The sequence below is a fragment of the Vicia villosa genome, unplaced genomic scaffold (assembly GCF_029867415.1).
Source record: "Vicia villosa cultivar HV-30 ecotype Madison, WI unplaced genomic scaffold, Vvil1.0 ctg.002998F_1_1, whole genome shotgun sequence".
Taxonomy (NCBI): Eukaryota; Viridiplantae; Streptophyta; class Magnoliopsida; order Fabales; family Fabaceae; genus Vicia; species Vicia villosa.
The window spans coordinates 784-144,962 of record NW_026706087.1 but is presented as its reverse complement, the minus strand read 5'-3'; the positions used below and the strand labels follow the sequence as shown (position 1 = coordinate 144,962).

Here is a 144,179-nt window from a genome sequence, read left to right as displayed (position 1 = left end):
TACAGAAAGTTTTGGAACAAGCTTTCGTAGAACCTGGTGTTACTGTAGGACAATTCAACAACATCGTTGCCAACATCTCCGCAGGAACTAATCTAAGTTTCTGTGACGAAGATCTTCCTGAAGAAGGAGTGGGTCATAATCTGCCACTCAACATCTCAGTTAGCTGCATGGGTGATGTTCTCACCGGGGTCTTAATAGACAATGGATCCTCTCTCAACGTCATGCCTAAATCAACATTGTCAAGATTATCCTTCAAGGATTTCCCGTTAAGGGACAGTCACGTTATTGTCAAGGCGTTCGATGGTTCAAGGAAGTCAGTTTTTGGAGAAGTAGATCTTCCCATAACTATTGGACCTCATACTTTCAAAATCACTTTCCAAGTTATGGATATCCATGCAGCATACAATTGTTTGCTAGGTCGCCCATGGATTCATGAAGCTGGGGCAATTACTTCAACACTTCATCAGAAACTGAAGTTCATTCGAAATGACAAATTGGAAACCGTATGTGGAGAACGAGATCTGATCGTCAGCAGCCTGTCGTCATTCTCCGACATATAACCAAAAGAAGTTGCTGGAACTAAATTCCAAGCACTTTCCTTGGACAAGGAAAAGGGAAAGGAGAAAGCAGCGTCAATCTCTTCCTACAAAGATGCGATCCAAGTTATAAAGGATGGCACTACCAGTGGTTGGGGGCACATTGAGATTCTTACCAACAACCAGAATAGAAGAGGAGTTGGATTCTTTCCAACATCATGAAAGGCTACTCAAGGAATTGAGGTAGTCCTCCCAATTCCAGAAACTTTCCGCAGCGGAGGTTTTCTTCAACCTGTTCAACAAAAAGTCAACACCATCGGTACGGAAAACACCAATGAGAATTTTGAAGAGGAATGTCTATCCTACCTTCACAGATCAGGATACATCTCCCTAACAGAGTCTGATCCATCTTTCTGCTATCCGACTAAAGGATCTGGAAGTAAGACTCAACCAAACGATGACGAAGTTACTAACAGCCTCGCCACCAGAAGTTATGGTTCATCAGAGGAAGTTCCTCCTATCCCCGAAGAAACCTGGGATACATTAGGAGAACCAAGCGGAAAATTCGACTACATGGTGAAATACTCCGCTCCTGAAAGTTCAAAAATCTCTCTTGAAGACATTTTTCCAACTGGATGGGACATTGATCATGAGTACTTTTCTCAACCAAAAGAGATATACAAACCTTGCCATTCATCACCAACGTCTGGTGAAGTCATCATTGAGGATTATATCCCCAAGTCACCTTCCGAGGCTACAGATCTAGAGTATACTTACTTAGTCAACCCCATCTTGGGAGAAGAGAAAGACCAAAATACAGAAGAGGATGATCTTGAAAGTGTCTCCGACAACGAGTCTCTCCATTCAGAAGATTGGAAGTTTCATCAAAAGAAAATCCGACATACTCCACTTAGAAATGGGTATGCTCACTCCACTCAGTTTACTGAAGCAGAAGAAGATCGTCTAAGTGTTACAAAGACAGTGGTTGGTAAATCAAGACCTACCACAGGCCAACTCAAGCCTAAGGTGCCAGATTACATAGTGCACAATGGGGTTCGCCACTATTGGACGGCTATTGAAGTTTCGACTGTTATTCGCACTCCTAAGTAGGAACTTTCACCGATATTTTGTCCTCTCACCATAGCCCATGGTGAAGAGATATTTCATAGGGCTTTGCATTTGACTATTTCTTAGGAAAATGTCCCTCTTTGCTTTTCCCAAAGCAATAGAGCTTTGTTTTATAGGGTCTTTGTTTCAAGAAATGACTGTCGATAAATAAAAATGTCATTTTGTTCCTACGTTAGTTTTTCCCTTTTCTTTTTTCGAAAATTGGTAATCCTAAAAAATACCCTTAAAAAACATCAAAACATTCCATTAACGACATACACCGAGTCTTCCCTCGTTATCTAAATAAAACTCATCACACATATGCAGATTAATCAAAAAATACCCCGTTGAAACGTGCGATCACATGACTTCTCCAAGATTTGGGTTTCCTGTATTCGAGGCAGAGGAAGAAGAAGATGAAGAAATATCAAAGGAAATTTCTCAGTTGCTTCAACAAAGGGTAGAAGCCATTCAGCCATACAATGAGCCTTTAGAAATCATTAACCTTGGTTCCGATGGAAAAATAAAAGAGGTTAAGATTGGAGCTTCGCTCGGTTCAGAGATCAGAGAGAGTTTGATACAACTGCTCAAAGAATTCTCAGATGTATTCTCTTGGTCCTATTAGGATATGCTAGGGTTGGATACAAGTATAGTGGAGCATCACTTGCCATTGAAGCCAGAATGCCCTCCGGTCAAGCAAAAATTGAGAAGAACTCATCCGGAGATGGCCATTAAAATCAAAAAGGAAGTTCAAAAATAGATCAACGCTGGTTTCCTCGTCACTTCAGAATACCCTCAATGGTTAGCTAACATTGTTCCCGTTCCTAAGAAAGACGGAAAAGTCTGTGTATGCGTCGACTACAGAGATTTGAACAAAGCTAGCCCTAAGGATGACTTTTCTCTACCACATATTGACATGTTGGTTGACAGTACAACAAAATCCAACGTTTTCTCATTCATGGACGGATTTTCAGGATACAACCAAATCAAAATGGAACCTGAAGACATGGAGAAAACAGCTTTCATCACCCCCTGGGGAACATTCTGCTACCGCGTTATGCCTTTTGGACTAAAGAACGCAGGGGTAACTTATCAAAGAGCCATGACTACACTTTTAAATGACATGATGCATAAGGAAGTGGAAGTCTATGTGGACAACATGATTTCTAGATCAGAAAATGAGGATGAAAATTTTGGTATGACAGACTCGGATGTCAATCCTGATGTCAAGACATTTGATCTGTTATTAATGTAGCATCAGCAGAATACAAGGATCCCTCATTATTTAATTACTCTTAGGAAAAAGTCAATGGGACCTGGAATCACACATGTTCAGCATACATAATCAGATTATAATTTTACATGGTTCTGTACAGGATCAGCTAACACCTCTGAGCCTGATGTTATAGACAAAGTCATAACATTCATAACTGAACAAACAATGCAGAAGATAAATAAACAGTTAATTGTTAACCTAGTTTGGTTCTAACTAACCTACTCTGGGGGCTACCAAGCCAGGAAGAAGATTCCACTATCAGTAGTACTATTTTATATAAACAACCTCCGGTTTACAAATAAACAACCTCTGGCTTACCTAGTCACTACCCAATGCAATTTCTATCTCAGAACTCCATCCAAGATAAGAAAACCTCTGCTCACTCCCTGGTTATACTTAACTGTTAGAACCCTGCAAAAGTTATTTACATGATTAACAATGAACACATGCTTGATCAGCTTCACAGCTTCAATCAAGCTTAAAATACTCAACTCTTAGCTACAGGTTTCGAGTGAGGACAATCATTTCTCTAACCTACTAGTTTCGAGGAGGACAAATCCGTGACCTTCCCACAAACCGGGAGGTTCACCTACACGGCTAACCCTAATGGTTACATCGTTCTAAATGCTGGCTAGCTCACTAAATTAGGTTACAAAGATTTCTATTTATAACCTGATCCCAATTGGACTTGGGCTTACAAATCACGGCACTCTGGCTGTTACAAATATGCAGAAAATATTCTGCTACAAATAAGGCCTTTTTAATCTTAATGTAGCAACCTGCCCTAAAAATTAAGATTTAGAGTCGCCACCTATTCTGAAGGGCGAATAGGAAACCCTACGCAGTTAAGAGATCGGGGTAAGATTATTATAATCAGGTCGAGGGAAGGTGTTAGGCACCCTCAACCCTTTCCTATTGGCTTTGAATCTAAGGGTCAATTTTATGGCTAAAAGTTAAGGAAATGAATAGGGGAAAAATTGAGATTTTAGGGAGGGGGCTCGCCTTGGTTATCCAAGTGCCTACGTATCTCCTTAGGGAGAATCAGAGTCAACGTAGTTCGGGGAAGGGTTGTACGCCCTTAGAGTTGAAATTTGATTTGAAATGGTTTTAGAGGCTTTTTGAAAGGGCCTATCGTAGTTTTGAATAAGGATGAAAATCCGTAGTATCGTGGTTTAGTGTGTTTTGAATGTTTTAAATTTGGGAAGTGTTTTAGGCTTTGGGCGTACAACCCTGATTTTAATTCGTACTATTAACCGCAATAATCGATTGATTCAATTACCATAGTTAACAGATTAATAGTTGTATCATTACCAATTCTAATTGATTGATTCAATTATCACTAATAATGAATAATGGTATTTTTAACAATTTTATGAATTAATTTGCATCATTATCCCTCGTAATCGATTGATTCGATTAAAAACGATAATGAATTAAAATAAGGGAAATAGGCTAATCATCGCAACCAATAAAAATGGCTGAAACCTTTTAGCAAAATCAACCTTTATTTGGATAGATTATTTTATCTAAATAAATAGAATTACATTAACTTATTTTTTGTATTATTTTTTGGATAAGCTAAAAAACTAGTGTAGAAATATAACTAATCAAAACAAAATCTATTTAAACAAAATGATTTAATAAAATTAGGCTAATATTAATCTTAGAAAAAAAACTATATAGTAATCCCCTACCTTTTAGTAACATGATTAATGATTAAAATTGATTATTAAACAAAGAAAGTGAGATAGTGAAAACATATATTGCAGCTAGCATGAGAAAGAGGGAAACATTGTTTCCTATGTCACTTGGTCTAACACCTTATGGAAGGCCGCCACGTGGCGGAGAGATAATTGAAACGAAAAAGTAAAATAGAAATTAGCACAAAACAATGCATAAGCAACTTTCTCCTTCTCTCTCAGTGACGTTATTCTCTCTTTCTCTTTCAAACACAACAAAACATTAACCACAACAACATCTTAAAACCCAGCTCTTTCATCCCTCATCCAAACCCCAATCGACACCTAAACTCAGGCTTTCTAGTTTCGAAAATCCCCAAATTAAACCCAGGAAACAAGAGTGGAGAGGTGCTGAGGTGTGCGACGTCGGAGTGAGAACGTCGGTGTTCGGTTTAAAGACCTGCGGCGGTGGCTCGGTTGTAGATCCGGGGCTTCGTTCTCCAAGGCTTTTGTTGATTTTTTCTGTCTTGATCTCTCCGTCCCCTCCTTCTTTTTTCTATTTCAATCCCCCCCCTTTTTTTAGGTTTTGGATTTCTTTTATAGCATTAGGTTTCGACTCAATTAGGAAATTAGAGATTTGAGTTTGTTTGTTAATTCAAGATTTGATTCAGATCTGTTAAAAATTTGATTTGTATAATATTTGATTTTATGTTATATTCTTTGATGTGCGTTACAAGTTTGATTCGATTTCGTTTTATTTGTTAAGAGTAGATTTCAGTTAGTTTCTGGATTTGGGCTTTGGAGGTTATCTTTTAGGGTTTGTGTGGTGGCCGCGGATGCTATTGAGGATGATGGAAGAAGATAAACAGTGTTTTCTTTTACCGCTAACTCGATTTAGCCAAATAAAATTATTTTAATTTTACAGTTAATTGAGTAATTACATAATCTTCCTATGCCTTTAATATATTGATGAAATAAAGCTAAAGAGATAATCTATATATAACACTAAAGTTAGTTTAAAGTTTGTATTAATAGTAAATTAGTTTTTTTTTTTACTAAAACAATCTAAAAGGTTAACGATTTTCTAACGATCTTAACCAGTACTAGTAATGTCACTAACTAATATAATATATATACTTTAATCAATATATTTAAATAAATTATTAGAAAGTAATTTATTAAATTAATTAATTAAAATATATATGTATATATTATATATATATATATATATATATATATATATATATATATATATATATATATATATATATATATATATATATATATATATATATATAGAGAGAGAGAGAGAGAGAGAGAGAGAGAGAGGCAAGCTTTTAAAAAAAGAAGATAAAAACATAAGTTTTAATTGGACCCAAAGGGTCTTCTACAACCAATCCACCCCTCATCCTTTAAATTACACAACTTAGAAGATGATGATGATTTTTTAGAAATGGGCTTAATAATTAAAGTATTAAGCTCAATAACATCCTCATTTTAAAATACACCCTCATAAGAGATTAGGTTTAACAATAGAAGTGTTAAATCTTATGGCCCTTATTTTCAATAGCCCTGGTGAATTGAATATACGTAAATTGTATCGGGTAAATTTTGGGGTATGACAGCTGCCCCTGTTCAATCTTAAACCTGAAGAGTTAGATAGACACGTCTGCCTATCGTGATCTAAAGGTAGAAGATGATAGAACACTGAAGTGCCCTGAAATTTGCGTTTGCTGGTGCAGGAAGCAGTGTTGGAGATGGGCTTTAAAGATGCCATCCAGTTGTTTGACAGGATGCCTGTGTAAAACATATGCTTTTCATACCTTGATCATTTGATTGTATCTGAGGAGAGAGGAAGTAATGTCTTACATAAGACTACCTGAAGAGGTTCCTGAATAGGGTATATCGAAGGTTGATGTGAAGAAGCTTAGGCTTTGAACGATGTTTAGGAAGAATGTCTTGGAGAAGACTAACTGAGGAGTTCTTTATAAGAACTAAGTGTGTCATATAAAAGATTGGATAAGCATTTTAAGAAGGCTACCTAGAAAGGCATGATATGTCTTAAATAAGACTCACCTAGAAAGGCTCCTAAAAAGATATGAAACATCTTAAACAAGATTCACCTGGAGAGGTTTTTAGAAAGGATATGAAATGTCTCAACAAGACTACCTAGACAGGTTCCTATAAAGGATATGAAACGTCTTAACAAGACTATCTAGAGAGATTAGGATACGTCTTACACAAGACTAACCTAGGAGAGTTTTTTTTGGAAAGGATGTGATACGTCTTACACAAGATTCACCTGGAAAGGCTCTTAGACGGGATATGATACGTTTTAAACAAAACTACCTAGAAAGATTCCTATAAAGGGCATGATACGTTTTAAACAAAACTACCTATAAAGGTTCCTATAAAGGATATGGCATGTTTTAAACAAAACTACCTATAAATGTTCCTATAAAGGACACGATATGTTTTAAACAAAACTACCTAGAAAGATTCCTATAAAGGACATAAAACATTTTAAACAAAACTACCTAGAAAGGTTCCTACAAAGGACATGTAACGTTTTAAACAAAACTACCTAGAAAGGTTCCTACAAAGGCCATGTAACGTTTTAAACAAAACTAACTAGAAAGGTTCCTACAAAGGACATGTAACGTTTTAAACAAAACTACCTAGAAAGGTTCCTATAAAGGGCATGACACGTTTTAAACAAAACTACCTATAAAGGTTCCTATAAAGGATATGGCATGTTTTAAACAAAACTACCTATAAAGGTTCCTATAAAGGACACAATATGTTTTAAACAAAACTACCTAGAAAGATTCCTATAAAGGACATAAAACATTTTAAACAAAACTACCTAGAAAGGTTCCTACAAAGGACATGTAACGTTTTAAACAAAACTACCTAGAAAGGTTCCTACAAAGGACATGTAACGTTTTAAACAAAACTAACTAGAAAATGTTCCTATAAAGGACACGAAGGGTCTTAGAGAAGACTGCTTGGAAAGGTTGATATGATTGTCTTGGACAAGACTACCTGGAGAGGTAAGAAATTCTTTGATTGCTTCTGGATTGTCTTTGAAGAAAGACTTGGAATGAGGTATTAGAGTTGTATATGTTGAGATTGAATCGTTGATACGATCGTATTTGCGCTTGTAATGTGATGATAACATCCTCTTGATTATGAAGTGACCTGAAAAGGCAGCGTTAGTTTTATGCAATGTCATGATGCATGTGTCATGTAATGAGATTCTCAAAATAAATGAGAATTATGCATGTATGCCGATCCCACACTGCGGGATGTAAATAGCACAGGCGTGGGAAGATCAATTACGCAACAATGCTCTTTGTGTGATACTAGTGTGACTTCCCGAATATCAGAAATTTGGAGACGTGCCCTTTAACCTGAAGGAAGGACCTTTAGAGAGAACCCGAGTTTCAGCATGTCTTGCCTGATATGTATTGCCCCAGTGTTTGAATTCTTGAAAGATATGCCCCTAGTCAATAGGGTCCTTTATTGTATGCCCCTGTTTTAGGAAAACCCTATGAACATGGTTTCCCCATTCCAGGGTCTTTGTCAGGAATGATCGTCTTTGATTAGACCAATTTCGTGGTCTCCTTGATGCTAAGTGTTGATTTGAATGCGAAGCAGATGCTTTTCAGAATGAGTTGCGTGTGACGGACAGTGATTTGCTGAGTACTCAGGATGAGATGATGTCTTTTATAAGATTACCTGAAGAGGTCCTTGGAAAGAATGGGGAATTGTCTTAAACAAGATTGTGCTTTAAATAAAGCTCAAAGGGACATGTTCGTGCAGATGGTCAAAAATATTCCTATAGAGGATAAAGACTGTTTTAAGGAATGTGGGGTTTTAAATAAAACTTAGGAAAAATAACATCTTGAAGAAGATCACCCTAGAAAGGATGGTGAAATGTCTTAGAGAAGACTCTGTTCTTTAAACAAAGTTTGACAAGGTTCTTGGGAGCATAAGAGAAGTTTGAATATGTCTTAAAAGACTAACTGAAAAAGTTAAGAGATGTCTTACAGAAGACTACCTAGAAAAGGTTCTTAGAAAGGAATATGTCTTAGAGAAGACTGTCTGAAAGGGTTTGAAAATGAAGAGAGATACCTGAAAAGGCTCGTAGAAAGGGTGAGGAGATGTGTCTTTAAAAGACTATCTGAAAAAGGCTCCTAGAAAGGATAAGAGATTTTTGGACCTATCTTGAATAAGACTACCTAAAGAGGTTAAGAGACGTATTTAGCGAAAAACTACCTAAAAAGGCTGAGAGTGAAATTGACACCATCTGATACCGAGTGACCTTTGCAACATGCCCCCAGGTAATGGGCTTGCCCTATGGGCTATTCAGCGTCTTTGAGAGATTCTATGGATCTTGATTAGATTGCCCCATGTAAATGGGATGATGACGAGTTATGCCATGTGTACACATTAGCCATCCCAGTCATGCGTAAGAGATGTTTCTTTTTCTTTTTTTTGACAAGCTTTTAAAAGCTACTTTGTCAGTCAGTAGGATTTTTTTTTAGCCATTAGCCATGCCCCATGCAACTTCTCCCTGATGTTTAAACATTTGAATCTACATAGGCAAGTGTACTTTATAATGAAATTCATAAGATGCGAATGCATATATCTGTCTTGAAAGTTTAACAACATTTTTTTGAGTAAAACGAAGTTTTTTTTTTTTTGTAAGAAAGTGATATCAACTCAAGAGTTATAGTAGACCTTAAGGAATCGGGATACCTTTGGTAACAGTATGCTTTCGAACTAACCATGCTTCAGTTAGGACTTTTAAGGGTTGTAACGTGGCCTGGTTCACGGTTTAAAGAAACAAAAGATAGAGGCTCAAAGTTTATTTGTACCCATCCCAATCTTCGTGATGTTCTCCAGTCCTATGCTCAGTTAGCTATGCATTTAGTCTCCAAAAGCATTAGGGAATTATGACATTGACATGATGGTTCAAAAACCAAAGGTTTATCTGCAAAGGCAGTCATTCTCCTTTTTTGTAATATATTCCTTTTGTCAAGGGTATGTGGTGACCTCTTTTCGACTTTGTTATCCCTAACTTTTGCCTGAAATGTTCATTTTAAAACTACAGTCAGCGGGATGCCCCAATTTTGCCTAAGTCTCCTTAATAGGTTTTGACTTAGCAGGCCCTTGCATTGCTTTCTCTTTTTTCATTGCAGATATTGACTGCCGGACTTAATGATGACGGGGAACCATCGATGATTATGTTCAAAGGAACAACTTGGAATAATTAAGTTAACTGAGTAACTACCCTACCCCAGGTTATGTATGAAGGGTTTTATTTTATATGAAGGAAAACTCCTACTTCTTTAGGCTCAATGAGGTTGACGAGGGATTAACATCCTTATATCTCCGTTATTTAGGAATTGAAACAATGCCTGTACATCGTCAACACGGTCTGTTTGAAAGCGTAGTGTATGAAATTGTGGTATCGTTTTCGTCATTCTCCCTCTAAAGGCGTACGACTTTTAACGAGAGTTGAATATCACAAATGAGAAAACCGAGTAAAAACACAGTTTTAAATATAGTGAGAACACTAGGAATGAATCAAGACAAACGTAAGCAATGCATTAATGATTATTGTAAAGTACACAACATATGTCGTAAGACTAATGTTTAAACAAACAGAAAGAAATTGCGAATGAAAACAAAGCTAATGATCTAAGAAATCCTTCTTCTAGCCACCTATGGCGTTAGACTTTTGAGGATCTTCAAACTCAACGAGCCCTTCTTCAATCAAATCTTGGATCTTGTGCTTTAACGGCCCACAATCCTTTGTATTGTGACCAGGATATCTGAATGATAAGCGCACCTAGCATGATGCTTGTACCCAGGAGCGGAGTTAGCCGGAGCTGAGTATGGAGGTATCAGAGTTACCAAGTTCTGACTGAGCAGACGTTGCAAAGCTTGAGACAGTGGCATGTACAACAGGGTGAATGATCGTTTTGGCTTGGACCTCCAGGTGCGTTGGCCACCCTGTTGCTTTTGCTGATCCCTTGATCTCTTCTGCAGAAATCTTGTTGGATAATATGGTCGGGATGTTAGGTTATCCTTCCCAATGGTCCCTTGTTCTGGAGATAGAAGAGGAATCTTCTCTTAATGTCATGAAAATGATGTGTATGCCATGCATGATATGTATGATATCCTTTTTTCTTTCTTTTTTTTTTTTGAATAAAATAAGATGCAAGAATGCCCCTGATGTATGATGAATGGAAAAAGAAATAATAAAAAAAAAAAAAAATATCAACACATATATATACATATAGCACATAATCACATAAGTTCATAGGTTCGACGTAGCGGCTCTCGGGAGCCAACCTTTTTATAGGGGATTCTAGAAGGTCTCATGGGGTCGTTCGTAGTCTCCGAGACTTTTTGTCTCTTCGGATTTTAGAACAACTCATTTTATCCATGAGGTTCGAATTTTTAGGGTAGGTTCTCGGAGAGATCAGCCAAGCATCCAGTCCTGCCCTCAACAAAGTCAAGCCTCGTTTTGGACATTTCCGAATACTCATCCCACTCCGAGTGGAGTTATCAATGAGACTCGTAGGCGATTCATGTCCCCTATTAATCTCAAAGTTAACTCCCACACTTAGGGTTTTAACACGACATAATATCCAGCAGTGCATATAAAAATGTAACAGGCAATGAAATATAAATATATTCACATAAGCGATTAGATATAAACATATCCTAAATAATTAAATATTTTTAGATAAAAATAAATAAATAAACAAAATTAAAAAAAAAAATATAAAAAAAATTACAAACCCTGAAAAAGGCACGTTAGCCAAGCCCTAAAAAAAAGTTGCCAAACCTAAACCCTGCCAAAACCTAAAACCTATGGGAGCATAGTATTCACATTAAGTGTTATCCCCAGCAGAGTCGCCAACTGTAGCAACCTGCCCTAAAAATTAAGATTTAGAGTCGCCACCTATTCTGAAGGGCGAATAGGAAATCCTACGCAGTTAAGAGATCGGGGTAAGATTATTATAATCAGGTCGAGGGAAGGTGTTAGGCACCCTCAACCCTTTCCTATTGGCTTTGAATCTAAGGGTCAATTTTATGGCTAAAAGTTAAGGAAATGAATAGGGGAAAAATTGAGATTTTAGGGAGGGGGACTCGCCATGGTTATCCAAGTGTCTACGTATCTCCTTAGGGAGAATCAGAGTCAACGTAGTTCGGGGAAGGGTTGTACGCCCTTAGAGTTGAAATTTGATTTGAAATGGTTTTAGAGGCTTTTTGAAAGGGCCTATCGTAGTTTTGAATAAGGATGAAAATCCGTAGTATCGTGGTTTAGTGTGTTTTGAATGTTTTAAATTTGGGAAGTGTTTTAGGCTTTGGGCGTACAACCCTGATTTTAATTCGTACTATTAACCGCAATAATCGATTGATTCAATTACCATAGTTAACAGATTAATAGTTGTATCATTACCAATTCTAATTGATTGATTCAATTATCACTAATAATGAATAATGGTATTTTTAACAATTTTATGAATTAATTTGCATCATTATCCCTCGTAATCGATTGATTCGATTAAAAATGATAATGAATTAAAATAAGGGAAATAGGCTAATCATCGCAACCAATAAAAATGGCTGAAACCTTTTAGCAAAATAAACCTTTATTTGGATAGATTATTTTATCTAAATAAATAGAATTATATTAACTTATTTTTTGTATTATTTTTTGGATAAGCTAAAAAACTAGTGTAGAAATATAACTAATCAAAACAAAATTTATTTAAACAAAATGATTTAATAAAATTAGGCTAATATTAATATTAGAAAAAAAACTATATAGTAATCCCCTACCTTTTAGTAACATGATTAATGATTAAAATTGATTATTAAACAAAGAAAGTGAGATAGTGAAAACATATATTGCAGCTAGCATGAGAAAGAGGGAAACGTTGTTTCCTATGTCACTTGGTCCAACACCCAATGGAAGGCTGCCACGTGGCGGAGAGATAATTGAAAAGAAAAAGTAAAATAGAAATTAGCACAAAACAATGCATAAGAAACTTTCTCCTTCTCTCTCAGTGACATTATTCTCTCTTTCTCTTTCAAACACAACAAAACATTAACCACAACAACAACTTAAAACCCAGCTCTTTCATCCCTCATCCAAACCCCAATCGACACCTAAACTCAGGCTTTCTAGTTTCGAAAATCCCCAAATTAAACCCAGGAAACAACATGCATCAACAAAGATTGAAGCTAATGTAGAAGTTACCTTTCTCTCGCCGTCAGTTTTGAGGTCCCGATCTCTAATCTCTTTTGTGCTTCTAGTTTCAGGTAAATGGCGGAGTGGAGAGGTGCTGAGGTGTGCGACGTCGGAGTGAGAACGTCAGTGTTCGGTTTACAGACCTGCGGCGGTGGCTCGGTTGTAGATCCGGGGCTTCGTTCTCCAAGGCTTTTGTTGATTTTTTCTGTCTTGATCTCTCCGTCCCCTCCTTCTTTTTTCTATTTCAATCTCCCCCCTTTTTTTTAGGTTTTGGATTTCTTTTATTGCATTAGGTTTCGACTCAATTAGGAAATTAGAGATTTGAGTTTGTTTGTTAATTCAAGATTTGATTCAGATCTGTTAAAAATTTGATTTGTATAATATTTGATTTTATGTTATATTCTTTGATGTGCGTTACAAGTTTGATTCGATTTCGTTTTATTTGTTAAGAGTAGATTTCAGTTAGTTTCTGGATTTGGGCTTTGGAGGTTATCTTTTAGGGTTTGTGTGGTGGCCGCGGCTGCTATTGAGGATGATGGAAGAAGATAAACAGTGTTTTCTTTTACCGCTAACTCGATTTAGCCAAATAAAATTATTTTAATTTTACAGTTAATTGAGTAATTACATAATCTTCCTATGCCTTTAATATATTGATGAAATAAAGCTAAAGAGATAATCTATATATAACACTAAAGTTAGTTTAAAGTTTGTATTAATAGTAAATTAGTTTTTTTTTTACTAAAATAATCTAAAAGGTTAACGATTTTCTAACGATCTTAACCAGTACTAGTAATGTCACTAACTAATATAATATATATACTTTAATCAATATATTTAAATAAATTATTAGAAAGTAATTTATTAAATTAATTAATTAAAATATATATGTATATATTATATATAGAGAGAGAGAGAGGCAAGCTTTTAAAAAAAGAAGATAAAAACATAAGTTTTAATTGGACCCAAAGGGTCTTCTACAACCAATCCACCCCTCATCCTTTAAATTACACAACTTAGAAGATGATGATGATTTTTTAGAAATGGGCTTAATAATTAAAGTATCAAGCTCAATAACATCCTCATTTTAAAATACACCCTCATAAGAGATTAGGTTTAACAATAGAAGTGTTAAATCTAATGGCCCTTATTTTCAATAGCCCTGGTGAATTGAATATACGTAAATTGTATCGGGTAAATTTTTGGGTATGACACTTAAGTTTCCGAAATTAGAAACTGTTGAATCCAATCTTCTGATCTGATTCTTTCTGAGTCTTCAATCTTCTGATCTGATTCTCCAATTATTCTTTTGACCTTTTGTAGCAACCTGCCCTAAAAATGAAGGTTTAGAGTCGCCACCTATTCTGAAGGGCGAATAGGAAACCCTATGCAGTTTTAAAGATTCAGGCTAAGTTATTATAATCAGGTTGAGGGAAGGTATTAGGCACCCTCAACCCTTTCCTAAAGGCTAACATTGCAAAGATAAGGGTTTATGGCAAGGTTTATAAAGAAAGGTAACAGAAAGTAATAGAAAGTAATAATAGGGCTAATTATATTGACATGATTAGAATTTAGAGGAAGGGGACTTGCCTTGTTTCCAAGTGCCTACGTACCTCCTTATGGAGGATCAGAGTCTACGTAGTTCGGGGAAGGGTTGTACGCCCTTAGAATTGAAATTTGATTTGAGATGGTTTTAGAGGCTTTTTGAGTGGCCTATCGTAGTTATGATATTCCGTAGTTTGATATTGTGGTTTTGAAAGGGTTTGAGAAGTATTTTAGGTTTTGGGCGTACAACCCGGATTTAATTTTGTACTATTAACCGCAATGATCAATAGATTCGATCACCATAGTTAAAAGATTTGAAATTGTATCGTTACCAATTTTAATTGATTGATTCAATTATTACTAATAATGAATTATAGTATTTTTTAATAATTGTTATGAATTAATTGGTATCGTTACCCCTCATAATCGATTGATTCGATCAAAAAGAGCAACGAATTGGAATGAGAGAAATAAAAGGGTTAATCATCGCAACTAATAGAATAGTTGAAACCATTTAACCAAATAGCAATTAATTATATTTTAATTAAATAATATTTTAATTAAAATTATTATTGACCATAGCGATTAATTGATTTAATCGGCACGAACAATAAATTATGATTTTAATATTAATATCATATATTAATTTATTTAAAAAAATAATTATTACTATATTAATAAATATTAAAAGTATTTTAATTAAAACAAATAAATAAATTAAAATTATTAAAGTTATTAGGGTTATGTTTCCATGTGATTGCTATTAGGGTCTATGGTATAGTCACAAGTTCTGGATACGTTGGATCTAAGCTGAGTGGAGATTCTAAGGCTCAGATTTGAGGGCACATGATGTTCTACTTGAATGGCAGTGTTCTACTAGAAAAATAATAGAAAGGGCCATGGATCGAACCCTGGACCCTTGAGACAACCACGCCCGCGCTCCCCATCTCAACCAACACACAACTCTGTTAAACAAACGCACGCTATATAATATACATAAAACGGAACGACACGAACTAAAACGCGCCCCCAAATTTGAACCAACCAGTGCCATAGAGACACATCATCGTCTTCCCCAAGCTTACCTGAATTCCCTGAAAACGTTTGCTACGATTTTGCTACAAAATCATTCGTAGCGATTAAACCTGCAAAATAGCGATTAGCTCCTCCCCACATATAAATATTTCGCACCACTCCATATCTACTCGTCTCAACCACACGAACACGCCTATGCCCTCAATTTGTTCTAATTTTACTTCTAACGAGAAACCCCTAATTAAACCATAAAAAGCTCAACTCGGACATTAATGGCAAAATACGATTAAGGCACGCAAACTCCACACAAACAGTCCAGAAACAATCAGAGCATTGAAACAAACAAGAATGTGCAATTAGATTTCAATGAAGATGCATATATTGTCCAGATCGAAGAGATTTTTAGAGCGACTTACCTTGACAAATATGAGATAGTTCTGGGGGTTTTAAAGCAGAGAAACGATCCAGTCACCTTCAGAGACCTTCAAGGAAGCGCTTGCACCTTTTAATTCTTGTTGAAACCTCTTAATTCTCCGAAACCGAGTTTGAGTTTCTTGGTGAATTTTTGGTTCTTGATGCCTTGCCTCTAGTCTCAATCTCCAACCCTTATTCGTATGCACCCTGTTCTATTCTTAAAGGAGGGGTAATTAGGTTACAGATTGAAGCCCAAGACCCTTTGAATCCATTCTTGCAAAATTTGGAAGATTTGATTTTGTTCTTGAATAACAAGCTACTATATTGGGCCAATATTGTGTCAATTTCCTCCAATCCACTTATGCACGAAAATCAGATTATATTTAGCCATTAATGTTGATTGGAATCAATCCATATACACCTCTTTAACAAAATATTTGATTTTCTACTTAATTAAATCATTAAAAATGAAATAAAAATCATATTAAATCAAATAATAAGTTAAATTTCGTGGCATATGGTTTTGGGCATGCTAATGACTTGTGGACCAAGATTTAATCATAATACCATAGGCCTATTTGCAAAAATTTCCAATTTGAACCTTCTTATTTCACATTTTGCCTCCCAAAATTGCCCAACTTTGATCAAGCATATCTCACTCAATTTTTAAGCTATGAGGGAGTTCTAGGACTTTTTGGAAACCTCAAGATGTACTCTATAAGCCACTTTGGAACATATGTTTCATTTGGAGCTCTTATCTTGATCATATCTTCTTTGACAAAAAACTGCTTTTGAAGGATGCCTGAAAATGACCTATAATCTTTTGCATCATACCTCTCAAATGAAGCATTTCTGGCCTTGGCTTGTGAGAGACGAAGTTGTAGAGAATCCAATTTCCTTCAAAATAGGCTTTGAGTGGGGAATTTTTGATGTTCCATGTGAAATTTATGCCCAGTCAAAGTTGGGTTGACTTTCTCCTAAAGAACCCTAATTTAAGCCTTTTTGCACTTGTTCATTTCTGAGTTTCTATTAATAGAATCATGATCATTCTTTGATCAAATGATGGATATACTTTAATTCACTTGATGTTTGACTAATGATCAAAGGTTTGGACCATGCTTTGATTGTGGTTGACATTTTAGGTCAAACTAGTTGACTGTGGATCATCCGGGGGCTTCATTGGGACCTCACTTATCCCATTACCTTAGGGGGATACCCAACCCTAGTTTCAGAAGAACCTTGTGTAATTCCTCGATGAAACCCTTTGAGCATTGAATCCATGTGAGTGAAATATGGAAGGCAAATTTTGGGGTGTGACAGCTGCCCCTATTTAATTACCTTGGATCGAATGGCGTGAGAATACGCAGGTCTCACGTTGTTCGGATCGAAGAGTTATTAAATAATGGAAGACCCCTAAATTTACCCTGCGCTTGAGTGTGAGAGAAAGAATCGTCCTACTAAAGCCTGAGTCTTACATAGCGAGGACTTGTAGTTAGTTGTATGATCAGCTTGCTACCATTGATAGCAAACTTTCGTAATTTGTGGACTCCACTTACTATAGTTCTAGTAAGTTTCCGTAGTTTGTGAACCCTCACTTACTATAGTTCTAGTAAGTTTACCTGCACCAATAGGATTACTTGTCATAGCTCTGACAAGCTCGCCTGCACCATTCGGATCATCTGTCATGGTTCGGACAAATTTCACCTACACCGTTAGGATCCTTTATCCTTGTTCGGACAAATTCACCTGCACCAAGGGATCATTTGCTATGCTTATAGCAAACTTACCTGCACCAATAGGATCATTTGCGAGGGTTATCGCAAACTCACCTGCACCATTAGGATCATTCGCGAGGGTTATCGCGAACTTACCTGCACCATTAGATTGCTTACCCTAGTTCGGGCAAATTGACCTGCGTAGAAGTTTGTTTTGTAAATGCGTATGCATCATGCTTATGCATTATGCGTATGCCCCTGTTGTTTGTATAATGTATATGTATGAATGTCTACACACGTAAATGTTACATGTATGCAAATGAATAAGTATGATAACCCTAACACCCTATCTCCTCATCACCCATTGCTTTTGTTTAACTCCTTTTGAAGGTACGTGAATCCTAGTTTGGATTGCATTTGAATGATCCATTGATATTATCCTTTATGAGAGAATTATGGTAGATCAGAATGATTGCGACGTAGGGCGTATGTAGCCTTCCGGAGATTTCGTAGTTTTATCCTATTGCTTCTGTTTTGAAAGTTTGTAAGTTTCCCAGATTAAATCCAAGTTAAAGCTTATGAAAATAATTTATCCTTGGCAAATGGTATTGAAATGAGAAAGAAAGCGTAGTATGCAAGAAAAGGAAACTTTTATTGATATTGCCTTGGATTGGCGAGTGTACAAAAATGCGGGAAAAGAAAATGACAAATAGAAATGATATTAATACTGCCGTTGCTCCTTTGTTATCGAGGGTCCCAGTAATCCTTCGACCTTAGAAGTAGATGATTACACGAATCCTTATCCTTCGTAGTTCGCTTTTGGCTATTATCCGGTAATCCTGCCTTCGCTAGGCATAATACTTCTTGACCGCATCAGAGTTGATTGGGTGCGGTAGCTCATCCCCATCCATTGTAGTGAGAACTAATGCTCCTCCTGAGAACACCGTTTTTACAATATATGGACCTTCGTAGTTAGGTGTCCATTTTCCACGGGCGTCAAGTCGAGGTAATAGTATTTTCTTGAGAAGAATATCACCTTCTTTGTAAGTTCGAGGACGGTCCTTTTTATCAAATGCTTTTTTCATCCTTTTCTGATAGAGTTGCCCATGACACAAAGCCGTCAGTCGCTTTTCTTCAACGAGATTAAGCTGATCAAAACGAGTTTTTATCCATTCTGATTCTTCTAACTTTGTGTCAGCTATGACTCTCAATGAAGGAATCTCCACTTCGATGGGGAGGACTGCTTCCATACCATAAACCAGGGAGAATGGGTTGCCCCTGTGGATGTGCGCACCGAGGTTCTGTAGCCGTGTAGGGCGAAGGGAAGCATTTTGTGCCAATCCTTGTATGTTTTCACCATCTTTTGTATTATCTTTTTGATATTCCTATTTGCAGCTTCGACAGCGCCGTTCATTTTAGGCCTGTATGGTGAAGAATTGTGGTGTTCAATCTTGAACTCCTCACACATCTCCCTCATCATGTTGTTGTTTAGATTCGACCCATTGTCGGTGATAATCCTGTTTGGAACCCCATACCGACATATGATGTTATGCTTGATGAACCGAGTGACTACTTGTCTCGTCACGTTGGTGTAAGAAGCAGCTTCAACCCATTTGGTGAAATAATCTATTGCAACCAATATGAATCGGTGTCCGTTGGAAGCTTTCGGTTCGATCATCCCTATCATGTCAATCCCCCACATTGCAAACGACCACGGTGAACTCAGAACGTTCAACGGATTTGGCGGTACATGTACTTTGTCAGCGTAAATCTGGCACTTGTGACATGTTCTTGCATATTGGAAACAGCCAGCTTCCATTGTTAACCAGTAATACCCTGCTCGTAGTATTTTCCTAGCCATTGAGTGTCCATTTGCATGAGTTCCGAAGGTTCCTTCGTGTACTTCTCTGATAATCTCCTTGGCCTCATTTTTATCCACACACCTTAGTAACACCGAGTCATAATTTCGTTTGTATAGGATATTTCCGCTCAGGAAGAACTTAGCCGCCAATCTCCTTAGTGTCTTTTTATCAATCGTAGAGGCGTTCTCCGGGTATTCTTGTTTCTCCAAGTACCTTTTGATATCGTGGTACCATGGATTGTTGTCAGACTGCTCCTCGATTGTGAGACAATAAGCCGGCTCGTCAAAGTGTCTAACCGTTATCCGTGGTTCGTGGTTTGGCCAGGTCACTTTGAACACAGAGGAAAGTGTCGCTAATGCGTCAGCCATTTGATTTTCTTCCCTTGGGATATGAGTAAAAGTGATTGTCTCAAACTCAGCCATTAACTCCAGTATAAGGTCTCGATATGGGATTAGCTTTGAATCTCGAGTATCCCATTCTTTATTGACCTGGTGGATTACTAGTGCTGAATCCCCGTACACCTCAAGTAGTTTAATCCTCAGGTCTATTGCGGATTCTAACCCCAATATGCATGCTTCGTATTCTGCAATGTTGTTGGTGCAGTCAAAGCACAGTCTTGCAGTAAAAGGTAAGTGACGATTGTCAGGAGATGTCAAGACTGCCCCTATACCGTGTCCATATGCATTTGAGGCTCCGTCGAACATAAGTGTCCATACCAAGCCCGGTTTGGGTCCTTCGTCGGGTCCTGGTATTTCGTAGTCTCTTACTAGCATAATGTCCTCATCGGGGAAGTCGAACTTCATAGACTGATACTCTTCGATGGGTTGGTGAGCTAGATGTTCTGCCAGTACACTCCCTTTTATTGCCTTTTGAGTGACGTATTGTATGTAGTATTCTGACAGTAACATTTTCCATTTTTCGATTCTCCCCGTGAGGGCTTGTTTTTCGAACACGTATTTCAAAGGATCCATCCTCGATATCAGCCATGTGGAATGGTTCAGCATATATTGCCTTAGACGTTTGGAGGCCCATGCTAGGGCACAACATGTCTTTTCCAATGGTGAATACCGAGATTCGCAATCCGTGAATTTCTTACTAAGGTAATAAATAGCGTGTTCTTTTCTGCCTGTTTCATCTTGTTGCCCCAGTACACACCCCATAGATCTTTCGAGAACTGTGAGGTACATGATCAGCGGTCTTCCTGGCACGGGAGGTAAGAGTATCGGTGGTTCTTGTAAGTAGTTCTTTATAGTTTCGAAGGCTACTTGACAATCGTCATTCCATTTGATAGGTTGATCTTTCCTGAGCAGCTTGAATATAGGCTCACATGTAGCCGTCAGATGTGAAATAAACCTTGAGATGTAATTCAATCGACCCAAGAACCCCCGCACCTCTTTCTCTGTCTTTGGAACAGACATTGCTTGTATAGCCTTTAATTTGTCGGGATCAACCTCTATGCCTCGTTGGCTTACAATGAATCCCAATAGCTTTCCTGACCTTACACCAAATGTACACTTGTTCGGGTTTAGCCTCAGCTTGAACTTCTTTAAGCGCTCGAACAACTTATGTAGGTGTGTGATATGCTCTTCTTCTGTGCAAGACTTGGCAATCATATCGTCTACATATACTTCGACCTCCTTGTGAATCATATCATGGAATAGTGTGACCATGGCTCTTTGGTATGTTGCCCCTGCGTTTCACAACCCAAAAGGCATTACTTTGTAGCAGAAGGTGCCCCAGGATGTCATGAAGGTTGTCTTTTCCATATCCTCGGGAGCCATCTTGATCTGGTTATATCCGGAGAACCCATCCATGAAGGAAAACACCGAAGCTTGCGCTGTATTATCCACCAAGACATCTATGTGTGGTAGTGGAAAATCGTCTTTTGGACTTGCTTTGTTTAGATCCCTGTAATCCACGCACATGCGCACCTTCCCGTCTTTCTTAGGAACTGGTACTATGTTGGCAATCCATGGTGGATAGTCAACAACAGCAAGAAACCCGGCGTCAAACTGTTTGAGCACTTCTTCCCTGATTTTACTATCCATATCCGGTCGAACTCTTCTGCGCTTTTGCTGACAGGTGCACATCCCTCTTTGAGAGGTAACCTGTGTACCACGATATCCGTATCCAACCCCGGCATGTCACGGTATGACCAAGCAAATATCTCTGCATACTCGTGGAGTAGCTTAATTAGCGTCGCTTTTACATCCTCTTTCAGTGTTGCCCCAATCTTGATGTTCTTGGGTTCTTTGTCTGTACCCAAGTATATGGTTTCAATGGCTTCCTGGGGAGGGAGCATGCTTTTGGATTCCTTGTCCACTAACCTTGACAACTCTTCCGGAAGTTCATCGTCTTCCTCATCCCCTTCTTCGGACAGATTAGCGAGAGCCTCGAGTTTATATAGAGTTTCGGCAGTATTATTACCGGTAGTGTTAGAAGGTGATCTGCACATGTTTTTATGTTTTATTTTCAGTATGCAGATATGATTGTGTTTTTGTGTGCGAAATTTATTTGTCATTTTTGAAAAGAAAAGAAATAAATGCGAGAAAAGACGATGTTTTCGATACCAAATGCAAAGACAAATTTTATTGATAAACTTTAAACTCTGAAAGTAAATGGGGCCCTTACAAACAAACTCTATGCTTCGGGCGAGGCATGAGCGTTACTGTTTTTTTTAATACGAAAGGAAATAAAACACAAAAAGCAAATTACTTCGAAATGAAAACTATCTCCGGTATCCCCAGACTTGTCCAATTCTGCAGCTGTTTTCCTGGCCTGATCTCTCGGATGAAGTTGGACGTTCCTTCCTGAAAATCCTTGTTGGACACCATAGCCACATGTTCATACCCGCCGGTCACAAAAGTCTGCATAATTGGGGGGAATCGTTGTTCCTCCTTCTTAGTGCTTGTGATCCTTGATGGTTGGTATCCTAACCCTAGGCGATCTTTCTTCTCCAGGACCTCTGGTAGCTTGCCCCAACCCTCCATATCCGCGTCTTGTATATCTTTCTAAGATGTAACCGCCCTTCGCATCTTCTCCACAGGTAGCGTAACAGCAGTTGCAATCTCCAGTGCTTGGAATGCAGTACCCAATGCTCCTTCTCCAGCCTCGATATATCTGTATGAATTCAGGTTGCTGACAAATATATCCTCTTCTCCATTAATGATCACTATGGAGTTCCCATCCACAAATTTTAATTTCTGATGGAGGGTGGAGGTGACTGCCCCAGCTGCGTGAATCCAAGGACGCCCTAGTAGGCAGGTATAAGCTGGTTCAATCTCCATCACTTGGAAATTGATGCAGAAGGGGTGAGGACCAACTATAACAGGGAGGTCCACTTCTCCAAACACCGGACTCTGTGATCCATCAAAAGCCTTAACCACCAGATGACTTGGCCTAACCACAAGTCCCTCCAAGGCTATTTTATCAAGTGTAGCTTTTGGCATCACATTTAACGATGAACCTGTGTCAATCAAAACTCTATCCAGATGAGCCTTTCCCTGTGGAGATATGCAAGGCTTTGTTGTGTGTCTTTCCCTGTGGAGGTAATTCATTATCACTGAAACCCAGGCATGCTCCAGCAGTTAGATTAGCCACCATCCCATCGAATTGATTGACTGTGATGTCCTTAGTTACATGGGTGGCATTCAAAATCTTCATCAAGGCATCTCGATGCCTCTCGGAGTGTATCAGTAGTGATAAGAGTGATATTTTAGATGGTGTCTGTTGCAACTGATCTACCACCCTATAGTCACTCTTCTTGATTAAAGCAAGAAACTCCTCAGCATCCTTGTTAGTAGCTTCTTTATCCTTGGGCTCAGCCTCGTTATTCGCTCTCATAACAGCTTGGTCACCAGATTGTATCAAATTTTCATTAGACGTTGGTTGTGCTTGTGCAGTTTTGAATATGCGCCCACTACGGGTCATGCCCCCAGGTCCAACAATGCTCGTCACAGCAGTATTGGTATCAGCCTCGTACTCCCATGGTACTGCTTTCATCTTGTCCAAAGGATATGGTTCTTTGATTGGGATGATCCCAGTGCGCTCTTGCGTAGGTATCATCAATGGCAGTCTAGAGCATGGGATGATTAATGGCTTTCTTGCCCCTTGAGTGGGTATCATTAAAGGCTCATTTCTTTCCACCATAGCTACATACTCTTCCTCAGGATGTTCCTTCAGCTGAATTAACCCTTGTTCCATGAGCCTCTGCAAAGTGTCTTTAAAAGCCTCGTTATGTTCTAGGATAAACCCCTTTATAAGAAGATACCTCTTAAGTGCATCTATGGGGGAGTTCCTTTGTTGAACCAACTCTTGCTCATTGACGACTTCTATTGTATTGACTGCACCATCATGGTGTGGCATAGGATTCATTTTCACATTGGGTTTGTCAAAGGCGATTGCCCCTGACTCTATCAGATCTTGAACTATGTGCTTGAAAGCCCAACATTTCTCCAATGTATGCCCGGGAGAATTGGCATGATATTCACACCTCTCGTTGGGTTTGTAATTGGGTGTGATTTTTCCTGGAGGAGGAGGCGCCAATGGTTTGATTTCTACTAAGGACTCGCTTATCAAATATCTCAGTATCTCCTTTTTGGAAGTAGGTAGAGGATCGAATCTCCTTCGAGGTCCTTGAAACCGGTTCTGTTGCGGTGGGAATGACATGGGAGGTCTAGCTTCCTGATGCACCACTGCATTAGTCTCTCCTTCCTTCTTCTTTGGGAAGGTGGGAGAAGGCCTCTTTGACTGATAAGATCCAGACGATGCCCCTTGTATCTTCCCATTCTTAATTCCGTTCTCGATCCTTTCACCGATAACCACTAAGTCTGAAAACCCTGAAGATACGCTTCCGACCATCTTATCGTAGTATGGTCCTTGCAACGTAGCCATAAACATGTCTACCAGCTCCTTCTCCAAGAAGGGAGGTTGGACTCGGGAAGCCATTTCCCTCCACCTCTGGGCGTACTCCTTGAACGATTCCTCTTTCTTTTGCGACAAATTTTGGAGTTGCATTCGGTTAGGCGCCATGTCTAAATTGTACTTGTATTGCTTCAGGAATGTATTAGCAAGGTCATTCCAGCTTCGGATGTAGGACTTCTCCAATTGCATGTACCAGTCAACAGATGCTCCGCTTAAACTGTCCTGGAAGAAGTGTATCATTAACTTCTGATCATGAGCATAAGCGGCCATTTTTCGCACATGCATGCGCAAGTGATTCCTTGGACATGTGAGCCCCTTGTATTTTTCAAAGTTAGGAACTTTGAACTTGTGTGGAATAGTCAGATCTGGGACTAAACTCATTTCAAAGGTATCCACATCGAAGGCATCATATCCCTCCACAGCCTTTAACCTTTCTTCCAGCGCCTTGATTTGTCCGCTATCTTTAGAATCATCCCCAGAGTTAGGGGGAGTCAGCTTGGGTTGAGGGACTTGATTTGTGTCATCATTGTCCCCATATTGTAAATCCAAGTAGTCTTCATCCCTAAGAGGATTGTTGACAGGAATGCGAACTGTGCGAGACGCCCCTTCCTTCGGAGCAGCAGGAATAAATCCTTCTTGAGAGGCTTCTCCCTCCTCATGAGTAGTGGTAGCCTTCTTAAAGGAGCGGGCGTTTGTCTTATGAGGGTCACATCCTCTAACGTATCCTAACAATGGGTTGCCATCTTTAGGTATCTCCTCATACTGCTCCTGAACCTCCTTAGCCTTATCTTGCTTATCCTTGAGATCTTTCATGAAGCTCAGCATTTGGGTCCTTCCTCCTTTGAGGTCCTCAACAGTACCTTTCAATTGGGTCATTTCCTCGCGAAGGGCGGCTTGATTCTGCTCCAATTGTTCCATTGCCTTCTTATTTTGGGATCTTGTCTGGATTAGCGGTCGAGTTGCAATGGCGTGACTGGAGATGAAGATAGTTTTTCTTTATACTTTGAAAAATAAATATGATATGCATGCCATGAATGTTATGATTATGCTATGTTCGCGTCTTATCCACATTATTATAATATATATATATATATATATATATATATATATTTATATACTATTATTATTCTCCTTTTCTCTTCCTTTTTTTTATATGTATTTTTTTTATATATACATATGTAACAGCCTTTTATATATATATATATATATATATATATATATATATTTTAGAGAAATAATCCTTTGGTGAATATTATAGAAACAATGAGTAACGGAAAAGAAACACACTTTATTAAAAAGAAATACTACTCCATTGTTGGTTCACAAATAGAAATTGAAATTGGAAATTAAAATACTTAATAATAAAAAAAATGCAACAAGGAAAATAGAATAAAACTAAGAACGCCTTTGGATGTCTTCTTTGAACTTGTCCACCATGTCTCTACAAAGCTCCATGAACTCCTTGACTTCTTTAGGAAGGATAATAGGAGATGATTCCGCCTTTGCCAAACTCTTTGGAATGTCTTGTATTAAATCATTACACAAGAAGACTAGCTTATCATAATTATCACGACATTTTTCGTAGTCTTCAAGCATCTTAGGAACCATGCTTACATGTTCGTTTGCCGTAGAAACAATTGTGTAAAGTCGTCTCCAATAATCTCTTTCGTCCATGGCTGCCTCATATATCTCTCTTTGCCTTATGAACACTTGCCTAAGTGATGCCATCGCTTGAAGTGCTCTATCGTACTCACCGGTGCGCTGTAAAAGTGCTTCCTCCGTAGTTAATCTTCTTGTGCGCTCTTGTTGTCCAAAATTGCGAGCTTCCTGAAGATCAAACTTTAGATTCCTTATTTCCACCTCTTGATCTTTAGTTCTATCAGTTAATTCAAAGACTACGGTTTCTAGATTTTTCTCGGATTCCACTTTATCATGAGAAGCTTTCTCATAGCGCCTTCTCCACCTTGCAATTTCTATATCTGCTTGTTCCAACCTCTCATTATGTGCTTCTAGATTGAAATTAGCACTTAGAACTCCTTCGGTTGCACGTTTCCGTTTACTCCTTTGTCTATCATTCTCTTCCTTCATTGCTTGAAGTTCTTGGTTCTTTTCTTTAAGGTCAAAGCGTAGTTGGCTCCTTTCGTTGGTAAGTTGATGCAAATCAAGCTCTAACTTTTCTTTTCCTTTCGGGACGCCTCTAGGGCAGCCCTGATCCCTTCTATCTCTTCGATGGATAGAGGAACGGGATTAGGAGAATCAGGCTTGTATGCGGGATCTACAACAAAAGGGAGCAAAATCTTTCCAACTCTTTCTTGAACCCATTTAATGTACGGTTCTCTAGCAATAACATTCTTTGGCCCAAAGTCTTTTCTTTGAACATGCTTCCAAGCTTGAATTACTTTCTTCAATGTTCTTGGTTCACCTTTCCCATTGTCATGCAAAATTAATTTTTCTACTTGTTGTTCGGAAGGCTCACCATCCATAGAATGGCCCAATTGACGCAATGCTAGAACGGGGTTATAATTAATACAACCAAGAGTTCCCATTAATGGCACATTGTTGAACTCCCCACACTTGTAAATAACCTTGTCAGAATTTAATTTCTTCGCATACCATAGAATAGAATCCGCTTTAAGAGCCCTCAATTTTTTAGACCAATCATATCCAGTTAAGTCTTTAATAAAACTACTAGCTTTGTAGAGATGAGAAGTCAAACAATAATATAGCAAATGGACACAACAAAATAGCATTCCTTTCTTCTTTTCATACTTTATATGGATAGCATAATAAATATTAGCGAGTGTCGCGGGCGAAAAATCGTTTATCCTTTTTTTTCGGGATGAGACACTTGATGCCTTCTTTGGGCTCGAGTGCTCATAAAAATATGATTTTTCTTTTGTTCCGACCAAACTTTTTATTATTTCCAAAGGAGGAAAAGGAAAAAAGCTGCAATAACCTAAAAAGTGGGGGAGAGATCTTGGGTATGAGGGTTGGTTATACGAAGGGAAGGTATCAGCACCCAACGTATCTATAGTACTCTATAGGATTCTTTATTGTTTTTCATTCTATGTTATGGTGGAGGTTCTGTTGTGAAATAGGTGGGACCTAAGGTGTTTGTTTGATTATGCTCGCAAAGATCATCGCGATCCTCTGCATACATATCCCCTAGAGGGAATCCGAGCATCTGTAGCTCGAGGTCTACGGGTGCTAAGGTTTGAGTGGTTTGAGGGAGAAATTTTGCTCGCCAAGGAATAAGACCTTGTGCCTACGTATTCTCAAAGGGATGTTGAGAAAGTCAGAGCAATCGTAGTTCCCACTTATGCTAGTGGAAGCAAAGGATAAGAGACAAATGTCATCTCAATGTTCGATGTATCTAATCTATATCATCACATACATCTGTTTGATTTTGTTTGAAAATATTTTCATTATAAGCCCTGGGCCATGCCACTTATGGCGCTTAGAATGATAAAGATGTTTTTTAGCCAGCCTTGTGGCAAAAACTTTCAATGAAGTCAGCCTTGTGACAAAAAGTTTTGATTAATCAGCCAGCCTTGTGGCAAAAGTTTCAATGAAGTCAGCCTTGTGACAAAAACTTTGATTAATCAGCCAGTACGGTGGCAAAAAGGTTTGATTGATTAGCCAGCCTTGTGGCAAAAAAGTTTGATTGATTGATTGATTGATTGATTGTTTGTGATGATATAGAAGAGATACTCCTATCATAGAGATGAAAAATGTCTAATCTCCTAGGGTATTTGATTTGGATATTGGGGATGCTTATAAGAAGCCCGTGGGTCCTTGTACGAAGCCCAAGAGGAGGCTATCCGAGGGTCCTTGCATTGTAAGCCCAAGAGGAGGCTATGGGAGGGACAATCCAGGGTCCTTGCATTGTAAGACCAAGAGGAGGCTATGGGAGGGTCACTCGTTTGTACAAAGCCCAAGGGGAGGCATGGTATAGTTGGTTTGAGCTCTTAGAGAGATTTCACCGGGAAACCATACTCTATGTCCCAACCTAAACTAGTGGAGATTCTTTGCACGAAGCCCAATAGGAGGCTATGGGGAATCTAGTGTTGTACTAAGTTGAACAAGCACACATATCACACATATGAACAAACATGAACAAGTATGAACAAACATGAACAAGTATGAACAATTATATATATGACAAAGTGTGTGTATATAATGGAGTTTATGAAGGAAATATACCTGTAAGCATGATCCATTTGTATACACGGGGCTCGGGACTTATACTCGAGGAGAAGTCCACTTGAGTTTACTCAAAGCTATGTAAACAGGTATTCACAAAAGGGCTTGGGACTTATACCTACATGGAGGCCCATGGTTTTTTTTGGGAAGATTTAAAGAAAACCTTCATTTTTTGATTTGTTGTTCGAAGTTTAAAAAAAACAGATTGAACGAGATATGTACAAAAAGGTGTGTGTACAATGAAATACCTAATTTCATGTACAGGAATGGGACTTATACCTATGTGGAGGCCCATGTTTTATTTTATAAAACATGGTTGATTGTTTTATTAAAAGACGCGTCGTTTGTTGTTTTGAAAACAGTTGAAAAGTATTGTTTTTGCAAGAAGTTTATTTGTTTTGAAAAAAAAGACTATATAAAAAGAAAAAGGAGTGGGTCTTAGACTCTCTAATATTCGAGAGGCCCCACATCGTTTTGAAAATCAATTGATCAATTAAAAAGATTTAATCAATAGTTTCCTTTGAAATCAAAAAGAAATGGTTTATCGTTTTGAAAAGAATTGTGATTGCTTGTTTTAAAACGGTTTGAATTTGAAAGAAATCAAATTAATTAAGATAAACACAAAGATTACACTTAATTAACACTTAAATGATTAGGGTTTGATCACAAAATATTTATAAGTGATTAAGTTTGAAAATCAATGAAAAACAATATTTTAAAGTATTAAAAAAACATAAAACATGTTATTTTAAACTTAATTAAAAATGTATTAAATAAATATATTTTGGTGATTTTTTTTTGGTATTCATAAAATATATATATTAAATGAGAAGTATGTGAAAAATGAAGTAAAAATGAATTGATTTCAATGGTTAATTAATTAAGTGAAGTTGTTAAAAAAATGAAGAAAATAAGTGTCAAAAAATTGGGTTTTGGTCCTGCCAGGGTTTGAACCCACGCCCTGAGGTTCACTACTCAAAACAACAACCAACTGAGCTGCGCGTGCAGCTTGTTATTCATACGCCTCCAAGGTAATATATTTTAAAACAAACATTTGAAAACTTTGAACGAAAATCTGGCGCCAAGAACACACCCTAACTGAAATTCAAAATTCTTCAAAACTGTGTTGTTTTGATCGATCAAAGGGTCTATCTCACTCGGTTTTTCACGAGGAACATGATGGTGTCCTTTAATTTCATTTATTTTTGCTCTAAGATGATTAATTTTCTGATGAACACGAAGAACCCTAATATGACAAATCATTGTGAAATCGTGTATGATCATGATATGATGCAATTGATTGAGGGTTATTATTCAGTGATGGTGCAGAAACAAGATGGTAACTCAGTTTTTCATTTATGATGCATGTATGATAGAGTTTGAAGTTCATGAGCACTTACCTTAAAAACGGCAAAAGTGAGGATTGAATTCTGCAAATGAGGAAATCCAGATGTTGTTTCTTGATCTGAACACCTTCAGTGGACCTTATGGAACATGTTTGAATGCTTGGAGTGGATTGAAAACCTCTTGATCAGTTTGTGGTACCCGATCTGCAGTAGGACTCAAGTGAGGATTAAACTTGGTGATTTTGGAGTTACAGGTCAGGGATAATGATTGGAATAGTTCATATATGGTACATGGATGGTGTTTGGATGATTAACTTGGTCAGAAATGAGCTTGGGTGAGATTTGGCATGATAAGGCTCAATATGTGTTCATATGAAAGTGAGGTAGTGATTTTGATATTTGAAGTGTTTTGGGGTGTATGAATGGATCAAGCACATCCCATATGATGTTTATGAGTTGTGGGAAGCATTACTTTGGCCAGAACTTCAAGGGTTTAGAGGTTGAGATTCCTACCTCTTTGAAACTTAAGAAACTTGCAATTCAAGAAAGAAAGAGAAAACCTATCTTTTGTGAGGTTTTGGTGTGAATTTGAATGAAGTTTGAACCTCTATTTATAGGCCATGAGTTCTGAATGCAGAGCTTTGCAAGTTGATCAAGGAATGATGATTTGGCATTTGGAGATAAAATGGAATCTTCACATTTAATGCAAAATGGTTAAAGTGACTTAACCATGGTTATTTTTCTAAGCTTCTTATCTCTTTCCATTCTGATCTCAAACCAGCAAAATATCTTCCAATTATTGCATTGGTGTGTCATCACTTGAATTATAGGCCATATAGTATTGAACTTAGTGAAAATGGCTTGTAATTTCATGCATAATGACCTCTAATGTCAAAATTCAAAACCATGGCTACACTCCATGTTTTTTCATGCTCTTGGACATTTTGGAAAGCTCATATTACACACTTCAAAACCTTAGTTGAAAGTTTCTTCAAGACCTTTAAGGAAATGGGTGAAAAAGATCCATGAACTTTGAAGGAAATGAAGTTTTAAGTGAAATTTTCAAAAGATACCAACTTTGAAGATCCATATCTCTTAAATGGTTGATCTTATGGAAAAAAAATTATATGTGTCAAAGTTGTTCATTGGATCAAAATCTACAACTTTCATGTTGGAAGTTTTTTTCAGTTTGTAGGTGAAATTTTGAGAAATTCCCTTCCAAAGTTTGGAAAAAACCATTGAAAAACACTTAGAAAATTTTCTAAGTATGAAAGTCAAACTTTTGACTTTTTGATTCTTGATTGATTTTCTTAATTTTTCTTGATCAAATGACTTTATATATCATATATTGATGATTTGAAACTTCAAAAGTCATGGTTGACCAAAATTCCCCAAAAGTCAATGGTGATCTTGTACAGTTGACTTTTTCAGACGAGTCGCGTTTCTGGAGATTTCCAATGAACCAGGCTATCCTCATCAAATGAATGGTATGAATGGATCATATTGAGGCATTAGAGGATATTGAGCCATGATTTGAGTTGTGGCACCATGTCCTGATTAAAAAGGCAGTTGTTCAGTGAATTAGGTCAAAAACCCTAATTGTCGACCTGATGAAATTGATGAGTGTGGATCTTGAATTGAGATGTAATTTCCATTGGATGTTGTCATAGGGATTATTTGAAGATGATTGAAACCTTTGATTGACTTCCTGGGGATTTTTAGGGTTTCCCAAATGTGATCCCTGATTTCAGTCCCTGATAGTTCAAAACCCTAATCTGATGATTTGAAATTTCACTGTTGATCAATCCTTGTGTAGGAGATGTCTTGAGCCAATAGACTAGGCCAAAATGATGTACTTGGGGTCTTGAGGTTATGTCCTAAGTCATTAGGTCAAATACTGAGCAAAAGTCAGGAGTATACTATCTTCAGTCAAAACCCTAATCTGGTTGATTCAAAGCCTCTGAGCTTGTTGAAGTGAATCTTTGAGGACCAGATGTTAATTGTTGATGAAGATGATTCATTTGAAATGAAGGGAGAATAAAACCCTAATTGATTGTTGATTGTACTGATGAGTGATTTCTTGATTAAACCCTGCTGAGTCACAAGTAACAAACACAGGCTATGCAATTTGTTAGAGATGCAAATAATGCATATGCAAATGATATGAGGTGGTATCTTAGGTCAAAAATTGGGGTATGACAGATGCCCCTATTTAAGTCTCTTTAACCTGAGACATGAAGATTGAAAATCTTCATTTTGATAGGGTGGAAGAGACTTAAATATCAGAAGACGCGAATTATGGACCTAAGATACCAAAGTTGCGAGTGATACAAGGATATCTTTACCGAGGGATATCAAAAACTGACTCCGCTGGGGAAAAGAGATTGGGAAGGATGCCTCAATCCGTTTTTTCTTTTGGGAAAGCAAGTGTATGCTTCACCGGGGAATGATAGCTTTGTAAGAAAAGCTTACCTATCGACATTACCGACTATCTGCATGGGGATAGACTTGTTAATAATGCGAAGGTGAAAGGTGTGAAACCGTATTACCGACTATCAGCGTTGTGATAGACTTGACAAGGTAAAAAGAGTTTCAAAGGTTTGGTTAATATTACCGACTATCAGCCTTGTGATAGACATGTTAATAATATAACCAGAACAAAAAGGTTACCGACTACCAGCCTCGTGATAGTGGTTTTGAAGACATGATCAATTATCAGCCGAGTGATAAAATGATTCTGGAGACTTTGCTAGGGAAATTACTGGTTATTCAGCCTTGTGAACAGTAATAAGGCCCTGATTGTCAAATGGTCTTCACGATTGATTTCCTAGAGAGGAAAAGTCTTTTGAAAGAGACATAAGCTGCTCGGATGATGAGGCTATTGCTTATTGTCTATTTTTCACGACTCTATTTGGGGAACCGGAATTTGAATCTCTGGTAAAGACAAGGTTCTATCCATGAATGAATTGGAAAGAAACAGTCAAACAAGACTTTGTACCCAATGAGGAATGAACTCGACTGGGGATTTTCTCCTTCGTTTTTGAGAGGAGAAAACTAAAGCAACCTTCTTCCACGAGGAATGATCTCAGTGGGGAACTGGAGAAAGAAGATGTTCTTTCTGCTTATGGGTGACAACCTACTGGAGAGATGACACGCCCGTACCTGTTTCTTTTTTCTTTTTCTTTTTTTTTTCTTCTTTTTTTTTTTGCTTTTTTGGGATAAATATATCCTGAACAAGTGATTTTGAAGCAAACATTGAAAAATGCAAGAATGCATAAATGATGCAAATAAGTATGAATGATGAATGTCATGAATGTCGCATGCATGCTAACAATACTGACAGACAAAGAAGTATACTGGAGAGGGACCGACGTCGCAATATAACCAGATACTTGGCAAATGTTCTTCAACACGGTGTAGATAACACGGGTGATGAATGGTGCTGCGTGCTTTAAACTTCTCTGGGGAAGATGAGCATCCTTTTTTATTGAGATGGAAGAACTTCTTCACTGGAGATGGAAAATCTTCGTCACTGGGGATAAAAGACCTTCTTCACTGGGGATAGAAGAGCTCTTCCTATCATAATCTTTGATTCATCCTATGGAGATAGCTGTTGATGTTCCTTCTGTTGTTCACAACTCAAAGGAAAGTTTCGCTTTTTTTTTGAAAAAGTGAAGTAAATTCATTTTAAAACTTTTTTTTTCTCTTTTTTTCAAAAGTGAATAACACAATTAAAGCGTCATTTTGCAAGCTAAAAGAAATTTAGAGATTGCAAACAAACGAGCACAAGGCTCAAATTTATTTAATAGGATGGTAATCAGCTAAAGGCGTGATTCCATGGAGTATTTACAAAAGTTGGAAATGGTAATTATGCGGAAAAGGCTACATTGAAAGCAATAACCACTATTCACCCTAACAACTTTGAGTTCCAACTGTGCTTGTCGCTTCAGATTGGCAATGATTTGTTTGAAGATCCTTTGATGAAAAAGACTCTTCAGGTGACGAAGTACGGACTGATGCAGTTACTTTGTCATAAATCCCTAATTTTTGCCTAGATTGCCCTTTCAGGTTTTCAATCTACCAGGATGAATTCTTTTATGTTTATTCTCTCTAATTTTTGCCTGGACCGCCCTTTCAGGTTTTCAGTCCACCGAGACGCTCATTTTTGCCTAAGTCGCCCTTTGCGGGTTTTTGACTTACCGAGCTGTTCTTTTGTTCTTTTTTAGACAAAGTATTTCTTGACTGCATCAGCATTCACAGGATGTGGGAGTTCATCACCATCCATGGTTGCAAGAGTCATGGCGCCGCCAGAAAATATTCTTTTGACAACATACGGGCCTTCGTAATTAGGAGACCATTTGCCCCTAGAATCTGGTTGAAAAGACAAGATCTTTTTAAGCACGAGGTCGCCTTCTTGAAATTCACGAGGTCGAACCTTTTTGTTGAAGGCTTGTTTCATCCTTGCTTGGTATAACTGTCCATGGCATAGAGCAGTCATACGTTTTTCTTCAATTAAGTTCAACTGATCGTATCTGCTTTGACACCATTCAGCCTCTGATAACTTAGTCTCCATGAGGACTCTCATTGATGGGATTTTAACTTCTACGGGGAGCACAGCTTCCATGCCATATACTAGAGAAAAGGGAGTTTCCCATGTTGAAGTACGCACTGAAGTACGGTACCCATGTAAAGCAAATGGCAGCATTTCGTGCCAATCTTTGTAAGTGACGACCATTTTCTGGACGATCTTCTTAATGTTCTTGTTAGCGGCTTCGACGGCGCCATTCATTTTTGTTCTGTAAGGAGAAGAGTTATGATGCTCAATCTTGAATTCCTCACACAATTCTTTCATCATTTTGTTATTCAAGTTTGAACCATTATCAATAATGATCTTGCTGGGAACACCATATCGGCAAATGATGTTATTCTTGATAAACCTCACAACCACTTGTCTTGTAACATTGGCGTAAGATGCTGCCTCGACCCATTTGGTGAAGTAATCAATTGCTACTAAGATGAAACGATGACCGTTTGAAGCTTTTGGTTCGATCATTCCAATCATGTCGATCCCCCACATGGAAAAAGGCCATGGAGATGAGAGAACGTTGAGTAGAGTCGGTGGCACATGGATCTTATCTGCGTAGATCTGGCACTTGTGACATCTCTTCACGTGTTTGTAACAATCTGATTCCATTGTCAACCAATAGTATCCTGCTCTTAAGATTTTCTTGGACATCGCATGCCCGTTTGAATGAGTTCCAAAGGACCCCTCATGCACTTCATGCATTAACATGTCTGCTTCGTGTCTATCCACGCATATGAGCAAAACCATGTCGAAATTTCTTTTGTATAGCACATCTCCGTTCAGGAAGAAACTGCGAGAAAGCCTCCTTAGAGTTTTCTTATCTTTGTTTGATGCCCCAAGTGGGTACTCTTGAGTTTGAAGGAAGCGTTTGATGTCGTGGAACCACGGTTTATCATCGATGACTGCTTCGGTTGCAAACACATAGGCGGGCCTTTCAAGGCGTGTAATTCTGATTGTAGGCATATCGTTCCAATGATTGACTTTGAACATGGAAGATAGAGTAGCCAAGGCGTCTGCCATTCGATTATGATCTCGAGGTATATGATGCAATTCAACCTTGTTGAAGAAAGTCAACAGACGTCTTGCATAATCTCTGTAAGGAATCAAGCCAGGGTGGTAAGTTTCCCACTTGTCTTTGATTTGGTTGATCACGAGAGCTGAATCTCCATATATGTCGAGGATCTTGATCCTTAAGTCAATGGCTTCTTCGAGACCCATGATACAAGCTTCATATTCTGCGATGTTGTTGGTGCAATCAAATAGCAATCTGGCGGAGAATGGGATATGAGTACCCTTGGGAGTATTGATGATTGCCCCAATTCCATTGCCAAAAGCGTTTACTGCTCCATCGAAAATTAGGCCCCATCTTGATCCAGGATCAGGACCTTCTTCAGGTAACGGTTCATCACAATCTTTCATCTTCAAGTATAAGACATCTTCATCAGGAAAGTCAAACTTGAGAGATTGATATTCATTGATTGGCTGATGTGCCAAGTGATCGGCGAGAATGCTTCCTTTGACCGCCTTTTGAGCACGGTATTCAATGTCATACTCAGATAACAGCATTTGCCATCGGGCAATCCTTCCTGTTAATGCAGGCTTTTCAAAGACATACTTGATCGGATCCATTTTGGAGATTAACCAAGTAGTATTGTTGATCATGTATTGGCGGAAACGTTTTGAAGCCCAAGCCAAAGCACAACACGTTTTTTCGAGCATGGAGTAACGAGACTCACAGTCTGTGAATTTCTTACTCAAGTAATAGATGGCATGCTCCTTCTTACCGGTTTCATCTTGCTGTCCAAGCATACAACCCATGGATTCTTCCAACACGGTAAGGTACATGATTAGTGGTCTTCCTTCAACCGGAGGAATCAATATCGGTGGTTCTAACAGGTACTCTTTGATACTGTCGAACGCTTTCTGGCAATCTTCAGTCCATACAACCCCTTGATCTTTGCGGAGAAGCTTGAAAATTGGCCCACAAGTAGCAGTCATTTGAGAGATGAATCTGGAGATATAGTTCAATCGTCCGAGAAATCCTCTTACTTGCTTTTCAGTTTTTGGTGCAGGCATCTCTTGAATAGCTCTGACTTTGTCGGGATGTACTTCAATACCTCTTTGGCTGACAATGAAACCCAGGAGTTTTCCAGATCTAACCCCAAAAGTACATTTGTTAGGATTCAAGCGAAGTTGGTATTTCCTTAGTCGTTGAAACAACTTCAAAAGGTATTCAATATGTTCTTCTTCTGTGCTGGACTTGGCTATCATGTCGTCCACATAAACTTCAATTTCTTTATGCATCATGTCAGGAAAGAGAGTAGCCATTGCCCTTTGGTAAGTTGCGCCTGCATTCTTTAATCCAAACGGCATCACTTTGTAGCAAAAGGTACCCCATGGGGTGATGAAAGATGTCTTCTCCATGTCTTCAGGAGCCATCTTGATCTGATTATAACCGGAGAACCCCTCCATGAAGGAAAAGACGTTGAACTTAGCGGTGTTATCAACCAGCATGTCGATATGTGGTAATGGAAAGTCATCTTTTGGACTGGCCTTGTTCAAGTCACGGTAGTCAACACACATTCTGACTTTGCCATCTTTCTTCGGAACTGGCACTATGTTGGCCAACCATTGAGGATACTCGGAGGTGACAAGAAAACCTGCGTCGAGTTGCTTTTGAACTTCCACTTTGATCTTGTTAGCCATATAAGGGTGAGTCCTTCGCAATTTTTGCTTAACTGGCGGACATTCTGGCTTCAATGGCAAGTAATGCTGAACAATATTGGTATCCAACCCAGGCATGTCTTGGTAGGACCAGGCAAACACGTCAACATATTCTTTGAGAAGGTCTGTCAACTTACTCTTGACATCAGTATCAAGCAGCGATCCAATGGTCACTTCTTTTTTGTCTTCTTCAGAACCCAAGTTGATCTTTTCTAAAGGCTCTTTGTGAGGCAGAATGGCTCTTTCCTCGTGCTTAAGTAATCGAGAGATCTCGTCCGGGATCTCCTCTTCTTCCTCTTCTTCGGCTTCGAACACAGGAAACTCAAAGTTGGGAGAGGGCATAGGGTTATTGCATTCAATGGGTTTATCAATAGTAAATCTGCACACGTGATTTATATTTATTTCAAAAAATTTATGAATGCAAGAGTGTATGCAGATTTTTTTTGAAAAGTTTTTTTTTTCTTGGTTTTTTAGGATTACCATTTCCAGAAAAAAGGCAAAAATAAAACATATAATGTAGGGAATTCAAAATGACACTTTATTTATGATTCATATTTGAAACAAAGCCCTAAACACAAACTCACTTGTCTTGGGCAGGACAAAGAGGGAAACTTTTAAAACAAAGCCCTATACAAAAAGTTATTTGGGCGGAACATTTAAAAGCAAAGCCCTATAAAACATCTCTCTGCTTTGGGAAAGGCAGGAGGTCAAAATAACAGCGATGTGATTACTTTGAGCGGCGAACAACATTCGGAACGTCGACAGCTTTCCAGTAGCAACGAACTCCTCTGTGTATTATGTATTCAGGAAAATTCTCCCCAGAATTATCTTCAGTATTGACATTGTCCGCTGGTTGAGCAGGATTTGAAGGTCCTGGTTTGTCAAACTTGTTCTTTGTAGAGTTGAAACGGTCTTCTTCTACTTCTTGAAGAGCATAAGATGAGTCACAATCTTCAGAATTTTCAGGATGTATTTCCCAGTCTTCAGGATGAAGAGACTCATTGTCAGCGACACTTTCCGAGTCAGTTGCGGGACCATCTTCCCCTTCATCTTCAAAAATGGCATTTATGTGATAATAACCATCTTCAGGGTTATCAATCTTGGTAGATGCATTGAAGCCGAAATCTTCAGTAATTTCAGGCTGCTGAGAAAATTGACAGGGCTGATAAGCCTCTTCTGGTTGACTATTATATTCAAAGGAATCTCCCCCATCCAGTTGGTTGGATGTCTTCAATCGCAATCTTTGAACTTTCAGGTGCAGTGTATTTCACCATATAATCAAATTTTCCACTTGGTTGTCCCAAGATGTCCCAAACCTCTGCAGGAATAGGCAGAATTTCTTTGGCACTAGATTTCTCTGAAGGAGGATATGGTTCTTCCTGAGATATGTATCCTGAGTCATTGAGATAACATTTCCATTCTTCTTCAGGATCAGAGAGACCTTCTTCGATGCATTCTTCGATAAGGACATTAACCTCTTGAGGAATTGGGTTAAGGAACCCTCCACTAATGAATGTTTCTTTGATCGGACGAAGGGTTTCATCCTTCTTGGTGCAGTTTGAGAACATTGGTGAACATCCGAGCCCTGCTCCGGTTTCATTTTTGGTAGGAATCACAACTTGCCCCCAGCCAGTGGTAGTTCCATCTTTCACTACTTTTACCGCCTCTTTGTAAGAAGAGATCGATGCTTTCTTTTTGGAAGATTCGTCTTCTAAAGAGAGACCTTGGAACTGTGTTCCTTCCACATCATCAGCACCAATGAAAGAGAAATTGGATAAATGGCTCACCATCAAGGCTTGCTCCCCGCTTATTGTTACCAATTTTCCATTTGTTACAAATTTTAACTTTTGATGAAGCGTAGAAGTCACTGCCCTGCTTCATGGATCCATGGTCGTCCTAACAGACAGCTATAAGCAGCTTGAATGTCCATGACCTGGAAGGTGATTTGAAATGTATGTGGGCCAATTGTCATGGGAAGGTTGACTTCGCCGATAACAGATTTTCGCGAACCATCAAATGCTTTGACTACTACACCACTGAACTTCATAGGCATTCCTTGGTAAGACAAGCGAGCAAGAGTCGTCTTTGGCATCACATTCAAGGAAAATCCGGTGTCTACCAACACATTGGACAAAGAGTCTGACTGACAGTTCATAGAAATGTGTAGAGCAAGATTGTGATTTCTGCCCTCCTCGGGGAGTTCTTCATCACAGAAACTTAAATTGTTGCAAGCTGTTATGTTGGCTATTATCCCATCAAAGTGATCAACAGTCACATCATGATCGACAAAAGCTTGATCCAAGACTCTCATCAGGGCTTCCCTGTGTTCTTCAGAGTTTAAAAGCAATGAAAGTATTGAGATTTTTGAAGGAGTCTGCATAAGCTGATCCACAATCTTGTATTCACTTCTTTTGATAAGCTTCAAAATTTCGTCAAAGTCAGGATTGACATTGGTTCCACTGGATTGACCAACATCAGTGTTTGTATTACTAATAGGAGTTTCCACAGGATTCCCTACTGGTGTATCAACAGGATTTTGTCCGGTAACAGGAGCAACGGGCTGCTTCGGAGGTAGTGGAGTATACACACGTCCACTTCTTGTTACGCGACTCACATCGGCGATATTCACGACAGATGAAAGAGTAGGTAAAGGAACTTCTTGTCCATTCTTTATCATTGTAGCATTGTAGTTGTATGGGACTGCCTTGTCAGAGTCATAAGGAACAGGTCCAGGTAGAAAAATGATCAAAGGAGCAACAGGAACCTTCGGCTTGTTGTAGGTAACTTCCATGCGCTCAGGCATGTTGAAATGAGGAACGATGACGTTAACTGTAGGCATTTCCGAGTTGATATCTGAGACTAAAAGCTCATGCGGATAACATCCTATCATGTTAACTTCATCTTCATTCCTATTTCTGTAGATCTGAATAGTACCATTATCCAACAGAACTTGGAGATCTCTTCTCACAATCGAACATCCGTGAGGATCTACACAACATATGCTACAGGAACCATAGTGATGCTGGCGAAAACTCGGCCCTCGACAAAGAGTAGCGTGCATTTGTACCAAATCTGCTCTTGAGAAATTGATATTATAGACTCGGTATGGACCAGGACATCCATACACCATGTTTACAACATGCCCTCCATGATTGGGCAGCGGATTTGCTTGCACATTAGGATTCAAATTTCTGAAAGAGAGGATATTAGATCTAACCAACCTCTGAACTTCATATTTCAAAGCTATGCAATGCTCAAGATCATGGCCAGGCGCTCCTTGATGATAAGGGCATGAGACCTCAGCTTTGTACCACCATGGGAGTTTCTCAGGTACTGGTGGTGGTGCTTTAGTTTGAACAAGACCTCTTTCATTCAAAGCAGGGTACAACTCTGTGTAGGTCATTGGAATCGGATCGAACTGTGGAACTCTTTGTACACGATTCTGATTATTGTTAAACTGTTGAGCCTGTTGTTGTTGAAACTGCGGGGTAAATCCCGGATTCGGTGCTGTATTAACGGCTGGTGCGATAGCAGCTACCTGTCGTTGACGATTGACATTTCCTCTTGGCTTTCCTTGGGACACCATGTCAACACTTTGTTCTTTCTTCTTTTGGAAACCACTTCCGAACTTTTTGGTTCCGCTTGAAGATCCACCTTCTTTAGTCAGACGTCCGGTTCGGACTCGTTCTTCTAGACGCATCCCCATGTTTACCATTTCGGTGAAATCACTTGGAGCACTAGCAATCATGCGTTCATAGTAAAACGGACTGAGAGTATTCAAGAAGATCTTTGTCATCTCTTTCTCTTTTAACGGTGGATTAATCTGAGCAGCAGTTTCTCTCCATCGTTGGGCATATTCTTTGAAAGCTTCATGATCTTTCTGAGCCATGGATCGAAGCTGATCTCTGTCTGGAGCCATATCCGAGTTGTATTTGTATTGTTGGACAAAGGCCTCGCCTAAGTCATTGAAAGTTCGAATATTGGTGCTATCCAAACCTGTGTACCATTTCAGTGCGGCACCAGTCAAACTGTCTTGAAAGTAATGGATAAGCAACTGATGATTATCTGCATAAGTAGACATTTTTCTAGCATACATCACAAGATGACTTTGTGGACAAGAACTTCCTTTGTATTTCTCAAAGTCTGGGACCTTGAACTTAGCTGGTATCTGTACACTGGGAACCAAACATAGCTCCTGGGCATTCTTTCCAAACAAATCTTTTCCCTGAATAGCTTTGACTTCCAGCTGAATCTTGTTGAATTGTTCTTGGAGATCTCCTACAAGGCTTCGCTGATTTGTGCTATCACCCTGATCATGATAAATCTCATTGTCTCCGTAAGGAACAGTGTGAACCATAGGAGTCGGAACCGTCATAGTGGGTTGAGAAAGTGCCATAGTGACTTGAGAAAAAGTTACCCCCTGATTTGGAGTAAACTGTGAACTTTGTGCAGCAGGCGCTTCAGTTGTGGATGTTTAAACCCCAGAAACATTATGGCGGAAACCTGTATCGAAGCTGAAAGGCGTGCCCCAACCTTCTGGCATGGAGAAAGATGGAATGCTGAATGCAACTGTAGAAACTGGAGTAGTGACTTCAGATGTTACCGCTGCTTGACTATTAGGTGGCGGCGGCTGATTCTGTGCGGCCATTAAGGAGTCAACCAGAGTAGTGAGACTTTCCAACTTTTCCTGAAGGGTGGTCACTGTACCACGAAGCTCAATATTCTCTTGTTCAGAGTGTTCCATTACTCTTCTTCTGCTTGAACGAGTATTGTATCTGTGATCTGATTGCGAGCGCGGTCGAGAAACTTTGAGACGCGACAGCTTGACGATCTATTGGAGAAAGATCCAAAAGATGAGACTCTATACAAAGGACTCGATATGCAGAATGATGTATGCAAAAAGAAGTTCATGATTTTTCCAAACATTTTTTTAAGATTATTTCCTTGCAAACATTTGAACACAAACTATTCTTTTGTTGAATAAATGGGAAATGTTACAACATTGGAGCGTAGCTCCTTACAGAAGCAAATGATAAATAAAGAGCTAAACAATCCTAAGCATCTTCATCAGATGAAGAACCAAATGCGTTGTGCAGCTTGAGCTTCATGATTTCTTTCCCATAGCGAGCTTTCAATTCGGCCTTTTCGGTCCTCAGTTTGTCAACAACATTCTTCCAATCATCAGGAGTCGGAGCGTTGCTTGTTGAGCCTTCAAGTTTTTTCTTGCTTTCTTTGATGTACCTCTTGATTGCAGCGTCTTTTTGGCGGATCTTCTCATCTTTACTCATGAGCCATCCATCTTGATAATAGAGAGTTTCTTCGTGATCTTTCACTCGTTTTTTCAACCTTCTGTTTTCCACAGCGGTCTTACGAAACTTTTCTTCCCAAGCATCTTTCTCTATCCTCATCTTGGCTAAAGTGTCTTGGTATTCCTCCATAGTGGGAATGTTGGGTCGTTGAGACACTGCAGGAAACATGGGTTTTTCATAATCATAAGGCATTTGAAACTCCTTTGCTCTTTTCTTTACCCAGCAGGTGTAGGTGTCCACGGCAATGCAATTTCTCGCCTCACCTTTTTCTTTCCATCGGACGTCGTACCAAGCTCTCACCATTCTTGTTTTCAACCTTTGAGGATCATCCCCTTCTTTGTAAAAGTTGCATTCCACTGCGAGACCAAAGGGTTTAGCTGAATTTGCATACCCGAGTTGTCGTCGGGCTAGAACCGGGTTGTAGTTAATTCCTCCTTGTGTACCAATGAGGGGTACGTTGGCGAATTCTCCGCAACTTTCAATGGTTTCTGTACCACAGTGAGCCAAGGTATACCAACGAATATCATGATTAGTAAGAGACATAAGTCTTCGAGGCCAACGCAAGCCTTCTCGGTTTTCCGTGAAGATAGGAGACTCAGGTAAGTGTGAAACAATCCATTTGAACAACAAAGGTGCACAACATACAATGATTCCACCGCCTTGGCGATTCCTATGATGGACAGAGAAATACATGTCACCAAGCAAAGTCGGAACAGGATTCCCAATCAAAAAGATCTTTATGGCATTGATATCAAAAAGTCGTTGACGTTGGGAAACAGAACCAACCCATAGATGAGCAAGGCTAGTATAGCTTCAAAAGCTATCATGCTACCAGTTTCGATGAAATCAAAGGCTTTCTTTACCAGGAAGTGTGAAGTTAAACCCGGGAGGTTTCCTTTGGTAGTCCAATTACTCTCTACTTCAGATTTCTTCAAGTGGATACTTGCTGCAATGACGTGTGACTTAGGAATGGCTTCCAAACCATTGAAGGGTATTTTGTCAGACACATGAATACCCAAAAGATTGGCATATTCTTCCAAGGTCGGTACCAACTGGTAGTCTGGAAAGGTAAAACAACGGTAGACGGGATCATAGAACTGAACCAGAGTCTTGAGAAGTCCTTCATCAACATGAGTATTCAGGATAGGCAAAAGCTTTCCATAACTTTTCCTAAAATCCGAAGGATCTTGTACAAAAGATGATAACTCTATCAGTTTTCCCACATCAGGCGCTTTGAAACCATACTTTTTGGTATGCCTCTTTACCTCTTCCATAACTTAATCCTAATGTTTGCAAAGAAAATTCTCTAAATTTTTTTGGAAAAATCATGTTTTTATGGAAAAAAGATGGGACTTTTTTTTTTTTTAATGAATGTATGAATGCGTGGATGCATGAATGCCACATATTCAAACATGGTAACACAAACATGGTAATACGAACATGGTAACGCAAACATGGTACACAAACATGGTAACACAAATATGGTACACACAGGTTCAAAGGTCCAGCGTCACGAGCATGAGGTCAGAGAACCAAAAATGGGATAGTTCTAGTTAATCACCTGCACAACATGTTCTACTGATACGTCAGAGTCTACATTTTTCTTTCGGATATTACCGGCCTTCCACAATTAAACTCATGAGCCAGCAATATTCTCAAGAAAAACTCGTCTGAGTGTGGTTCTCCGCATGACAACTATCCAAGTCTTCACCTGGATCGTTTCTGCACCACGTCCTAATAAGGCCAGGATGGGTTGGGGTTCTACGGCCAACTCAGCTTCTACAGTTCAATGCAGCAATAATGTTTTCGCTACGAAACATGCTAAACATATATTACCAACAAGGAACCTCCACTGAGCGGAAGGATTCTCACGTACGCCTGTACATGACTATACCCTCCACCTAATTCTTATGTGTACTTAATCCGGGTTAGGATTTGTCCATAATGTATCACTTGTAACAGAACCACACAAGTAACAGAACCAAAGAACCACATATGTAATAAAAAACAATAATTAGAAATAACCCTTCCTTTGGAAATAATAAAAAGATGGTCCCCAGTGAAGTCGCCATTTTTCTGTCGCGGGCGAAAAATCGTTTATCCTTTTTTTTCGGGATGAGACACCTGATGCCTTCTTTGGGCTCGAGTGCTCATAAAAATATGATTTTTCTTTTGTTCCGACCAAACTTTTTATTATTTCCAAAGGAGGAAAAGGAAAAAAGCTGCAATAACCTAAAAAGTGGGGGAGAGATCTTGGGTAAGAGGGTTGGTTATACGAAGGGAAGGTATCAGCACCCAACGTATCTATAGTACTCTATAGGATTCTTTATTGTTTTTCATTCTATGTTATGGTGGAGGTTCTGTTGTGAAATAGGTGGGACCTAAGGTGTTTGTTTGATTATGCTCGCAAAGATCATCGCGATCCTCTGCATACATATCCCCTAGAGGGAATCAGAGCATCTGTAGCTCGAGGTCTACGGGTGCTAAGGTTTGAGTGGTTTGAGGGAGAAGTTTTGCTCGCCAAGGAATAAGACCTTGTGCCTACGTATTCTCAAAGGGATGTTGAGAAAGTCAGAGCAATCGTAGTTCCCACTTATGCTAGTGGAAGCAAAGGATAAGAGACAAATGTCATCTCAATGTTCGATGTATCTAATCTATATCATCACATACATCTGTTTGATTTTGTTTGAAAATCTTTTCATTATAAGCCCTGGGCCATGCCACTTATGGCGCTTAGAATGATAAAGATGTTTTTTAGCCAGCCTTGTGGCAAAAACATTCAATGAAGTCAGCCTTGTGACAAAAAGTTTTGATTAATCAGCCAGCCTTGTGGCAAAAGTTTCAATGAAGTCAGCCTTGTGACAAAAACTTTGATTAATCAGCCAGTACGGTGGCAAAAAGGTTTGATTGATTAGCCAGCCTTGTGGCAAAAAAGTTTGATTGATTGATTGATTGATTGATTGTTTGTGATGATATAGAAGAGATACTCCTATCATAGAGATGAAAAATGTCTAATCTCCTAGGGTATTTGATTTGGATATTGGGGATGCTTATAAGAAGCCCGTGGGTCCTTGTACGAAGCCCAAGAGGAGGCTATCCGAGGGTCCTTGCATTGTAAGCCCAAGAGGAGGCTATGGGAGGGACAATCCAGAGTCCTTGCATTGTAAGCCCAAGAGGAGGCTATGGGAGGGTCACTCGTTTGTACAAAGCCCAAGGGGAGGCATGATATAGTTGGTTTGAGCTCTTAGAGCGATTTCACCGGGAAACCATACTCTATGTCCTAACCTAAACTAGTGGAGATTCTTTGCACGAAGCCCAATAGGAGGCTATGGGGAACCTAGTGTTGTACTAAGTTGAACAAGCACACATATCACACATATGAACAAACATGAACAAGTATGAACAAACATGAACAGGTATGAACAATTATATATATGACAAAGTGTGTGTATATAATGGAGTTTATGAAGGAAATATACTTGTAAGCATGATCCATTTGTATACACGGGGCTCGGGACTTATACTCGAGGAGAAGTCCACTTGAGTTTACTCAAAGCTATGTAAACAGGTATTCACAAAAGGGCTTAGGACTTATACCTACATGGAGGCCCATGGTTTTTTTTGGGAAGATTTAAAGAAAACCTTCATTTTTTGATTTGTTGTTCGAAGTTTAAAAAAAACAGATTGAACGAGATATGTACAAAAAGGTGTGTGTACAATGAAATACCTAATTTCATGTACAGGAATGAGACTTATACCTATGTGGAGGCCCATGTTTTATTTTATAAAACATGGTTGATTGTTTTATTAAAAGACGCGTCGTTTGTTGTTTTGAAAACAGTTGAAAAGTATTATTTTTGCAAGAAGTTTATTTGTTTTGAAAAAAAAGACTATATAAAAAGAAAAAGGAGTGGGTCTTAAACTCTCTAATATTCGAGAGGCCCCACATCGTTTTGAAAATCAATTGATCAATTAAAAAGATTTAATCAATAGTTTCCTTTGAAATCAAAAAGAAATGGTTTATCGTTTTGAAAAGAATTGTGATTGCTTGTTTTAAAACGGTTTGAATTTGAAAGAAATCAAATTAATTAAGATAAACACAAAGATTACACTTAATTAACACTTAAATGACTAGGGTTTGATCACAAAATATTTATAAGTGATTAAGTTTGAAAATCAATGAAAAACAATATTTTAAAGTATTAAAAAAACTTAAAACATGTTATTTTAAACTTAATTAAAAATGTATTAAATAAATATATTTTGGTGATTTTTTTTTTGGTATTCATAAAATATATATATATTAAATGAGAAGTGTGTGAAAAATGAAGTAAAAATGAATTGATTTCAATGGTTAATTAATTAAGTGAAGTTGTTAAAAAAATGAAGAAAATAAGTGTCAAAAAATTGGGTTTTGGTCCTGCCAGGGTTTGAACCCACGCCCTGAGGTTCACTACTCAAAACAACAACCAACTGAGCTGCGCGTGCAGCTTGTTATTCATACGCCTCCAAGGTAATATATTTTAAAACAAACATTTGAAAACTTTGAACGAAAATCTGGCGCCAAGAACACACCCTAACTGAAATTCAAAATTCTTCAAAACTGTGTTGTTTTGATCGATCAAAGGGTCTATCTCACTCGGTTTTTCACGAGGAACATGATGGTGTCCTTTAATTTCATTTATTTTTGCTCTAAGATGATTAATTTTCTGATGAACACGAAGAACCCTAATATGACAAATCATTGTGAAATCGTGTATGATCATGATATGATGCAATTGATTGAGGGTTATTATTCAGTGATGGTGCAGAAACAAGATGGTAACTCAGTTTTTCATTTATGATGCATGTATGATAGAGTTTGAAGTTCATGAGCACTTACCTTAAAAACGGCAAAAGTGAGGATTGAATTCTGCAAATGAGGAAATCCAGATGTTGTTTCTTGATTTGAACACCTTCAGTGGACCTTATGGAACATGTTTGAATGCTTGGAGTGGATTGAAAACCTCTTGATCAGTTTGTGGTACCCGATCTGCAGTAGGACTCAAGTGAGGATTAAACTTGGTGATTTTGGAGTTACAGGTCAGGGATAATGATTGGAATAGTTCATATATGGTACATGGATGGTGTTTGGATGATTAACTTGGTCAGAAATGAGCTTGGGTGAGATTTGGCATGATAAGGCTCAATATGTGTTCATATGGAAGTGAGGTAGTGATTTTGAGATTTGAAGTGTTTTGGGGTGTATGAATGGATCAAGCACATCCCATATGATGTTTATGAGTTGTGGGAAGCATTACTTTGGCCAGAACTTCAAGGGTTTAGAGGTTGAGATTTCTACCTCTTTGAAACTTAAGAAACTTGCAATTCAAGAAAGAAAGAGAAAACCTATCTTTTGTGAGGTTTAAGTGTGAATTTGAATGAAGTTTGGACCTCTATTTATAGGCCATGAGTTCTGAATGCAGAGCTTTGCAAGTTGATCAAGGAATGATGATTTGGCATTTGGAGATAAAATGGAATCTTCACATTTAATGCAAAATGGTTAAAGTGACTTAACCATGGTTATTTTTCTAAGCTTCTTATCTCTTTCCATTCTGATCTCAAACCAGCAAAATATCTTCCAATTATTGCATTGGTGTGTCATCACTTGAATTATAGGCCATATAGTATTGAACTTAGTGAAAATGGCTTGTAATTTCATGCATAATGACCTCTACTGTCAAAATTCAAAACCATGGCTACACTCCATGTTTCTTCATGCTCTTGGACATTTTGGAAAGCTCATATTACACACTTCAAAACCTTAGTTGAAAGTTTCTTCAAGACCATTAAGGAAATGGGTGAAAAAGATCCATGAACTTTGAAGAAAATGAAGTTTTAAGTGAAATTTTCAAAAGATACCAACTTTGAAGCTCCATATCTCTTAAATGGTTGATCTTATGGAAAAAAATTATATGTGTCAAAGTTGTTCATTGGATCAAAATCTACAACTTTCATGTTGGAAGTTTTTGTCAGTTTGTAGGTGAAATTTTGAGAAATTCCCTTCCAAAGTTTGGAAAAAACCATTGAAAAACACTTGGAAAATTTTCTAAGTATGAAAGTCAAACTTTTGACTTTTTGATTCTTGATTGATTTTCTTGATTTTTCTTGATCAAATGACTTTATATATCATATATTGATGATTTGAAACTTCAAAAGTCATGGTTGACCAAAATTCCCAAAAAGTAAATGGTGATCTTGTACAGTTGACTTTTTCAGACGAGTCGCGTTTTTGGAGATTTCCAATGAACCAGGCTATCCTCATCAAATGAATGGTATGAATGTATCATATTGAGGCATTAGAGGATATTGAGCCATGATTTGAGTTGTGGCACCATGTCCTGATTAAAAAGGCAGTTGTTCAGTGAATTAGGTCAAAAACCCTAATTGTCGACCTGATGAAATTGATGACTGTGGATCTTGAATTGAGATGTAATTTCCATTGGATGTTGTCATAGGGATTATTTGAAGATGATTGAAACCTTTGTTTGACTTCCTGGGGATTTTTAGGGTTTCCCAAATGTGATCCCTGATTTCAGTCCCTGATAGTTCAAAACCCTAATCTGATGATTTGAAATTTCACTGTTGATCAATCCTTGTGTAGGAGATGTCTTGAGCCAATAGATTAGGCCAAAATGATGTACTTTGGGTCTTGAGGTCATGTCCCAAGTCATTAGGTCAAATCCTGAGCAAAAGTCAGGAGTATACTATCTTTAGCCAAAACCCTAATCTGGTTGATTCAAAGCCTCTGAGCTTGTTGAAGTGAATCTTTGAGGACCAGATGTTAATTGTTGATGAAGATGATTCATTTGAAATGAAGGGAGAACAAAACCCTAATTGATTGTTGCTTGTACTGATGAGTGATTTCTTGATTAAACCCTGTTGAGTCACAAGTAACAAACACAGGCTATGCAATTTGTTAGAGATGCAAATAATACATATGCAAATGATATGAGGTGGTATCTTAGGTCAAAAATTGGGGTATGACAGCGAGGATAGTTGGAGTTGGATCTTTGTCAAAAATCCTAAAAGATGTGAAAGCATGGATTGCGGTAGGATCAATATAATCAACATTCTTCGGTAATAAAACAACACCAAAAATCAAGAGAGCTAATAAATGTCCACAAATGTCCCATTGTTTCTTTTGAGCATATACTAAAGCTTGGTTTTCTAAGTAAGATCTTTTGATCCCATGCACATCCCCATCATTTTTATAATTAGACTTCAATTCCGTGGCGGACACTCCCAAAGCCTTTGCCAGATCTGAAAAGTCAACTTCTTTACCTACCCCTGTGTAAAATTCCTTTTTATTTTTTGAGAATCCTAACATAGCATCCATCTCTTCCAAAGTCGGAGCCAACTGAAAATCCTAAAAAGTGAAACATCTAAGCGGCGGATCATAGAATTGAACCAAGGCGGTGATAGCTTCTTCTTGCACTTTTACCCTTAGCAAATCCAAGATACCCCCATAGCGGATCACAAACCTATCCAAAGCACCTGATGGTAATTTCTCTTTAGCTATTCTCAATTTCTTGATATCTGGAGTAGAAACGGTAAAGTGGACAATTGTCTTCTTAGCACTCATCCTTCCTACATATTCACCAATAAAATATATTTTTTACAATATGTATATATATATATATATATATATATATATATATTTTATATGTATTTTTTTTTGTGTGGATAAAACATGATGAAGATGCAAATGAGGAATGATGCATGCAAACACAAAGATATAATAACAAGCAAACAAACCCAAGCATAAATAACAACAACCAAAAAAATACAAATCAGAATATGATATTTCAAGAATTCTAGGTTCATAGGTTCGACGTAGCGGCTCTAGGGAGCCAACCTTTTTATGGGGGGGGGGGGTTCTAGAAGGTCTCATGGGGTCGTTCGTAGCCTACGAGACTTTTTGTCTCTTCGGATTTTAGAACAACTCATTTTATCCATGAGGTTCGAATTTTTGGGGTAGGTTCTCGGAGAGATCAGCCAAATACCCAGTCCTGCCCTCAACAAAGTCAAGCCTCGTTTTGGATATTTCTGAATATTCAACCCACTCCGAGTGGAGTTATCAATGAGACTCGCAGGCGATTCAAGTCCCCCCTGGTCTCAAGGATAACTCCCACACTTAGGTTTTAACATAACACAAAAATCCAGCAGTGCATATAATTTACAATTAAACATTTTAAGGCAAACATGACAAATAAAACATTTAATGAAAACCAAAAACAATAAACAAATAAACAAATAATTAAATATTTATTATAAAGATAAACCTTCCCCCAAACACTAAAAATGGCAAACTTGCAAAACCCAAAAAATCACCAAAAACCTAAACCATTAACCACAAACCTAAACCCTCTCAAGCCTTAGGAGCATAATAATTAACCTATAGTGTATGTTCCCCAGCAGAGTCGCCAGCTGTAGCAACCTGCCCTAAAAATGAAGGTTTAGAGTTGCCACCTATTCTGAAGGGCGAATAGGAAACCCTACGCAGTTTTAAAGATTCGAGGTAAGTTATTATAATCAGGTTGAGGGAAGGTATTAGGCACCCTCAACCCTTTCCTAAAGGCTAACATTGCAAAGATAAGGGTTTATGACAAGGTTTATAAAGAAAGGTAACAGAAAGTAATAGAAAGTAATAATAGGGCTAATTATATTGACATGATTAGAATTTAGAGGAAGGGGACTCGCCTTGTTGCCAAGTGCCTACGTATTCCTTATGGAGGATCAGAGTCTACGTAGTTCGGGGAAGGGTTGTACGCCCTTAGAATTGAAATTTTATTTGAGATGGTTTTAGAGGCTTTTTGAGTGGCCTATCGTAGTTATGATAATCCGTAGTTTGATATTGTGGTTTTGAAAGGGTTTGAGAAGTATTTTAGGGTTTGGGCGTACAACCCTGATTTAATTTTGTACTATTAACCGCAATGATCAATAGATTCGATCACCATAGTTAAAAGATTTGAAATTGTATCGTTACCAATTTTAATTGATTGATTTAATTATTACTAATAATGAATTATAGTATTTTTTAATAATTTTTATGAATTAATTGGTATCGTTACCCCTCGTAATCGATTGATTCGATCAAAAAGAGCAACAAATTGGAATGAGAGAAATAAAAGGGTTAATCATCGCAACTAATAGAATAGTTGAAACCATTTAACCAAATAGCAATTAATTATATTTTAATTAAATAATATTTTAATTAAAATTATTATTGACCATAACGATTAATTGATTTAATCGGCACGAACAATAAATTATGATTTTAATATTAATATCATATATTAATTTATTTAAAAAAATAATTATTACTATATTAATAAATATTAAAAGTATTTTAATTAAAACAAATAAATTAATTAAAATTATTAAAGTTATTAGGGTTATGTTTCCATGTGATTGCTATTAGGGTCTATGGTATAGTCACAAGTTCTGGATACGTTGGATCTAAGCTGAGTGGAGATTCTAAGGCTCAGATCTGAGGGCACCTGATGTTCTACTTGAATGGCAGTGTGTAGGATTAAGACTAGAAATTCAGAAAAATAATAGAAAGGGCCAGGGATCGAACCCTAGACCCTTGAGACAACCACGCGCGCGCTCCCCATCTCAACCAACACACAATTCTGTTAAACAAACGCACGCTATATAATATACATAAAACGGAACGACACGAACTAAAACGCGCGCCCAAATTTGAACCAACCAGTGCCATAGAGACACATCATCGTCTTCCCCAAGCTTACCTGAATTCCCTGAAAACGTTTGCTACGATTTTGCTACAAAATCATTCGCAGCGATTAAACCTGCAAAATAGCGATTAGCTCCTCCCCACATATAAATATTTTGCACCACTCCATATCTACTCGTCTCAACCACACGAACACGCCTATGCCCTCAATTTGTTCTAATTTTACTTCTAACGAGAAACCCCTAATTAAACCCTAAAAAGCTCAACTCGGACATTAATGGCAAAATACGATTAAGGCACGCAAACTCCACACAAACAGTCCAGAAACAATCAGAGCATTGAAACAAACAAGAATGTGCAATTAAATTTCAATGAAGATGCATATATTGTCCAGATCGAAGAGATTTTTAGAGCGACTTACCTTGACAAATATGAGATAGTTCTGGGGGTGTTGAAGCAGAGAAACGATCCACTCACCTTCAGAGACCTTCAAGGAAGTGCTTGCACCTTTTAATTCTTGCTGAAACCTCTTAATTCTCTGAAACCGAGTTTGAGTTTCTTGGTGAATTTTTGGTTCTTGATGCCTTGCCTCTAGTCTCAATCTCCAACCCTTATTCGTATGCACCCTGTTCTATTCTTATAGGAGAGGTAATTAGGTTACAGATTGAAGCCCAAGACCCTTTGAATCCATTCTTGCAAAATTTGGAAGATTTGATTTTGTTCTTGAATAACAAGCTACTATATTGGGCCAATATTGTGTCAATTTCCTCCAATCCACTTATGCACGAAAATCAGATTATATTTAGCCATTAATGTTGATTGGAATCAATCCATATACACCTCTTTAACAAAATATTTGATTTTCCACTTAATTAAATCATTAAAAATGAAATAAAAATCGAATTAAATCAAATAATAAGTTAAATTTCGTGGCATATGGTTTTGGGCATGCTAATGACTTGTGGACCAATATTTAATCATAATACCATAGGCCCATTTGCAAAAATTTCCAATTTGAACCTTCTTATTTCACATTTTGCCTCCCAAAATTGCCCAACTTTGATCAAGCATATCTCACTCAATTTTTAAGCTATGAGGGAGTTCTATGACTTTTTGGAAACCTCAAGATGTCCTCTATAAGCCACTTTGGAACATATTTTCCATTTGGAGCTTTTATCTTGATCATATCTTCTTTGAAAAAAAACTGCTTTTGAAGGATGCCTGAAAATGACCTGTAATCTTTTGCATCATACCTCTCAAATGAAGCATTTCTGGCCTTGGCTTGTGAGAGACAAAGTTGTAGAGAATCCAATTTCCTTCAAAATAAGCTTTGAGTGTGGAATTTTTGATGTTCCATGTGAAAGTTATGCTCAGTCAAAGTTGGGTTGACTTTCTCCTAAAGAAACCCTAATTTGAGCCTTTTTGCACTTGTTCATTTCTGAGTTTCTATTAATAGAATCATGATCATTCTTTGATCAAATGATGGATATACTTTAATTCACTTGATGTTTGACCAATGATCAAAGGTTTGGACCATGCTTTGATTGTGGTTGACATTTTAGGTCAAACCAGTTGACTGTGGATCATCTGGACCATTGAATGAGCAAACTTTGGAATTGAATCTTGACCTTTGTTATATAAGCACCTTAGAGCATAGTGAATCATGGGGGCTTCATTGGGACCTCACTTATCCCATTACCTTAGGGGATACCCAACCCTAGTTTCAGAAGAACCTTGTGTAATTCCTCGATGAAACCCTTTGAGCATTGAATCCATGTGAGTGAAATATGGAAGGCAAATTTTGGGGTGTGACACCTTTAAATATGCGCCACATAGGATTACATAATATTTACATAGAATATTCTGTATCTATTAAATACAAACTGAATCTTTCTTCCAGTTCTGCAGGAGCGATGTCATGAGTTGATGTCATGACATTCCATCTAACATCTTGCTTGTACCTGTTTTCTTCTTTATAAACTTGCAAGATTCACATTTTGAGCATTTGCTGATATTATATGTTTTATCCAAACATTAGACAATAATACAGGAAAGACAGAGCATCAACAATCTCCCCTTTTGACTTATTTTGGCTAAAACTATTCTTGTAACAGTCAACAACAACTTAGACAACAAGGACTTGGTCATGTTTGCTTTCAGTAGCAGTATCTCTCCCCCTTTTTTAGCCATAATATGACAAAGACCGACAATATGTCATATATTGCAATTGGATATATCGATTAATCCTGGGAGATACTTGTTGTCTGTGTCAAGAAATCCACTCCTAGCTCGAGTTCTCAAGAGAACCAAGAATGGATTCTTGCCGTTATTTCTTGTAACTCAGAACACAAATCACAATTTGTGTTCATAACTCAGATCACAAATCACAACGAAAATGATTCCTATACTGAAGGTTGTATATGGTGGAACATCTTTGTTGTTATTGCAGAAAAACCCATGGTAGAGACCATCAACATCCCCAGCCCGTGTTTTTCCTTTTCTAGATGGTTTTGGTACATCAACCCATTTCAATACCAAACCCAGACTCGACTCACCAGAACGCACACGAATGACATTTTGAGAGAGTTTGATTTCTACAATTCACGGGGATGCTATTATATAGCAAATGAAGATCGTAGGAATTAACAAAGGTCTTTGGTCTTGTTCAATGGTCAAACGGTTAATTAGGAAACAGTTCCAAAAGCTTTTACTCTTTCCAAAGCAGTTTTTTACTGTTTTTCTGATAGGAGTTATCTTAAATTACCAGTGCATGCATAGTCATTGAATGAACTTTACACCGACCGCTAATGTGTAGATAAACTTTAATTCAGATTTCCTTATTTGACTGTGAAGATTCAATGTCTTTAAACATGTCATGACATTATGTCAGACATTGTCACTTTTCTTTCCTTCAGGCACATAGCCCATGATTCCGTAAAAGATTAAGACAGAGCATCAATTGGACCAATTAATAGACTCCCTACTTACTCACAAGTCATATACATAGACTTCTGTTGTTTTTGAACACCTTGAGATTGTTAGCACACAACTACCTCATTAGTGTAGAGAAGGAATAGCGGTTACCAGTTGCACTTGGTAACTTGAACCATTCAAATAACTGACAAAAGTATCACATTTTATTCATGATGTAAAAGTATTTTTAACCAAGAAATTTCTCTTGATACAAGAAGTTACTCCCCCTATCCGAGATGGTTTGAGCTCCCACAGACAGAATAAGCTTGAAATGATGAATGGAAAATATAAGACACATCTTCATATCTTCAAGAGCCGCACCCTCTGTTCAACAATCCTGCTGAACACACTCATTATAGCAATTTGTTCCTCACAATAAATACTTACACCAGAAGTAGAATGTCATAACATTGTGTCTGACATTTGTACTACCAGTATTCTCCACAAGTTTCATCCCCTATTCTTTTCAACAGACCCTTACCTAAGAACTTATCTCCTTCAGAAACGATCAACAGATGACCCCTTGATACTGAAATCACACACAGAAAGGTTGCCACAATCTCAACAAATAGAACTGCCACTCCTGGAATTTTGTTGAGCATAACCATACCATGTTTGAATCGGATCATGGTCTGCTTAAGATACTTTGAAATCCTTCTTGATAAGGTGTTTTTCAATCTCACACATTGATTAACATACTCCTTGAACAGAAGAGATTCTCCTTTATCCTTAGCTGTGTTGATCCGATCATAGAACTTTTGTCTTCATAGTCATCTTCACTAAGTGAAGTCTTCATCATGAATGTAATTGTGTATGGCCAGAACATATTACTTACATCCAGATCAAAACCTGCCCATTCTAATCCATATTATGTCCAAACTGCCACTCTAGACAATAATGTTGCTTTTTCAAACTTCTATATTTTCCTAGTCCTTCTACAAGGGAATATGTGCTTTGTGATGTTGATACCTAAGACACAAGTTCATCTGAACTCAAACAAACTCTTGACTATCCATAGAGAAAACACATCTCTATAGAGGACTTGGAACACAAGCAACGAATTGTGTTCACGACTCGAAACAAGTCTCTTTATTCTTTACTACACAGTTGTAAAGAATGACCTCAGACTTAACAATGTCTGACATTACCCTTAACCCCTATGATTGACTCAAATAGACAATCATAACCTAGACTCTAGACACTTCTCATATTCGAAAGAAGAACATGAGGGACTCAAACAAGACTCAAACAAAATGAAAAGACTCTATAATCCTGAGCAATTTAAACAACATACCTGGACTTCACCCAAAGTCTTAATCAAGAAATGTTATTTGAGAACAAACTGCACCAGGTGGACTCGTGCATATGTTGGATCATGCACTTAGATCAGAACAAGTGATACACACCATCAATTCATGTCATTAGATGATAATGCAAAGAATATTCTTTGCTGGTCTTTGAGAATACACATGACTTGAGCTATGTTCTGAGGATTTTGTGTGACTTTGTTCTTCTTTCTTCAAGATTAGTCTTTGAAAGACTTTTCAAATGAAAAGACGTAGAAAAACATTGTCTTTGCTGATCTTCATATTCTTTTACTCCCCCTGAGATATACAACTTTAGGACATCTTTGATGTTCGTCCTTGAAGTTCCATTCATTTGGAATTTGCCACAGATTCCAAGTTTAGAAACCTCGGTTTGCTTGCTACACAAGATCCAGATTGCCACATTCTGTAACTTGGAATAGAAGAAACTATGATTGCATAACCATAAATTGATCTTCAATATACATGTCTGAGTTGTTTTATACATACTTTGTAAATTTCCAGCTCCCATCAAGATATTTAACAGAATCAGTATCCCACATCAGAGACTCTTGCCTTCCTTTTTGATGTGTAAAGATAATTGGGAACTCATGGTTGTAAGAACTTCTTCTCAGCATCCAGGTTCTAAACCTAATAAGTACTAAGTCTCCCGTCAAAGTACTTACCAGCTTTTCAGTTAGAATTTGCTACTCACACTAGGTCATTCTGACTGATTACCTCTTCACATTTATACTTTATGTTCTTGGCAAATACATAAAATAAATGAAGACCTTGAGAAGTTGTAACATCAAATGTGACATCATCCTTCATGGTTCTTGGTTAACATCTTTAATGTCAAATTGACAATACTCAGGTTAGTAATAGAATAATCCAATAGTCAGCAATATCCAGACACATCAAGGGATAAAATAGCCAGCATCTCAATAAAATTTTCTTCAGACTTTAATTCTGATTTTGAGATGAAGGATGTCATGGTCTGTACCTATAGAGGAGATTTCCTCAGCAAGGATTCTGAAACAGACTTAGTCACAGCATAACACTGAATTAGTCAGATCCATCTGACTTCCTTGATTTAAAGCATACTACCCTTTCTGGATAACAACTAAGGCAGTACACATTCTTAACCATATTTCACTGTGATAGAGACACAGTATTCAGCTCCAACAACTGCTCTATGGTTATGAATACTTATCTGGTTTCGTTGATTAGAGGAAACTTACAGATATAGGCTCTTCAAAAGTACAACATAAAGGATTAGAAAGGAATACCTTTATGAGTTTTTCTTAGTGGAACTGAGCACATGTTAATTGTGTCCTGATTAACTTAGCCAGATGTCTCCTCTTCCAGACCAGGAGTAGGTTCCAAACGAATGTTCTCACACTACATTAGTTCAGCACCAGAACATCTGTTCTTCAGCTGGTAGCTGCATACCAGTTCTTAATGTCCGAACATCAGATAGGACATCTGTTCCTCCTTCTAGGAACACTTCAACCTTGAAGATTTCTAGGTACACACTTGCAGATAATTATGAATATCATTGATCAGGTGAAATTCATCAGCTCTAATAAACCATGCCATTATGAGTGGACTTGAGAGATTACTCAAGTATATTTGACACTTTAATTAAAGCTGTCAATACCTGCCATATATTCTGTTGAATCTTCATAACCTTAGGGTTTCTCAGAGATTATGCAGCGGAAAAATAGTCATATATCAACAGAATTCACACAATGCTTACTTTAAGTGTTAGTAGTAAGCATGACAACTACAGATTGATTTTTACTCAACCTTGCACAATGCTTGCTTCTGCACCAAGTAACTGATTAGACCAAACCAAAATCCTAATTTGATGAACTCACAAACAACAGAGATTACCTTATCAATATCTTCACTCCCGCATGAAGGTTTTGATGAGCTTCTTCTCAATTCATAGATACCAGTTGAATTTGTATTTAAATTCAAGTTCTTCACTCCCGCATGAAGTCCTTGGACTTAGCACTCTTCGTTTCAGCATCACAACTCTTACGTCAGGTTGGTCTAATCATATAGGTCCATCCTCCACTTCAAGGGACCATACAATATGAACATTCTTTGTTCAAACACTCTTCTGGTTTTACCACAACCAGAATTTATCCCTTACAGATCTAATCCAGAAATAGACAGGATGCCTGCTCTGATACCAATTGAAAATTCTGGTATGACAGACTCAGATGTCAATCCTGTTGTCAAGACATCTAATCTGTTATTAATGTAGCATCAGCAGAATACAAGGATCCCTCATTATTTAATTACTCTTAGGAAAGAGTCAATGAGACCTGGGATCACACATGTTCAGTATAGATAACCAGATTATAATTTTACATGGTTCTATACAGGATCAGCTAACACCTGTGAGCCTAATGTTATAGACAAAGTCATAACATTCATAACTCAACAAACAATGCAGAATATAAATAACACAGTTAATTGTTAGCCCAGTTCGGTTCTAACTAACCTACTCTGGGGGCTACCAAGCCGGGAAGAAGATTCCACTATCAGTAGTACTATTTTATATAAACAACCTCGAGTTTACAGATAAACAACCTCTGGCTTACCTAGTCACTACCCAATTCAATCTCTATCTCAGAACTCCATCCAAGATAAGAAAACCTCTACTCACTCCCTGGTTATACCTAACTGTTACAACCCTGCAGCAACTATTTACACAATTAACAATGAACACATACTTGATCTGCTTCACAGCTTCAATCAAGCTTACAATACTCAACTCTTACCTACAGGTTTCTGTAGCAACCTGCTTAAAAATTTACGTTCAAACGAGAGTCGCAACACACTTTATTTGGGCAAGTGAGAAACCCTTAAAAACAAAAGATTTCGGGTAAGTAGGTTAATTAGGCAAAGGGAAGGTGTTAGGCACCCTTTGTCTCCCTTGTACTCAAGGGGACCCATTTAGCCTTTAGGTTTTAGGTTTTTTATAATTATCGACTAATAAATTTAAAAAAAAAGCTAGCCCTTGCCCAAAAGGGTAAATCTCAGTTTTGATAAAGTCGTTGTCAGATCGAGACAACAACAGCCGAATGCCAAAAGGCATATAAACAAAATTGTAATAAATATAATAGGCCTCAATGCATCATCATTGGCCAAAACAAGGTTTGAGCCTCATAGAAATCATTGGCAAAAAAAGATCAAAGGTTTGTAAAAAATATATTGACAATAGAAAATACCCTTTTTAATAAAAGGGCGGCCTCATACCAAAAGGTTTAATCATTGGCCAAAAAGGTAAACCCAAGGGACAGAGTAATTGTCACAACAATGGCAAAAAAAAACCTTTTTTTTGGAGGCCTCATAGGTAATCATCGGCCAAAAGTTTGTTTGAGTTTGAGTTGAGGGATTTGAAAAGGGGAAAGGGTTTGTCGGCCGTTGTCAGTTAATCGACAACAGCGGATTAGGGATGTTTATGACAAACCCTAAGACAAACCCTCAAAGGGAGAAGAGAAAAAGCGTAGAAAATAAAAAATGTGTTTTTGTGAATTGTACGTGAAAGTGAAAGAAAGTCCTTGCTAGGATTGTCAAAGGTCCTATTTATAGTGTTAGAAAATTAGGTTAAAACCCACAAAGAGAAAAAAAACTTAAATTGTCATTTTTAGAAATTAATAATAAAATAACAATAATAATTAGTTAAATAATAATAATCCTAATACTAATAATATTAAAATTAATAATACTAAAATTCTAATAAGAGTCAGTAATAATATTTAATAATATTTAATAAAAACCCTTATGATAAGATAAATGGACTGACTAGTTTTGGGCCCAAAATACCTGCTAATTACACCCCAATAAAAATAGTTTTATAAGAGCGTGGGTTTAAAAATAGATATGTTAAACCCCATAACTCTTAATTTTAATACCCTTGATAAATTATTAGACGAAAATTGATCGGGAAAATTTTGGGGTACGACAGTTTCGAGTGAGGACAATCACTTTTCTAACCTATTGGTTTCGAGAAGGACTAATCAGTGACCTTCCCACAATCTGGGAGGTTCACCTACACGGCTAACCCTAATGGTTACATCTTTCTAAATTGGGCTTACAAATCGCAGCACTCTGGCTGTTACAAATATGCAGAAAATATTCTGCTACAAATAAGGTCTTTTTAATCCTGAGTTTCCTAAATTAGAAACTGCTGAATCCGATCTTCTGATCTGATTCTTCCTGAATCTTCAATCTTCTGATCTGATTCTTCAATTATTCTTTAGACCTTTAAATATATGCCACATAGGATTACATAATATTCACGTAGAATATTCTGTATCTGTTAAATACAAACTGAATCTATCTTCTAGTTCTGCAGGCGCGATGTCATGAGTTGATGTCATGACATTCCATCTAACATCTTGCTTGTACCTGTTTTATTCTTTATAAACTTGCAAGATTCACATTTTGAGCATTTGCTGCTATTATATGTTTTAGCCAAACATTAGACAATAATACAGGATAGACAAAGCATCAATAGAGGAAGATCATATACAGAATCTAACAAAGTTGTTTAAACGCTTACGGAAGTTTCAGCTTCGCCAGAACCCCAACAAGTGTACCTTTGGTGTCTACTCAGGAAAACTCCTTGGTTTCATCGTCAACAAACGAGGAATTGAAGTAGATCCAGACAAAGTCAAGGAAATTCAAGAAATGCCTTCACCCAGAACCGAGAAACAAGTTAGAGGATTTCTTGGACGTTTGAATTACATCTCGAGATTCATATATCTCATGACTGCAACTTGTGCTCCAATTTTCAAACTTCTATGGAAAAATCAAAGTTGCGTCTGGACAGACGATTGTCAGAAAGCGTTCGACAGCATTAAGGAATATCTGCTCGAACCTCCCATCTTGTCTCCTCTAGTGGAAGGAAGACCTTTGATAATATACTTAACCATCTTAGAAGACTCCATGGGTTGTGTCCTTGGACAGTAAGACGAGACAAAAAGAAAAGAGCATGCCATCTACTACCTGAGCAAGAAATTCACTGACTATGAATCCCGCTACTCCATGCTCGAGAAAACCTGTTGTGCTTTGGCCTGGGCTGCCAAACGTCTCCGCCAATACATGATTCGACATACTACTTGGTTGATCTCCAAGATGGATCCAATCAAGTACATCTTTGAAAAGCCTACCTTAACTGGGAGAATCTCCTGTTGGAAGATGTTGTTATCAGAATACGACATTGAGTATCACGCACAGAAAGCTGTGAAAGGAAGCATCCTAGTTGGGCACTTGGCTCACCATCCACTCAATGATCATGAATCAATCGGATTTGACTTTCCGGAGAGGACGTCATGTACCTCAAGATGAAAGATTACGACGAGCCACTACCAGACGAAGGACCTGAGATAGGATCCCAATGGGGCTTGATCTTTGACGGAGTTGTCAATGCTTATGGACGAGGAATTGGGGAAATCATTGTTACCCCTCGAGGTACCCATATTCCATTTACCTCCAGATTAACTTTCAAATGCATAAACAATGAGGCCGAATATGAAGCTTGCATCATGGGTCTCGAAGAAGCCGTGCATCTAAGACTCAAACACTTGGATGTATACGGAGATTCTGCTTTGGTCATCAATCAAATCAAAGGAGAATGGGAAACACGCCAACCTGGGCTAATCCCTTACAAAGATTACGCGAGAAGATTGTTACCATTCTTCGACAGGGTAGATTTTCATCACATTCCTGGTGAAGAAAATAACTTGGCTGATGCATTAGCCACACTCTCTTCCATGATTAGGATATATCATTGGAATGACATTCCTCAGATCGATGTCATGCGCCTGGATAGTCCCGCTCATGTTTTCACAGCAAAGGCAATCATCGACGACAAACCGTGGTATCACGACATCAAAAACTTTCTTCAAAGGCAAGAGTACCCTCTTGGGGCATCAAAGAAAGATAGAAAAACTTTGAGAAAGTTAGTTGGAAAATTCTTCCTCAATAAAGATGTTCTATACAAGAGAAATTTCGACATGGTCCTGCTCAGATGCGTTGATAGAAATGAAGCAGAAATACTCATGAGAGAAATACATGAAGGTTCCTTTGGTACTCACACCAACAGACACACCATGACGGAAAATACTGAGAGCGGGATATTATTGGCTGACGATGGAGTCAGATTGCTACCAGTATGCAAAGAGGTGTCACAAATGTCAGATCTACGCCAATAGAATTCACGTGCCACCATCTCTTCTCAAAATACTCTCTTCCCTTTGGCCTTTCTCTATGTGGAGAATCGACATGATCGGAATGATCGAGTCAAAAGCGTCCAACGGACATCGCTTCATCTTGGTAGCCATAGACTATTTCACTAAATGGGTCGAAGCAGCTTCATATGCAAACGTCACAAGACAAGTTGTCATTAGATTCATCAAGAATCACATCATCTGTCGCTACGGTATTCCTAGCAAGATAATCACTAACAATGGGTCAAATTTGAACAACAAAATGATGAAGGAACTTTGTGAAGAATTCAAGATTGAACATCACAACTCGTATGCTTACAGACCAACGATGAATGGAGCTGTAGAAGCAGCTAACAAAACATCAAGAAAATCATTTAGAAAATGGTCATCACTTACAAAGATTGGCATGAAATGCTCCCGTTTGCTCTTCATGGTTACCGTACGTTTGTACGTACTTCGAGTGAAGCAAATCCTTTCTCCCTTGTGTATGGCATGGAAGCAGTCCTACCCATAGAGGTTGAGATCCCATCAATGAGAGTCTTGATGGAGGCAAAATTAACAGAAGCCGAGTGGTGTCAAAATAGATTCGACGAGTTGAACTTAATTGAAGAAAAGCGCATGACAGCTTTATGCCACGGACATCTATATCAACAAAGAATGAAGAAAGTTTTCGACAAAAAGGTTCGACCTTGCACAATCAAAGAAGGGGGCCTTGTGCTAAAAAAGATTCAATCTTTTCTCACAGATTCTATGGGCAAAAGGACTCCCAATTATGACGACCCATACGTGGCCAAGAGAGCTTTCTCGGGAGGAGCCTTAATACTCATGACTATTGATGGAGAAGAATTCACCCGTCCTGTGAACGTCGACGCAGTCAAGAAATACTTTGCCTAAATAATTAAAAGAACAACTCGCTAAATTGAAAACTCGCAAAGAGAGACTTAGGCAAAAAAGAGTGTCTCGGTGAATCGAAAACCCGAAAGGGCGATTCAGGAAAAAGTTAGAGACATAAAAAATAATAATAAATCAATCCCGGTAGATTTAAAACCCGAAAGGCTTAATCTACGCAAAATTTAGGGATATATGGCAAGTAACTGTGTTCAGGACAAACTTGATCATACAGAAAATCCATGGCGGAGTATTCATCATCAGTAGGTCATCTTCTACGAAGCACGAACACAGCGCAACTCAGAGTGGAAGGGAAAGATAACGGTCTTCGCTGAAGCGTAGCCCTTTTCCCAAAAATTACCAATTTCCAACTTTGTAAATACTCCATGGAATCAAGCCTTCGGTTGATTACCATTCCATAAATAACAATTCGAGCCTTGTGCCTTTTTCTTTGCAATCGAGTCTTTATCAGTTTCTTAAAATTACATTTTTTAAGTCTGACAGTCATTTTCTTGAAAAAAATGTTTTCAAAAATAAAATGAATTTACTTGCAAAATAAAGGTGAATTTTCTTTCTAAGGTTTACAAACAATAGGAAGAATGCAAACAGTTGCTCCAAAAACGGTCGAGACTCCGAGAACAAATTTCCCCATGAGGTCGCTTTACGAACATCTCCCGATGACGGATCTTCACTTCAAATCATTTCATTCACTTCAAACAGCGGACAACTGACAACCCGGTATCCCCAACGAAGTGAAAACTACACTTTTCAAGAAGAAGACATCTTCTAATCAACAAAAACTCAAGTCGTATTACAGGATTTCACATCCGCGACAATTCTATTCACATTCACTTTACATTTTATAATCATCATAACATTCATACATGCTTCACGCATCATGTCATATGTCTGCATAGTCAGCATTGTCTAGTTAAAGCTTTGATCCTACTATTTCCCGAGCAACTTGGACCTCAATTCGAGTTTCCCCGGCAAGTCGACGAAGAGCAATCTTCTTCATGAAGACAGTTCATACACCAGGATTTCCCCCAGCAGGTTGACAAATGGCAGTCTTCCTCGGGAAGATAGTTTGTTTACTTATGGTAATCCCCAGCAAGTCAACAGATGGCGATCTCCTTCAAGGAGATAGTTTGTTCACTTTCGTTGTTACTCCCTTTGCAAGGCTGACAAATAGCTTTCTTCCTCGAGAAGATAGTTTGTTCACTTTTGGGATTCCCCAGCCAAGATTCTCCAAAGTAGATCGACAAATGGTAATTTTCTTCAAGTAGATTGTTTGTCCATTTTTTGGATTTTCCCATGGAGTCAGCAAGTGGCAGTCTTCCTCTAGAAGATGGTTTGTTCACCTCCAAGAATTCCCCAATGAGGCAACGAATGGTAGTCTTCTTTGAGAAGATAGTTTGTTTCGCTTAAGGATTCCTCATCTAGAGTCAACAAATGGAAGTTTTCTTCAAGGAGACAATTTGTTTACCCTTTATATTCTTGGAAAAGTCAACAAATAGCAGTTTTCCTCAAGAAGACAGTTTGTTCTCTTTTTGCTTTCCCAGCAATCGACTAATGGCAGTCCTTCTCAAGAAAGACAGTTTGTCCGTCTAATCCCCAAGGAGTCGATGAATGGTAGTTTCTTTTCAAGAAATAGTTTGTCTACTTCCATGGCACTTATCCCCAAAGAGTTGACGAATGGTAGTTTTAACCCTGGAGAACAGTTTGTTAACTCCCCAACATAAGTCGATGAATGGTAGTTTTCTTCTCGAAGACAGTTCGTCCACTTTCAAACAAAGTCATTAGCTCCTCAATAGGACGCACAATCATATGGTATTCCTTTGAAGACATTGAATTGAAGGGAAGTATGATAAAGTTTCTTACTAACCGTCAAATGGTATCTCTCCAACAAATACTAGTGAGAAGTTTGATGAGGAAAAAGACTCTTGGAGATTTTCTCTTTATCTGAGATATCGTCCAAAATCATAACTGAGACAAGTTTCGCGATCAGACATCCGAAACGAGGGGAGGTTATCACAACTAAGACCAGTTTCGTGATAAGACATCCGAAACGAGGGGAGGTTGTTTACATTATTATAATTGAGACCAGTTTCGCGATCAGGCATCCGAAACAGGGGGAGGTTGTTTACCTTTTTCTAAGTATCAACACTTAGTCAAAGAAGATGGATTGTGCATTCTACAGTGCCATCCATTCACCAGAATTCACTTAACACATTTCTGTAGGAGATTGTCTCCTCATCCCCTACAGAGCGTGACAACGGGATCAAGTCATGAACGAACGTTTCATTATCACTTCAACATCTCAGGAACGCCCAAAAGTCGAGCATTCTTTGGTATTTAAGTCTCTTTCACTCAGAAGAGATCAAGATGTCAATATTTCTCCCTCTAGATGAAAGAAACTTAAATAGGGGCATCTGTCATACCCTAATTTTAACCCCCCCTGAGATGTCACACCTTCAGATAGTTCATCAACTCAAGACAAATACCCATAGCAGTCACTTGTCTATCTGGTACTCAATCGAGGGTATTCAAGAATAAAGAAACTCAGGTAAAGGATCAATTAGAGAATGACCTATATTACAATCATAGGACTCAAATGATTCATTTATTCACCTATGTTAATTAGACACCAGTCATCAGGACTCAGGTTTGCTCAGGTCACCAGACTAGGGTTTTGGGCCCATCAAGGACTGAAATCAGGGACCACATCTAGGAAACCCTAAAAAGCTCCAGTGCATCACTCAAAGTGTTAAATCATCCTCAAATGATCCCTATGACAATATCCAATGGGAATTGTACTTCAATTCAAGATCTACAGTCATCAAATTTCATCTGGCCTACAAATTAGGGTTTTTGACTTAATTCACCTAGACAGTTGACTTTTAATCAGGACATGGCTCCACAACTCAAAACATGGTTCAAGAACTTCTATTACCTCAATGTGTTCCATTCATATCATTCATTTGGGGGGGGGGGAGAACTTGGTTCATCACAAAAGTCCAAGATTTCACTTCATTTGGAAAAAGTCAATTGTACAAGATCACCTTTGACTTTTAGGGTTTTGGATCCAAACATGACTTTTAAGGATCAATATCATCAATATATGATTATTAAAGTCATTTGATCAAGAAAAATCAAGAAAATAAATCAAGGATCAAAAAGTCAAAGACTGACTTTTCATACTTAGAAATTTTTCTAAGTGTTTAAAGGTCTTTTTTTTTTTCAAAATTTTGAAAGGGAATATCTCAAAATTTCAAGTACAAACTGAAAAAAAATTCCAACAGCAAAGTTGTAGATTTTGATCCAATGAACAACTTTGTCACACATGATTTTTTGGATAGAAATCAACCATTAAAGAGATATGGAGCTTCAAAGTTGCTGCCTTCATAAAACTAGCAAAAAAAACCTAGTTTTCTTCAAACTTTAAGCCCATTTTTCACAAATTTCCCAAATGATTTTGAAGAAACTCCAAACTAATGAATTGAAATACATGTTAAGGGCTTTCCAAATTATGCTCAATCTTCTCCAAATTCATTTTGAGCTAGGAGATATGCTTGTCCAAAGTCAGGCCAATGGAGTGAAATTTCAAGACATAACCAACTTTGGTTTTGGCCAAATTGTGCAAATGCCTACACTAATTGGTGCCTCTAAACTTCAGAAACATTATAAGGGATAGGATGGAATCATTTGCATCATTGCATAAATATTTGAATATAGTATTCGAAAACCATAACATGTAATTATCTAATCATTACATTTGTGAATTTATGGCAAATGGTGATTCATCAATTTGAATCTTTTCTAAGTCAATTTGGGAGCTCTACACATCAGAATTGTCCCCTAAGATCAGAAGAGATCAATGGATGGGGAGCTAGCTCGAAAATTCCATCATTGCATTTTGGAGATTCCTTGAATTTCTTCATGGCCATGAAACCAAAATGACTTCATTAAGCAAGCTCACTCTCCCAAACTACTCTGCATCATTTGCCTATAAATAGAAGTGGATACCTCAGTAATAAGTACACCAAAGCAGCTCAAGAATCTTGCTTTCTCATTCTCTCCCTCATGCTTATGGTTTTCAAAAGTTCTTTGGCAAGAAGAATCGAATTCTTCAAACCAGAGCTTTTCTTTTGAAAGTAAGTCTTCTAACATCTAAAGGAGGTTCTTTAGAAGTGATCCAAGTACCTCGAACACTTCTGTATGTGCAAGAACACCATCTTCACTTTCATTTTGGAGCCTAAGCAGTTGGAGGTCTGTAGAACATTTCAGATGGTATCAAACAAGTCTAAGCATTCAGACACAATCCTTAGGGTGTAGTGAAGCTATCCAGATGGTCGCAGCTCATCTGTAAGTGCATAATCACTAACCTCCATGTTCACTTGAAGCTCAAATAGAAGGAGTCGAGTAGAGCATTTCAGAAGCTTTCAAAGTAATTCAAGTGCCCAGATAGCATCAACAAGGTCCCAGGAAGCTTTTGTAATCATTCAATCATAGCCAGAAGCTCTCCACCATCACCACGACCTTCATTTTTAGAGGTAAGTTTTTGAACTCCACCTCTTTAATTCACGTACCTATTTTGATAAAGCTCGATACCATTTCATTCAGTGTCATTAGAGGATCAAAAGCCCTCTACTCTCATGCATTTATTCATCAGCATTAATTTTATTTTTGAATTTTAGGGTTCTTCACGTATTATGTTTAATTCAGTAGATATAGTTAATATAAACTCATATTAGTTATATATCTGGAATCGTGAGTGAATTTAGAGCAAGTTTGCTCTTTACATCTTTGCAAATGGTTGAGATTTGAGAGATCTGGAAATTCAAAAATGGTGGAGCTGGAGGTTTAAGACGAAGATGGCGAAGCGCGCCATTTTTCAAACTCTCAGGGGCAAGTTTAAAATATAATTAACTGGAAGTGTTTTCTAAACGAATACATCGTTTAGCTCACTTGGTCACATGTGCTTCCACTCTCTCTTTCCACAAGGTCTATGGTTCGATCCCCCCCTCAGACCTTTTGTTATTTTTTTTTCCAATTTATCACGCTTGTTTCACATATAACCAAACAAAACCCCTCTTTAGTCACACTGAGTGTGTAGCTCAGTTGGCTTTGTTTTGTGTGAGGACCATGAGGACGTGGGTTCAAGCCTTGGTGGAAACAAAACCAATTTTTTACCACTTTCCCCATTTAATTTTCTTCACAACTTTAACTAATTAATTCACCTATCAAATTAAATCATTTTCACTTGATTTTTCATACACTTCTTATTTAATATATCTATTTTGAGAATATCCAAAAAATCACAAAAAAATATATTATTTTAATATATTTTAATTAGGTTTAAAATCATATGTTTTAAGTATGTTTTAATACTTTAAAATATAGGTTTCTTTTAAGTTTCAAAACCTAATCATTTCATAAGTAATTTTGTGATAAACCCTAATCATTTAGGTCTTAATTAGGTATAGACTTTGTCTTTACCCTAATTAAGTTGACTTTTGTCAAAACTTAAACTGTTTTCAACTTCGATCAAACAACGACTAAGGTTTTCATACAACAAAACCTTATATCCAGCAAATCATTTCTAACTCTTTTTCATAAACAGTAAATCAATTTCATGGGCCTCTAATAGAGTGTAAGACTCAACACCCTTTTCTTTTCATAGTTTGTTTTTTCAAAACTGTATTTCTTTACATCTTCTCATCTGTTTTCAAAGCATTCTTCTGGTATTTGAAGGGCATTATTCCCGGTGAAACTCTTTAGATACCTATGGGAACTAGTGTCCATCTTCACTTCTTCTGTTTTCAATAAAACATTCAACTTTTTTCAATAAAATATTTCAACTGTTTTCAATGAACATTCAACTGTTCACAATCAAACTTTCAAACTGTTACCAATAAACAACCAAGCTGATGGTAAAGCTTTGTACATACATCTTTCAAAAGCCTCCTCTTCATCTAGGTTAGGCTTTATAGCTTTCAATTTATAAGCTTTCATTTAAACTTCTGTCAAATATAAACTGTATATATATATTGTTTAGAACTACGTCTGAGTACAACCTTAGGAAAAATAAAAAAAAAATATATATATATATATATATATATATATATATATATATATATATATATATATATATTATAGGACTATGGCCTAGGATTGAGAATGTCTTCCCGGTGAAGGCTCTTTCCTAATTAGTTTTCCTTAGTCAAACCTCAAGATGAATTATTCCCGATGAAGGCTCTTTCCTAATTAGTTTTCCTTAGTCAAACCTCAAGATGAAATATTCCCGGTGAAACATCTTGAATAATGCCTTAAAACAAAAATACGGCACATCCACCCAAGAGGAATTATTCTTAGTGAAACCTCTTACCCATTTGCTTAGAGCCAAATAAGTTCAAACCTACATAGCTTTCTCTTGTGCTATAACAAGGACCCTCGATGACCCTCGATTAGCCTCCTCTTGGGCTTATAATACAAGGACCCACAGGCTTCTTAAAAGCATATTCCCAGCTTTCTCTTGAGCTTGTGTACAAGGACCCATCAGGTTTCTTATAAACATAGTGTCATACCCCAAAATTTTCCCATCATATTTCAATATATCATGACTCATATGATCTTCAGTTACTCAAGCATATGCAAGAATTGGGCATACTTACTTATCTCCTAAGCAATCAACCCACGGCTAAGGATTTGCTTCTCTCAAGATCAAGTCAAGTACTAAGACCTCAAATGGATCCAATGGCCTCTCATATAATTCAAAGGACCCTCATGCCAAGTTTCAATCCCTGATTCACAAGATTGCTCAGTCAATTGCTCAAATAATCAACAATCGACCAATTTGACCTAAAAGTCAACCATGGTCAAAGTACAGTCAAAACTCCTAATTTTTGGTCAATAACAACATTTTAATCAAGGTTTGATCATGATTCATCAAGAAAAGATTAGAAATCCATAAAAGGACATGTTGCTAAATTAGGGTTTCTAAGTAAAAGTCAACCAACCTTTGACTGATCATATCTCTCTCATACTTTCTCAAAAATTCCCTAACAAAAGCTCATTCTCAAGGAAATTTGATTCTCTACAACTTTGATGTTGGGCCCAAAGTCAAGAAATGTACCATTTGAGAGATATGAGCCAATATATTACAGGTCCTTCTAGAGGATCGCAAAAAGCTATTTTTTGTCAGGAGCCATATCTTCAAGATAAAATCCTCAAATGCAAAATATGTTTCAAAGGGGCTTATAGAGGACATCTTGGGCTTTCCAAAAAGTCCTAGATCATCCTCATATTATCAAAATTGAATTATTTATGGCTGGTGCAAGTTGGCTAAAATTCAAGAAAAGTGAGAAACCCTAATTGACAAAATTCATACCCTTGAGTAATGGGCCTATAATTGTGAGACTCCCACGTGATTATAAGCTTATAGGAGGCCCATAAGCCAATCCCCATCAATTTTGTGATTTTATTTTATTTAATTTTGAATTTATTCACATAAAATCAAATTAAATCAAAATAAATTAAATAAATCACAAATGAATCTTTTTAGATGCATGAATCATAATATAATCAGTCAAAGGGGATCTTGAGGGCCAAGTAATTTCATTGGTGCATGTCTAATGTTGTTATTCTTATTTATTTTTGATTTTATTCAATATAAATCAAAATAAATTAAAATAAAAACACAAAAGATTGTATTCATGCGTGTGAGCTTATTTTTCACCCAAAATCGAATCTCCAAATTAATAGGAATCATGTGAATTTGATTGGAAGGAAATTGTGCTCCAAAAAAAGCAAGTTTCATGATATTTTTTCAATCAAATATTCAAACATGATTGCTCAAGATTGGAATCCAACATATAACCCTAATCTCTTCTAGTATATAAGGGGAAGACATGCAGACTAGAAGGGGACGATTTTCTGGCCAAGAGAATAGGGTTCCAAAACTTCCAAAAAATCAAAGAACTAGGGAAAATTTGAAACCCCTGTTGCAGTCAGTTTCAAGCAATCTCAGGCGTCACAGTTATTTCCGTGGAGCTTTCCGGACGTGACTATATCATCTTCATCAATCGAAGCACGCAAAATCATAGCTCCTTTGTCCCGGTTTGCTCATTGTTTTCTTTAATTCGTTTACATTAATCCCTGCATCATAAATGCCTTTTAATGACATGAGTGTATCCGTATGGATGATTAGAGTATTTCTGGGCTAGTGTTGTTGAGTTTTGGTGCAGGTTTAACAATATGCCATTGTTAGGGCATAGAGTTCAGGCTCTTCGTATCTCACTCTCCGGGCCGTTTCAAGCCAAGAAAACACCACCATTGAGTTTGTGGAAATCGATTTAGTGGATCTGGGTCATCTTTTATTCTTGTTAACACTGTTTTTGTAGGTTTTAAGATTCAAAGGTTTATTCGCAGCAAAATCCACAGCAAAAATTGTGTAAAAATCCGCAGCAAATCCAGCCTAGGTTGAATGAAGAAGACGACACAAGTGGCAGCGTTTTAATGGTTGGTCAAACGTTCAAACTTCTCTCTCCACACAAGGCGCAGCTCCATTGGCTAGTCAAACTTTCCACATCCTCTCTCCACCAATAATTGGCTGCAGCGTGATCACAGGGGGGCCCACACCTGACTTTTATTTTCAATTTCCCATTTGAATTAAACTTTGTATATATTACTTGAGTTTTGTTTAATAAATGACTAAACATACAGTACTCTTGGAAAAAGAAGAAGACTTGCAACCACTACAACCTGGGTTCGAACCAGGCATACGACATATAATTTTTTCTAATGAATCACTCACAGATCCGGTGTGGCCAGACTGCGAGCGCTCACGGTACGCCTTCATATCCAGCCATCAGATCTCCACAGTACCCTGATCCAAGAGCCCAGGGAGCGTATGTCCATGATACATCTCCATAAGACATCCTCACAGAATCCAGAGCTAAGTACTTTATTATTATTTTTTTACATAATCCTTTTTTTATTTATTTATTTTCTTTTATTTTTTAGTTTGTTAGTGATTTGCTCTAAATTTTCATATTTACTAATAATGATATATTTCAACAATTATTTATTTTTAACCGAAAACTCGAGTTTTTCATAATTTTATCAATAATTGTTTTAAACACTAAAAATTAACTTTTTTTCTTTCTTTTTGCACATTTTTTTAACTAATTAATTAGGATTTAATCCAATAATTAATTAGAATCATGATAAATAGTTCTTTCTCGCACTAATCATATTTTCTTGTCCTTGTTGCTTTTTAGGTTTATCAAGACTTCGACATTGGCTCGAGTTTTTATATGTAATGGTTAATTAGGCTTTTATTTCCTTGCTCTTTAATTTTTGCATCTCCCCCACAGGGGTTTATTGTAAAGTCCCCCATCCCTAAAACTGTAATAACTTAGGGTTTTACTTTCCGCACTTTAATTTCTGCACAATATTTATTGCATGGTTAGTAATTAGGGAGTGCAACTCCTGAATTGAATTAGAATAATTTATACAAGATAAATATAATCGAATTGAATCACTTGATTGTGACACACACTCACCTTTAGGTTAATCTCTTATGCTTCCTTTCGATCAGAATAGTCAAGTCCCTTCGAGCATAGGGACTCCTTGGCCTGTTGTCTTCGATAAAATCATCATAGTCCCTCAATATAAAGATCATAGTCCCTTCGAGTTGCCTACGATAAATATGATCTCGTCCCTCGATGTTGCCTCGATAAATGATGACCGTCCCTTCGAATGTTAAGGAGTCTTTACATGTCGCCTAAAATGACTATTATATCCTTCCCCGAGACTACCTGTCCCCCTTTATGGTAGGGACTGTCTTGTGGCGAACGATAATTCTCGATGACCCTTCGATGACCCGCAAATCCAATGAAAGGACTACCTACCCTCTTTATGGTATGGATAGCCATTTCAAACAAAACTTAAAGAAAACGAAAGACAATCTTAGGGTAGGTGTTCTTAAATGCTTGCTCACACATTCAAACTTTCATATTACTTTTCATACACCTCTTTCAAAAAAAAACTTTCAAAAAGGCTACGCTTATTTACAAGCTAAAGTCCTTAACAAATATTTTTGCTATTCACACACTACACTTCAAACATTTTGAAACCAAAGTGAGCAAAGCAATTAAGAGCCAATGGATAACCATGGATACAAAGGGTGCTTACACCTTCCCTTTGTATAACCTACCCCCCGAACTCAAAATCTTTCAAAGGTCTTTCTTGTTCTTTTTGCCTTTCCTAATTGGATAAAATAAAAGTCGGTGGCGACTCTTGCTATCCGCAACATTTTCAAAAAGGCAGTTCTCCCACCGTGTTACACATAGGAACAGGTCTTTAGTCACCTTTTAGCCTACCCTGGTGAGATTCTTCTATTCTTCAAACCAAACTTTAAACAAGCTAAGAATGTCTCAATCTCAGTATTGAGTTCACCTTTTGGAATGAGAGACATGGACAACCTCTATCACCTTTATTCTCAATCTCCAATAATTTTCCTCCTTAGCAGAGTCTAGGTTACACATCTGTCTATCCTCAGTCAGAGTCAGCCTTAATCTTGGGCTTTAAACAAGAAGTCTAAAACATTTAATCAATTCCCTTGGAAAGGGATAGCCTCCAAAAACACTCCTTTTAAAATCCAAATTCCCTGGAAAGGGTTAGCTTCCACATCAATCATCATAAGTCAAAATCCCCTGGAAAGGGTCAGCCTCCAAAAATTCAACTTTCAAAAGATAAACTCTCCAGCTGAGTAAACCCCTGGAAAGGGTTAGCCTCCACATCAATCTTTCATTTTAACAAAAACCCCTGGAAAGGGTCAGCCTCCAAAATCAATCCTTCAAATCCAAATTCCTTGGAAAGGGTTAGCTTCTAAATCATCTTTCAAACCTTCAAAACTCCTCAATAGATTCTAGGTCAAATATTCAAGTCAATTCCCCAGTAGAGTCAATCTTCAAACCCGGGTCTTTCATTCATCAATCCCTGCTTAACAAAAGCATTATCCCCAGAAGGGTCAACCCTTAGTCTCTAAACAATAGAGTAATCCCCAACAGAGTAATCCCCTCTGAGTCAAAAGATCCCTTATTGGTAGATCTTTCTCCATTTAAGAGTCAGCCACAACCTTGGGCTTTGTACAAGGCAGATACTCCCCTTAGAGTCAAAAACCCTACTCATAGGTATTTCCCTATCCAGAATCAGCCACAACCTTGGGCTTTGTACAAGGCAGATAATAGAGTCTCCCCTGTGAGTCCTTCCCCATCAAGTAGCCACAACCTTGGGCTTTATACAAGGCAGATAAATAATCATTTCCATGTGTCAAAGATTCCTAACCTTCAGGATCTTTTCCCTAGAGAGTCAACCACAACCTTGGACTTCATACAAGTCACAAAATAGAGTCTCCCTAGTGAGTCCTTCCCCATCAAGTAGCCACAACATTGGGCTTTGTACAAGGCAGATAAATAATCATTTCCATGTGTCAAAGATTCCTAACCTTCAGGATCTTTTCCCTAGAGAGTCAGCCACAACCTTGGGCTTTGTACAAGGCACAAAATAGAGTCATCCATACTCAGTTTCCTCAGCAGTCAGCCACAATCTTGGGCTTCATACAAGGCAAAAATCAATGTCTTTTCTAGCTAGAGTCAGCCACAACTTTGGGCTTCATACAAGGCACAAAATAGAGTCTCCCTAGGTAGAGTCAGCCTCAATTCTGGGCTTTGTACAGAACACAAATTTCCTTCAGACAAAGTCATTCCCAGTGGAGTCATCTCCCAGAGTCAATAAAAACCTTTTAAGCCTGAAGCTTGGGCCTCATAAAAGCCAGCTAAAAATGAAATCTTTCATACAGTAGATAGACATAGCTTATCTCTATAGAGAGATATTTCTCCTTTCTCACTACATTCAAACAAACAAACATTTCAATTTTAATTTTAAACACTCCCCCATTTAGAATTTTGAAAGACATGCTCTGGCATAACCCCAGGCTTGTGTAACTTTACCTAATTTGGTTGAGAATCTTTCTTTCATTTAAGAGACATGTGACTGGTATACTTGTACATCCAAGTAAGGTCCCTCTCTTAATGAAACAAGTTCATCTTTTCTGTCACTTTAAATGTTTGTGGTGGAATAGTAGAAATACCTCTCTATAAAGATGACTTCATGTCTCTTTACTATAAACAGAGATTTAATTTCAAAGCTTCAACCTTGAGCTTCAAGCAAGGCACCAAAAACAATTAATTTCCCTAATTAGTTCCCCGAACTACAAATAGCTCTAACTTCCATTAGGGATATGTAGGCATGGGATTCACAAGGAATCTCAGCGAGCTAATCAAAAACTAAAAACAGTCGGTCTTTAAATTCAATTCAATTCTCTCTCCTAACACAAAGGAGAAACTTTCCCAATCAAACATCAACACACACACATAGACACAGAGAAAGTTTCCGTAGAGTACTACAGATATGTAGGGTGCTTAAAACCTTCCCTATGTATAACCGACCTCCCGGACTCCAGAATTTCTAGTCTAGGTGAATCTCCACACTTAGCAAACTCTTAGGGTTTATTTGAGATCTTTTTCTCCTTCCTCCTCGTAGGATAATTAAAAATTTTGTGTGCTATCGTAGGAAGAACTGAAATAAAATTCATCCCACAAGGGCGCTTTCTCCTTCCAAATTTCGCGTGAAGGGTTTAGCGTGTCGTCCTCCCAAATGAAACGGGGAGGTAAAAAAACCGACACCACAAACCTCTCTCTCAAGCAGCACATCAGGAGTTTCATCGGGGAAAACTTCAGGAAATTCACACACCACCTTCAACTCTTTTATGATGGCTTGGTTCTCAACAGACATTGACGCAACCAAAGCAAACACTTGAATATCTTCTTTCATCAACATACGCATCTGTCTAGCTGGCAACAACTCAACACCTTCTTCTTTAGGAGAAGAAAACCTCACCGACTTATCATAGCAATTGATGTGAACATGGTTATGCTCTAACCAGTTCATCCCCAAAATCACATCCAAACCTCTCAACAGCAAGCAAACAAAATCAACAAGAAAGTATCTGTCGAAAATCGACACGGGACACTTTAAACATACAAGAGAAGTAGTCACTGATCCCTTAGCCGGAGTATCGACAACTATCTCTCCATTCATAGCAGATAATACAAGACCCAATCTCTCAACACAATCAGCAGATATAAAGCAATACGTAGCACCAATATTAATAGTAGAAATCAAAGGAATGCCATTAATGAAACAAGTACCTCTAATGAGTTAATCCTCACTAGCGGTCTGAGTTCCCGACAAGGCGAACACCTTTCCACTAGCTTGCTCCTTCTTAGGCTTCTGACACTTGCTTCCAATATGTCCTTCTTCACCACAGTTGAAACACACCATCTACTTATGCTTACAAGCAGGTGTCGTATGTCCAATCTCACCACAATGATAACACCTCATGGCATCAATAGTATACACCATGCTCTTATGGCCAACCTTGCCACACTTGAAGCACGTAATACCAGTAGGTGCATCTCCCCCACTAGTCCTCTTGCCATCAGTAACTTTTTGCTTACCCTTTCCACTCGGAGCTTCATAAGGCTTACCACGGCCTTGTTGACTCTTGCCCCTCTTCTCATTAATAACCCGATAATGAGGATTGTTGTCTTCCTCATAGATTCGACAATAATCAACCAAATCAGCAAAGATACGAATCTTCTGGTAACTAATTGAAGGATAGAAAAACACTTAGAAAGGGGGGGTTTGAATAAGTGTAGCTTTAAAAACTAGACAGATAAAATAAATTGCACAGTTATTTTTATCCTGGTTCGTTGTTAACTAAACTACTCCAGTCCACCCCCGCAGAGATGATTTACCTCAACTGAGGATTTAATCCACTAATCGCACGGATTACAATGGTTTTCCACTTAGTCCGCAACTAAGTCTTCTAGAGTATCCTGATCACAACCTGATCACTCTAGGAACAACTGCTTAGACACAAGCTAAGACTTTCTTAGAGTTTCCTGACCACCACGTGATCACTCTAATTACAACTGCTTAGACACAAGCTAAGACTTCCTAGAGTATTCTGATCAACACGATCACTCTAGTTACTTACAACTTAATGTAATCAAATAAGAGTTTTACAATGCTTCTAAAAAGCTATAATCACAAACTGTGATATTTCTCTTAACGTTTAAGCTTAATCTCACTAATGTATTACAACAGCAATGTAGTGAGCTTTAATGAAGATTCTGAGCTTTGATTTGAACAGCGTTTCAGCAAGTTAATATGAGTTGTTTTGTTCCAGAATCGTTAACCTTGCTTCTCATCAGAACTTCATATATATAGGCGTTTGAGAAGATAACCGTTGAATCCATTTAATGCTTTGCGTGTTCCGTACAGCTTTGCATTTAATGTTATACGCTTTTGTCAACTACCTCGAGCCTTGTTCACGCTGTGTCTACTGACGTTGCCTTTAATAGCTTCTAACGTTCCTTTTGTCAGTCAGCGTAGCCTGCCACTTGTACTTTCTTCTGATCTGATGTTTGTGAATACAACGTTTGAATATCATCAGAGTCAAACAGCTTGGTGCAAAGCATCTTCTGATCTTCTGACCTTGAAGTGCTTCTGAGCGTGATACCATCAGAACTTCAGTGCTTCTGATCTCATGTTCTTCTGATGCTTTCATAGACCCATGTTCTGATTCTGCTTCGACCATCTTCTGATGTCTTGCCAGACCATGTTCTGATGTTGCATGCTGAACCTTCTGAGTCAAAGCTTCTGAGCGCTGATTTATGCATACTCTTTATATATTTCCTGAAAAGGAAATTGCATTGGATAAGAGTACCATATTATCTTAAGCAAAATTCATATTATTGTTATCATCAAAACTAAGATAATTGATCAGAACAAATCTTGTTCTAACACTAATTGCCTTCTTAATTTCTAGACACATTCCATTCTCAAACTTGATGCACTTGGAAAATTCACCAATGTCTCATCATAGTGTTGGTAAAAGTTAGCCAACTCACAAAACTTAGCAGCATACTCCACTACAGACTTGTTCCCTTGCCTTAGCTCAAGAAATTTAATTTCCTTCTTGCCACGGACATCTTCAGGAAAGTACTTCCTTATAAATTCCTTGCGGAACACAATCCAAGAGATCTCCTTACCACTAGCTTCCAACCTCCTACAAGTCTCTAGCCACTAGTCATCAGCCTCGACTGCTAACATGAGTCCCATACCGAACCTTCTGATCAGGAATGCAATCTATCACACGGAAGATTCTCTTAATCTTCTTTAGCCATGTCAAAGCGCCATCAGGATCATGAGTTCCCTTGAATACAGGTGGATTTTCCCTCTGAAAAGTACCCAATTTGTGAGAAGCAAAATTCTCACCAACATTTGGCTGATGTTCCAAAGCTTGGGCCATCTCAACTCTTCACTACAACACATTAACAATCAACACAAAACAACAATACAAGATTGTTAGACTATTGATCGGTCACCATTTCTAGTAAGTTTTCGCACCTTTTTCCGACAAGAATTCATGGTCTTGGTAACACTAAGTGGCATTTGCATGTGTTTTAAAGTAAGTTTTCGTATTTTCGTTTGTGTGACATTGTTGCATATTAATGCGTTATGAGTATTACAAAAAGTGTCTTTTTATGCGCTGGTTGGTGGTGTTGTTGGCCAGGTTGATGCATAGGAAAGATAGGAACTTGTGGCACGCACGAGTGGATAAAAGAAGCCGGAAAAAGCTGAGTACAGAGGTCAACACGGGCACCCGTGTGGAGCAACACGGCCCGTGTTGAAATGTGGCTGGAAGAGTGATTTTGGATCTGAAACAGATAATCCACATGGGCACCCGTGTTCACAGACACGGACCGTGTGGAAAAGTGCCCAGAAACGTGTTTTTGAATCAAGAGGCAGACGAACAACACGGGGGCCCGTGTGCAGCAACACGACCCGTGTTGATGATGCGTGCTGATTATATGTTTCTATGTTTTCTCGCTCCAATGTGATCATTAAGGGTATTTTTGGTATTTGGCTTCAACCTGAATGGAAGGTAGATTATAAAAACAACCTTAGGGCAAAGAAAAGAGCACTTTTTGGGAGATCATAAGAGAGAATTGCAGAGAAGAAAAGAGGACTGGAACGAGGTTTTGGAAGACGATAAGATTCAATGGTGGACACCATTGAAGATCCGAGTTAATCCACTTAATTGTAATGTCTAAACTTTTCCACTTGTGTTTCTTGAATATTATGAGAGGCTAAACCCCCCAATGCTACGGGGGTGTCCCTGATTCGATATGTAATAACTCTGGATTTGGTATTTCGTTGATTTAATGTTCGTATTATTCAATTCGATTGTATAATGTTTATAATGCTTTCTTTATCGTACCAATAAGGATTGTTATGTGGTTAACAATTCGTAGGACTACGATTGTTAAGGTTTGTATACAATTGAACCTTATAATTATCACCTAGGACTAGGGATATAGTAAGGTTATTTAGAAATTCTTGATAAATGAACGATTTGGTTTTCTCTTATTTCTCTAAGGACTTAGGTAATCGGATTTTAAGCCAAAAGGTTTTCACTAAGGACTTAGGAAAATCATCCTTGAGAATGAATAATTGAACCCTATGAACTTGTTAAAGAGATCTTCATCTAGAGGAGTTAGAGAGTGAATCACACATCCTACCTTAGCATTATTTTCTTATTATCAAAAGCTCAGTTTTAATTTCAGGTAATTCTTAGTATTTTAATCTCTTTCGTTAATCATTTGAAACAACACCCTTATGCTCTTTTGTTTAATTGACTTCGTGCAATAACTTGTATTTCCTACGCAATCCTCGTGATCGATACTTGGGGTAAAACCCATTATAACTACATCGGTGAAAATAGTACGCTTGCTATTTTTACGATCAAGTTTTTGGCGCCGTTGCCGGGGATTGCCAAAATATAAGTCGTTAACTAGTCAATTAAAATTTTATTTTTGCTGAATTTCTATTTGTTTATTTTTATTTTTTTTTTTATTTTTTTACTCCAAACTAATCAACTTTTAATCTTGTATGCGAGGTAAGGCCTCAGCTGAACTTCTTTTTGACGCAGAACCAGAAATATTATTGCGAGCACGACTTCGAGAAGTTAAACGGAAAAGACTGGCTTCAAAAGAAGAATCACCTACAGTTTCAGAATCGGAAGACGAAGAAAGACTATCTATTCCATCCGAATAGTCAGAATCTGAGCCTGAAACTATGGCAGCTGACCCACCTCCTCCAGAGAGGCTTTTAGGAGATTATGGAAGGGTTAATGCACCGCTTGGAAGAATGACCATCGTAAATCAACCGGTCAACGTGGCACACTTCCAACTACATCCTTCAACTATCCGACAGTTAGAGAGCAAGCCGTTTGCGGGAAGAATCAATGAAGATGCAAATAAGCATCTACAGAGATTCCTCACCACAACAACATCATTAAAGATAGAAGGCCATTCTGAAGAAGCCAAGAGACTCGTGATGTTCCCATTCACTTTATCCGAAGACACGGAAGAGTGGTTTTACTCACTTCCAGCTGGAAGCATCACAACATGGCAACATATGGAAACAACTTTCCTTAATGAGTACTTCCCTACATCAGTCTTTATTCGAAAAAGATATGATATTGTGAATTTCAAGCAGAAAGAAGGGGAATCGCTGGGAGATGCATATAAAAGATTCAAGAGGTGTTTGGTGGCTTGTCCCACTCATAACATGGACCCAACCGAGCAAATGCAGACTTTTGTTAATGGTCTCTGAGTTAAGACAAAACAACTTATCGATACTGCTGCCGGTGGCTCAACTAATTTTTCAACAGCCACTGGTATCAAGAGAATCATAGAAGCTATTGCCGCTGTTAGGAGTGAATAAATGGTATTTTCATGTGTTACATTAACTACCTTTTGAGCTAAAAGTGAATATATCATGTGATTTTTAAGGGTTTTATAGTTAGAATTGAACTTTCGAAGTTCGATGTTAATTGTAGAATGACTTGCGTCACTTTGGGTGTTATTTGTGCAGATATTGAAGTTAAGAAGCAAAGACGAAGGAACACGCAAGCATAGAAGCTCTGAAGAAGAGGAATCACAAAGAATTGGGCTAAAGCAAGTGGCGAGCCGCGCCAATCATAGGCGAGACGCGTGGAAACCCTTTGTCTTGGGTCCGCGCCGCGCCAGCCCGTGTCGCGCCGCGGTGATTGCGTTATAAAGAAAAAGGATATAAATACAAGCCCTAATCCTCATAAATCAGAACTTTTGGAAGAGAGACTTTTGTAAGCAAAATTCAGAGAGCAATCCTAATCGAGAACAGCAAACAACATCCGACGGAGAATTCAACATCAATTGAAGACATTCCCTTGATGAAGATGAATCCATCCATGAAACCTTGTTTGTTCTTCATGTCTATGGAGAGCTAAATCCTTGTTGTTGAGTTTAAGGTAGTAGTTAACTTATGAATATAAAATACCGTTGATTAATTCTTATGAACAATTGTTTGAATTTATTATCAATAAGAAACCTTGTTTTTATCTTAAATCATTGTGGAGTCTTTGATCGAAAGAAAGGATTCTAACTTTTGCCCTAGGTTACTATATTGATTCAATCCTAATTTGCAGAGATGGAATTATGATTGGGTTTTCATAATTATCGTTCTTCATTACTATTATCGATATTGATATTTGGAGAGATCGAATCTCATACCGGTAAAAGTTTATCTAATTTGATTTGCAGACATGGAATCATATTTGAGGATAAGTGAAGATAATATTTCAAATGATTGTTCGAATAAGGATTAATTAGTAAATTGTATAGGAATAGGTTGATGAACCCTAGAACTCAACATATTCGTTTACCATTGTTAATCATCTTTAAGCTTTTTATCAGTCAATTATTATTCTGTTAGATGCAATTTGAGAATAAACAAACAAACTCAACTATTTTTCTCACTCAAAATAACCAACTATAGAACGACAGTAATATTAAACCAATCCCTGTGGATACGATATATACCGAAAATATTTACCCAAAAATACTTTCAACAAATTGGCGCCGTTGCCGGGGATTGGTGTCAATATTGCACGCATTGCAATAGTTTTATTTTGAGTTTTTGTTACTATTTTATTGATTTAGTTGTTTCACTCGTTTGTTAGTTTTTGCAGAAATTCGTGTATGCGCAGTAAAGTCCCCAGTGATCAACTTCTTTTTGATCCCGAGATCAAAAGGACCGCTAGGAGGTTAAACAGCAAAACACGAAGAAGAGCAAACATAGCAAGAGCAAGAGACAACGCAACCGCGACATCGTCACAACAACTTGAAACAATTGACGAGTCGCAAGAAGGATTTTTCTTTCACGAACAATTTGTTGAAGAAGAACAGGAAGTTATTATACAACCAACTGTTGTCAACATGGCTGCTACTGGTCCATGTGCAAATAGTCCAAGACTCAACCCGCAGTTCGCTAGAACTGCCGCCAACGGGCGACCGACAGAATTGAAGACCGGTATCATACAATTGATTTGTGTAAGTCCTTTCGCCGAATTGAACCACGAAGATCCGTACACGCATCTTACTCGGTTCTATGAGTTAGCGGGTACAACTGGTGTAGCTCAAGCTGATGAAGAGACACTATTCAAGAGGTTGTTCCCACATTTTTTGTTATCTAAGGCAAAGGATTGGTACTTGGATCAACCCGAAACAGTGATGACTGACTGGAATACCTTAGAAGAAAATTTTTTGGAAAGGTTTTACTCTCAAAACCGATTCTTTGAAGCAAAAACAGCAATAGCAGTATTCTCTCAAGGCAGTAATGAATCATTGAATGAAGCATGGGAAAGGTATAAAGCTATGTTGAGAAAGTGCAAAGGACACGGTTTTGCAAAAGTTGATCAAATCCACATGTTCCTTAACGGTCTCACAGCTACAAACAAGACACTCTTGGATGCCACAGCTGGTGGGTCACTTATGTCCAAGACACCTGCTGTAGCTACTCAGATAATAGAGCGAATGGTTCTGAATGATCGGCAGGGGAATCATGATCGAACTATCAGAGATAAGAAAGCCGGAATTTTGGAATTGAATAACAGTGATGCTCTGCTGGCCCAAAATAAGTTACTAACATCGCAAGTGGAACTTTTGACACAACAAATGTCTAAATTACCACAACAACTCAAGGAGTTGAATGGTGTATCTTATTCTTATCAAGTTGCGAAGTGTGAGTTATGCAAGGGAGAGCATCAGACAGGATTTTGCCCGCCTGTGTTGGAAGAAGAAGTGAATTACATGAACAACAATCAAGGGCAAAGGCAGAATCAATATTAGAATCCTCCGTATCAACAGGGTTATCCACCAAGAAATAACAATCAAGGTTATCAACAAAGGCCACATAATCAAGGATATCAACAACAAGCCTTTCAACAATACACTCAACCGTCGCCACAACAACAAGGAGGATAGTCTAAGTTGGAAGAGACCATGAATCAGTTCATACAAATGTCAATGACAAATCACAAGAATCAAGAGGCAGCTATAAAGAATTTGGAAACTCAAGTGGGCCAACTGGCTAAACAAATTGCAGCTAATCAATCAAATGCAACTTTCTCAGCCAACACTCAAGAGAATCCAAAAGAGCATTGCAAAGCGGTTGTGACAAGGACTGGGCAAAAAGGAAGTAATAATGAAGTTGAAAGGAATGTAGTTGAAGATGATACGAAAGAGGAAGCTGAAAAACATGATGGAGAAGATGAAGAATATGAAATTATTGATACTAATGCTGAAGAAGAGAATGTGAATAAAGAAGTTAAATAGAAAGAAAAGCTGAAAAGAAAAAGCAGTAGAGAAAAGATGGCAAGCAACGTGATACCAAGTCATCATTTGCCATATCCCCATGCTCCATCAAAGAAGGACCACGCCAGGCAATATGCAAGGTTTATGGAAATTTTTAAACAGCTACAAATTAATAGTCCATTCTCCGAAGCAATTGCTCAAATGCCAAAATATGCAAAATTCATGAAAGATATCTTGACAAAGAAGAAAAGAACGGAAGAAGAAGAAGTTGTTCTACTTTATGCACAATGTAGTGCCATAATATCACGCCTTCCTCAAAAGGCGGGAGATCCCAGAAGAGTCACATTGTCAGTTACAATTGGCAATCAAAATATCGAGAATGGACTGATCGATTTAGGATCAAGTATCAATCTAATTCCTCTATCAATAGTGAAGCGGTTGGGAAATATTGAGATGAAGTCAACAAGAATGACCTTACAATTAGCAGATAAATCAACCACTCTCCCTTACGGCGTTGCACAAGACATGTTAGTGAAAGTTGACAAATTTTTGTTTCCGGTAGATTTTGTTATGATTGAGATGGAAGAAGACAAGGAGTCACTTATCATTCTTGGAAGACCATTCATGAAAACAGCCCGAATGATGATCGATATTGATGATGGTATAATGAAGTTAAGAGTTCAAGATGAAGAGGTATGCTTTAATCTCTTTGATGCCATGAAGCAACCAAAAGACAAGAATGACTGTTTTCGCATGAATGTTACTGAAGAGAGTGTAGTGGAAGTGGCAAACCAAATTCATCTATCTAGTCCTTTAGAGAGATCTCTTGTTGAATCTTTCAATGTACTTACTCAAGAAGAAGAAAAAGAAATTGAGTTGTTTTTAAAGGAATTAGAGAAAGACGGCAACACGGTCACAAAGGAGGACAAAGTAGAAGATTTGGAGTTAAAAAAGGAGTTAAAGAGTCAAAGCTAGAATTAAAGCTACTCCCACCTTATTTGAAGTATGTCTTTCTAGATGAAGAAGGAAATAAACCTGTCATTATCAGTTCTAAGTTGACTCCAAACAAAGAGGCACGACTCATTCAAATTCTCCAAAAGAATAAAGCTGCAATTGGATGGGTATTGGCGGATCTGAAAGGTATAAGTCCTGCCTATTGCATGCACAAGATCATGTTAGAGGAAGAATTCAAACCGGTAGCTCAACCGCAAAGAAGACTAAATCCAACAATGAAAGAGGTAGTAAGGAAAGAGGTGATCAAACTTCTAGAAGCAGGTATGATTTACCCAATTTCTGATAGTGCATGGGTGAGTCCAGTACATGTTGTGCCAAAGAAGGGAGGCATGACGGTATTCCGCAATGACAAGAATGAATTCATACCAACAAGAACCGTAACCGGGTGGAGAATGTGCATCGATCATCGTAGACTCAATAAAGCTACGAGAAAAGATCACTTCCCCCTACCGTTCATGGATCAAATGCTTGAGAGGTTATCGGGACAGAATTACTATTGCTTCTTAGATGGGTATTCTGGGTACAATCAGATTGTGGTAAACCCAGAAGATCATGAAAAGACAGCTTTTACATGTCCATTTGGAATTTTCGCGTATAGACGGATGCCATTTGGATTATGTAATGCTCCAGCTACTTTCCAACGGTGTATGCAAGCCATATTCTTAGACCTCATTGAAAAAAGTATTGAAGTATTCATGGATAACTTCTTAGTATTTGGAAAAACTTTTGATATGTGCTTGAATAATTTGGATGTGGCACTTGGAAGATGTATTGAAACCAATTTGATATTAAATTGGGAGAAATGCCATTTCATGGTGACTGAAGGAATTGTACTCGGACACAAAGTATCTTCTAGAGGACTTCAAGTGGACCAAGCCAAGGTGGAGGTAATTTCAAAACTCCCACCTCCAATAAATGTCAAAGGAGTAAGAAGCTTTTTAGGGCATGCAGGATTCTATAGAAGATTTGTGAAAGATTTTTCAAAGATTGCCAAGCCTTTGAGTAATTTACTCAACCAAGGTACATGTTTTAATTTTGATGAATCTTGTGTACAAGCTTTCAATGACTTAAAAGAACGGCTAGCCACTACACCTGTAATCGTAGCACCCGATTGGAAAAACCATTTTGAACTTATGTGTGATGCTAGCGATTATGTCATAGGTGCGGTATTAGGCCAACGAAAAGGAAAGATATTTCATGTCATACACTATGCAAGTAAGGTGCTAAATGATGCTCAAGTCAATTATGCCACCACAGAAAAGGAATTATTAGCTATAGTGTATGCCCTTGAAAAATTTAGATCTTATCTCATTGGGTCAAAAGTGGTAATTTACACAGACCATGCAGCCATTAAATATCTGCTTACTAAATCGGATTTGAAGCAAAGGCTCATTCGATGGGTTCTTCTTCTGCAAGAATTTGATATAGAAATCCGGGATAAAAAAGGTTCAGAAAATGTGGTAGCAGATCATTTATCCCATTTGGTCAATGTAAATGTTACCAACCAAGAAGCTGAAATAAATGATGAGTTCCCGGATGAACAACTTTTTCAACTCCAAATAAGACCTTGGCTCGCCGATCTTGCTAATTATAAAGCAACCGGTATCATACCAGAAGACTTTGATTGGAACAAGAAGAAAAAGTTGTTAGCCAATGCAAAATACTATGTATGGGACGACCCATATTTGTTCAAGATAGGTAAGGATGGCATTTTAAGAAGATGTGTTACTGAAGAAGAAGCCCAACAAATTTTGTGGCACTGTCATAATTCACCTAGTGGTGGGCATTTCAACGGATGGAGGACGGCAACAAAAGTTCTCCAATCCGGATTTTTATGGCCTACTATTTTCAAAGACGCCCACCATCATGCAAAGAATTGTGACAAATGTCAAAGATTTGGAGGGATAAGTAAACGTGATGAGATGCCGCTTCAAACCATTATTGAAGTAGAAGTTTTTGATTGTTGGGGCATAGATTTCATGGGGCCCTTTCTTCCATCTTTTGCTAATGAATATATTCTAGTTGCAGTGGATTATGTCTCCAAGTGGGTAGAAGCCATCGCCACACCAAAAGCGGATGCCAAAACTGTGCTAAAATTTTTAAACCGAAACATATTCACACGTTTTGGAATGCCTAGAGTGATTATAAGCGATGGTGGATCTCACTTTGTTAACGAGCAGGTAGCTAAAGTGCTGGACAAGTATCATATCAACCATAAGATAGCGTCACCCTATCATCCCCAAATCAACGGGCAAGCAGAGATCTCAAACAGAGCAATCAAGAATATTCTAGAGAAGACTGTGTCAGAATCCCGAAAAGACTGGTCGGTAAGAATTGATGATGCCTTGTAGGCCTATAGGACAGCATACAAAGCACCGACTGGTGCATCTCCGTTTCAAATGGTTTATGGTAAAGCATGTCACCTCGCGGTAGAGGTGGAACACAAAGCATTATGGGCCTTACGATTCTTCAATAGAGATGATAGTTTGGCTTATAAGAAAAGGAATAATCAAATCCATGAGCTTGAGGAATTCAGGTACCTAGCATATGAGTCTAATAAGATGTACAAAGAAAATATGAAAAGGTATCACGACAAGAGAATCAAGAAGAAAGAGTTCAAAGTGGGAGACCTTGTTCTACTATTCAACTCTAGACTCAAGCTTTTCCCATGAAAACTAAAGTCTAAATGGTCAGGACCGTTCGTAATCAAGGAAGTCAAACCATATGGTGCCATTACTATTGAGGATAGTAAGACTAAAGAAAGTTGGACCGTTAATGGAGAACGATTAAAGAACTACCTTGGGGGAGAATTTGATCGAGAAGTGTGCACAATCTCACTTTTGAGCACATAAGAGAAAGATCTCAACCGTCGAGCCATGCGACGTTAAACGAAGCGCTTGTTGGGAGGCAACCCAACGGAGTAAGTTCTTTTGTTTTTCTTTTATTATTTCTATGTATCATCATATCTTTGCAAATAAGTTTTAATTCACGAGGCCAAACAGAGAGTTTGGCGTGCCGCGAGTGTAAATGTGCGCGCCGCGAAGCCAAACAGAGAGTTTGGCGTGCCGCGGGTGTAACTAGGCGAGCCGCGGCAGTGTGAAATTCAGGATTAGTGAATCTCCTGCACCTAAGGCGAGAAGTCTCCCGAGCCGGAAAAGCTAAGGCACATATTGTGGTTGGCTTGAATCCAACCTTTGTCCAGTAAGGGGGGTGCAGGTGTTGAAACCAATAACCCAGCACAAGAGAAAGCGGATGAGATTGATTCTATGTTTTCTAACAGATATGATGATATTGTTTGCTTATGGTTGATCTTGCTTTTTGCAAATTGTTTTATTTTATTTTAATTATGCTGTTCCCAATTTAGAGTGAGTAGTCCTGAAAACGCAAAGAAAATCTCAAGAAAAGTACCAACATTGGAGCAACATGTAGGAAAGTGGCAGTGAGTGAATATTCAAAAAAAAAATTTCCAGTTTTCACTTTCTTTTTCAATAAGTAACAGGTCAGGTATGAATCTTCAAACTCAAACTCCTAGTGTATGCATGAAACATAGATTGTTAGAAAATACTTGGCAGAAGTTCTTTATGGTACACTATTTTTGTTGGATCAGCTTAGCCTTAACCATTGTGAGGAAAGCTTTCCATTGTTTACTATATGCAGGAGACCATCGATTATTTTGACTTGTTTGTATCATGCTAAACCATCTGTCTCATCGTTTGTGGAAATCTGTGAAAGTGATTTAGGCACTTATTTGGATCTGAGAGTTTCTTTAAGCCTATTCCAACGTAAAACTTATTTTTTCTGTGAGAGTGTGATCCTTTGCTAACCATTCTTTGAGCCTGAGGTCAAGATAAGCATCATAATATGCACCGAGGAAAATACCTGGTGAGTTTTGATCTCAATAAAAAGTTTTATTTCGAACCCTCAACCATAAAATTTGGTGATGTGTTTTCTCTTTAACCTTTCTTAGAAAGTAGGGGAGCTTTCACATAATCTAAGTACAGGTTGATCTCCAAGTTGGGGAGAATCACAATCCAAAGAAAAGTAAGTACAAGTGGTAATCGGTGAAGGATAAAAGAAATTCGTAGCTCGGAAAAAAATATATAAAAAAAAGAAGAACAACGTTTGAATCTAACAGTTGTTGAAAAAAAAGAGAGAAAAAGAAAAACCGAGCTACGAATGAGAAAAGATGACCAGGTGAGAAAGCGAAAGTTATAGAGAAGGAGGAATGAGTTATGATTCGGATGCTTCCCTAGATTAGGAACAACCCTTTATTATCTTCTTTTCTTTGAATCTAAACCACATTACAACCCTGGAAAGACCTTCTGATTCTCAGATTCCACAGGACTTGATGCTAACAATATGGTGAACGTATGATATGGATTTTTGTTGATTTAATTGTTTGGATGGGTGTTTAACCCCTCTATTATTCATCATACTTTTTGATGAGAGTGATTAGTGTTGATTCAATTGCAATTGTGTAGTGTTTTGAACTTCTGGAGGTAATTTTCTTTCAAAATATGTTTCATGTATATGTTCTAAGTTTGCAGGGAGATGAGGAGTATCTGATTTGGCTGCTGAATTGAGCCACTTGAAAAACCTTTCTGAAAAACGTGTGGCATGATTGTTGGTATGATTTTGTTGTTTTGTTGCGGTAAGTAATTTTGTTTAGGGACAAACAAAACTCTAAGTTGGGGAGAGTTTGTTAGGAGTGAATAAATGGTATTTTCATGTGTTACATTAACTACCTTTTGAGCTAAAAGTGAATATATCTTGTGATTTTTAAGGGTTTTATAGTTAGAATTGAACTTTCGAGGTTCGATGTTAATTGTAGAACGACTTGCGTCACTTTGGGTGTTATTTGTGCAGATATTGAAGTTAAGAAGCAAAGACGAAGGAACACGCAAGCGTAGAAGCTCTGAAGAAGAGGAATCACAAAGAATTGGGCTAAAGCAAGTGGCGAGTCGCGCCAATCATAGGCGAGACGCGCGAAACCCTTCTGTCTTGGGTTTGCGCCGCGCCAGCCCGTGTCGCGCCGCGGTGATTGCTTTATAAAGAAAAAGGCTATAAATACAAGCCCTAATCCTCATAAACCAAAACTTTTGGAAGAGAGACTTTTGTGAGCGAAATTCAGAGAGCAATCCTAATCCAGAACAGCAAACAACATCCGACGGAGAATTCAACATCAATTGAAGACATTCCCTTGATGAAGATGAATCCATCCATGAAACCTTGTTTGTTCTTCATGTCTATGGAGAGCTAAATCCTTGTTGTTGAGTTTAAGGTAGTAGTTAACTTATGAATATACAATACCGTTGATTAATTCTTATGAACAATTGTTTGAATTTATTATCAATAAGAAACCTTGTTTTTATCTTAAATCATTGTGGAGTCTTTGATCGAAAGAAAGGATTCTAACTTTTGCCCTAGGTTACTATATTGATTCAATCCCAATTTGCAGAGATGGAATTGGGATGGGGTTTTCATAATTATCGTTCTTCATTACTATTATCGATATTGATATTTGGAGAGATCGAATCTCATACCGGTAAAAGTTTATCTAATTTGATTTGCAGACATGGAATCATATTTGAGGATAAGTGAAGATAATCTTTCAAATGATTGTTCGAATAAGGATTAATTAATAAATTGTATAGGTATAGGTTGATGAACCCTAGAACTCAACATATTCGTTTACCATTGTTAATCATCTTTAAGCTTTTTATCAGTCAATTATTATTCTGTTAGATGCAATTTGAGAATAAACAAACAAACTCAACTATTTTTCTCACTCAAAATAACCAACTATAGAACGGCAATAATATTAAACCAATCCCTGTGGATACGATATATACCGAAAATATTTACCCAAAATGACTTTCAACAGTCGCTAATGAGCACATTGAGTTATATGACCGTGCAATGAGCCAACCGGAAGGTAAAATTGATTTGAAGCTTGCTGATCAGGTAGTTAAAATGGAAGAACAAATTGCGGCTGAAGTAGAAAGAAGATTGAAAAAGATGAATATTGGTGAACAGAAAGTAGCACAAGTTGAGCCAGTCACCTCAGTTGTTTGTGAAATATGTAGTGGACCACATTTTGCTATGCATTGTGTGGCAACGCAAGAACAGGTGGAACAGATTCATATGTTGAGGCAAAATAATCCATATGCCAATACATATAATCCAGGATGGAAAAATCATCCTAACTTTGCATGGAAGGACCAACAAGGAAACTTTCAAAAGCAAGGATCAACCCAATTTCATGTTCCAGCTCAGTCACAACAATACAGACCTCCACAACAACAACCTCCATATCAGCAACAATTCCAACACCATCCACAACAGTTCCAAACTCAAGGTCAACAATAATTCCAACAACAGGTACCGAAGAAAGCAGATTGGGAGATCGCTATTGAAAAAATGGCAGCTCAAAATTCTCAATTCCAAGAAGAAACAAGGAGCAATCTGAGGAACACAGGAGCTTCAATCAAAAATCTGGAAATTCAAATGAGTCAGATTGCACAACAAGTAACCAACACTCAACCACAGGGTGCTCTACCAAGTGCTACGGTTAGTAATCCCAGAGACAATAATCATGTGAACGTTGTAACAACAAGGAGCAATAAATCGAAAGAAACACATGAGAAGAACTCTGATGAAGAAGATATGTTGATTGAAGTGGATGTGGAGATTAAAGAAAATGAGGTTGTAAGGAAAGAGGTCACAGGTGAAGAAGGTGTAGTCAAAGAAAAAGTTGTTACACCTAAACCAGCGGTTAAACTTCCTTTCCCTACAAGGAATAAGAAGAAAGAACAACATGAGAAAAACTTCGAGAAGTTCTTAGAGATGTTCAAGAAACTTGAGCTAAATATTCCATTCTTAGAGGCACTTGAGCAAATGCCTACCTATGCGAAGTTCATGAAAGATATCATCTCAAAGAAGCCAACAATCGACAGTGACCCGATTATTCTAACTGAAACTTGTAGTGCTATTTTGCAGGGAATGAAGATTCCGGTTAAAAAGAGAGATCGAGGTTCGGTAACGATTCCATGCACAATTGGTGATAGGTCTTTCAAGAAAGCTCTGATCGATTTAGGAGCAAGTGTGAGTCTTATGCCATTATCCATTTACAAAAGATTGGGAATAGGTAAAGTACAGGATACAAGAATGACACTTCAGTTTGCTGACCAATCGGTTAAAAGACCCTACGGAGTGGTAGAAGACGTGTTGGTGAAAATCGACAAGTTCGTATTTCTGGTAGATTTTGTTATTCTAGAGATGCCCGAAGATGAGGAGATACCAATCATTTTGGGGAGACCATTTTTAGAGACCGGGAGATGCTTGATCGACATAGAGGAAGGTACAATGACCTTGAAAGTTTATGATGAAGAATTGAAGATTGATGTGCGAAACACTATGAAGTACAAGGATGATGTTGCCACGAGTCAACACATTGAGGTAATTGAACAAATTTGTGATGAAGAAAATTCTTTGACAACACAGAAGTTACCCTTGGAGAGAGTTTTGAGTCTATCAATCTTCGAAGAGGAGGAGGTAATTGATGAAAAAGACAGTGAAGTTTTAGCCATGATGGAAAAATCATTTGTCAAAAATTCTCGCCACAACCGATGGGAGGAGCTAAGGCAACCGTTAGTGGAGGGAAGTAAAGATGAACCAAGGAAGGGGGCTGAACTAAAGCAATTATCGGAGAACCTCAAATACGTCTTTTTAGACACTAAAAGTAAGTGCCCGGCTATCATAAGTTCTCAACTTGAATTCCTTCAAGAAGATAAGCTTGTCAAAGTTCTTAAAAAGCATAAAAGTGCTCTTGGATGGTCAATTGAAGACTTGAAAGTAATAAGTCCAACACTTTGCATGCACAAAATCCTAATGGAAGATGATCACAAACCGGTTGTCCAACCTCAACGACGACTCAATCCAGCGATGAAGGAGGTGGTTAGAAAGGAGGTGGCGCACGCTCGCGAAAAATGAACAGAGTCGCCACCAATATATTTATCCCATAAGGGAAAGGGATATCAGATAACCTAACAAAGGAAGGAACAGGGTCTTGCGACCAAAGAATCTAGGTACGGGAGTCGGTTACGCGAGGGGAAGGTATTAGCACCCCTCACGCCCATCGTACTCGATGGTATCCACCTATGTTTGTTTCTATCTAAAGGATGTGTAACTATGTCTATGTCTAAATGCGAATGCATGCAGAATGTAGGGAAAATAAAGAATTGTACTCGCACGGGCCCTACCCCGCTGCCTACGTATCCTTTTCAGGAATCAGAGTTACCGTAGCTCGGCTCACGATTTTCTGTTTGTTTTTGTGTTTTTTAATTGGGCGGAGTCAACGTTCGCGCTTTTGCATAAGGGATCGACCTAGGATGCGTACAAGCGGAAATGACATTGCCCTTAGGTGCCAACGAGGCAAGAGGAAAAGAAATGATTGGTTTGTGTCTTTTAGGATAGATGAGTGATGAACAGTTCCCAATACCGGGCCACTCACCACTTTCTCTACTTTGCTTTAGTCTGAACCATTGTTAGGTGTTTTAAGGTGTTTTTGGTTGTGTATTTTTTAAGGGAATTTACTTTGCGATCCAAATCACATAACAATGTATAATGATCGAGAAGCAGATTAGGGAATGAATCCCACTCACTTCCATCCCATTATGTAATGTTTGAGAAACAGATTAGAGAATGAATCTCACTCATTTCTCTCCCATTAATTAATGTTTGAGAAACAGATTAGGGAATGAATCCCACTCGTTTCTCTCCCATTAAGTAGTGACTGAGAAACAGATTAGGGAATGAATCCCACTCGTTTCTATGCCACTAAGTGATTGAGAAACAGATTAGGGAATGAATCCCATTCATTTCTCTATCACTTTCTTAATGCGATTCGCATCTTCCTTTTATTAATGTTTTAAAGAGGTCGAACAGAAAAAGAATGAAAGAAGGGAACTAATCCTATGTTATAATCTATGTGGTTCTAATTCCTATCTATGTACAAGAGGAAACTAAAATGGTACAAACGAAATAGGCCTAAAATAAGGCGAAAGATACAAGCGATAAAATCATACAAGAGTCATACAAAAATAACATGGAACTAGCACAAAAAACAATTCAAGCATTAATGCGAAATTAAACTAAGACTACTATTTTTATGAGTTTCTTAATGAAGAAAACTAAATGTCAAAATTAACCTAAAAAGTCTACTATTTCATGAGCTTTTTTTATTGGTTTTGTTGTCTTTTAATATCTAAAAACCTAAAAAAAAAATCTAAAAAAGGAGATCAAAATCTAATATTTTTTGTATGGAGTCAGGGGGTTGAAAATTGAATACAAGGGTGTAGGCAAGCAAAACGCAGGCCCAAGGGATTAAGGCCCAAAATTGTTTTTGTTGTAGTTTTAGTGTGAACAGATGGGGGTGTATGGGCTTAGTGGGGGTGATGCAACCGTAAATCGTGGCCCAATTCAGAATTTGTTCAAATTAATTATATCATATAATCTGCATTAACGTTTCAATTATCACCCAATTAATTGCAATTAATCCTCATAATCTCACGTCAATCTACACTAATTCAGACTTTATGCTTAGAACCTTATGTCAATTAATACATTAATTTAAAAAAAAAAAATCAGAATGGGATTTTAGGGTTACCAACTTGTGACGCATCAGCTTTGAACTCCTCTCACAATGTAATAGCGGCCGCAGACAGCTTCTCCGGTTCGCCTCTCCCTTCTCCGATGAAGAACGAATCTCTGGCCACCGTTACCGCAATCAGATACCACGTCACCTCGTCGCCTTGTTATTCTTCTCCGATTCACTCTCATCTCTCAGCCTCTCGTCTTATCCCTCGTATTGGTTCTCAAACTCACATTCCGGCGATTCTTCGCAATTGACGAGAACGAAGGGAGATTCGAATGACACTCCAAGATTCCGGTAAGTTGGATGCGGTTTCCGTCCTTCGATTCGTACTCTTCCTCTTCGAGACTCCTTCGCATTCTTCTGAAATTTGAGCGTCGAGATGATGTCGTCGGTTGCGTGATGGAGGTTCGATGATGTGAAGTTGATGATTTTTCAGTTGAAGCTTGATGCGTGGATATGTGATGATGGAGTCGTGACCTGATGGTTACTTCGATGAAGGAGATCGTGACGGTGACGCGTTGAAGAATGATGAATACACGGTGGTGATATTGAAGGTGTTCTTTCTGTTACAACCGAAAATTTCTCCTTCTCCGATAATTCTGTTTCGTCTTCTTTTCAGGATTGAAGAATGGAAAATAGAAGGTGATTATTGGTGATGATTTTCTGGAGTATTGAAGATTATCGGAGCAGTGAATTGATTCTTGAATTGGGAGAGAAAGATTGAAGATGATGAAGATTGGAGAAGGATTGTGGATGAGGTGGAAATGGCGTGGGTGTTATGAAGATGAATGAAGGAGATTGTGAAAGTGATGATGATAAGAATGGTGGAAAGCTGAAGTGGTGAAGCCCCCACTCTGAAGCGTGATGGTTCTGATTTTATAGAGGAGATTCCAGGTTAGTTCCAGTTCTCTTATTTTCTGTTGGTTTTCTGTTCTAGAATCAGTTAGTGATGGCTGGGGAGTCATAACCGATTCGGTTAGATGTTTATTTAAGTCTGTTAGATTCTGTTACAGGTGGTTAGAACTGAGTTAACTAATAGGCTAACCACAAACTGTATTTTTCTGTTATGTTCTGTTGCCTGTGAAACTGAATGGTGGTTATGTGTGAACTGTTTTTGGCTCTTTTTATATATGGCTGCTGCAGGGAGGGTTTTATGGGCTGGCTGCATAAGTATATGTGGGGTTGATTTAGAAGTTGGTTGAACACAATTATGCAGGATTGGTTAATTAGGAGGAAATTAGGAAATCTGTTAGTAGAATTTAGAATTGCTAGTAATTGTAAAAAGGTTCACTGAATGTGCATGGATTTAATTGGATGTGAAATGGTTTTTTGAATGTGAATCAGGTTTGGGATTTTGCTGTGGACTTTATTTCTGACTTGGTTTTTTTTCTTTGTCTGTAGGTATGTTTTGGTATTGGTTCATACAAGTTTGGCTTAAGGTGTAATGGTGGTTCAAGATGCAGGGCTACTGGTTTTCTTGGAATTATTTTGTAATATATGACTTGAATTTGAATTTGATATGGAATTATAGATGTTGTACGGAACCATGATGGATTTTTTTTCGGTGTATTTGAATTTTTGTAATTTGGGCTTTTGTAATGGATAGTTGTATTTGGACTTGGAATGTATGAGCATTGCTCTTGAAGTTGTAATGAAACTTGAAATACTATGTAATGTAATTTGAATTTGTATCTTTGTAATGAATATTTGAATGGATGTATGAATTGGAATTTGATAGTATGATTCAAACACTTGAATGATGATTGGTGTTCACATGATTTAGGCTTGAAATTCGGATGATAATGAGCAGAAAAATGTATGGATCTTGAATGAATGGTTGGAAAATGATGGACATTGTATTGTAGAGTTTTTTTTGAAAGGAGTGTTCTTGATTTTTTTGTACGGAGATGTCTCTGAACGGTGAATGAAATTCAAGCCATGTTTGCAAATTATGCCTTGAACGGTGTATGCCCTTTGTACTATGATTAACCTTGAACCAATTACTAACAGTGAGGTCATTTGGACCAATCTCTTGAATCCATCTACCAACCAATGAAGCCATAATTTTAATCCATCAGTCCATGTTGACAAGCAGCAAACAATTTTGAGGACGATCCTGCTTTAAACCAGTTTACTCTTCTAACCACGGTCACACTCTTAGCAGTTCAACCCCGAAGTATGAAAGGCACTAATCCACTGCCCTTATTGATGAATAATAACAAGCCCATATGATAAGTAGACCCCGATCCTTTGTGAAGACAACATACGACCCTGCCTTGAAGGAAAACCTTAGCCTGTTCCATGACCCTTGATCCCTTGTCAGATTATTGATTAATGAATGCATGAGTTATGTTAGATGACCTAATGAGAGGTATGTACATGAGATTATGAAATGCATAAGTCTAAGCCAGATAAAATTGAAAGGGTAGGACAAATTTGGGGTATGACAGCTGCCCCTATTTAATCGTCTTAAACCTGAAGGTGAGATTGGCGCTAGCCTTTCGAACATTCGAGGTAGAAGAAGATTAAATATCAAATTACTAGAAATTTGTCCTAAAGGGAAGATGGTGTAAATGATATCCTTATTTTTTGTATTTTGATATCTGCTGGGGAAAGAGAATTTTGTTTTTCTGGTGGAAAAGTTTACGGATGTAATGGTTGAATGGGGAAAGAGAATAATGACCTGCTGGGAATTGAGAATTGGTTTTACGGTAAGAAATTATGGATGAATGGTGGTTGTCAGGCGAGAACTGACTTCACCGAGGATATCAGACGAGGACTGAAAATGATGGAAATGATTTGCCAGGGCGAGAACTGGACTTTGAAAAAGTTTGCCAAGGCGGGAATTGGACTTTGAAAAAAGGTTTGCCAAGGCGGGAATTGGGCTTTGAAAAAGTTTGCCAGGGCGAGAACTGGACTTTGAAAAAGTTTTCCAAGGCGGGAATTGAGCTTTGAAGGAAGTTTGCCAAGGCGGGAATTGGACTTGGAAAGATGACTACCAGGACGGGAACTGGATTTGAGAAATGATTACCAGGACGGGAACTGGATTTGGAAAAATGATTACCAGGACGGGAACTGGATTTTGAAAATGATTACCAGGACGGGAACTGGATTTGGAAAAATGATTACCAGGACGGGAACTGGATTTGGAAAAATGATTACCAGGACGGGAACTGGATTTTGAAAATGATTACCAAGACGGGAACTGGATTTGGAAAAATGATTACCAGGACGGGAACTGGATTTTGAAAATGATTACCAGGACGGGAACTGAATTTTGACTTGATTTGCCAGGGCGAGAACTGGACTTTGAAATTGTTCGAAAGTTGGAAGGGTGATGGTTCACAACACGGGGGTTGGATCTAAAAAGTTTTTCCGTACGGGGGAAGGGACCACGGAGACTAGTGACGACTAGACTCGATCAAAAGACATCGGTAAATATTGGAGATTCACGAAGATGTTGATGCTGGCGAAGCATAAGAATTACATTAATCCCTCAGGCCAAAGGCGGGGTGTAACTCTTCAAGAGCGGCAATCGTTAGAATTGCCACACACCAAGTATGGTTATTCAAACGGTTGAAAAATGAGATGGGTTGAATGCCCACCCTCATTCACGTTCTAATATGCACGCAGCACGCGGGAAATAACCTCGGAGACAACGATTCTGACAAAGAAAGACATTGTGTCTGATCCACACTGGAGAGAGAAGATGACACTTCTTCTGAGGGTATATATGTTACTTCGTACCTTTTGGGCACACACAAACTGGCTTATGCATTGATGTATGTTTGAATTTTTGTATGGCGTAATGATCCACCTTAATGGAAATGCTACGCTTTTGAAGATGCAATGTTATATGCAATGGATTCTATATGCAAAGTGCCAAATAAAGGCGTTAGCACGGTTATTGGTGTCCGTTGCTTGTGGTCTTGAGCTATCAATATGAATCAGTGTTGGAAAACCTACAGTACCAAAGATTATTGGCACTTGAGGGTTGGAATGTAGCTTTGTTGGGGAGGAAGTGACTTCATCTGACTTTCCCTACATCTTGTATCGCTTGGGGATTGTGAGCTTGAGGAGATTCCCTCAATCCACCATGTTGAGGATGAGAACTTCAGAAGAGGAGACCAGGTCGGGGAATGGGACAACTCCCATGAGAAATAAACTCATGTGCTTGGGGAGAAACCATGGTTCCAGGAGAAATAAACTCCTATGATCGGGGAGAAGGCAATAAAACTCAGAAGATTGTGCCCCAAGCTTCGTGAACTATGAGGGAATTTGCCCCAAAGGATCCTTGGAGAGATTTGTCAAATCTTGACGTAACTGCCCCAGATTGGTTGAACCCAAGAGAGATTCCTCGACTTGATTGCCCCAGATTGATGGAAGCTTGAATGGGTGCTTCAATTGACAGAGTTTTCACACAACTCGCCCCTTGGAGTAATCAGTCTTTGAAGTGAATTGCTCATAGAATCGATCAACTCTTTCTGCAGTTGTTCATTGTTTAAACTTCCTTGATGTCAAGTATTTATTCACAAGTAAAAGATATTTGTTTTGAAAATGATACTCTTGATGCAATGCTTATGCTAGCTTCGAAATCAACGTTATTAAAACAAAGTTGTGACATTCAGTGTTTGAATTATTTGTCATATCGATATCAACGCAAATGGTAAGCAAACATCTAGGAGTCAGTTTTACGCAACTTGGTGTAGTATGCTTTTGAAATAACCCTGCTTCAATTAGGTCTTTTAAGGGTTGTAACGTGGCCTGGTTCATGGTTTTAGAAAGAAAGGATTTAAGGCTCAAAGTCTAACCTAACCCACCCATTCTTCGTGATGTTCTCCAGTCCTAAGTTCAACTTAACTTGATACGAGCGTTCATCCTTCAAAAGGAGTTTGAAATGATTGAGGGATTGATGAGGTCTTCTAGACATGGCAGTCACCTTACCCCTTTTATTTTTGGCGTTTGATCACACGACTTTGTTCTTTTGATGAGGATCTTTATTTTATAATCCTTGCTTTTCGCTTTTGCTTTGCTTTTTTGTATCCCTAACTTTTGCCTGGACAAATTCTTTTGAATTTTATTTTGGAGTCCAGCGGGATGCCCTAATTTTTTCCTAAGTCGCTTGTTTTCAAGTTGTTGACTTAGCGGGCTCTTCTTTCTTTCTTTTTTTTTTGTTTTTTGAACAAGTCGTGTGATCCTGAATCTTTGATTTGCGGGAGGTGATTGTGACTGCCTCATTCTTTGGTTGATGAGGGGTTACCATTGTGGTATCTATTTTCTCAATCTTTTGAAAGATAACCATTGTTGTATCCTTGGACGGACACTCCTGATGAATTTTGATTGCTCGATCAGATTAATTGAACGCTACCCTGCCCCTGGGTTAAATGTGAGGGTTTTTTCTTTGGTATAGAAAAGAAACTCCTACTTCAAGGCTCAAAGGGGTTAACGAGGGTCTATCTCCCTTATATCTCCAGTGTTTGGGGATTTGAAACAATGCCTGTACATCCTCAGCGGGGTTATATTCAAAAGCACATGATTAAAGATTTTTGCAATTATTATTTTTTCATCATTCTCCTTTTGATGTTTTTTGCTTAAACCAGAGTTTGATATCGATAGACAGAAATATGTGAGTGAACACGAATGGATTGATTCGAAACTAGCATATGCAATGTATTTTTATTTTCATTAAAAACAAACAGGTTTTACATGGAAGAAACATTTAACAAAACAAGGAAAATTACAAATGAAATGCAAAAATGATTTGATGATTGCCATAGTTGAGGAGGCTTGACTCCGTCTGGGCTTGTTGATCTTGAATACTTCCTGTAGTTCCTTCCAAACACTTCAGATTACTTCAAAAGAAAACTCCAACAAAGTCACCCAAGAGTTGTAAATTTTGTGTTACTTTAGGGATTCGAGCAATGCGAGTGATGCAATGCTCAAGATAAGAATACGTCTTGCTTATCCCTCGTGCGGGAGCCCCAAGCATATTCATTGAAGAAGTATTTGCCATCAAACATGGAGGAACCTTGCGTGGTCATGAAACTTAGAGAAGCTATCTTTTGTAAGGAAAGCTCGAAACACCAACTGAAACACCAACCCTCAGGGATACAACTGAGCACAAGAACCTTGAGAAGGAGAGGTGCTTTTATTATTATCATATCAATGAGTTTAAACAGGGAATTTTTCGAAATTTGAGACTTTCTGAAATCTGAGCTTTCATTCGGGCAAGGGAATTCCATTCACCCACATGTTTCCTCCTTGAAGGGTTATATACCTCTCGTCGATCAACTGTTGTACTTTGGCTTTGAAAGCGTTGCAGTCCTCAGTTGAGTGCCCTGCTGATCCAGCGTGATACCCACATTGCACATTAGGGTCATACCCAGGTGGAAACGGCTGTGGTGGAGGCTTCAGAGATTTGGGAGTCACCAACAAGCTTTGAACTAGATATGGCAGAAGTTTACTGTATGTCATAGGAATCTGGTCCAACGGAGTATTTCTTCGTTCCAAATTATTTCTAGGTTGGCGTTGATTCAGATGAACTTGTTGATGTGGAGCACATTGCTTTTGTGGCAGATACTGAATTGGTCGTTGTTGAACCATTTGGGGTTGTTGATTGATAGTGGTGGCAAAGACTTGTGGAATATACTGACTAGGAGAAACTCGGACCATCTGATAGTTAGGAACTTGCACCTGAACCTGAGGATAGACATGGATTTCCTCTTCTTCAATCTCAGAAACTGTATTTGTTTCACTTTTATCTTCTTCTGTGAATTCAGAAACATTAACAATATCCTGGATTTTACCCATCTTTAAGGCGTTTTCAATTCGTTCTCCTACGACAACCAAATTTGAAAATTCAGAGGAAGCACATCCAACCATCATGTTCAAATAAGGATCTTTCAAGGTATTCATGAACATGTCTACAAGCTCTCGTTCCAAAAGAGGAGGTTGGACTCTGGAAGCTAATTCTCTCCATCTTTGTGCATACTCTTTGAAAGACTCATCAACCTTTTGAGTTGAACTTTGGAGTTGTAGTCTAGTAGGAGCCATGTCACTATTATACTTGTAATGCTTGAGAAAAGCCTCTGCTAGTTCATCCCATGTGCGGACATGGGTTCGTTCAAGTCGTGTATACCATTCAAGGGATTCCCCACTGAGGCTATCCTGAAAGAAGTGCATTAGAAGCTTGTCATTTTCTGCATACGGTGCCATCTTGTTGCAGAATGCCTTGATGTGACTCATCGGACAAGTGGTACCTTTGTATTTCTCAAAACTGGGGACTTTGAATTTAGCGCGAATCTTGATATCAGGCACTAGGCACAAATCAATAGCATTTAAACCTGAGGAGCTTCGACCTTCTAAAGCATTCAACCTTTCTTCCAGGAGATGGAATTTTCTCTCATTTTCCTCGATCGGGAACTTGAAAGCCTCCAGTTCAGAATCGTTCTCATGACGTGAATCCTCCTTGTTATGAATTTCCACAGGCACAGGTTTTGACCCCCCATTAGCAACAATGGTCGGAGTACCATTAGCCAACTTAGCAACACTTTGTCTGAGCTCTTCTTGCCCCTGAATAACAACATGGAGAGTCTCCAAGAGTTGGTTCATCCTCTCCCCCAAAGTATCCATGTCCTTACGAAGTTCAGCCTGATTTTGTTCAAGACGGTCCATGATTATCCTCTGATTAATCCTTGTATGATACGGATGTAGGGAAGTCAAATTTGTTGATGAAGCAGAAATCTGGATTGAAAAGGACCCCAATAAGCTTCTGATAGAACTATGAAATGCATGATAATATGAATGCATGTTTCATTTATGAGAGATCCTAAAGTCTTTTCACAATCTTTCATTTTCTTTCTTTTTTTTTATCTCTTTTTTTTTGTATAGAATATCTTTTCTTTTCTTTTTTTGATTTTCTATTTCCTTTTCTTTTACATATCTTTTCTTTTCTTTTCTTTTCTCTTTTTTTGGAAATAGACTTTAGGATCTTTCGTAAATGGAGTGGACAAAGCAATGATGTTATGCAATGCAAAAGCATGGGATCCACGGTCCATATAATCTTAGTAACCACCATACAAACTTCTGAATAACTGATACAGGTCAAATGTCACAGGATCAAAGGTCCGACACCTTTTTGAATACCAGGAAAACCAATAGTCACCAACAGAACAGAATAGTCACCAACAATACCTGTCATGTATATCCCACCCCACTCACAGGTGAATCTAGGTCAAGGTAGGTCAATGGCTTCTAGCGTTATCAGTTCTCCTGAAACACCATCATTGTCGCAAATACATGCCAACAACGGTATCTCATTTGAACCTCGACTGGTCGTGGGTCTCATGATCGCAATCAACAGAACCTGACATTCTGTTGGCGTCATGACTATCCACTCTGTCCTAGGTATCCTATGTGTCACTCTGGCCTGGGTATTGGGCCATTTACCTCATAGAACATCCCACCCAACCTGCAAACAGAGAAAATATGTGGTCCCCACGGGGACCCATAATATAGTCCAGATGCATGCGGAAAGTAAACATGATATGCAAGCAGGAAATAAGCATGATGTGCAAAAACATAAAAATAAATACATGAAATAAATAAATGCACGTATAGACAAAACATAGCACACCCAGTAAATAAACAAACAAACGGATAGGCTAGGATCGACTCACTAAGGATGGATCAGCACAGGTCTAGCAACATCCCCAGCAGAGTCGCCAGCTGGCGCACGCTCGCGAAAAATGAACAGAGTCGCCACCAATATATTTATCCCATAAGGGAAAGGGATATCAGATAACCTAACAAAGGAAGGAACAGGGTCTTGCGACCAGAGAATCAAGGTACGGGAGTCGGTTACGCGAGGGGAAGGTATTAGCACCCCTCACGCCCATCGTACTCGATGGTATCCACCTATGTTTGTTTCTATCTAAAGGGTGTGTAACTATGTCTATGTCTAAATGCGAATGCATGCAGAATGTAGGGAAAATAAAGAATTGTACTCGCACGGGCCCTACCCCGCTGCCTACGTATCCTTTTCAGGAATCAGAGTTACCGTAGCTCGGCTCACGATTTTCTATTTGTTTTTGTGTTTTTTAATTGGGCGGAGTCAACGTTCGCGCTTTTGCATAAGGGATCGACCTAGGATGCGTACAAGCGGAAATGACATTGCCCTTAGGTGCCAACGAGGCAAGAGGAAAAGAAATGATTGGTTTGTGTCTTTTAGGATAGATGAGTGATGAACAGTTCCCAATACCGGGCCACTCACCACTTTCTCTACTTTGCTTTAGTCTGAACCATTGTTAGGTGTTTTAAGGTGTTTTTGGTTGTGTATTTTTTAAGGGAATTTACTTTGCGATCCGAATCACATAACAATGTATAATGATCGAGAAGCAGATTAGGGAATGAATCCCACTCACTTCCATCCCATTATGTAATGTTTGAGAAACAGATTAGAGAATGAATCTCACTCATTTCTCTCCCATTAATTAATGTTTGAGAAACAGATTAGGGAATGAATCCCACTCGTTTCTCTCCCATTAAGTAGTGACTGAGAAACAGATTAGGGAATGAATCCCACTCGTTTCTATGCCACTAAGTGATTGAGAAACAGATTAGGGAATGAATCCCATTCATTTCTCTATCACTTTCTTAATGCGATTCGCATCTTCCTTTTATTAATGTTTTAAAGAGGTCGAACAGAAAAAGAATGAAAGAAGGGAACTAATCCTATGTTCTAATCTAAGTGGTTCTAATTCCTATCTATGTACAAGAGGAAACTAAAATGGTACAAACGAAATAGGCCTAAAATAAGGCCAAAGATACAAGCGATAAAATCATACAAGAGTCATACAAAAATAACATGGAACTAGCACAAAAAACAATTCAAGAATTAATGCGAAATTAAACTAAGACTACTATTTTTATGAGTTTCTTAATGAAGAAAACTAAATGTCAAAATTAACCTAAAAAGTCTACTATTTCATGAGCTATTTTTATGAGAAAATTCTAAGACTAAAATTAAACCCAAAAGTGATCTAAACAATCTAACAAGTAAATTTTTATTGGTTTTGTTGTCTTTTAATATCTAAAAACCTAAAAAAAAAATCTAAAAAAGGAGATCAAAATCTAATATTTTTCGTATGGAGTCAGGGGGATGAAAATTGAATACAAGGGTGTAGGCAAGCAAAACGCAGGCCCAAGGGATTAAGGCCCAAAATTGTTTTTGTTGTAGTTTTAGTGTGAACAGATGGGGGTGTATGGGCTTAGTGGGGGTGATGCAACAGTAAATCGTGGCCCAATTCAGAATTTGTTCAAATTAATTCTATCATATGTTCTGCATTAACGTTTCAATTATCACCCAATTAATTGCAATTAATCCTCATAATCTCACGTCAATCTACACTAATTCAGACTTTATGCTTAGAACCTTATGTCAATTAATACATTAATTTAAAAAAAAAAATCAGAATGGGATTTTAGGGTTACCAACTTGTGACGCATCAGCTTTGAACTCCTCTCACAATGTAATAGCGGCCGCAGACAGCTTCTCCGGTTCGCCTCTCCCTTCTCCGATGAAGAACGAATCTCTGGCCACCGTTACCGCAATCAGATACCACGTCACCTCGTCGCCTTGTTATTCTTCTCCGATTCACTCTCATCTCTCAGCCTCTCGTCTTATCCCTCGTATCGGTTCTCAAACTCACATTCCGGCGATTCTTCGCAATTGACGAGAACGAAGGGAGATTCGAATGACACTCCAAGATTCCGGTAAGTTGGATGCGGTTTCCATCCTTCGATTCGTACTCTTCCTCTTCGAGACTCCTTCGCATTCTTCTGAAATTTGAGCGTCGAGATGATGTCGTCGGTTGCGTGATGGAGGTTCGATGATGTGAAGTTGATGATTTTTCGGTTGAAGCTTGATGCGTGGATCAGTGATGATGGAGTCGTGACCTGAAGGTTACTTCGATGAAGGAGATCGTGACGGTGACGCGTTGAAGAATGATGAATACACGGTGGTGATATTGAAGGTGTTCTTTCTGTTACAACCGAAAATTTCTCCTTCTCCGATAATTCTGTTTCGTCTTCTTTTCAGGATTGAAGAATGGAAAATAGAAGGTGATTATTGGTGATGATTTTCTAGAGTATTGAAGATTATCGGAGAAGTGAATTGATTCTTGAATTGGGAGAGAAAGATTGAAGATGATGAAGATTGGAGAAGGATTGTGGATGAGGTGGAAAGGGCGTGGGTGTTATGAAGATGAATGAAGGAGATTGTGAAAGTGATGATGACAAGAATGGTGGAAAGCTGAAGTGGTGAAGCCCCCACTCTGAAGCGTGATGGTTCTGATTTTATAGAGGAGATTCCAGGTTAGTTCCAGTTCTCTTATTTTCTGTTGGTTTTCTGTTCTAGAATCAGTTAGTGATGGCTGGGGAGTCATAACCGATTCGGTTAGATGTTTATTTAAGTCTGTTAGATTCTGTTACAGGTGGTTAGAACTGAGTTAACTAATAGGCTAACCACAAACTGTATTTTTCTGTTATGTTCTGTTGCCTGTGAAACTGAATGGTGGTTATGTGTGAACTGTTTTTGGCTCTTTTTATATATGGCTGCTGCAGGGAGGGTTTTATGGGCTGGCTGCATAAGTATATGTGGGGTTGATTTAGAAGTTGGTTGAACACAATTATGCAGGATTGGTTAATTAGGAGGAAATTAGGAAATCTGTTAGTAGAATTTAGAATTGCTAGTAATTGTAAAAAGGTTCACTGAATGTGCAGGGATTTAATTGGATGTGAAATGGTGTTTTGAATGTGAATCAGGTTTGGGATTTTGCTGTGGACTTTATTTCTGACTTGGTTTTTTTTCTTTGTCTGTAGGTATGTTTTGGTATTGGTTCATACAAGTTTGGCTTAAGGTGTAATGGTGGTTCAAGATGCAGGGCTACTGGTTTTCTTGGAATTATTTTGTAATATATGACTTGAATTTGAATTTGATATGGAAGTATAGATGTTGTACGGAACCATGATGGATTTTTTTTTTCGGTGTATTTGAATTTTTGTAATTTGGGCTTTTGTAATGGATAGTTGTATTTGGACTTGGAATGTATGAGCATTGCTCTTGAAGTTGTAATGAAACTTGAAATACTATGTAATGTAATTTGAATTTGTATCTTTGTAATGAATATTTGAATGGATGTATGAATTGGAATTTGATAGTATGATTCAAACACTTGAATGATGATTGGTGTTCACATGATTTAGGCTTGAAATTCGGATGATAATGAGCAGAAAAATGTATGGATCTTGAATGAATGGTTGGAAAATGATGGACATTGTATTGTAGAGTTTTTTTGAAAGGAGTGTTCTTGATTTTTTTGTACGGAGATGTCTCTGAACGGTGAATGAAATTCAAGCCATGTTTGCAAATTATGCCTTGAACGGTGTATGCCCTTTGTACTATGATTAACCTTGAACCAATTACTAACAGTGAGGTCATTTGGACCAATCTCTTGAATCCATCTACCAACCAATGAAGCCATAATTTTAATCCATCAGTCCATGTTGACAAGCAGCAAACAATTTTAAGGACGATCCTGCTTTAAACCAGTTTACTCTTCTAACCGCGGTCACACTCTTAGCAGTTCAACCCCGAAGTATGAAAGGCACTAATCCACTTCCCTTATTGATGAATAATAACAAGCCCATATGATAAGTAGACCCCGATCCTTTGTGAAGACAACATACGACCCTGCCTTGAAGGAAAACCTTAGCCTGTTCCATGACCCTTGATCCCTTGTCAGATTATTGATTAATGAATGCATGAGTTATGTTAGATGACCTAATGAGAGGTATGTACATGAGATTATGAAATGCATAAGTCTAAGCCAGATAAAATTGAAAGGGTAGGACAAATTTGGGGTATGACAGGAGGTGGTAAAACTTTTGGACGCAGGGATGATCTATCCAATATCTAACAGTTCATGGGTGAGTCCTGTTCATGTGGTGCCTAAGAAAGGTGGAATTACTGTGATTAAGAATGAAAAGAATGAGTTGATTCCCATAAGAACAGTTACAGGGTGGAGAGTCTATATAGATTACCGAAGATTAAATCTGGCAACAAGAAAAGATCACTTCTCGTTGCCTTTCATCGACCAGATGTTAGAAAGGTTAGCGGGTCATGACTATAATTGTTTCCTCGATGGATACTCGGGGTATAATCAGATAGCTGTTGCACCAGAAGACCAAGAGAAGACCGCATTTACATGCCCTTTTGGTATTTTTTCCTATAGAAGAATGCCATTCGGGTTATGTAATTCCCCGGCCACATTTCAGAGATGCATGCAATTTATTTTTGCCAATATGCTTGAGAAACATATGGAAGTATTCATGGATGATTTCTCGGTTTTTTGTAAGTCTTTTGATAATTGTTTAACTAACCTTGCTCTTGTTTTAGAAAGATGCCAACAGACCAACTTAATCCTCAACTGGGAGAAGTGCCATTTCATGGTGCGTGAAGGTATAGTTTTGGGTCACAAAATTTCTCATAAAGGAATAGAAGTTGACCAAGCGAAAATAGAAGTCATAGCAGAATTGCCACCTCCCATGAATGAAAAAGGTATTCGAAGTTTCTTAGGGCATGCGGGTTTTTACCGTAGATTCATAAGAGACTTCTCTAAAATAGCAAAACCGTTAACTACGCTGTTAGTTAAGGACAAAGCCTTTATTTTCGATGAAGAGTGTGCCATAGCATTTGATACTACAAAGCAAAAATTAGTGTCGACACCAATTGTTGTAGCCCCGGATTAGTCTCTACCTTTTGAGATCATGTGTGATGCCAGTGACATTGCCGTAGGGGCGGTTCTAGGACAGCGTAGAGAAAAGTTATTACATGTTATTTACTACGCAAGTCATGTGTTGAACCCTGCACTAATGAACTATGCAACTATTGAGAAGGAGTTGTTAGCGGTTGTTTATGCCTTTGATAAGTTTAGGCAATATCAGTTGGGTTCTAGAGTCATTGTTTATACTGACCATGCTGCCTTGAAGTATCTTTTTGCTAAACAGGACTCTAAACCAAAATTGCTAAGATGGATCTTACTCCATCAGGAGTTTGATGTGGAGATTCATGACAAGAAAGGGTCTGAAAACACTGTGGCCGATCACTTGTCTCGAATGTCACCTATTGAAGAAACAGCAGATACGCGCCCAATAAAGGACGAGTTCGCTGATGAACATATCCTCGCTGTTATTGGTGTGCCTTGGTTCGCCGAATATGCGAACTATTTGGTAGGTGGTATTATCCCTGATGATTTTGACTATAACCGAAAGAAAAAGTTTTTACATGATTGCAAGTTCTACTTGTGGGATGATCCATTCCTATACAAGAAGGGACTCGATGGCTTGATCAGAAGATGTGTACCCGAGGAGGAACAAAGGGATGTGCTAAAAGCATGCCATGACTCCGAATATGGAGGACATTTCAGTGGTGATAGAACGGCTGCAAAGGTCCTACAATCTGGTTTGTATTGGCCCACGCTATTCAAAGACGCTCAAGGCATTGTGAAAGAATGTGACAGGTGTCAAAGAACAGGGAATATCTCAAAAAGAAACCAAATGCCGCAGAAGGGTATACTTGAAGTGGAATTGTTCGATGTGTGGGGGATCGATTTCATGGGACCTTTTCCACCATCTTTTGGAAAGAACTACATCCTTGTAGCTGTTGACTACGTCTCTAAGTGGGTTGAAGCAGTCGCTCTACCTACAAATGATGCGAGGGTGGTAGTAAACTTCCTAAAAACCAATATTTTCTCAAGATTTGGGGTTCCCAGAGCACTCATAAGCGATGAAGGCACCCATTTCTTAAATAAGTTGATGGAGAATCTGTTGAAAAAGTACAATGTGAAGCACAAGATTGCAACTGCATATCATCCTCAGACCAGTGGTCAGGTGGAGGTTTCGAACAGGCAAATCAAGCAGATTCTCGAAAATACTGTTAGTGCTTCGAGAAAGGATTGGTCTTTGAAACTTGAAGATGCACTATGGGCATACAGGACAGCATTCAAAACCCCCATTGGTATGTCCCCGTATCAACTGGTTTATGGTATGGAGTGCCATCTCCCTCTTGAGCTTGAGCACAAAGCATTTTGGGCTACCAAATACTTGAACTATGATCTGGGAAAAGCAGGTGAGTTACGGATTCTTCAACTCCATGAGCTAGAAGAATTCCGTGATCAAGCCTATGAGAATGCTAAAGTCTATAAAGAGCAGACCCAAAGATGGCATGATCAGAGAATAAAACAGAAAGTATTTTGGGAAGGCCAGCTAGTGCTTCTATTCAACTCCAGGCTTAAACTTTTTCCTGGGAAATTGAAATCCCGGTGGTCTGGTCCGTTTGTGGTACAAACGGTATTTCCTCATGGCGCGGTTGAAATTAAAAATCCAAACAATGGAGATGTATTCAAGGTGAATGGACAAAGGTTGAAGCCCTATTATACTGGAGTAGGAGCAGGAGTGATCGATCATTTGCGTCTCACCGGATGAGGTGTAGACCGTCGAGCCATGCGACGTTAAACGAAGCGCTTCGTGGGAGGCAACCCACGCTCGTGTTTTCCTAACGCATTTTCTTTTATTTTGTTCTGTATTATTTCATTTTAGGTGGTCAGAGGTTGGATCGGTAGGAGCGATTTGAGTCAAAAAGCTACGATAATTCGCTTTTGGCGCATACAGTAGCATCCACACGGGTGCCCGTGTCATCACACACGGACCGTGTTGTTTGAAAAGCAAGAGCGGGTGAATATAAATAAATTTAAGCTACAGAGCCAGCAACATGGGTGCCCGTGTGGGGAAACACGGCCCGTGTTGTCTTCAGCATCATCCACAAGAACACGAGCAGAGCTTTAACACGGGTGACCATGTGTGGTCACACGGACCGTGTGACGAGTGCGGGCAAGAATTTTAAATTTTTATTTGGTCACTTGTGTGGGCCCCATCTGCATTATAACACTTCTTCTCCCTCATTCAACTCACTCTCCCACTTCTCACTCTCTTCCTCCATGAAAACCTAGCCTCCACCTTCAAAAACCCACTCTTTCACCATCAACCACTCACTTAAACACCATTGTGCTTTCATTAAAGTTGCTCTCCTCTCCATCCTCTACACTTTCATCGGTTTAGATTTTATTTTGTGCAATTTTAATTTTCGAATTTTTCTTTGTTGTGGTGTTTGTCTCTTGTTTTCAATTTTCTTGTAGAGACCTTATCATGCCTCCCCGAAAAACAATCCAGCGCCCCAACGTAAGGGATGATTTCGCGGAATCCTCCCAACCAAGGCAGAGAGTCCTTCGCGCCCCTAGTCGCGCAACCGATCGTAGTAGGAATCAAGAGGAGAATGCCCATGGCATTATATTTGCTAAACCTAAGCACAAAGCGAGGTATGATGTTTTAGTTCAGCGTAAATTACTCCCAACCCGCTATATCTGTGATAACACACTTGTTAAGTTAGGCCTAAAAGATGAAGTATACCGTATGTTTCACAACATCGGGATGTTGCCCTTTATGCTATTTGAGGCACCCACTTATGAAGGCCTAACTCTTGAATTTTTTAGCACCGTTGAATTTAAATTGCGACGCAAATGGAATGGCTCCGAAATGGAGTATTTTGGTGATCTGGAATTTTTTATGTTTGGTAATAAGCATACTTTGTCTGTGGAAGAGGTTGGGGCGGCCCTTAAACTACCTTCCGCTGGACCGGGAGCCCAACCCGAGACATTTCCTGCTGCTGAATTTTGGGAAGCCATCACAGGATCCGCTGGGTACAACCCTAGTAAGGTCAAGGCCTCGGGGATTCATAACCCTTGTTTCAGATATGCTCAGAAAGGCTTGGCCTTTACTTTATTTGGGCGGGGAGATAGTACGGGGTATGTGCGAAGAGAGAGCTTTTTCTATTACATAATATGATTGATGTAGGACGAGTGAATATAGCGGCTTTTGCTGCTAACCACGTGAAACAAGTTGGGTATGCTTCTTCTGGGGAGATCTCGGTAGGTGGGATGATCTCTCAACTGGCTGATCACTTGAACTATAGTCAGCTCTTGATAGAGGAACCCTCGATACCTGGTAAGAAGATTGACTTGCAAACTCTTGTCAATCAATGGATGATTGTGGTACAGCCAGGGTACTACTCCCTAACTGTTCATGGGCAACATATTATGGCACTACCCGCACCCAATTGTATCTCTATTGCAAATCGTGCTAACTGGTTGTATGTATCTACAGGTCCATATCTAGGCGAGAGCCCTCCACGTGATCATAATTTTTCAGGTGACGAAATGGAGGATGACAATCCAACTCAGGATCACCCTGTCCCGCCTCCTCAGCAGTTCAACCAACAAAATGCTGGGTCGTCCTCCATGACTCCAGATCAATGGGGGTGGGTACAAACAGAGATTGGCGCCCTCCGTACCGAGCAAACAAGACAAGGTGTTGAATTGTTTCGACAAGGAACTGTGGTGGACGATGTCCAAGATATGATGCGACGTCTTATGTTGCACTTTCCACAGGATCCCCCTCCTCCACCGCCGTTTCAGTAAACCAGGTAATCTCCGTCACACTTGAATTAAAACATTGAGGACAATGTTTCGTTCAGGTGTGGGGGAGGTTCTATTTTATTTTATTGCTTTGCTTTCCGTTTTTGAATTCATAGTTTAGTTTGTTTGATTTGATTGTGTTCTTTTGTCTTACTTTTATGTTAAAGTATGTTTCTTTCAAGTTTGTATGGTGCAGTGCTGTCATGGTGTTACCAGGTGATTGATACAAGTCGGAGGGGAGCAAACTAATAGCTAGTGGTTAAACAACACACCCCATACTTGATCTCCGCAGGCACCGCGGAAGTTGACACAATCAAAGAGGAGAAGGTAGGACGCAAAACATCAACACTGAACCAAGAGAGTAGTATGGTATATTTCAGTTGAAAGGAAACCGCATTACACCAAGAGCACCTCGAAGCATGTAAGCTCAACCGACCCGGTGAGATTTCAGAGCCAAATTCATAACTCCACATGAGAGTCCAGTCAGGTATGGCACTATTCACTTTGATTTTGCGTATGTTCTCATAACACAAGCACACTACGAAAGCGCACACTGAGGCAAGTTTTTTTTCCGTAACCCCGAGCCTTTCTAACCATCCTGTATGCATGATATCCATAGTCAACCCCCTTTGAGCCGTAATGTTTGTTTCGTTCATTGTTGTTATTCTCGTTACCACCCACATATTCACTATTCATGTTATCGCTCGGCATTAATGTTATTCTCTTGAAAGACACGAAAGAATCTAAGTGTGGGGTTGTAAACCATTGAGAAAAGGGCAAGTAGAAAAAAATCGAAAGAAAAAAAGAGATGAATGTTGAACTTGTGAAAATCCAAAGAGAAAGTTGGAAAAACAAAACGAAGGAAAAATCCTTAACCCTTGCCCACTTGTATGAAAGACCATATGAATGACTCTAAAAAGCTAAAAACAAGATGTCGAAGGTCTTAACCCCATTCTTACGATTCAAACCACTAAGAGTAGAAATGTGAAACCAACATGAATGTCGAGCACCAAAACCTTTTGTTATCCCGTTCCTTGTTTACCCTACCGAACCCAAGCCACGTTACAGCCCAAAGACCTCATGAATGTGTGTGTAATCTGTGTGTAGTGATTCGAGAATGTATTCAAAGTTAAAAGTAATATGCATGCCTTGGTATTGTGAGTGTAAACACTTTAACCCGGAGAGATTTTGTGAGACTATGAAAAAGCTTGCAGGTGAAAAAGTGCTCGAAACTGATAATGTGGTCGATAGATTGACGAAGGATGCCATAGACTCGGTTGCTAAGTGAAGGTGTTTTGCGAATAACCTGATTGTGTTGTGGAGAAAAGAATCTCGTCGGTGACCTTTGTTTCGTCTCGATACATCACTTGAGGATAAGCAATGAGATAAGTGTGGGGTTGTGATCGGTCACCATTTCTAGTAAGTTTTCGCACCTTTTTCCGACAAGAATTCATGGTCTTGGTCACACTAAGTGGCATTTGCATGTGTTTTAAAGTAAGTTTTCGTATTTTCGTTTGTGTGACATTGTTGCATATTAATGCATTATGAGTATTACAAAAAGTGTCTTTTTATGCGCTGGTTGGTGGTGTTGTTGGCCAGGTTGATGCATAGGAAAGATAGGAACTTGTGGCGCGCACGAGTGGATAAAAGAAGCCGGAAAAAGCTGAGTACAGAGGTCAACACGGGCACCCGTGTGGAGCAACATGGCCCGTGTTGAAATGTGGCTGGAAGAGTGATTTTGGATCTGAAACAGAGAATCCACACGGGCACCCGTGTTCACAGACACGGACCGTGTGGAAAAGTGCCCAAAAACGTGTTTTTGAATCAAGAGGCAGACGAACAACACGGGCGCTCGTGTGCAGCAACACGGCCCGTGTTGATGATGCGTGCTGATTATATGTTTCTATGTTTTCTCGCTCCAATGTGATCATTAAGGATATTTTTGGTATTTGGCTTCAACCTAAATGGAAGATAGATTATAAAAACAACCTCAGGGCAAAGAAAAGAGCACTTTTTGGGAGATCATAAGAGAGAATTGCAGAGAAGAAAAGAGGACTGGAACGAGGTTTTGGAAGACGAAGAGATTCAACGGTGGACACCATTGAAGATCTGAGTTCTCCCAATTAATTGTAATGTCTAAAATTTTCCACTTGTGTTTCTTGAATATTATGAGAGGCTAAACCCCCCAATGCTAGGGGGGTGTCCCTGATTCGATCTGTAATAACTCTGGATTTGGTATTTCGTTGATTTAATGTTCGTATTATTCAATTCGATTGTATAATGTTTATAATGCTTTCTTTATCGGACCAATAAGGATTGTTATGCGGTTAACAATTCGTAGGACTACGATTGTTAAGGTTTGTATACAATTGAACCTTATAATTATCACCTAGGACTAGGGATATAGTAAGGTTATTTAGAAATTCTTGATAAATGAACGATTTGGTTTTCTCTTATTTCTCTAAGGACTTAGGTAATCGGATTTTAAACCAAAAGGTTTTCGCTAAGGACTTAGGAAAATCATCCTTGAGAATGAATAATTGAACCCTATGAACTTGTTAAAGAGATCTTCATCCAGAGGAGTTAGAGAGTGAATCACACATCCTACCTTAGCATTATTTTCTTATTATCAAAAGCTCAGTTTTAATTTCAGTTAATTCTTAGTATTTTAATCTCTTTTGTTAATCATTTGAAACAACACCCTTATGCTCTTTTGTTTAATTGACTTCGTGCAATAACTTGTATTTCCTACGCAATCCTCGTGATCGATACATGGGGTAAAACCCATTATAACTACATCGGTGAAAATAGTACGCTTGCTATTTTTACGATCAAGGTTTTGGCTACGACACGACACATGGCCGGACCGACCGACCTGCTCTGATACCACTATTGTAACACCCCAAATCTACCCCGCAAATATACACGGAAATCAGAGTGCAAAATCTCAAAATATACATCACATTTGATGCGTCACAAATATCAACTTAAACAAATCATATACATGCTCACATATAAATAGATACATAGCAAGTAATACGGAGGAAACTCATATTCATTAAACCCCAATACTCAACTAGTCATAATATCACAATGGAATAACATCAACAATAATATTCAAGTCATGCATGCCAAACATGGGCAACTAAAAATCTGACATATCTCTATACGACATAACAACATAATCCAATAAGAGATAACAACATCCGAATATAATAGCAAAACAACAAGACAATAGAGCATAGTCAAAACAAGCTAGACGTCCCCTGAGTGCTATGTATCAGAGCATAGACACACCAACACGAGCTAAAAGGTAAACGTCTACTCCACGTCGCTACCTGCACGTTACCAACAAAGGGTAACATTCAAACAGAAAGGGTGAGATATCATTCATTATAAAGAAACGTATGATAATATTCAAAGCAAGAGAATAGATCATACATTGGTCACCACTTCTCATCACAACACTCAATACAACAATTCACATCACATAATCAACTTATGAAACGACAACAATGTCAACAATCAACCATGACAATGCAATATATACAATTCACAAGTAAGTTTCCAACATATCACAACAAACATCTCATCATCAATTCATCACATCACATCAACATAATCAAATAAGACACAAATGCAATTCACATGTGACTCGACTTATGCAAATGCATGTGGTACCATTTGGAGTAAAACTCCCACCGTCACAAAACTTGCCATTGGGCACACCGTCGCTATTTGCCATTAAGGCCACTGTCGCTTTATGCGATGGATGTGACTCAATAAATGTAACATCCATATAAACACAACACACATAACAAACATGATGTCACAACATTGTCTAAATCACCATCGAACATTATCAATATAATGTCGAACTTCCACCACAACAAAATCATTATAATTCATAAGAATGCATCACCCCACTTCACAATACATCACAAATTCATCATATTACAACAAACATCAACAATTCATCTTATTACCAACAACAATCACAAACAATAAATCATTTCACTTAAAGAAAGCTTCAAAAAGGTTCCTACAGATTTTCAAATCATATTCCTTAGAAAGACATCAATTAAAGCTTCACGAAGGATAAAACGGAACTTAAAAGGGAGTTACGGATCAAAAGATATGAACATTTGAAATTTCACAAAACAGGCCTTTCGCCCGGCGGAAACAGTCACTTGCCCGGCGCTCGGGGACAATAAATTCGTCACAAAAACTCTCGCTCGCCCGCTCGACTCTCCTGGCGGAACCATGTGGGCGCTGGCTCGACGCTCTACACCAGAACCAGAAAAGTCTGTGCATTTTCAGCACTTCGAACACCAATCCCAAATTCGATTTCAACCATTCAAACATCATTTTGTCACATGTTATGGGTTATTACTCATGTTTCTAGACAAGGGTTCTCATACAAACATCTATAACATGATTTGTGGCACAATCTAAAGGATTCTATCATAAACCCTAACAATTTCAAATCATACATTCATGGAGAAACAACATATGATCAAACCCACCCTAAACATCATCATACATCCCTTTAGCATGAAATAATTCCACCCTTACCTTGGGATTTGGATTGAAGCCAACTCGAATCTTCAATCTCTCTTTCTCTTTTCTCTTCTCTTTTCTCTTCTTTCTCCAAAATCCCCAAATGAGCTTCTAATTCTATTTTTCTATAAAACCATTGTTTTGTTAAACCCTTACTATATTCTAATTGCTAATGGGACCTAATTAACACCTGTCTAATGCTAATCCTATCATAGGCCCAATAACTAGTCTAATCACCAACTTATGTCATTAGTGAAATTCAATAAATAACATAAAGCCACATAAGCACATATACACACTTAATCCACATAATTCACAAATAATAAATTAAAACATGAAATAATAAATACGGGTGTAACAGTCATCGTAGTCACTACCGCAAAAGGTGAATCTGTAGCACAACGTACTCAAACTGGATACTCAAACTGGATGGAGAATGTGCATAGACTATAGGGAATTAAACAAAGCCACTCCCAAAGATCAGTTCCCTTTACCTTTCACAGATCAAATGCTCGAGCGCTTGGCCAAACACTCCCATTTCTGTTATCTAGATGGGTACTCTGGATTTTTCCAAATTCCTATCCACCCCAATGATCAAGAAAATACCACGTTTACATGTCCTTATGGTACATTTGCTTATAGAAGAATGCCTTTCAGACTTTGCAATGCACCCGCAACCTGCCAGAGATGCATGATGGCAATCTTTGCTGATTTCTTAGATGGGATAATGGAAGTCTTTATGGAAGACTTCTCTGTCTGTGGAGAAACTTCAAAGGATGTTTAGCAAACCTTGAAATGGTACTCCAACGACGCGTTAGCGTAAATCTAGTACTCAATTGGGAGAAATGCCATTTCATGGTCTAACAAAGGATTGTGCTTCGACACATTGTGTCTGACAGAGGAATCGAAGTGGATAAGGCGAAAATAGAAGTTATAGAAAACCTTCAGCCTCCCAAAACCTTTAGAGAAGTAAGATGTTTTCTAGGACATGCCGGTTTTTACCGACATTTTATAAAGGATTTCTCTAAAATAACCACACCATTAACTGATTTGCGGATGAAAAACGCTGAATTCATATTTGACGATAAATGCTCTGAAGCGTTTCAAGCACTTAAACAAGAACTAATCTCTGCGCCAATTATGCAACCTCCAGATTGGAGTGAACCAATTGAAATATTATGCGACGCAAGTGATTATGTTGTAGGTGCCGTCTTAGGTCAACAAAAAGATAATAAAACTCCATGTCATATACTATGTGATTAGAACCCCTAGAAGAAGCCCAAATGAATTATGCCACAACTGAAAAGGAACTTTTAGCAGTTGTGTTTGCGTTAGACAAATTCCGTTCTTATTTGGTGGGAGCTAAAATTGTCATCTACATTGATCATGCCGCTATTTGATACCTCATGACTAAGAAAGATGTCAAGCCTAGATTATTGAGGTGGATCCTACTATTACAAGAATTTGATTTAGAAATCAAAGACAAAAAGAAAACCAAAAATGTCGTAGCAGATCACCTTTCTAGACTTGAAAATCTGAAGACCGAATAAGTACCAATCAACGACGATTTCCCATACAAAAAGATTATAGCTCAATTGGAAACCAATGAGGTCGAACATTATCAAGCCAACGATTTAGTAGAAGTGGCATTAGCTCACTCTACTGCACCATGGTAAGCTAATTTTGTAAATTACCTAGATGTCGGTGTCCTTCCACCTGAGTTAACATACCAGCAAAAGAAATAAAAATTCCATGACCTTGAGCACTACTACTGGGATGAACCTCTCCTCTTTAAAAGAGGATTTGATGGAATCTTATGTCGTTGCATGCCCAATGAGGAAATCAAAAGCATAATAGATCACTGCCACGCTGCATCTTATAGAACTCACTCAAGTACATCTAAAACCTGTGCAAAAATCCTACAATCTGGCTTTTATTGGCCTAATCTATGGAAAGATGTGCACATCGATGATTTAAACTGCAACTGCTGCCAACGCACTGGAAACATCTCCCGACACGATGAAATGCCTCAAAAAAGCATTTTGGAAGTAGAAGTTTTCGATGTTTGGGAAATCGACTTCATGGGACCTTTCCCATCTTCTTTTGGTAACAAATACTTACTCGTAGATGTCGATTATGTATCCAAATGGATTGAGGCTATAGCCTCTCCAACAAATGGCATACGAGTAGTAATCAAGCTTTTCAAGAAAATAATCTTCCCAAGATTCGGTATGCCGGTGGAACTTGAGCATAAAGCTTATTGGGCTATTAAGACCCTAAATTTAAACTACTCTGCCGCCGGAGAAAAAAGGATCTTAGATGTCAATGAACTAGAAGAACTTAGACTAGACGCTTATGAGAATGCTAAGATTTACAAAGAGAGAGCGAAAAAATAGCACGATAAGCGAATTTCTAGGAAAGAATTCCACGAAGAAGACGTAGTATCCCCTATTTAATTCTGGACAAACTTTTTCCCAGAAAACTACGTTATAGGTGGTCTGGTCCTTTCGAAGTCACTCAGGTATTCCCAAGTGGCGCCGTAGAAATTAAAAGTCTAGTGTCCCATTTATCGTAAATGGGCAACGTTTGAAACACTACCATTGCATTGAAAACAAAGATTACTCCGCTAGTCTGAAGCTTTTACAGCCACTAGCTGAATCAAACAATTAATTGCTTACTGAAAATATGTCGAGCTTGCGACATTAAACAAAGCGCTTCGTGGGAGACAACCCACAGTTTTTATGTTTTTCTTTATCTTTAATTTTAAATTTTTTTGTAATTTTATTATTTAAGTTTTTATTTCACTTTCGTAATTTTTCTTATTTCTATTTTTTTTTCTTATTTTTACTCAAAAAGGCATTTGGCCATTGCTAACTGGATATTTCTATAATTTACTCAAATTTTAGGCTAATTTACCTTTTTAGCTAGTGACTAACTCTTGTTAGGGCAAGAGTAGATTATATGAGTATCACTTTCAGGGGAAGAGGTCAGATGAGGAGGTTTGAGAGCTTAGTTGATAAAGAGATGACTCCCACCATTTATGCTGACAATCGTGCTATGAATGCCTTAGGCATTAGAGAGAGTGTCTTATATTGGCTGCACCAGATAGGTTGGGATGCTTCCCCCATTAGGAGGAGGTTTAGTACTTACCGTAGGCTTACCCTCGAGTTCATAAGTTCTTTGAACTATATGCCTAACCATGGTTTAGGATTTAATCGTGGCTTGATCCAGTTTACGTTGTTTGGTATTGATTACCGCTATACCTATAGAGAATTCGCTAACCTTTTAGGTTTTCCTAGTGGCCTTGATGTATTCACTGTCATCCAAGAGGAGCTTCTCCAACACCGTGAGCTTGACTATTTCTAGGGTAGTATAACTGGTAACTACCACCCTGAACCTGAAGATATGTACTCTGAGAGCATCTATAACACTGCTATTGGGTATTTCCATAAGATCCTAGCCCACAGCCTGTTTGGAAAAGAGAAAAAAATTTCCTTGGTGTCCCGTGATGAGCTTTTCATTATGTTTTGTGCTTCACAAGGCCGTCTTGTTAATGCGGCTACATTTATGGTAGCCAATTTTGTCCGTATCATAGAGACCGATCATATACCTTTACTTATAGGAGGCCGGGTTACCAGAGATAAAGTATTAAATAGATAAAATTTCTGGTGTTCTATTGCATATTTATTACTTTGTGAATGTGGTGAGCTACTGATATAACACAAAGTAATAAATATGCAATAGAACACTAGAAATTTTATCTATTTAATACTTTATCTCTGGTAACTAGGCCTCCTATAATTAAAGGTGTATGATCGGTCTCTATGATTTGGACAAAATTGGCTACCATAAAGGTAGCCGCATTAACAAGACGGCCTTGTGAAGCACAAAATATAATGAAAAGCTCGTCACGGGACACCAAGGAAATGTTTTGCTCTTTTCCAAACAGGGTGTGGGCCAAGATCTTATGGAAATTCCTAATAGCAGGGTTATGGATGCTCTCAGAGTACATATCTTCAGGTTCAGGATGGTAGTTACCAGTTATACTACCCCAAAAATAGTCAAGCTCACGGTGTTGGAGAAGCTCCTCTTGGGTGACAGTGAATACATCAAGTCCGCTAGGAAAACCTAAAAGGTTAGCAAATTCGTTGTCAGTATAACAGTAATCAATACCAAACAACCTAAACCGGATCAAGCCACGGTTAAATCCTAAACCATGGTTAGGCATATAGTTCAAAGAACTTAGGAACTCGGTGGTAAGCCTACGGTAAGTACTAAACCTCCTCCTAATGGGGGGAAGCATCCCAACATATCTGGTTAATCCAATATAAGACACTCTCTCTAATGCCTAAGTCATTCATAGCACGGTCGTCAGCATAAATGGAGGGAATCATCTCTCTATCAACTAAGCTCTCAAACCTTCTCATCTGACCTCTTCCCCTGAATGTGATACTCATATAATCTACTCTTGCCATAATGAGAGTTCGTCACTAGGTAAAAACGTAAATTAGCTTGAAGTTTGAGTAAATTATAGAAATATCCAGTTAGCAATGGGCGCCTTTTTTAGTAAAAATAAGAAAAATAAGAAAAACAAAATAAAATAGAAATAAGAAAAATTATGAAAGTGAAATAAAAACTTAAATAATAAAATTACGTAAAAAAAACAAAAATTAAAGATAAAGAAAAACATAAAAACGGTGGGTTGTCTCCCACGAAGTGCTTTTTTAATGTCGCAAGCTCGACACATTTTTAGTAAGCAATTAGTCGTTTGATTCAGCCAGTGGCTGTAAAAGCTTCAAACTAGCGGAGTATTCTTTGTTTTCAATGCAATGGTAGTGTTTCAAACGTTTCCCATTTACGATAAATGGGACACTAGACTTACTTTTAATTTTTACGACTCTACTTGGGAAAACCTTAGTGACTTCGAAAGGACCAGACCACCTAGAACGTAGTTTTTTTGGGAAAAAGTTTATGTCGAGAATTAAATATGAGTACTACGTTTTCTTCGTTGAATTCTTTCCTAGAAATTCGCTTATCGTGCCATTTTTTCGTTCTCTCTTTGTAGATCTTAGCATTCTCGTAAGTGTCTAGTCTAAGTTCATATCGTTCATTGATATCTAAGATCCTTTTTTCGTCGGCGGCAGAGTATTTTAAATTTAGGGTCTTAATAGCGCAATAAGCTTTATGCTCAAGTTCCACCGGAAGATGACAGGATCTTCCATAGACTAATTTGAAAGGTGTGATTCCTATGGGTGTTTTAAAAGCTGTCCTATATGCCCATAATGCTTCATGTAGTTTAGAAGACCATTCTTTCTTAGTTATGGCAACGGTTTTCTCAAGTATTTGCTTAATTTCTCTGTTTGAGACTTCGACTTGGCCACTCGTTTGTGGGTGGTAAGGTGTTGCTACACAGTGGCTAACTCCATATTTCGCTAAGAGTTTCTCGAAGATTTTGGAAATGAAGGGGGAGCCTCTGTCACTGATGACGAGTCTCGGCACACCAAATCATGTGAAGATTATGTTCTTGAAAAGCTTGATTACTACTCGTGTGTCATTTGTTGGAGAGGTTGTAGCCTCAATCCATTTGGATATGTAATCGACAGCTACGAGTATGTATTTGTTACCAAAAGAAGATGGGAAAGGTCCCATGAAGTCGATTCCCCAAACATCAAAAACTTCTACTTCCAGAAAGCTTTTCTGAGGCATTTCAACGCGTCGGGAGATGTTTCCAGTACGTTGGCAGTGGTCACAGTTTAAAACAGCGATGTGCACATCTTTCCATAGATTAGGCCAATAAAATCCAGATTGTAGGATTTTCGCACAGGTTTTAGATGTACTTAAGTGACCTCCATAAGGAGCAGCGTGGCAGTGATCTATTATGCTTTCGATTTCCTCTCCGTCACGCAACGACAGAAGATTCCATCAGATCCTCTTTTAAAGAGGAGAGGTTAATCCTAGTAGTAGTGCTTAAGGTCATGGAAAAACTTTTTCTTTTGTTGGTATGTTAACTCATGTGGAAGGACATCGGCAGCTAGGTAATTTACAAAATCAACATACTATGGTGCAGTAGAGTGAGCTAATGCCACTTCTACTAAATCGTTGGCTTGATAATGTTCGATCTCATTGGTTTCCATTTGAGCTATAAGCTTTTCGTATGGGAAACCGCCATTGGTTGGTAATTGTTCGGTCTTCAGATGTTCAAGTCTAGAAAGGTGGTCTGCTACGACATTTTCGATTCCCTTTTTGTCTTTGATTTCTAAATCAAATTCTTATAAAAGTAGGACCCACCTCAATAATCTAGGCTTGGAATATTTCTTAGTCAAGAGGTATCTAATAGCGGCATGGGTTCTACTCGTATAGTATATGACATGGAGTTTTTTTATCTTTTCGTTGACCTAAGACGGCACCTACAGGATAATCACTTGCGTCGCTCATTATTTTGAATGTTTCATTCCAATCTGGAGGTTGCATAATTGGCGCAGAGATTAGTGCTTGCTTAATAAGTGTTTGAAACGCTTCAGAGCATTTGTCGTCAAATATGAATTCAGCGTCTTTCATCAAAAACTCAGTTAATGGTTTGGTTATTTTAGAGAAATCCTTTATAAAACATCGGTAAAAACCAGCATGCCCTCGAAAACTTCTTATTTCTCTAACGGTTTTGGGAGGCTGAAGGTTTCCTATAACTTCTATTTTCCCCTTATCCACTTCGATTCCTCTGTCGGACACAATGTGTCCAAGCACAATCCCTTGTCAGATCATGAAATGGCATTTCTCCCAATTGAGTACTAGATTTACACTAACGCATCGCTGGAGTACCATTTAAGGGTTTGCTAAACATCCTTCCAAGCTTTCTCCACAGACAAAGAAGTCGTCCATAAAGACTTCCATAATCCCATCCAGAAAATCAGCAAAGAATGCCATCATGCATCTCTGGAAGGTTGCGGGTGCATTGCAAAGTCCGAAAGGTATTCGTCTATAAGCGAATGTACCATAAGGACATGTAAATGTGGTCTTTTCTTGGTCATCGAGGTGAATAGGAATTTGGAAAAATCCGAAGTACCCGTCTAGATAACAGAAATTAGAGTGTTTGGCCAAGCGCTCGAGCATTTGATCTATGAAAGGTAAAGGGAAATGATCTTTGCGAGTGGCTTTGTTTAACTTCCTATAGTCGATGCACATTCTCCATCCAGTTTGAGTATGTTGTGCTACAGATTCACCTTTTGGGTTAGTGACTATGGTGACTCCTCCTTTCTTTGGTACGACATTGTGGACCTCCGTTTTTTAATCCCGGGCCATACCTCTGTTCTGTAGAGATACATGAACTGACTCTTTTTTATCGCTTAATGCTTTCGCATTTTTTGAAAATTCACAGAGTCGCCACCGACCTTTTATTTTATCCAATTAAGGAAAGGTTTATAAAAGAAACAGAAAAAAGACCTTTAAGAAATTCTGGGTAAGGGGGTAGGTTATACAAAGGGAAGGTGTTAGCACCCTTTGTATCCATGGTTATCCATGGGCTCTTAAGTTTGCTTAGCTCAATTGTTTTTCGATGACTTTTCAATTGCTCTGAAATTGCTCATATGTGGTTCCAAATACTTTTGTAAATTGAATTTTGTAATGATCCGTGTGTGGATGTATACAAAATGTTTGTTCATCTTTCGAAAGATGTTTTGAAAAGAACGTTAACTTTGTAATAATCCGTGTATGGATGTATACAAAGTATTGTCTTTTTGGAAAGTTTTGTTTTGAAAAACAACAGTGTATGAGAATTTTGTTTGTTTTGATTTTGAGCAAGCAAACTAGGAGGTCTACCCTGAGTTGTAAGGTCTTTATCCTATTTCCTTTAAAAATCTATCCTTTCACCGGATATAAACGCAAGGTTCGATTTTGTACTCAAAACAGTGGAATTTTGACTTTGATTTTGAAAAAGAATGAGAAGGGATTACCTTAACAGGTGCAAGTGTGATTGTGTTTGTATTCAGATATTTTATATTTGAAGTTAGTGATCTAACGGTTCAATTTTATCTTTGACATACACGCAGTTTATATGTGCGGGAAATTAAAATGCGGAAATGTAAAGTGCGGAAAGTAAATCTACGCTATTACATCGATTGTGCAGGAAATGTAAACTAGCCTATTTACATGAATTTGACATCCTATACATTTATCTAGGAATTTAAATTGCAAGAAAAATAAAAGGGCATGTTTTTGGATTTTTTATGATTGATTTTAATTATAATTAATGCATGATTAATTAAATTAAAATGAAGAAAAAAAAGATGAAAATAGATTTAAACCTAGAAATTAAGTTTAAAATATGTACAAAATATTTGTTAATTAATTTTAAAACAAAACTAATTTTTTTGGAATTTTTGGAATTGATTTGAAATTGATTAAGCTAATTAAAACATAATTATGCAAATAATTATACAAATAATTAAAACTTAGAGAGAAAATTATTCAAAATATGTACAAAATTAGTTTATAATATATAAACAATATTTAATATAAAGAACAATTTTTTTTATGATTTTTTGATTGGTTAGAATAATTAAAAAGCAAATATATAAATATATACTAATTAATTATGCAAAATATTAAAATTTTGAAGAAAAATAAAATATTTTTATTTCAGAAAATAATATATTATTTTAGAAGTCTAAAAATATTTTTTGTGTATTTTTTGGATTTTTAAAACTATTTTTAATTAATTTGACAAAGAAATTAAAATAAAAATAAGTAATAAAAGGATACTGATCAGATGTGGGAATTAAATGAGGGAGTATGATGCGCATGCGTGTTCTGAGGCGTTGGATGAGCTGTTAAGCAAGATCAGATGGTCCAGACTTTGAGGCACATGGTACACGTTACACCTGCAAAACACTTGATTAGAGATAAATTTAAAAAACACACGCGCGCTTCTGAACCAATGGGAGGAAGACACGTCTTCGTCTTCAACCTTCAGACAAGGCCTTTAACAGCGCTTTTGTAAAAAAGCGCTATAGTAAGTGAACCCTAATTCTGCAAAATAACGAATAGGGGTAAACAAGCAAATAAATTTGGCGCGATGGTACCATTCAACTCGTCTTGTTCCACTGAATTTAACCATGTCTTTAATTTGCTTTAATTTTGGCCTTATTGAAGAACCCTAATTTTGAGCTAAGAAAACCCTAAAATGGTATATGCTACAAACAGCCATTAAAATCCAATTGAAGCTCCAGAAACGACCAGAGCTTCAAACCAAACACAATTATGCATCTACATCTTGTTAAATATGCGTGTGTTATGAGATATAAGTTGGTTTTAGTTTGAACAAATCGTGGCCTATATAGCTCGATTCAATGAGGTTTAAGACTTGCAATTGATTGGAATAGTTTCAGTGAAGCTCAGAGATGATGTTTGAATGCTTAGTTTGTATTGAAATGGACTGAAATTAAAAACTCGAATTTGAATTTTATTTGAATTTTTTCAAGTGATTACAAGTGTATATGAGCAAGGCTTTGTTTCTGATTCGTGTCCCTTGTGTTACTAAAGTATGATAGTCTATATATAAGCATTGAGTGCTTAGAATTGAAGCTAAGAAGCATCTTAGTTGCCTTTGTGGAATTCTTGCATTTTTTATATTAAAAAGCCTTGAATTATTGACCAAGTCTCCTTGCCTTCAATGCACCTGCCTTGCTCTTCAATTATCTGCAGAAAGATGAAGATTCCTTGGGTGAGTCATGCTTGGAAGTTAAGCTACCATTTATCCATCCATTTTCCTTTTAATTTTAATCTTAAAGTAAGATAAAATCAAGCAAAAAATGAATAAAAATGGTGTGGGCTTAGTCTTGGTCGTGGGAGGCCCATAACATCATGGAAATGATGTTTGAATGCTGAAAACTTGGCCCCATTTGGAAAGAATACATTTTTGAGCAATGTTGATTTCATGCATTTTCCCAAAATTTAGCCAACTTCAACAAGGTGTAAATCCCTCAATTTTTGTCATATGAAGGAGTTCTTGCACTTTTTGGAAACCTCAAAGAGTCCTCTAACCAATGCCTTTGGTCTCATGTCAAAATGATTTTTGATGCTCCTTGTGTGTCCTTTTGAAAAAAGTGTCTTTTTGTTGACTTTGAAAATGACCTGTAATGTCTTTGATCATATTTTTCAAATGGTGAATCCAATGACCATGGGATCAATGGCATTTGAAAGATAATTGAATTTCCTTCAAAATGAGCTTTGGTTTGAATTTTTTGGATGAAGGATGAGAGTTATGATCAGTCAAAGTTGAGTTGACTATTCAGGCAAAAACCCTAATTTTGAATCTTAGGGTTTTGTTGATTTTTGATCTTTCCTTGATGAATTATGATCATCCAATGATCAAATGATGAATCCTTTGACAAAATATGGACTTTGACAAAAAATTTCATTTTTGACTGTCTGTTGACTTTTTTGGTCAAACGGGTCGTCTGTTGACTGTTTGAGCTGCTGACGGTGCGTCTGAGTGAATTGAAGTTTGAAAATTTGTATGATGGTACTTTGAGATATATGGATGTGTATGAAATCCATTTGAGCTCTCAAAAACTTGTTGCTCCTGTAAAAACAAGAAAAAACCCTGATTAGGGACTGTTTATGTAGGAGACAGTTAAGCGTACCTGATTTTTGTGCAGTGTTGAGTCTCTGCTAATCGCGTGATATTCAGAAGACTTCTAGAACAAAGATCTTGGAATTTTGAATTGTGAAAGATTGATTTGATTGATGGTACAAAACACTGAGAATTGTACTGCCAGCAGTTTGGCTGTCAACTGACTGTTCAGGTAGCAGTTAGAGTGAAAAATCAACAGTCAAAGCTAATTTTCTTTTTGTTGTTTTTGTTTTTGTTTTCTGTGAAAAATGAAAGTTTATTTACATGACTTGTTAAAAAACACAGACATAATAAATAACTAATATACTGTTACTAGTACAGTCTGAGTTCCCTGATTCTGCGCCTGCAAAAAGATTTTAGCTCTGTACCAATTGTGTCAGTACTATTTATCTGTAAATAAATAAATAGCATGTGTGAAGTAATAAACAGTATTTGGCGTTTGCGTAAGAATAAATTCAACTGCAGGCCAAATTACTGTATAAGAAAAATTCTAAATACTAAGTGTTTCATATGTCAGGATATTTGTTGAAATAATCCATAATTATATGAGACTCTTAACTTTCAGATTGGAGTTTTCTTGAAAAAAGATGCGGGCAAATTTTGGGGTATAACAGTTGCCCCTATTCAATCTTCTAAAACCTGAAGAGATTGTCTGAAATCTGAAGGTAGAAGATGATTGAATATTTAGATGCCCTAAAAATTTGCACTTACCTTGATCAGAAGAGATGTTGGAAGTTGCATTTGAATATCGTCTGCGAAATGTTGTTGGCAGATTGAAACATTACCTGAGATGGGCTTTCAGATGCCACCTGGAAAATGTGTTGAGGGTTTGTTCATCAGAATGAATCCATTGATTATATCTTGATGAAGGATTTGAAAGTCTTTGTGTTGACTGTTTCGGAACCGTCCAAGGTTACCGCTTTAAGTCTTGGAAGATAATCGCTACGGAACTTGTCCAAAGTTTTTCGCTTTAGATTTTGAAAGTTGATCTTTGTGAACCGTCTGAGGTATCGCTTTTAGATCTTTGATGCTAGATCGTTCTGGAACCGTCTGAGGTATCGCTTTAGATCTTTGATAGCACATCATTCTGGAACCGTCTGAGGTATCGCTTTAGATTTGCAACGTTAGATCGTTCTGGAACCGTCTGAGGTATCGCTTTAGATCTTTGATGCTAGATCGTTCTGGAACCGTCTGAGGTATCAATTTTAGATCTGTGATGCCTATTTTTGAGTTGGTAAGTGATCAGAATGAATCTTCGGCTTGATTATATCTGAGAGAATCGTTCATGGAATTCAGGTGAACACTGCATGTGATTGAGAATATCTTTGCTGAAGATATCTGTCTACCTGAAAAATCAAGTTAGTGATATGCAATGTTTATGAGGCATGTAATGTGAGCTATTCTCGAGCTAAAGGAGAAATAGGCATGTTATGTTATGTATGAATATGCGTATGAAAATGCGCATGATGCATGATGTATGATGTATGAATATGATGTATGAATGTGAATGTGTGATGTATGAATGTGAATGTGAATGTGAATGTGTGATGTATGAAGGTGAGATGTCAAGCTTCTATTTGGGAAAATAAATTTCCGCCAGTCATCTGGATATTACTATATTGTGATCGTTGATGATCTTTTGTCTCGTTTGAGTACCCTTGGCTGGGGAAATTCTTTGAGAATCCTGGTACTCTGTTGAAGGATCTTTGAATATCTCTTGAGAATGAAAGGTAGCTGGAAATTCTGATGCCCTTTCAAATGGGAATGAGGAAGATGCATAATCCTCCGATGCACTATCTGACCAAGTCCGGGTGCGGGGATCACACCTTCTGAAGATAGCAATCTGGAACAACCCTGCTGGGGTATAAGACTTCTTTTGAAGAGAAAATCTTTTTGAGGAATTTGCTGAGAAACGCGTTTCTCTTGGGGATTTTCTTTTGATGGGATGATGTCCAGACAATTTGGGACATTTCCTGAATGCTATTCCTGTTTTTCCTGGTAAACATCAATCATATTCAAATGCACATGTTCATTCAAAATTATCATTGGGACGCTTACGTATTTAAACAGAAAAAGTGAAAATGGTGATTTTTGAGCCTAAGCTGCATTGATTTTTGAAAAAGAGCCATGATAGGCTGGTTAGCACAGGGAGACAATAATGCTAGAAGTAGGAAACTGTCAGAAAGTTTTGAAAAATATTTATAGAGATAAATAGCTATGTGAAAATGATCCAGTCAAGTTTCAATTCTGCTATTGCCAATCTGTCTTCGAGTATCTCATCCCTCACTTGTTGGAGGAAAGTGATTGGACTGATCGGTGTCTTTGAGGTGTTAAATCTTGATGGTGAGTAGGCAGCTGAACGGAACATAGTTGTATGCTTCATTCCCTAACTTTTGCCTAGGCTGCCCTTTCAGGTTTTCAGCCTACCGGGATAGTATTTGTTTAGTCTCTAATTTTTGCCTGGACCGCCCTTTCGGGTTTTCAATCCACCGAGACGCTCATTTTTTGCCTAAGTTGCCCTTTCAGGTTTTCAACTTAGCGAGCTGTTTTTTTTCTTTTTTAAGAGAAGTATTTTTTGATTATGTCAGCATTCACAGGGTGTGGGAAATCCTCGCCATCCATGGTGGTAAGCAACATGGCGCCGCCTGAGAATATTTTCTTGATTATGAATGGTCCCTCGTTGGTGGGAGTCCATTTGCCTCTGGGATCACCTTGTGGTAAGATGATGCGTTTGAAAACCAAGCCACCAGTTTGGTATGCTTGACTTTTGACTTTTTTGTTGAAGGCTTTGATCATACGCTTTTGGTATAGCTGACCATGACAAATAGCTGCGAGTCTTTTCTCATCAATCAAGTTTATCTGGTCCAACCGTGTTTGAATCCAATCGTCTTCTTCTAGATTGGCTTCTTTCATAATCCTTAGGGAAGGAATCTGAATTTCAATTTGAAGAATTGCCTCCATACCATAGACTAAGGAGAATGGAGTTGCCCCTGTTGAAGTACGCGCAGATGTGCGATAACCATGAAGAGCAAAAGGTAACATCTCATGCCAGTCTTTGTAGGTTACTGTCATTTTTAGTATGATTTTCTTGATGTTCTTGTTGGCAGCTTCCACCGCGCCGTTCATCTTTGGTCGATATGGAGAGGAATTATGATGCTTGATCTTGAACTGTGTGCAAAGTTCAGTAATCATTCTGTTGTTTAGATTTGTGCCATTGTCCGTGATAATCCGTTCAGGGATGCCGTACCGACAAATGAGATTGTATTTGATGAACCGGGCCACCACATTCTTGGTAACAGAAGCAAATGAAGCTGCTTCTACCCACTTTGTGAAGTAGTCAATAGCGACCAGGATAAAGCGATGTCCGTTGGAGGCAGTAGGTTTTATTTCTCCAATCATATCAATACCCCACATTGCAAAAGGCCAAGGAGCCGTCAGGACACTTAATAGAACTGGAGGTACATGTACTTTGTCAGCGTATATCTGGCATTTGTGACATGTTCGGGAGTGATGATGGCAGTCTGTTTCCATGGTAGACCAGTAATAACCTGCTCTCAGGATCTTTTTAGCCATTGTATGTCCACTGGAATGAGTACCAAAGGCACCATTGTGTATTTCTCCCATGATCTGTTCTGCTTCCTCCTTGTTTACACAGCGAAGTAAAGTCGAGTCATGGTTGCGTTTGTATAGGGTTCCATTGCTTAGAAAGAATTTGGCAGCAAATCTCCTTAGAAACTTTCTGTCATTAATGGATGCCCCTTCAGGGTACTCCTGAGCTTCGAGATATCTTTTTACTTCATGGAACCATGGTTTTTCCTCGGTTCCTTCGGTATTGATCTCATTGCAATAAGATGGTTCATCTTGCCTGTTAATGGTGATCATAGGCGCCTCGTTGTCCCACCTGACTTTGAACATGGATGACATGGTAGCTAACGCATCAGCTAGTTGATTTTCCTCGCGTGGGATGTGTTCGAAAGTGATTTCTTCGAAGTAAAGAATCAAACTCAGCACATATTCTTTGTAAGGAATTAGATTTGGGTGCTTTGTGTCCCATTCCCCTTTGACTTGGTAGATTACCAAGGCCGAGTCTCCGTAGACTTCCAGGAATTTGATTCTTAGATCGATTGCAGCTTTAAGACCCAGAATACATGCTTCGTATTCGGCTATATTGTTAGTGCAATTGAAGCATAACCTGGCAGTGAACGGTGTGTAACTTCCTGCGGGGGAAATGATCACAGCTCCGATGCCATTGCCAAGTGCATTAGAAGCTCCGTCAAAAACCATAGTCCATCGGGATCCTGGCTTGGGTCCTTCTTCTGGTCCTGGTTGTTTGTAGTCATTGACTAGCATAATGTCTTCGTCTGGGAAGTCAAAGTTCAATGCTTGATAATCATCCACTGCTTGATGAGCCAGATGATCAGCTACCACACTTCCTTTGATTGCTTTTTGTGAAGTGTATTGAATGTCATATTCTGTTAAGATCATTTGCCATCTCGCTATTCTCCCAGAGAGAGCAGGTTTTTCGAACACGTATTTCATGGGATCCATCTTGGAGATTAGGAAAGTGGTGTGATTTAGCATGTACTGTCTTAGCCGGCGAGCTGCCCAAGCTAAGGCACAACAAGTTTTTTCGAGTAGTGAGTATCTTGTTTCACAATCGGTAAACTTTTTGCTAAGATAGTAGATTGCGTGCTCCTTTCGGCCGGATTCGTCATGTTGTCCTAGTACACACCCCATTGAGTCTTCTAACACAGTTAGGTACATTATCAGAGGTCTGCCTTCCACAGGTGGCAACAAGATTGGAGGTTTTTGGAGATATTCTTTGATTTTGTCAAAGGCTAACTGGCATTTGTCATTCCACCTTTCCACTTGATCTTTCTTCAACAGTTTGAAGATCGGCACACAAGTAGTAGTCATGTGGGCAATAAATCGGGCGATGTAATTTAGACGTCCCAAGAATCCTCTGACTTGTTTCTCAGTACGAGGTATAGGCATTTCTTGAATGGTTTTAACCTTGGCGGGATCAACCTCAATACCTTTGCTGCTGACGATGAAACCTAAGAGTTTGCCGGATCTCACTCCAAAGGTACACTTATTTGGGTTCAGTCGCAACTTGTATTTCTTGAGTCTGTCAAACAACTTGTGTAAATGACCCAGATGTTCTTCCTCGGTGTTGGATTTTGCAATCATGTCATCGACATACACCTCTATTTCTTGATGAATCATATCATGAAATAGCGCTACCATTGCACGTTGATAGGTTGCTCCTGCGTTTTTCAGACCAAAGGGCATTACTTTGTAACAAAAGGTTCCCCAGGGTGTTGTGAAGGTTGTTTTTTCCATGTCTTCGGGTGCCATCTTGATTTGATTGTACCCTGAGAATCCGTCCATAAAGGAGAATACCTTGCATTGTGCGGTATTGTCAACCAGTACATCGATGTGTGGTAAAGGGAAATCATCTTTGGGGCTTGCCCGGTTCAGATCTCTGTAGTCCACGCACATTCTGACTTTCCCGTCTTTTTTAGGTACAGGCACGATGTTAGCTATCCAAGGAGGATAACTTACAACTTTTAGGAATCCGGCATTGAACTGTTTTTCAACCTCGTCTTTGATCTTTTTTGACATATCAGGCCTACTCCTTCGTAATTTCTGTTTGACTGGAATGCTACCTTCTTTGATTGGCAGGCGATGAACTACAATGTCCCTGTCAAGGCCTGGCATATCTTCATAGGACCAGGCGAATATCTCGACGTAGTCTCGCGGCATTTGAATCAGTCTTTGCTTGATGCTGTGTTCTAAATCAGCCCCTATTTTGACTTCTTTCTTTTCTTCGTTGCTGCCCAAGTTGATGACCTCAATTGGCTCCTCGTGAGGCTGTATGGCCTTGTCTTCTTGTTCTAGCAGCCTTGCAAGTTCTCTTGGCACTTCACAATCTTCCTCACTTTCGTCCTCAGTTTGGTAGATCGGATTTTCAAAGTCATGACGGGAAATAGCAGAATCGTTGTTGACTGGATCCAGAGTGTATGTGAATCTGCATGTTAATTATGTGAGTGTGTGTGAAGAAAAAACATAGCTATTTGAAAGCGAAGAAAGAAGGAAAAAGGATCACAAAATTTAAATATGCAGGCGTCCCATGATTTTATTGAATGCACATGATCATGATATGATAAGCCCTTATAGAAGGACCGGTGTGCTAAGGCACACGGCTTTCAAGCTCATGGTTCGATTGTTCAGGAACCATTTTTATCTTTGCACAATATACACAAAGAAAACAGGAAATGGCATTTACTCCTGGTCAAAGGAGATCACATGTTCCAGTTGCAGTTGTCTTTTTCATCTTCCACAGCATTGATTTCATTAGTGGGAAAATGAGCCGGTGATCCTTCGGGATAAGGGATATACTCTGCTGGATACGAGAGCCCAGGCTGAGATATCTCTGTTGGCTGAGCGAGATGCTCGATAAGGCCGTCCCATGAAGTCGGGATGATGCTTTGAATAGAGACTTGTGCCTCCTGATGAGGAGTGTATTCTGACAGAAAGCAACCCTCGTTATTTGGTATTTCCCTGGCTTCTTCGAAAGCGAAATTGTCATCATACTGTTCATTCCATCCAGTTGGGACAATGTCCTCCATAGCAATTTGTGAGCTCGGAGGAGCGGAATATTTCACCATATAGTCATATTTGCCGCTGGGTTCTCCTAGCGTGTCCCATACTTCTTTGGGTGTATTTTGATATTGCTCAGTGACGGGACTTGTGAAACTTTTGTCATTTTCACTTTGATCACCCCATCCAGTCGGGGTAATGTCTTCCATAGCAATATAAGAATTCTGAGGTGTGGCATACTGATAGTTATACCCGCCATTTGGTTCTCCCACAGCATCCCACATTCCCATGGAAATGGGTGGAATTTCATCTGGATATGGCTGAAGGATATGGTTCCTGAACACTCCTTCATCTTCAATAGCGTTTACTTCTTGGCTGACGAAGTGTGACATCAATCCTTCAGAACGAGGACTTTGATCATTCTTTTGATTTTCACTGTCATAGCCCAGACCTAGCTTGTCAGACTTGTAGGGTATATCGGGAAGTTGTCCCCATACTGTGCAATCACCCTGTTCAATCATGGCTTTGGCATCTTTGAGAGAAGCCATAGTTGGAGTAGCAGGAATATGCTTGGTGGTAGAGACATCTGGGGAGACCACCTCAAATTATTGGCATGGAGTTTCGATGAATTCGTCCTCCAACTCGACATATTTGGAATTGCTTAGGTGACTAACCACATATTCCTCTTCGCCATAGACTGTGACAATCTTTCCTTTTACTGGATATTTTAACTTCTGATGCAGGGTAGAAGTTACAGCATTTGCCCCGTGTATCCAAGGGCGTCCAAGTAAACAGGAGTAGGCTGGGTGAATTTCCATTACGTAAAAGATAGAATCGAAGATTTGAGAACCCACTATGATTGGGAGATTCACTTTTCCATATACCGTTCTGGTTGACCCGTCAAAGGCTCTTACCACAACATCACTCGGTTGTAACACAATTCCTTCGAAGTCAAGCTTTTCTAGTACTGTTTTCGGTAACACGTTCAAAGAAGAACCGTTATCTACTAGCACATGAGATAGAGTGGTGCCATTACAGTCAATGGAGATATGTAAGGCTTTGTTGTGATTTTTTCCAGCAGGGGTTAGATCCACATCGGAGAAACCGAGGCCATTGCTCACGGTTAGATTGGCAACACAATTCTCAAATTGGTCGACTGGGATCTCTTGAGGCACATGCGCAGCTTTGAGGAACTTCATCAGAGCTTTGGCATGAGCTTCTGAATATTTTAGCAGAGATAGCATTGAGATTTTTGAAGCGGTGTGCCCCAGTTGCTCAACAATATTGTAATCACTTTTGCAGATGATTTTCAATATTTCCTCCATTTCTTGCTTTGATGGATCCTCAGCAGTGATCTCCACCGGGGTTTGAATTTGTTCAACTTGTGGCTCTTTGCCTCGAGCGCTGACATTTTGATTAGGAACTGGGACTCGGACTGGACCAGCAGCAACAGTTGGAGAAATTTCTGGGGAAAAGATTCTTCCACTTCTCGTGATTTTGCTGGTACCCACAATATTACCCACAGTTGGAGTAGTTAACTTTGCGGTCTCTTCAGTCGAGGTACCCTGCTTAACTCCATGAATGTAAACATTAGCGTCATATCCCCATGGGACAGCTTTGTCTGAGGAGTATGGAAATGGAGTTGGACTAGCAATGACTATTGATGCCACTTTGAGTGTAGCAGAAATTTTGAATGGAGTTTTGGCAGAGATTTTGAATGGTAAGCTGGAGATCACTGAGGCATCCTCTATTCTTATCCCGTTTGCGAAGACTTCGCACAGCACGTCCATAGAAGGGAGTCTCTCAAACATAATGATACGGCGATCCATCCACCTTTGAATTCCCATCCTCAGATTTTCACAACCATTGGGCAGGCATGAGCAATAAAAGCAGTCGGGGTCACACCCTGGGAAGTAACCAGCTCGGATTAGCTTTCCTTTGACTTCGCAGAGTGGAGTTGATAATTCGTTCACATCATAGATGTAAACAGTTTCCAGGATAGCGTTGACAGTTTTGTCATGCTTTGGCATAGGTGTAGTAATGACATTTGGAGTTTCTGGAGGATCGAACTCAATTTCCCCAGCATCTATCATATCTTGTATTTTATTTTTCAGAGCCCAGCAGTGATCTGCGTCATGTCCTGGACAGTTTGAGTGATAGGCACATGTCGCATCAGGGCGATAATTCGGAGAGGAAGTGTTGACATTCTTTGGAGGACCTATTAAGGTGATCAGATCTGCTTTTAGCAAGTGCTGCAATGCCTGAGAGATTGGCATGTTGATTCTGGTGAAATTTCTTCTTGGTGCATCTGGTCGATGCGTATATTTTGGCTGCTGATCTTTTTGAGGTGCAGATGCGGAGATCAGAACTGCCCCTACAGATTGATGCTGCTCACTTTTGCGACTTTTCTGAATTTGTGTTGCATTGACCTCATTTCTCCCGCTGATGGGCCTTTTTGTAGTACCAGAGGAGGAACCTATTTGAATTTTTCCATTTTGAATGCCACTTTCGACACGTTCTCCGGTCAGTATCAGGTCAGTGAAACCTGATGATGAGCTTCCCAGCAAATGGCTATAGAAAGGGCCAGTTAAAGTGCCCATGAACATGTCAGCTAGTTCGCGATCAGATAAGGGTGGTTGAACCCTTCCAGCCATATCTCTCCACTTTTGTGCATATCCTTTGAAACTTTCTTTTGGTCCCATAGACATGCCCCTTAGTTGAGTACGGGTTGGTGCAAGATCAGCATTGTATTGGTACTGTTTGTAAAAAGCAGTAGCTAATTCTTCCCAAGTATGAACCTTGGTATTTTCCAGCTGGTAGTACCATTCGAGTTGTGTACCCGACAGACTTTCTTGGAAGAAGTGAATCCACAATTTGTTATCTGTTGTATGAGGTTGTATCTTCCTCACATAGGATCTCAGATGTAGTTTCGGGCAAGAAACTCCATCATATTTTGCAAAGACAGGAACTTTGAATTTTGGAGGGATAACAACATCCGAGATGAGCCCCAGATCATTGAAATCTAAGCCAGGTACTTTTTGTATCTCCATAGCCTTCATACGGTCTTCCAGCTGTTGGTATTTTTCATTATCCGGTTCGTCCCCAGAATGATCATTTTCTTCATTTGAAGAGAGAGAGGGTTTAGCAGAACCCTGGTTGCTTTGATTGTCTTCTGGTTCATCATCACCGACTGTTTCAGGGATCGGTGGCTTTTTGAACTTTTTGACTGGGATTTTGATCTTCCTTTTCAGGTGACTCAAGCCTCCAGATCCTTTGGGCTTCTTTTTCTTCTTGATTATCAGGGCTTTCAGTTCTTGTTGCCCCTTTGCCAGTTCCAGAATTGCCATTTGAACTTGGGCATTCTGTGCTTCGAGATTCTTGATGCTTGTCTCGGATTCCATCTCTTCTGACTGAAATAAACAGCAAGAAGATGAGAAATCCGGCATGAGATCCTGTTATGCGATGTGTATGACTGGATGCCATGTGTATGCAATGTATGAAATGTATATGCAATGTATATGAATGCAATGTATGAAATGTATATGCAATGCATGAAGTGAAATGTGTGTGCAATGTTTCAAGGATCTTAGAGTTTAGATTTGTTAAAAAAGAAACAAACATTAGTTAATCAATTTATTTCTTTTTTTTTGCTTCTTTTTTCTTTGCCTCATTTGGGCTTACTGTCGCGGGCGAAAAATCGTTTTTGTTTCCTCTTTTTTGTGGATGAGACACCTGATGCCTTCTTTGGGCTCGAGTGCTCAAAAAAAATGATTTTTCTTTTGTACCGACCAAACTTTTTATTATTTCCAAAGGAGGAAAAGGAAAAAAGCTGCAATAACCTAAAAGTGGGGGGAGAGATCTTTGGGTAAGAGGGTTGGTTATACGAAGGGAAGGTATTAGCACCCAACGTATCTATAGTACTCTATAGGTTTCTTTGTTATGTTTTATTCCATTCTTGTTGTGGTGGAGGTTCTTGTGAAATAGGTGGGACCTAAGGTGTTTGTTTGATTATGCTCGCAAAGATCATCGCGATCCTCTGCATACATATCCCTTAGAGGGAATCAGAGCATCTGTAGCTCGGGGTCTACGGGTGCTAAGGTTTGAATGGTTTTTTTTTGTTTTGTTTTGCTCGCCAAGGATCGACCTTGTGCCTACGTATTCTCAAAGGGATGTTGAGAAAGTCAGAGCAATCGTAGTTCCCACTTATGCTAGTGGAAGCAAAGAAAAATAGACAAATGTCGTCTAAATGCTAGATGTATCTAATCTATATCATCACATACATCTGTTTGATTTTGTTTAAAAATCTTTTCATTATAAGCCCGGGGCCATGCCACTTAGGGTGCTTAGAATGATAAAGATGTTTTTTGTTTAACCAGCCTTGTGGCAAAAACTTTCAATGAAGTCAGCCTTGTGACAAAAAGTTTTAATTAATCAGCCAGCCTCGTGGCAAAAGTTTCAATGAAGTCAGCCTTGTGACAAAAACTTTGATTAATCATCCAGTACGGTGGTGAAACAGTTTGATTGATTAGCCAGCCTTGTGGCAAAAAGAAATTTGATTGATTAGCCAGCCTTGTGGCAGAAAAAGTTTGATTGATTGATTGTTTGTGATGATATATAAGAGATACTCCTAGTATAGAGATGAAAAATGTCTAATCTCCTAGGGTATTCGATTTGGATATTGGGGATGCTTATAAGAAGCCCGTGGGTCCTTGTACGAAGCCCAAGAGGAGGCTATCCGAGGGTCCTTGCATTGTAAGCCCAAGAGGAGGCTATGGGAGGGACAATCCAGGGTCCTTGCATTGTAAGCCCAAGAGGAGGCTATGGGAGGGTCACTCGTTTGTACAAAGCCCAAGGGGAGGCATGGTATAGTTGGTTTGAGCTCTTAGAGCGATTTCACCGAGAAACCATACTCTATGTCCTAACCTAAACTAGTGGAGATTCTTTGCACGAAGCCCAATAGGAGGCTATGGGGAACCTAGTGTTGTACTAAGTTGAACAAGCATATATAACACAATCACAAGTATGAACAAGTACGAACAAACATGAACAAGTACATGAACAAATATGAACAGTTATACATATATGACAAAGTGTGCGTGTATAATGGAGTTTATGAAGGAAATATACCTGTAAGCATGATCCATTTGAATACACGGGGGCTCGGGACTCACACTCGGGGAGAGGTCCGCTTGAGTTTATTCAAAACTATGTAAACAGGTATTCACAAAAGCTTGGGACTTATACCTACATGGAGGCCCATGGTATATTTTTGGGAAGATTTAAAGAAACCTTCATTTTTGGTTTGTTATTCAAAGTTAAAAATCAAATTGATCGAGATATGTACAAAACGGTGTGTGTACAATGAAATACCTAATTTCATGTACAGGAATGGGTATGTACAAAAGGGGCTTGGGACTTATACCTACGTGGAGGCCCGTGTTTTATTTACAAAACATGGTTGACTGTTTATTTACAGACGCGTCGTTTCGCTTTTGAAAAACTGTTTGAAGATTTGTTTTGAAAGAGTTTTCTGTACAAAGAAAAACTGTATAAAGAAAAAGAAAGGGACTTATACTCTCTAATATTCGAGAGGCCCATGTTTTATTTTCATAAAACATGGTGGATGGTTTAAAAAAGAGTTGAAAGATTTGTTTGTTAAAAAAACTGTTTGGAAGTTTATTTGGAAAAAAGTTTTCTGTTAAAACAAAAACTGTACAAAGAAAGACGAAAGGGACTTATACTCTCTAATATTCGAGAGGCCCCACATCGTTTTGAAAATCAATTGATCAATTAAAAAGATTTAATCAATAGTTTCCTTTGAAAATCAAAAAGAAATGGTTTATCGTTTTTGAAAAGAATGATCGTTCGTTTTAAAACGATTTGAATTTGAAAGAAATTAACTTAATTAAGTTTAAAACAAGTTTTAATGCTTAATTAAGACCTAAGTGATTAGGGTTTGATCACAAAATATTTACAAGTGATTAGGTTTTGAAAATCAAATGAAAAATAATATTTAAAAGTATTAAAATTTCTTAAAACAAGTCATTTTAAAACTATTAAAAAATGTATCAAATAAATATTTTTTGATGATTTTTTTTTTGATATTCTTAAAATATGTATATTAAATAAGAAGTGTTTAAAAAATGAAGAAAAAATAAGTTAATTTGATGTATTAAATAATTAAATGAAGTTGTGAAGAATTTGAAAGAAAAAAGTGTCAAAAAAATTGGTTTTGTCTTCCAAAGGGCTTGAACCCACGCCCTCTCTCTCACATGCCAAAACCTGGACCAACTGAGCCACGCTTGTGGCTTGTTAAACATACGCGTTCAATAAAATATATTTTCAATCAATTTCCAAAAACCTTTGAACCAAATCTGGCGCCAAGAACAAACCCTCAACAAGAATTTGAAAATCTTCGAAACTGAATGAAATTGATCAAGTGAAGGGTCTATCTCACTCGTTTTTTCATAAGGAACATGATGGTGATCTTTAATTTCATTTATTTTTGCTCTAAGGTGATCAATTTTGTGATGAACACTAAGAACCCTAATTCTGAGTTTCAATCTGAAATCGTGTATAATTGATGAATTGTGAAATTGATTGAGGGCTATTGATCAGTGATAGTGCAGAAACAAGATAGCAACTCAATTTTTCATTTATGATGCATGTATGTATGAGTTTGAAGTTCAAGAGAGCTTACCTTCAAAAACGGCCAACTGAGAATCGAATTCTGCAATAGAGGTGTTACAGAAGTTGTTTGATGATCTGGATAGCTTCAATGGACCTTATGGAAGGTGTCTGGATGCTTGGAATCATCTGAATTCATCTGGGCATGGCTATGGTACCCGACCTGCATAAGCTTGGAGTGAGAATCGAATCTGATGATTCTGAGGTTATTGGCTATATGTGATGGATTGGATAGTTCATATGTGATATATGGATGATGTTAGAAGCATTAGTTTGGACAGAAATGAGCTTGTGTGGATTTTGGCATGATAAGGCTCATTTGATGTTCATATGGAGGTTGAAAAGTGAATCTGAGTTTTGGGGTGATTTGGGGTGTGTGAGTGGTTCAAACACATCCCATATGATGTTTATGAGTTGTTAGAACCATCACTTTGGCCATAACTTCAATGATTTGGAGGTTGAGTTTTCTACCTCTTTGAAAACTATGAAACTTGCAATTCAAGAAAGAAGAGAGAAAACCTATAATTGTGAGGTTTTGGTGTGAATTTGGAAGTGATTTGCACCTCTATTTATAGGCCAAGGATTCTGAACTCCAAGCTTTTGCAAGTTGATCAAGAATGATGATTTGGCTTAAGAGATAAAATGGAATCTTTCACATTAAATGCAAATGGTTAAAGTAACTAAACCATGGTTATTTTGGCCAAGCTTCTTATCTCTTTCCGTTCTGATCTCAAATCAGAAAATATCATTCAATCATTGCTTTGGTGTGTCATTGCTTGAATTATAGGCCATATAGTATTGAACTTAGTGAAAATGGCTTGTAATTTCATGCATAATGACCTCTAATTGCAAAATTCAAAACCATAGCTACACTCCATATTTTTTTATGCTCTTGGACATTTTGGAAAGCTCATATTACACACTTCAAAACCCTAGTTGAAATTTTCTTCAAGATCCTTAAGGAAGTGGGTGAAAAAGATCCATGAACTTTGAGAAAAATGAAGTTTCAAGTGAATTTTTCAAAAGATGCCAACTTTGAAGCTCCATATCTCTTAAATGGTTGATCTTATGGAAAAAATTTATATGTGTCAAAGTTGTTTATTGGATCAAAATCTACAACTTTCATGTTGGAAGTTTTTTTCAGTTTGTAGGTGAAATTTTGAGAAATTCCCTTTCAAAGTTTGGAAAAAACCATGAAAAAACACTTAGAAATTTTTCTAAGTATGGAAAGTCAAACTTTTGACTTTTTGATTCTTGATTGATTTTCTTGATTTTTCTTGATCAAATGACTTCTCATATCATATATTGATGATTTAAAACTTCAAAAGTCATGGTTGACCAAAATTCCCCAAAAGTCAATGGTGATCTTGTACAGTTGACTTTTTCAGACGAATCGCGTTTCTGGAGATTTCAAATGAAACAGGCTATCCTCATCAAATGAATGGTATGAATGGATCATATTGAGGCATTAGAGGATATTGAGCCATGGTTTGAGTTGTGACACCATGTCCTGATTAAAAAGTCAGTTGTTCAGTGAATTAGGTCAAAAAACCCTAATTGTCGACCTGATGAAATTGATGACTGTGGATCTTGAATTGAGATACAATTTCCATTGTATATTGTCATAGGGATTATTTGAGGATGATTGAAACCTTTGATTGACTTCCTGGGGATTTTTAGGGTTTCCCAAATGTGATCCCTGATTTCAGTCCCTGATAGTTCAAAACCCTGATCTGAGGATTTGTCTGATCAATCTTTGTGTAGGAGATGTTATGAGCCAATGGATTAGGTCAAAATGATGCACTTGAGGTCTTGAGGTCATGTCCCAAGCCATTAGGTCAAATTCTGAGCAAAAGTCAGGAGTGTGCTGTCTTCAGTCAAAACCCTAATTCAGTCGACTCAAAGCTGTTGAGCTTGTTGAAATGAATCTCTGAGGACCAAATGTTGATTATTGATGAAGATGATTCATTTGAGATGAAGGGAGAACAAAACCCTAATTGAGTGTTATTTGCACTGATGAGTGATTTCCTGATTAAACCCTGCTGAGTCACAAGTAGCAAACACAAGCTATGCAACTTGTTAGAGATGCAAATGATGCATATGCTATGATATGAGGTGGTATCTTAGATCAAAAATTGGGGTATGACAGATGCCCCTATTTAAGTTTCTTCAACCTGAGACATGAAGATTGAAAATCTTCGTTTTGATAGGGTGGAAGAGACTTAAATATCAGAAGACGCAAATTTTGGACCTAAGATACCAAAATTGCGAATGATGCAAGGATATCTTTACCGAGGGGATATCAAGAACTGGCTCCACTGGGGAAAAGAGATCGGGAAGGATGTCTCAATCCATTTTAGGAAGAGAATCCATTTTTCTTTTCGGGAAAGCAAGTGTATGCTTCACCGGGGAATGATAGCTTTGTAAGAAAAGCTTACCTATCGACATTACCGACTATCTGCATGGGGATAGACTTGTTTAATAATGCGAAGGTGAAGGTATGAAACTGCATTACCGACTATCAGCATGGTAAAAAGAGTTTCAAAGGTTCGGTTAATATTATCGACTATCAGCATTGGGATAGACATGTTTAATAATATAACCAGAACAAAAGTTACCGACTACCAGCCTTGTGACAGCGGTTTTGAAGACATGATCAATTATCAGCCGAGTGATAAAATGATCTTGGAGACTTTGCTAGGGAAATTACTGGTTATTCAGCCTTGTGAACAGTAATAAGGCCCTGATTGTCAAATGGTCTTCATGATTGATTTCCTTGAGAGGAAAAAAGCTTTTGAAAGAGACATAAACTGCTTAGATGATAAGGCTATTGCTTATTGTCTGTTTTTCACGACTCTGTTTGGAGAATCGGAATTTGAATTTTTGGTAAAGACAAAGTTCTAACCATGAATGAATTGG

General features: G+C 38.3%; 1 protein-coding gene and 1 pseudogene across 1 annotated transcript; one reads left to right on the top strand and one right to left on the bottom strand.

The window, feature by feature from the left end:
* Positions 1-78,650: 78,650 nt before the first annotated feature.
* On the bottom strand, positions 78,651-79,137 carry LOC131640205 (uncharacterized). Its single transcript, XM_058910618.1, has 2 exons — positions 78,950-79,137; positions 78,651-78,894 (listed from the first exon to the last, which is right to left on the bottom strand). The coding sequence occupies exons 1-2, from the start codon at positions 79,135-79,137 to the stop codon at positions 78,651-78,653; spliced, it is 432 nt and encodes a 143-aa protein (XP_058766601.1).
* Positions 79,138-83,746: 4,609 nt separating this feature from the next.
* Positions 83,747-118,893, top strand: LOC131640204 (uncharacterized; annotated as a pseudogene).
* The last annotated feature ends 25,286 nt before the right edge of the window (positions 118,894-144,179 follow it).

Coding starts and splice junctions, on each gene's coding strand:
- LOC131640205 (XM_058910618.1), bottom strand. CDS start 79,137: ATGGCCCAAGCTTTGGAACATCAGCCAAATGTTGGTGAGAATTTTGCT. Junction 78,895..78,949: donor ATTCCTGATCAGAAGGTTCG/GTATGGGACTCA, acceptor AGAGACTTGTAG/GAGGTTGGAAGCTAGTGGTA.